Source organism: Nomascus leucogenys, chromosome 21 (assembly GCF_006542625.1).
Source record: "Nomascus leucogenys isolate Asia chromosome 21, Asia_NLE_v1, whole genome shotgun sequence".
In the NCBI taxonomy this organism is placed as follows: Eukaryota; Metazoa; Chordata; class Mammalia; order Primates; family Hylobatidae; genus Nomascus; species Nomascus leucogenys.
In genome coordinates, this window is record NC_044401.1 from 71,318,872 (window position 1) to 71,427,392 (window position 108,521).

At 38.9% G+C, this 108,521-nt stretch overlaps 4 protein-coding genes across 7 annotated transcripts; 3 read left to right on the forward strand and 1 right to left on the reverse strand.

Annotated features, from left to right (window-relative positions):
- The first annotated feature begins 255 nt into the window (after nucleotides 1-255).
- On the forward strand, nucleotides 256-15,967 carry LMOD3 (leiomodin 3). 2 transcript variants are annotated; one of them, XM_012502177.2, is made up of 4 exons: nucleotides 256-344; nucleotides 439-755; nucleotides 2,791-4,149; nucleotides 13,735-15,967. In XM_012502177.2, the coding sequence occupies exons 2-4, from the start codon at nucleotides 462-464 to the stop codon at nucleotides 13,759-13,761; spliced, it is 1,680 nt and encodes a 559-aa protein (XP_012357631.2). In that variant the 5' UTR covers nucleotides 256-344; nucleotides 439-461; the 3' UTR covers nucleotides 13,762-15,967. The 2 variants fall into 2 exon arrangements, with proteins under 2 accessions (XP_012357631.2, XP_003264922.2); XM_003264874.3 differs by having other exon boundaries at nucleotides 256-755; nucleotides 13,735-15,948.
- Nucleotides 15,968-16,777: 810 nt separating this feature from the next.
- Nucleotides 16,778-37,836, reverse strand: ARL6IP5 (ADP ribosylation factor like GTPase 6 interacting protein 5). Its single transcript, XM_003264873.4, has 3 exons — nucleotides 37,527-37,836; nucleotides 20,783-21,000; nucleotides 16,778-18,381 (listed from the first exon to the last, which is right to left on the reverse strand). The coding sequence occupies exons 1-3, from the start codon at nucleotides 37,700-37,702 to the stop codon at nucleotides 18,209-18,211; spliced, it is 567 nt and encodes a 188-aa protein (XP_003264921.1). The 5' UTR covers nucleotides 37,703-37,836; the 3' UTR covers nucleotides 16,778-18,208.
- A 4,464-nt stretch (nucleotides 37,837-42,300) lies between these two features.
- On the forward strand, nucleotides 42,301-68,509 carry UBA3 (ubiquitin like modifier activating enzyme 3). 2 transcript variants are annotated; one of them, XM_030801684.1, is made up of 18 exons: nucleotides 42,301-42,369; nucleotides 42,551-42,592; nucleotides 44,786-44,906; nucleotides 47,159-47,239; nucleotides 51,044-51,126; nucleotides 54,947-55,027; nucleotides 58,841-58,884; nucleotides 59,449-59,513; nucleotides 59,818-59,973; nucleotides 60,772-60,874; nucleotides 61,021-61,134; nucleotides 65,632-65,685; nucleotides 66,127-66,163; nucleotides 66,249-66,330; nucleotides 66,955-67,055; nucleotides 67,175-67,238; nucleotides 67,333-67,387; nucleotides 67,714-68,509. In XM_030801684.1, the coding sequence occupies exons 1-18, from the start codon at nucleotides 42,350-42,352 to the stop codon at nucleotides 67,800-67,802; spliced, it is 1,392 nt and encodes a 463-aa protein (XP_030657544.1). In that variant the 5' UTR covers nucleotides 42,301-42,349; the 3' UTR covers nucleotides 67,803-68,509. The 2 variants fall into 2 exon arrangements, with proteins under 2 accessions (XP_030657544.1, XP_030657545.1); XM_030801685.1 differs by lacking the exon at nucleotides 42,551-42,592 and having other exon boundaries at nucleotides 42,323-42,369; nucleotides 67,714-68,193.
- A 2,321-nt stretch (nucleotides 68,510-70,830) lies between these two features.
- Nucleotides 70,831-102,357, forward strand: TMF1 (TATA element modulatory factor 1). Of its 2 annotated transcripts, none has more exons than XM_012502188.2 (17): nucleotides 70,831-71,289; nucleotides 74,575-75,788; nucleotides 78,544-78,647; nucleotides 79,302-79,428; nucleotides 80,264-80,369; nucleotides 83,492-83,634; nucleotides 84,178-84,344; nucleotides 84,467-84,623; nucleotides 88,208-88,300; nucleotides 89,610-89,766; nucleotides 93,599-93,791; nucleotides 95,325-95,394; nucleotides 95,628-95,720; nucleotides 98,610-98,711; nucleotides 98,995-99,147; nucleotides 100,502-100,627; nucleotides 101,356-102,357. In XM_012502188.2, exons 1-17 carry the CDS (start codon nucleotides 71,148-71,150, stop codon nucleotides 101,497-101,499), a joined length of 3,291 nt encoding a protein of 1,096 aa, XP_012357642.1. In that variant the 5' UTR covers nucleotides 70,831-71,147; the 3' UTR covers nucleotides 101,500-102,357. The 2 variants fall into 2 exon arrangements, with proteins under 2 accessions (XP_012357642.1, XP_003264919.1); XM_003264871.4 differs by having other exon boundaries at nucleotides 71,148-71,289; nucleotides 74,575-75,779.
- The last annotated feature ends 6,164 nt before the right edge of the window (nucleotides 102,358-108,521 follow it).

Sequence of the window (108,521 nt, forward strand, 5' to 3'; positions counted from 1 at the left end):
ATAAAAACAAGTGGAATCCCCTGGAGTATTGGGGTATGTAGGTATGATCTGCATGAATTTGTGTATGGCAATATGATGGCATATAGGAAGATAATTAATTTTATTCCTGCAGAGATTCTGTAGTCTCTGCTAGTCTCTGGTGAACATAGCAGCTGTACTGAAATGTCAGATGGATTTGCACAGCTGACTCAAGTTGCCAAAAAGAGAGCAGCATAGTAGTTCCATAAATTGACCCCATCCAGCCAAGCCCTGCTTAATATAGATCCGGCAAGAGCTTAGCTGTGATCACTCCTAGCTGCTCAGCAAACCACTGAGGTTCCTGGGAAAAAAAAAATATCTCAAGGGTGTGTTAACTTGGGACACTTGTTAATTGGGGGACCTTCTGGAGGCTTTTTTCCTTCTTTTTAAAAATCATCTTTGATTATTCTTCTTTTCTAGTAAAATAATATTTAGAAAAAATAATGTCAGAGCACAGCAGAAATTCAGATCAAGAAGAACTTCTCGATGAGGAGATTAATGAAGATGAAATCTTGGCCAACTTGTCTGCTGAAGAACTGAAAGAACTGCAGTCGGAAATGGAGGTCATGGCCCCTGACCCCAGCCTTCCTGTGGGAATGATTCAGAAAGATCAAACTGACAAGCCACCGACAGGAAACTTCAATCATAAATCTCTTGTTGATTATATGTATTGGGAAAAGGCATCCAGGCGCATGTTGGAAGATGAACGAGTTCCTGTCACCTTTGTGAAATCCGAGGTAACCAGAGGTTTGTGTACAACCGAGAAATGGCTGCCTGGGATGGGCTGTTAGGTGTCCCTCTTGCAACTGTCATTTCTCAAGACTCCAGGGTTTGGTTCTGCTTTGTTTTTGCCGTATCTAGATTGAACCATAATATTTAATCCTACTCCAGACTGGAACTTTCTGAAACACTTACATTTATATTTTCAAGGGGAAAATGGTGTAATTTCTTGCGAATGTCTCTTTTTAAAAATTACGTCGGGTTTGCTGTGTCAGAAAGCCTGTGTTCTGTTGCCACGATACTTAGTGACTTAACTCATAACCCAGAGGCATTTGTCCTTAACTGTCTCTCCTTTTCTTTTTTATTGCAGGCCCCTTTGAGAAACTAATGACAGCTCTGTAGCCTCTCTCTCTGTGGCACATCCAAACACATGCAGTGTTTCTCACACAGTGTCAAACATTTCAGTCCCCCCGAAGTCTGGCCACACACCCTGCAATTAAACCAAGTCGAATAACCAGAAAATGTCATATATTATTACTATGTATTGGCTGTCAGTGACGACATTTAGAAATCGATGGCTCTTAAGTGGTTTTGAAGCTAGTTCTTCACTTTCTAGAATCTGAAAGCTAGAATTGTTGACGCTGCAAACATACTATGCATGAGCATAAATTTTTTTAGTGTCCACTTGAAAATGACTTCACAAAAAGAGGACAGAGATGCCTCCTAGGTAAAGTCTCTTTAGGTTATGCCTGTTGACAAAGATGCACCTTGTTAAATTACTCTAACGGTGGCTGTAATTAAGGAACGTTGTCAATTGGTTTTACAGTCAGGAGAGTTTAAACACGTACTAAGATTAAGAAAAGAAACAGCTGGATTGATCAGGTTAGCGTTCAAGGTACAATTTGCAGATTTTTTACAACTAGAGGTCAATGGATGAAAAGCCAGTTCTATGTGAATGCCAGTTTCAGGGGGTAAAAATGAGTACTTGCAACATTTTTATCCTTCCTCTGGTATAACTTAAACAGCTTGATGGTTGGCTCCCCCTTCTGGTCAAGATGAGAAATGCAGTGGTGAAGACTTCAGGTGGTTAAGGTGACTTGTCACTGTCTCTTCTGACATATGTTATGAGCACGAAATTTTTGCTCAAATGAACCTGTGTCTCAACTTGCTATACTGGCTTTTAAAATGATACCTATGAGGCACACATATTGCATAGAAAAGCATTATAATTGATGTGCAAGAACCTAATACATATTATTGATAAAAGGCCCATTTTATTTCCCAGACTAAGCAATTATTTCTCAATGTCTGCATAACTCTGTTTCATCTTACAGCTGGCCCTGGTTCCTAGGCACTTTCTTTCAAAAGAAACTGGGATAGTAAACTTGTCCCAGACAGAGTACCGTGGCAGTTTTCAAAGAACTGAAAAAATAGAATCAAAATTGAGGTTTTAAATATATATATGTACATATATATATTCAAAATCAAAATTGAGGTTTTTAAATATATATATTCCAAAATGTCAAATGTATCTAATTTTGCATACATTATGTTATGTTCTCAGAGGAAGTTCACGTACATTCTATACTAGACTAGTAGACATTGGAGGGATGTTAATTTTAGGGCAATAATTTCCTTATTCTCATATATTTATAATATCATATTTATAATATATTGGAATAATAAGGAAATTATTGCCCTAACTCAGGACTGTTGGGTACTATATGCCTATTTGGTATATACAAAATCAAAGCTTCAATGTATCAATGAACAGTTCTATGAGGTTTTCAAAACAATTTTTAACTGCTTCTGAAATTAAACACCATTAAAAAGTACAGAATATTAAAATTAATAAGGTTTCATTTTAATATTCATTTTAATTTATGAGATGGGATAACCACCCATTTTTAGCAATCAGCTATTTAAATAAGCATTATTTAAAATAGCAACCAGCTCTTTTAAATAAGCATTTTTATTATCTCCACTAGCTGATGCTCTACTTCATATTTCTTCTCTACTATGTATTCTAACCCTCATAAACCTCTCTTGTAGGAAAAGACTCCAGAAGAGCATGAAGAAATAGACAAACGTAATAAAAATATGGCCCAGTATTTAAAAGAAAAGCTCAATAATGAAATAGTTGCAAATAAAAGAGAATCAAAGGGCAGCAGCAATGTCCAAGAAACAGATGATGAAGAAGATGAAGAAGAAGATGATGATGATGACGACGAAGGAGAAGATGATGGTGAAGAGAGTGAAGAAACGAACAGAGAAGAGGAAGGCAAAGCAAAAGAACAAATTAGAAATTGTGAGAACAACTGCCAGCAGGTAACTGACAAAGCATTCAAAGAACAGAGAGACAGACCAGAAGTCCAAGAACAAAGTGAGAAAAAAATATCAAAATTAGATCCTAAGAAGTTAGCTCTAGATACCAGCTTTTTGAAGGTAAGTGCAAGGCCTTCAGGAAACCAGACAGACCTGGATGGGAGCTTGAGGAGAGCTAGGAAAAATGATCCTGACATGAAGGAACTCAACCTGAACAACATTGAAAACATCCCCAAAGAAATGTTACTGGACTTTGTCAATGCAATGAAAAAAAACAAGCACATCAAAACATTCAGTTTAGCCAATGTGGGTGCAGATGAAAATGTAGCATTTGCCTTGGCTAACATGTTGCGTGAAAATAGAAGCATCACCACTCTCAACATCGAGTCCAATTTCATCACAGGTAAAGGGATTGTGGCCATCATGAGGTGTCTCCAGTTTAATGAGACACTAACTGAGCTTCGGTTTCACAATCAGAGGCACATGTTGGGTCACCATGCTGAAATGGAAATAGCCAGGCTTTTGAAGGCAAACAACACTCTCCTGAAGATGGGCTACCATTTTGAGCTTCCGGGTCCCAGAATGGTGGTCACTAATCTGCTCACCAGGAATCAGGATAAACAAAGGCAGAAACGACGGGAAGAGCAAAAACAGCAGCAACTCAAGGAACAGAAGAAGCTGATAGCCATGTTAGAGAATGGGTTGGGGCTGCCTCCTGGGATGTGGGAGATGTTGGGAGGACCCATGCCAGATTCTAGAATGCAGGAGTTCTTCCAGCCACTGCCGCCTCGGCCTCCCAACCCCCAAAACATCTCCTTTAGTCAACGCAGTGAAATGAAAAAGCCATCGCAGGCCCCGCAGTACAGGACAGACCCTGACTCCTTCCGGGTGGTGAAGCTGAAGAGAATCCAGCGCAAATCTCGGATGCCGGAAGCCAGAGAACCACCAGAGAAAACCAACCTCAAAGATGTCATCAAAACGCTCAAGCCAGTGCCAAAAAACAGGCCACCCCCATTGGTGGAAATCACTCCCAGAGATCAGCTGCTAAACGACATTCGTCACAGCAATGTCGCCTATCTTAAACCTGTAAGTAGAAGGAGGGAGAAATGGTGACCTCCATCGTAAATGCGTCCTAACTTTATTCCCTATTTCTTTTAACTTAAGGGGATACTCACTAATTGAGACCAACTGGGGGAAGCCAATGAGCATTACCAATAGAACTAAATTACTGTTATCCCTAAGGATGTACACCTGTAGCACCCCGTATCTAGGTACGCCTATATGACTTCTGTAACAATGATATTAGCAGCTAATGTTTAGGGAGCATTTACTATAGGCTGGAGTCATTATATGAATTAACTCATGTAATCATCTTACTAACCCTAGAAGCTAGGTACTGTTTTTCTCCCCATTTAATAAAAAGGATACTGAGGCTTAGAGAATTTAATAACATGTGGAAGAGATACAGCTAAGAAGTGGTAGAGCTAACATTGAAACCCGGTTCTGAGTCTAGAGTCAAGCTTTAATTCACCTCATTCTTCTGACCTCCTCAAGTGCATATTCAAAAGAACACCATTCCAGCCACAATGGAGCTGACACTCAGAGATCCCCAGGAACCTACAGTGAGGAATAAATAAGAATGAGGCCAAGCCGGGCGCGTTGGCTCACGCCTGTAATCCCAGCCCTTTGGGAGGCCAAAGCAGGTGGATCACGAGGTCAAGAGATCGAGATCATTCTGGCCAACATGGTGAAACCCTACCTCTACTAAAAATACAAAAATTATCTGGGCATGGTGGTGGGCACCTGCAGTCCCAGCTACTCAGGAGGCTGAGGCAGGAGAGTAGCTTGAACCTGGGAGGCAGATGGTGCAGTGAGCCGAGATCGCGCCGCTGTACTCCAGCCTGGTGACAGAGTGAGACTCCATCTCAAAAAAAAAAAAAAAAAGCCAAATTGGGCCAGTTGTTTGTAGATAATTGAATGTTTCCAAAATGCATAGAAACAGTTATTTTTAGTAGATTAAGAGAGGCTGTCTGAAATTGCGTTTGTACTGCTCACTTTTTAGGCAGATAAATGTTGAACTTCAGGTTGGTGTCACCGTGAATTCATGGAGTTTTAAAATCATTACTTTCAATTTAATATTTACCATGATTCACGATTACTGCCAAGTGGAAAAGTTATTTTCCTTGCAATTTAAGTTGCAGAAATGAAGATGTTTTGGTCATTATTATGATGGCATTTATTGAGGTTGAAAGATGTGTTCAGTGGCCACAGGTGATTGATAACTATATTATTTTAAAATCTCCTGTAATGTAGCCACGAGATTATTTTGACAGAATAGTCAGTATATTATTTTGTTACAGAGATTCATGTTTTTTCAAAACATGTTGAATTTTTATGCACGCTTGCTCTTTTTCTGCTTTAAAGAGCTTGATATTCTGAAATAATTGCTAGTCTTTCACATATGTATGGTCCTTATTCCCAACTCCTAGAATGGAGAATTATCAACAGCCCATTCTTCTAAATCAAAGCTAACTTTCATCTATGGTTTAGAGAGGCTCTGATTCTTCCTGGAGCAGTGGCCAGGGTGAGAATGCTGGAGGTCAGATGAGGTCAGACAATGGTTCTTTGCCTGCCCTTGGGCACAACATCAAGACTTTCTGCACCTGCTCTTCTCTGGACAGCCAGAACTCCCCTGGGAGTGAATTGGGGTATTGTTTGAGAGAAACTAGTTCTACCACTTTTCCAGTAACTAGTCATTGGCAAAGAATATTCAAGCCACCTTGGTGGCTGTACATTCAGAAAAGAACAGTCTGAAAAGAATGATAAGACATCTTTTAAAAAAATCTGTGCTAAAGGTGGCATGTAAGTTCGGAGTAGAAGAGGGAATGAAGTTCAAAAGAGCGTCTGAACCAACTCCCTGACTTCTGAGTGCTCTACTGAGCAAATCCATTTTTCCTGGGTCAATTCCATTGTATCCATTCACTTATTTGTTAATCTAACAAATACATATGTCAGGCAGATGAGAAGGATTGGGGATATAGTGGTAAGTCAGGTTCAGTCTCGACCGCACACAGAGCTTACAGCATAGGTTTAATTTTTCAGCCCCTCTGCCTTTTACTGAACTGAGAATGCTACAGTTTTGGGTCTAGAGTCTAGAACAAAAGACATTAAAATAAATTCATGATGATAATTGCCGGAATAAAACACCCCACCAAGCACTGCATTTTTCATATTTTAATCAATTCAAAACTGCTACCAATTTTACGTGTATTTGGTGGTGGTGGTTTAAAAAAATAATTCAAGAAAAACATGCTACAAAGTGAACTCTGACATGCTTTTTGAATGACAATCTTGCATATCACCCTTGTTTTGAAATGGCTTCATTTATTCTGAAGGATTGGCAATTTCTCCTCCTTCAGTTGCCTGGCTTGGCCTGTGACAGACATCTGTTTGCATGTGTGTAAGTTACAAAATGTCACACAACTTCATCTATTTGGTCCTGGAAAACACTCAGCAAGAAAAATATGAAAATGCCTCCTTGCACTAATGAAAATTTGCTTCACTGATATCAGTTTGCTTCCCAGCACTCTGTTTCTGTGCCTTTCTGCATGTACTATAAATTTCTGCTTTAAAGCCAAAACGTAGTATAATCTTTTACAAGATATTTTAATTTTTTTCTTTTGAAGTCATTTTAGACTTACAGAAGGTCAAAAGTACTACAAAGAATTCTTGCATACCCATCTCACTTTACCACATTTGCTTACTTATCTTTCTTTAAAAGCTATTTTAAGAGGCAGTACATCTGTGTGTGTAGTATCAACAGGGCACATGACTCAATGGAGGTAATAATAGTATGAATAGCAATGATGTGTTCACACTTGGGTCTGCAGCCAACTATTGTAAAATACCATCGATTTTAAGATGCATTCTGATTTCAGAGCTGTTGAAATGTCCCGAAATACACATCTTAGACTCAAAATACAGTAAACACTATAAATGGTAATGCCACAAAATCCCAGCAGAAAGGGATAGTTTTAGCCAATCAAATGAGACAAGACAATGTTCACTTGATAGAGGTGAAATGAAGGGTTCTGGGGGTTTGGGACAGATGCCCTCCAAATCCCTGGATTTTCAAGAATGAGGTTAAAATTAAAACACAGTTTTGAAACCTTGTGGGGTTCTCTCTGTGTGTGTGTGTGTGTGTGTGTGTGTGTGTGTGTGTGTTTGTGTGTGATGTACCTAATGAGAACATTATTCAGAAACAAATTTTTTTCTTAGAAAAGTTTTGTGTGTGTGTGTGTTTGTTTTTGAGACAGGATCTCACGCTGTCACCCAGGCTGGAGTGCAGTAGCTCAATTATGGCTCACTGCAGCCTCAACCTCCAGGGCTCAAGTGATCCTCCTACCTCAAACTCCTGAGTAGCTGGGACTACAAATGCATGCCACCACACCTGGCTAATTTTTTTTTGTTTTTTAATTTGTAGGAATGAGATCTCACTATGTTGCCCAGGCTGGTCTCAAGCTCTTTAACTCAAGTGATCCTTCTGCTTCAGCCTCCCAAAGTGGTGGGATTACAGACATCAGCCACCATGCTCAACAGAACAATTTTTTTAAATTGTAATTACTGGCTGGGAGCGGTGGTTCATACCTGTAATCTCAACAGTTTGGGAGGCCAAGGCAGGAGGATTGCTTGAGCCCAGGAATAAGACCAACATGAGCAACAAAACAAAGTGAGATCCTGTTTCTACAAAACATTTTTAAAAAGTTAGCCTGGTGTGATGGCATGCACCTGTGGTACCAGCTACACAAGAGGCTGAGGCAGGAGGATCACTTGAGCCCAGGAAGTCAAGGCTGCAGTGAGCCATATTTGTGCCACTGCATTACAGCCTGGGCAACAGAGTGAGACCCTGTGTCAAAAATAAAAGTAGTTATTTTCCTTATAGATTTGGAAATACTACTTTTGTATTTGATAGAGCACATGTATTTTAAAATTCTTTTTTTGGGCTGGGTGTGGTGGCTCATGCCTGTAATCCCAGCACTTTGGGAGGTCGATCACTTGAGGCCAGGAGTCTGAGACCAACCTGGCCAATGTGGTGAAACCCTGTCTGTACTAAAAATACAAAAATATTCGAGTGTGGTGGCGCTCGCCTGTAATCCCAGCTACTTGGGAGGCTGAGGTACGAGAATCACTAGAACCCGGGAGGTGGAGGTTGCAGTGAGCCGAGATGGTGCCACTGCACTCCAGCCTGGGCGACACAGCAAGATTCTGTCTCAAAAAAAAAAAAAAAGAAAAGTTTTTTTTTTTTTTAATTCTTATTCTCTCCCTACCCCACACTTCTGGTCTGGGATACCTGAAATGAAGTTGCTGGCAAAAAATAAAGGAAAACCCATATACATGCTTTCCTCAAATGATTCTTCCTTTAAGAAATTACCCATTCAATTTGGTTTAAAAGAAATTTACTCCATGGGCCAGGTATGGAAAACTGGTAAAGCACGAGGTCAGATCTGGTAAAGCGTGAGGTAAAGCAGGCCCGCTTTATTTGGCTTGGGTATCATTGTGTAAGTTTTTCAATGTCACATGCAAAAAAATCCAGATACCTAGCACCGCTTGGAACATCAGATCTGGCCACACTGCACTTGCATGGAAACAATCAGCTGTTTCTGTGCATTGGTTTCATGCTTGAGAATGCTCATGGACCCTCTCGTTTTTCTCTTTTGCCCTTACTGCTTTGCACCTGGCATGTTTCACTCATTTACATGACTTATTTGGCTTCTGTAGAATTTTTTTAGTTTGCTCTTGTTTTTAGCTATGTTTTTAAAAATCTTTGTCTTATCTAACAAACTGAATTTATTAGATAATGACTAAATAATTTCCCTGTGAGTGAATAAAGCTGAGTCAGTATGATAGCACAAAGACATTAGGCTGGTATAGGCCTATCTATCCCTCCCTGACAAATGTGCGATACTCTTTCATCTTCAAAAATGTTGTGGTCTGCTCACTCCTACCATCTCAAATGAGTATTTGTACTTTTCACTGAGATAAAATCCCATTTGCAGCAACTGTCTAATTCACTGAGGCCAGCTGCATTTTGCATCATATCCAAGCTTCTGTGCCAATCGCACAAGATAACAATTTTAACATTCACTCAATTTCACTTCAGGCTTGCTCATGTATATCTGGACTGCTCCCATCCAGTTGGCTAAAGCCACTGGTAAACTTTCCTCCAGAAAGACTTCAGTATAATAATATCATGGGCAGCCGTAGTACATCAAAAGACTCTGTGACACATTAGGAGTTGTTATGATTACAGAATTGAAGTTTACAAACCCTTGAGCATTCATCTTCATCACTGGCCATTTCTTCTTTGCCGCATTTATGAGATCTTCTTTCTCTTTAGCCAGATTCTGTAGATTCTATCCTTTTGTAATTTTCTCCTCTTTCCCATCACATAATCGGAAATTTTCTCCTCTTTCTCTTGTCACATAATCTAGAGCAATTCCCAAATCTCCCTTTCCCTTTAGGTCACTCAGGGTTTTCTTCGCACATTCAATCTGTCCCCAAACCAAGCTGCTCATTTTTAGGCCTTGCGGTTGTTTCTATTTCCCAGTTTTCTGTCTTACCTCCATTCCGTCACGCATTCAGGTCTAAAACTCCGGGGTTACCTTTTACTCCTTTTTTTTCCTTCGACCCCTCCTCCCCCGTTTTTGGGGCCTCCAATAAAGAAACCAGGATGATCTATAAGAGCCAAGGCCAAACATAGGTCATAACTTTGGAAATGTCTCGATTCTTATAAAGGGAGCCTCCATAGGAAAAAAGCAATGTAACATTTCAAGCTCATCAAAAGCACGTATAATCCAGGAATTATATAAACCAGAATTGCTTGCCTTTAATGTGTAGTGGGAAAAAAGGTTTTTTATACACTTTTCTAAAGTCCATATAATGTTTCTCAAATGTTATTGTGGATCAAAATCACCTAAAGGGCTAAATACAGATTACTGAGTCCACTGACAGAGTCTCTGATTCAGTAGGTCTTGGATGGGGCCTAAGAATTTGCATTTCTGACAAATTCCCTGGTAATGCTGCTGCTGCTTATTCTGGGACCACATCTGACAATCACGACTCTGTGACATCTATGGTAAACCATGTCTGCTGCTATCTTCCCTGAAGGGCCTTGCTTTCTTGCCTCCATACCACCCTTTGCCTCAAATTACCTTTTCTTCTATCTCTATCTGTTAGAATCTATCCAATTTCCAAGGCTTGACTCAAATGCTCCTTCTTTCAGCAAAACATCAGGAGTACTCTGCCTGTGTATTTCCGTTACCTTTTGTCCACACCTCTTTTATAGGCCCTCCCACATTCTGCTTCAGGTTGACAGCCCTTCTGGCCACAGTGATGGAAAGACTTTGAGCCTTAGAGGATTCTGAGTTCTTCAAAGCAGGTCTTGCTCATCTCTGTCCTGGACACCCACTGAGGTGCTGGTCCAGAGCAGAAACTTAATACAGGTAGACCAAATTAAATAGCCTGTGCTGAAACCAACCTTCCCACCCGCCCCGCCTCCCAGCCTCTGAGTGTATGCACATGTGCGCAGTGTGTAATGCAGACACACACACACACAAGCACACTGGACATACTTTCTTTGAAAACTAACAAGCAAAGGGGAAAAAGGCTCCCTACCAATAACACAAGTTGATTCTCTTCTGTTTGTTTTACATTTTTATAACATGTCTAGCTATTTTTATGATTTCTACCTTTTGTATTCTGCTTAGAAATGGCCTCTTTGAACATGATTAAAATGTGTGCCTGCCTTTTCTTGCAACTTTTATAGTTTTTGGTTTTTAAAAAATATTTGATATTATGGATAGATTAAAGGGTTAATTTTTAAAGTCAGTAGAAAGCAAGAAGGCTATTTTATTATTTCTTTTCTAAATAGTTAACCAGTGATCATTTAGTGACTCATTCCTCTTTTCCCCCAGTGATCTGAACTACCAGCTTGGTCATATTTTAAATAAGTAAATATGTGTCTGGGTTTACTATGCTGGGTCAGTGCCACATTTTCTTTTTAAAATATTATTCTGGGCTGGGCATGGTGGCTCACACCTGTAATACCAGTACTTTGGGAGGCCAAGGCAAGAGGATCACTTGAGGCCAGGAGGGCCTGGCTGCATTGAGTTATCATTGCACCACCGTGCTCCAGCCTGGGCGACAGTGAGATCCTCATCTCTCTAAATAATTTAAAATTTTTTTTAATTTAGAATATTATTTTGGAACTCTTCCATGCATATATAAACAAATACAGGGAATAACTTACATAAAATGCTTCTTTTTCCATTCCATAATACAAAGAACACAGTGTTTTAATTATTTATTGCAGCTTTACAGTTATTTTAAATACCTGGCTCGTGGTTTCTCTTAACTACTGGTGCTCTCCATGGGAGAGCCCTGCCGGGTGCAGTCATACCCCTCTCTTCTCAAAGTCTGGCACAAGGGAGGTAGAGGGTCAGAAGCCATGGAAGTCCCCTTGGCTTGAAGGCTGGCAGGCAGCAGCACATCAGAGGTCCCCTCTGGTGGGCAGGATGTTGGAAAAACATTCCTAGCCAAAGATGGTGGGCCGAGAACTGGCTGCGAGAGGAGCCATAGCAGATGACCAAAATGGTTCATCACACTGACAGGTGGACACTAGCAATACAGGGAGAAACATTCCTAGTCATTGTTATACCAATGCCCAGGGGACACTGGGCATCTTCAGTGTCCTCTGGAAGGTACATACATGATGGTGAGTTACTTTCCTAAGATACAATGACACTTGAAACCCTTTAAAAACTTGCTTTGTCCTTAAGATTTTCCTGTGAGGCAGAAGTATGAAGTGGGTTTGCAGTGTTGGACTTCTGTTGTCGCTTTACAATTTTTTTTCTCTTGGGGGATGCTTTAAATATATATATATAATTTTTTTTTTTTTTTTTTGAGACGGTGTCTTTGTTGTCCAGGCTGGAGTGCAGTGGTGGGATCCCAGCTCAAGGCAACCTCCGCTTACCAGGTTCAAGCAATTCTCCTGCCTCAGCTCCCTGAGTATCTGGGATTACAGGCATGTGCCACCACGCCCAGCTAATTTTTATATTTTTAGTAAAGACAGGGTTTCACCATGTTGGCCAGGCTTGTCTTGAACTCCTGACCTCAGGAGAACCGCCCACCTCGGCCTCCCAAAGTGCTGGAATTACAGGCATCAGCCACTGCGTCCAGCCTTGTTATAAAACTCTTTTAAGAAAATCAGGTGGCTGGGTACGGTGGCTCACACCTGTAATCCCAGCACTTTGGGAGGCCAAGGTGGGCGGAGCACCTGAGGTCAGGAGCTCGTGACAAGTCTGGCCAACATGGTGAAACCCCGTCTCTACTAAAATTACAAAAATTAGCTGGGCGTGGTGGCATGCACCTGTAGTCCCAGCTACTTGGGAGGCTGAGGCAGGAGAATCGCTTGAGCCCAGGAGGCAGAGGTTGCCTTGAGCCGGGACCATGACACTCCACTCCAGCCTGGGTGACAGAGTAAGACTTTGTCTAAAAAAAATAAAAATCCCAACAAAGTGAGATGGGTCTCACTTTGTTGTTCAAGCTGGTCTCAAACTCCTGGCCTCAGGTGATTCTCTCATCTCAATCTCCTGAGTAGCCAGGATTATAGGTGCATGCCCCCTGCCTGGCTTATATTTCATGTTTAAATATTTCTGACCATCAGATTAGGAGTGTGCTTCAAAGAGGAAAGACTTGTTTTAAAAAGAACATATATTTTATATTCTTATAGTGATATTTTTACAGGCAGTATATACTAGTGAGCACTGAAATCAGGCAGATCTGGTTGAAATCCTGCTCTGCCACTTCCTAGCTATATGATCTTAGGGAAGTTAATGTCTCCTCTGAGCCATTTCTCTCCTTACAAGGCTTCTGTAGGATGTAATGAGATAGTGTTTTAAAAATAAGTGTTAGGCCAGGCGCTCATGCCTGTAATCTCAGCACTTTGAGAATCCGAGGCAGGTGACTCACTTGAGGCCAGGAGTTTGAGACCAGCCAGGCCAACATGGTGAAACCCTGTCTGTACTAAAAATACAAAAATTAGCTGGGCATCGGTGGCACATGCCTGTAATCCAAGCTACTTGGGAGGCTGAGGCAGGAGAATTGCTTGAACCCAGGAGTTGGAGGTTGCAGTGAGCCAAGATGGTGCCACTGCACTCCAGCTTGGAAGATAGACTGAGACTCTGTCGCAAAAAAAAAAAAAAAAAAAAAAAAAGTGTTAACATGGATTACTCACTTGTATAATAGCCTTGTGAATTAGATACTGTTATTACCATTTTACAGCTGAGAAAACTGTTGCCCAACACCACATAACTACTACATGCTAGTGCCAGTCTTTGAACCCAGGCCAACTTGAGCACCTGCCCTCTTATTTACATGATATATTTTGCCATGCACTCAAAGCCCTTGCAACAGTCCCTGGCATGAGTAAATGTCCAATAAATGGTGGCTGTGGTTATGATTGTTGTTTTGTCTTGACTTTGGGGGTGCTTTGGCCAGAATTTCAAACCTATTCTGTATCTTTTAAGGCATGTAAGTTTTGTAATTTTTGCTGCAAAGCTCTTAAATTTCCAGGATTAATTTCCCCTGTTTCTTCAAATGCTTAAATCGCAGGTGCAACTGCCAAAAGAACTGGCGTAAGAGGCAACAGAGTCATCTAGAAGAACAAGAAATGGAAATAGTGACTCTTGGATTACAGCATGGAGACTATGTCAGCAGCAATACTTTAGGATCCACGTGGCAGAACTGGGAACAATCCTACCATCTGATAAGGGTATTTGTAAAAGGCAGAATGTTTGGGCCATGAAGAAGTAGGGGCTGAAGAGGAAGGTGGAAGGAGATAAAATATAATATTCGGAGGCAATATTTTCTACTTGCAATCAATTTGAGTGACTTAGGTGAAATTTAGAGTCGTATTTCCAGAAGCAGAGGTTAAAAAAAAATTTTTAAACATTTGCTTTATTATTGTTTTCTTCTGGTAAATAATAAATATAACAGAAGTGTTAACTATTGTATTCCCATTTTTTTCTCCTTCCATCTCTTCTGCTGTAATTCATCACATAGTATCTTGAAGGGAACAAATAATGTTCCATCCTATGGAAATGTGAAGGATGAATTGAGCTCCTGGCCCTTCTGATGCTTTGAAATGAAAGGATTGTTCCTTAGAGCTTCTCTGCAGAATCAGTGGAGATTTTCAGTTTCCTACCCTGTCTGGCTTTCTCTCTTGGTGATTCCCTTGGTGTTTTGGAGTATTCTTTCTATGGGGGTACCTGTGAGGGGCAGAACATGGAAGCCACAGAACATGGCGAAAACTAAGTGTCACTAGGCAAAGTAATGGGAAAGTAAAGCCTGCATATATGAAAACTTCCTGGCAGCAAGTTTTCTTATATAGAGGGACAATGGGAGACAGCATGCTGTTTTTATAGAAAAAAAGTTTTACATAATATAGTTATTGACAAGCTTTTGGTTTTGGCTAAATACACACACACACACACACACACACACACTCATGTATGTTCACTCTGTAAGTCTAATTTGTTTTTATCGCTCTCAAACATATTTTAAAGGAAACTTGCTTACAGGATTAAACTTGAACTACTTATCCTATTCTTTAAGGCACTACTTTGCCTGGCCCCAATTTACTAATCCTGTCTCATCTCCCACAAATTCCGTATACTCCTTTTAATGAAACATCCTTGTGCACACCCTTATGCCTTTGCTCGCATTAACCCGTCCAAGAGACTTCCCTCCTGTTCTCCATTAATGAACGTCCTACCCAGTCTTCAACTCCCGGGTCAGGTCCTGTGTCCTCCATAAAAAACTTTCCAGACAGCTCCAATCTGTCCTTCTTCCAAGTTCCTAGAGGCCTTAATTATTCATTCTAGCCACTAGGTGCATAGAATTTGAGACTTTTGTAATAATAGAAGTAGTGTGAACCCTAGAAATTAGAAAATCAAGCTTTGGGCCAGGCGTGGTGGCTCACGCCTGTAATCCCAGCACTATGGGAGGCCGGGGAGGGCGGATCTCCAGAGATCAGGAGTTCGAGACCAGCCTGGCCAACATGGTGAAACCCCATCTCTACTAAAAATACAAAAATTAGCGGGGCATGATGGCAGGCACCTGTAATCCCAGCTACTCGGGAGGCTGAGGCAGGAGAATTGCTTGAACTGGGGAGGCAGAGGTTGCAGTGAGCCGATATCGCGTCACTGTACTCCAGCCTGGGTGACAGAGTGATACTCCATCTCAAAAAAAGAAAAATAAAAAGCTTTGGTGCCTTTTCTCTCTTTACCTGAGTAAATAATTGGCACCTGCCTTCTTTCTCCTTTTATGTTATCATAAGTGGGGTGTATCAAACCAAACAGGCTAGGGGAGAATAGGTCTAATTGGGACAAGCGTAAAAACAACACATTATTTGGAAAGACAAGCCATGGGAAAGAAATATGGTGTTTCTATTTTTTTTTTTAAGATAATTTAGTATGTACAAAAGTATCCAAATTTAAATATAGTTTTCAATGGCTGATAGTTTTGTTTTCTCACCCTTCAATATTTCTAGAAAACATCCTTGCATACAAAGCAGGAGAGCTAAGAAAGGGCTGTAACAAACAAAACTTTAAGTGCCTAGCACATACTACACCTAAGAGGCTAAACTCGGATAGGAAAAGCACTTTAAACATAATTAAAAGCTTAATGTAAATTAGTAGTTGAAATTCTAGGCCAGCACGGTGGCTCATGCCTGTAATCCCAGCACTTTAGGAGGCCGAGGTGGGTGAATCACATGAGCTCAGGAGTTCAAGACCAGCCTGACCAACATGGTGAAACCCGGTTTCTGCTAAAAAAAAAAAAAAAAAAAAAAAAAAAATTAGCTGGGCATGGTAGCTTATGCCTGTAATCCCAGCTACTTGGGAGGCAGGAGAATCGCCTGAACATGGGAGGCGGAGGTTGCAGTGAGCTGAGATTGCGCCATTGCACTCCATCCAGCCTGGGCAACGAGACCGAAACCTCATCTCAAAAAAAAAAAAAAAAAAAAAAAAAAAAAAAAAAAAAAAAAAATTCTGGAAAGCTCCTATGCATTTGTTTGTATAGCCACAGAATTAATAAAGTCAGGAATTTCAAAATGTGCTGTAAGAGGGTTTTTATCTTAGATATACAAGAAGAAAAGATCCAATTTCATGGCTTATGGCCTCAATACACAGGTTTTGCCAAAAGACTTGAAGCAGTTCACATTATTCTTTTTCTACCACCCAACCCTAAAGATCTTAGTTGCAGGTTTTAGCTTGTTTTTCAAATGTAATCATAATTTACAACATTTATATGTTACATTTTTCTATTATTACCCTTCCAGAATTGACCACTGGCCATTGGCAATTACAAGGACCTTTTTTTTTTTTATTAGTTTCTCCAAATTTATTGTATTTTGTCAGCAGAATTCACCTTGTAGAAAATGGAAGGGGCTAACATGTATATAAAACTCATGCCAGGTTTAAAAATAGGATCCCACTAGAATTGTTTTATTCTGGCTGCAAGTTAATAAAGTTTTCAAGCTTTACTAGACAGTATTTGAAACAGCTGAAGTGTTTGCTTCACTGTTTATAGGGTCGTCGCCAAGTTTCTCAGGTATTTAAGACAGATGTGCATTAAATAAAGTCTCACCAAAAAAAACCTTTAATCAATTTTATTCTTCATATTTGGGTAAGGGTACAGATTCTAGACCATGTCTGTGAAGTTATGGTGCTATCACCGTGCTTAAGATCGTGGCTGTAGGTTGGCTGAGAATTTAAAATGCAAGAAAAATCAGAAGCAGCACATCATTGCTTCTTATTCTAGGACATACAGAGAGTTTCTTCAGTAAGTACCACTCCAGTTGTTTTCACAATTTAATGCTACAGAAACCTAAATGTTTCTACCTCATCTATGAAATCATTCAATTGCCAGGCAAAACATTTTTTATCACCTATTTATAAAAACATGAGAAAGGGAGGAAAAGTAATAGAATGTATGAACTCATGCTATCATAATTCTAATGTCTAGCTATAAAGGCATATGGTTGTAACAATTGCTATCATCTAAAATTTTTGATTAGCTGCAGTAGCTGCATTCCATTTTCATTACCATTTTTTAAAGTCTTTTTGCTTGGTCATCTAAAGACGTTTTTCAAATTTCAAAAGATCAGCTACTATTGTCCTCCTTGTGCCCCTAAGGAATTAATAAAATGCACATTCATTTCCTTCTTTCTAAATGTTCCAGTTAAAAACTAAACAATGCAAAAATGGCAAACATTTTCTTGGACCATTTTTTTTTTCACTGTAACAACAAAAAATGTGCAAGGCAAATAGACCTCAAGTTTTGTTTTATTTTTTGTCTGTTTGTTTTTTAACAAGTCTGTCCAGAATAATACAGGTTACATAGCTGTAACCATCTTAAGGAAAATGACATTAAGTTTGCAACAAATACCTGCTGGTGAGAACACATTACTAGCATTTCAAAAATTTACAAAAATGTACCAAAATATCCTAAACAGCTATCTTTATATTTGTAAACGAAGTACAAACAACTGGCTTAACCAGTTTTCACTGCACATCAAACAGGTGGCAAACTGATAGAGATCATCTTTGATTTTTAAAAGAGAATAATAAAAACTAATTTATATCCCACACATTACAATTCTAGGGGATTAGGAACAGGCTAACACATGATGTCATCTACTTTAACAGCCTTTTCATTTACTCGTGTTGCCTTGATACTTTACAATGATTTTTTTTTCCTATAATAGTATTGTTGCTGTAAAAGCCATAATTCTTTTATTTTTTGTATTCCCTTAAAGAAGTCGTGTGATCCATTTCCCATTAGATTTCATAAACACACGTGAAACTTCAGACACAACAGGAGGGTGGTGGTTTTCTTTCAGTTTCTGAGGCCTTCTCTCTGAAACATCAGAGCTGATAATAGTTCGGCCTATACATGCATGCTGCCATAGATAATTGGGTGGTACGTGCACCCCCTATTTCAAAAACACAAGCAGAAAGCAGGTCTGGACAAGGGCAAACTGCAACTCAATTTCTGCTGCAACCCTATCTCAGGTAAGTTATGCTTATTCCTTCACTTTGCTGATATAGTCAGTGAGTCTGTTGATGCCTTCTTCCTGCTGTTCTAGGGCATCCAGGACAATGCCCATCGGTGTCCTCTTCAAACCTATTCCTTCCATTTTATTCTCCAGTTTGTTCTTGAGGTTCCGAAGTCTCAATGATGCATGGATAAACATCACTGCAGAGAAGTGACACCTGGTTAACACCAAAGCAACAATTCTCTTCTGCCACATCAATATTACACTCCCTCTCTTCACACTATTAGTAAACTGCCTATGTTAGCTACAGTCCAGTCTGCTTCTCGAATTGATCCAAGCCTTCAAATGGCTCCTTGGACTTTATGTAAAGCTCTTCATCAAGTCATACATAGTTTTTTTCTGCATTAAAGGAAAATGCTGTATTCAACAGGAAGGACCATTATCTGGAAGCCACACCCTTTTCTTCACACACCGATATCATCACCTTGCAGATGCTACCTAAATGTCCTGAAATTCAGAGTGAATCAACGGGATTCCATCCTACCTAAAAATCAACTTACCCGAAGCTTTCCAGAAAAGAACTCTTGCTCGATTCAGGGATTATCTGCATCTTGTTCCCTGCAGGAGCACGTGAGTAAAGTCTACTTTTAAAGTGCCTCCCAGAGGCTTTACCCAAAGTGTTGGGTATAGAATTCTGTATGTAAAAATCTAAGGGCTTTACAGAGTTTCTATAGCCCACCGTTCCCCAAACTTGCTTGATTATTTTGCCACGGATTCCCTGACCCCTTTCCTGGACCTCCTCCACCTGAGCCTTAAAGAGACAGGCCTGGGAATCTGTATTTTAAACAGGTACCCCTCTCTCCATATGATCTATAGCAGTGGTTTTATAACTCCCATGTACATTCAAATCACCTGGAGAGCCTGTTAAATAGGCAAATTCCTGGTCTCCACCACCCCAAATTCAGACTGTTACAACTAAGGGAAGGCTCCAGAATTCATTATTTTAATAATCACTCTGGATGATTCTGATGTAGGTGGATCTTAGACCCTCATTTTGAAAAACACTGATGTGGATTCATCTGGAGGCTCTCAACCTAGACCATCCATCAGAAATAGTTGAGGAGCTTTCTAAAAACATAACATCCTTGGGCACCACTGTTGACCCACAAAATAAAGATGTGGCTGGGAAATTTATATTTTTAAAAAGTATCCTGAATGATTCTCACAATTATCAGTTTGGGAATCACTTATCTAATCTCCTTACTTTAGAGATGAGTGAACTACAGCCCACATAGGATGACTGGTCCAAATCACATGCTGGTTTCCAGCAGGTCTAAGAATAGAAATCAGGACTCTTAACTGTCTACCTCTGATACATTTCATTACACTGGCCTGTCTCAGATTCTGATGTGGAAAAGTATTAAAATTAGCGAGCTGTTTGATTAGTATCATTGAAATACTAAGCCTATAGCACCTAAAGAAAACATGAAGAAAATTGCAAAAATGTCTGAATTTGTTGACTCAAATATTTTATCCAATAGGGTATGGAATATATCCATAAATATTCTGGACTTAATCTAACAAAGCCCTAAAGCAAATAATTTCATTTAGTGGAATAAATGCACAGGTCAAATGTTATTGAAAGTTAAAGGGATGTGCCTGTCACTTAATACACTAGAATTTTAATCAGATTTCTGTTGATTAGGCTGGGATTTTATTTCTTCTCTATTTGAGGCTTCAAGTGTTTGGAGTCTTAGTAAATAATTTATGTAAAACTTAGAGAATATCTAGATCTCTTCACCAGAATCTGAGTATTTAGTACCTATATTCTGAGCCAATTATTCCTATAGACTTACCAAACTTCTAACACTAGTTATGATCTCCTGAGCAAGATGAGAATAAATAGTTTAATTCCAAATAATAAACACATTCATTCCTGTATCAGGACAATAGGAATGGCACTTAAAAATTGACAGTAGACTCTCGTATTAGACAAATCTGGGGTCTAGTGCAGGTTATGCCACATTCCTGCTGTATGACCTGGGATTTGTCTTTGTTCTGTTTACTGTTGTGTCCCCATAAGAATGTATGACACATGGCTGGGCGAAGTGGCTCACGCCTGTAATCCCAGCACTTGGGGAGTCTGAGGCAGCTAGATCTCTCGAGCTTGGGAGTTCGAGATCAGCCTGGGCAACATAGTGAAACCCCTGTCTCTACAAAAAAAAAATTAGCTGGGTGTGCACTTGTGGTCCCAGCTATTCAAGAGGCAGAGGTTGCAGTAAGCCGAGATAACACCACAGCATGAGTGACAGAGTAGCCCCCATCTCAACAACAACAAAAAAAGAATGTATGACACATAGCAGATGCCCCAACAAATATTTGTGGAATTAATGAACTGTAAGGCCTTGACCTCATAGTTCTTGAGCTCAGTTCTGTGTCATCTGGGTCTAGTTGGATAACACGTAGAAAGCTGTTTTAGAAAATTCTGACACTTTTGCTGACATGCCAGCACACATAAGAAACTGGTTATGGAATTCCCGTTGGATAACTGCTCCTACATTTTTTTAAGATGGAAGAAAAAGAAAACTCAAGTTCACTTACACAGCAAAGGAAAAGTAATGCCAAACACAAAGACCATGACCCCTCCAAACATGGATATAAGGAAATAGCTCGCCAACATGACCACCATAACGAACGTCGTGGGATAGCGCTTCTTCATCCGGCGAAGGACGTCTTTATTGTGGGCTGCCCACACAAACCCTGTGAACACCAGCACCACCACGATTCCTCCCAGGATCATGTTGAAGGGACTCAGAAACCTGAAATATGAGGAAGAAAAAATGAGGGGTGACTAGTTGAGCAACAGAAGTAGCAAAAGGAGAAAGAGGAGTAAAAACAGTTATTGAGAACTTACTAATACTTTAATACTTTATCTAAATTGTCTCATTTGATTTTTCATAACCTTGTAAAGGAGATACTATTAGTTCATTTGTCAAATGAAGAAACTAAGGCACAGAGGTTAGAATAGAAAATGGTGGGGAAAGCCAGGAATGGTAGTTCACACCTGTAATCCCAACACTTTGGGAGGCCGAGGTGGGAGGATCACTTGAGCCCAGGAGTTCAAGACCAACCCAGGCAACACGGCAAAACCCATCTCTACAAAAATATGAAAATCAGCCAGGCGTGGTGGCACACACCTGTGTTACCAGCTACTCAGGATGCTGAGGTGGGAGGATCGCTTGAACCTGGGAGGTTGAGGCTGCAGTGAGCTAAGATTCCCCCACCGCACTCCAGGCTGGGTGACAGAGTGAGACCTTGTCTCAAAAAAAAAAAAAAGGTGGAGCTGAGAGCACACCCAGGCAGTTCCCATCAAAGTAGTCCATATCTAATTAGAGGTCCACAATTTTGAAGACTAAAACTTCTTTTGAAGTTTCTATGTTTAGCCTCCATACATCCTGGGCTCTAGTACACAGTAGGTTGTGTTTTCTTAGCTCTAAAGGTTTATTTAAATCCTCAGAGAAGCTCATGATGGATGAATGTAGAATACAGGCCACATAATGGCCTCCATGGGTTACATCCAGTCTGCAGTCACATTTTTATTTGGTCTGTACAGTGTTTTAAAAAACTTTTACTTGAAACCCACGTGTTAAAAAAAAAAAATCCATAAAACTTGAGACTTCTTATTCTCCTGGAACAAGAAAATCTAACAGTGCTAGGCCCACTTTCCCACATGTCAACAGCTGGCTTGAGTGCCTTCTCATTCAGACAGAATAAACGCTCTCCACTGAGCCCCAGTCCATACTGCTCTCTACTGCATCATGGACACAAAGGCCCAAAGTGAGGTGCTATTAATCATTGTTTTTCTTTTTTTTTTTTTTATTTGAGACAGAGTCTTGCTCTGTCACCCAGGCTGGAGTGCAGTGGCGCGATCTTGGCTCACCGCAACCTCTGCCTCCTGGGTTCAAGCAATTCTTGTGCCTCAGCCTCCCGAGTAACTGGGATTACAGGTACATGCCACCACACCCAGCTAATTTTTTGTATTTTCAGTACAGGTGGGATTTTGCCATGTTGGCCAGGCCGGTCTCAAACTCCTGGCATCAAGTGACCCGCCCAGCTCGGCCTCCCAAAGTGCTAGGATTACCGGCATGAGCCACACCATGCCCAGTCTAATCATTGTTTTTCTAATAGCTGGCCTGAATCGCTCTCTTACATAACCTGCCTGCCCCATGGAGGCATTTGAGTTTATGACTCCTCACATAGAGAGTTCATTATAAGTGTTTTAAAATGCCCAAAGTATCATTAGGAGGTGAGTTACCAATGCAGATTTCCAAGCACACAGTTTCAGATTCATTCTTATATAAGCCGAATGTTTAGTATGTGATAGCAATTACACTACTGATAATGGAGGAAACACATTATGTAGAAGAAATTTATGCCAGGCATGGTGGCACACACCTGTAATCCTAGCACTTTGGGAGGCCTAGGTGGGTGGATCACCTGAGGTCAAGAGTTCAAGGCCAGCCTGGCCAACATGGTGGAACCTCATCACTACTAAAAATACAAAAATTAGCTGGGTGTGGTGGTAGATGCCTGTAATCCCAGCTACTTGGGAGGCTGAGGCAGGAGAATTGCTTGAACACAGAAGGTGGAGGTTGCAGTGAGCTGAGACCACGCCATTGCATTCCAGCCTGGGCAACAAGGGCAAAACTCTGTCTCAAAATAATAATGATAATAATAAGAAATTTAGACAAAGTTTTGGGCATTATGGTCGCCCACCCCAATCTACTGTGTATACAAAACCCTTAACAAGACGTCTGTGGTGGGCTGGTACAATGAGTTACTTAACTTTTTACCCTAGAGGCTAATGAGGATTTTACTAGGGAAGGACACAGACGGTAGTGTGTTTTCCTCATGCCCTGAATAGTAACATTGCTGATTTGAAATGAGGGATGGGGGAAGACAGGATAAGGGAGGGTGATGCCAAGAGCTTACTTTCTCTGAAATGGAAGAGATGAAGAACTCATGCTCATATCGGGATTCATATTCAGGATAAACACAATTCTTTTTCAAAAATCCCTTTAAATTTTAGCTCTGTTTCTGCCTACTGAAACATAAAAGGAATATTGAACATTTTAAAATTAAGAGTGAAAGCTTTTCACACCTGAATGGGTGAAATTAAGGGATAAAATCAATGTCAAACTGCTTTGAAAAAGCTAAAAATTTCTATTAAGATGCACAAAGTTAAACAGTGGTAAGAGTAGTTGCATAGAATTTTTTTTTTTTTTTTTTTTTGAGATGGAGTTTCACTCATTGCCCAGGCTGGAGTACAATGGCGCGATCTCGGCTCACTGCAACGTCTGCCTCCTGGGTTCAAGCAATTCTCCTGCCACAGCCTCCCTAGTAGCTAGGATTACAGGCACCCGCCAACACGCCCAGCTAATTTTTGTATTTTTAGTAAAGACGGGGTTTCACCTTGTTGGCCAGGCTGGTCTCGAACTCCTGACCTCATGTGATCCACCCCCCCGCCCCACCTCAGCCTCCCAAAGTGCTGAGATTACAGGCATGAGCCACCACACCCAGCCAGTTGTACGTAATTTAAAACTAAACTCTACAATAATAAGTTGCTTATTTCATTCAAAATCCTCGCAAATACTTGTATCCTTCAAGCCAATAAATCCCCTCCTCAGAATATAGTCTAAGGAATTAAACAAAAATGCAAAGATTGAGTTAACAGTATTGATATTAGTGGTATTTATGATTTAAAACTTTCAGAAATGACCTATATGGACAACAATTTACTGTGGTATCGTATACACAGCTATTTTTAAAACATTGAAGTGCATTTAATAATATGGGAAGACATTATATATTAAGTGGGTAAAAGCAACTGTAATACATAATGCATTGTCTTTTAGGTAGATTTATCATGTAAGTTAGATAGCTCAGAAGTAGAAATTTCTAGGCTGAGTACAGTGGCTCAAGCCTGTAATCCCCGCACTTTGGGGGGCCAAGGTGGGTGGATCTTTTGAAGTCAGGAGTTTGAGACCAGCCTGGCCTACGTGGTGAAACCCCACCTCTACTAAAAATATAAAAATTAGCTGGGCCTGGGCTGGTCATGGTGGTTCATGCCTGTAATCCCAGCACTTTGGGAGGCTGAGGCGGGCAGATCACCTGAGGTCAGGAGTTCAAGACCAGCCTGGCCAACATGGTAAAACCCTATCTCTACTAAAAATACAAAAAATTAGTTGGGCTTGGTGGCAGGAGCCTGTAATCTCGGCTACTTGGAGGCTGAGGCAGGAGAATTGCTTGAACCTGGGAGGCGGAGGTTGTAGTGAGCCGAGATGGTGCCATTGCACTCCAGCCTGGGCAAGAAGAGCAAAACTATGTCTCAAAAAAAAAAAAAAAAAAAAAATTAGCCAGGCATGGTGGCAGGCACCTGTAGTCCCAGTTACTTGGTAGGCTGAGGCAGGAGAATCACTTGAAGGCAGAGGAGGCAGAGGGTGCCGTGAGCCGAGATTGTGCCACTGCACTCCAGCCTGGGTGACAGAGTGAGACTCTGTTTCCAAAAATAAATAGAAATTTCTATAATTAGTATATTATTTCATAATCAGAAATAAAATGAATATATAAAAAAAGGAAATACAAAAATATAAAAGCAGCTGCTCTCCAACCCACAACCCCCGCTTGGCACAGACCAACCACAAAAGTCCATCTCTACTTGTCCCATCTCGCCAACAACATTAATGGAATTTCAATTCATGAACCACAGCGAAGCTGTTCCTTCTCCAATCCAAACCCTGGTTTTCTGCTCATCCTCCAGATCCTCTTGTTCCAGTCTATAGCACCCCAGTCCCCCAACCTTCCCCAATACCCAGCACACGTGCCATTCTCTCTGCCCTCTTCCCCTCCCTCTTGGTTCTGTGTTACCTGGGTCTACTTGGCCTCTCTGCACTTTTCTTTCTGTTTTCTTTTATCTGGATTATGCCCTGTCTTCTGAGACAACCCCAGAATTGGTCTGGGAAAGACAAAAATTTCCTTATACACCTGAGGAAGGAAAGAATCTGATGAGTCAAAACCACAATCCCCTTCAGCAGGTTGTAGAGAGTGGAGAGTGAATGAAGAGGCCTTGAAACACTTATAGACTAATATTATCTAATTCCCAGCACCACAAAAGATTCTAGGCCAGTGTGGTAGCTCACGTCTGTAATCCCAGCACTCCGGGAAGCTGAGGTGGTGGATAGATTGCTTGAGCCCAGGAGTTTGAGACCATCCTAGGCAACATGGCAAAACCCCATCTCTCCAAAAAAAAAAAAAAAAAAACCCCACAAAAATTAGCCAGGTGTGGTGACACACACCTATAGTCCCCACTACTTGGGAAGCTGAGGTAGGAGGATCACCTGAGCTCAGGAGGTCAAGGCTGCAGTGAGCTGTAATGGTGCCACTACACTCTAGCCTGGGTAACAGAGTGAGATCCTGTGTCAATTAAAAAATAAAAAGATACTTAGAGAAATTGAAAAATTATACCAAAGACTACAGTATAGTAGGATAAGGGGAGTTTATTTCCATTAGCTTATTTTTATTTTCATATTTTTTTCAATGGCCACGTATTCCTTGATGAATAAAAAAACTGGTATTTAAAAATGAACAAATGAAATTGGGTAAAGTCTCCTGAATGTAAAAAACCCTTTTACAAAGCCTTGACTTTGACCTATAACCTACCCAAATGTTTCTTCTGAACCGTAAAGAAAAGCAAAGATCGCCCAGTGCAGTGGCTCACACCTGTAATCCCAGCACTTTGAGAGGCTGAGGCAGGCGGTTCACAAGGTCAGGAGATCAAGACCATCCTGGTCAACATGGTGAAACCCCGTCTCTACTAAAAATACAAAAATTAGCCTGGCTTGGTGGCATGTGCCTGTAATCCCAGCTACTTGGGAGGCTGAGGCAGGAGAATTGCTTGAACCCGGGAGGCGGAGGCTGCAGTAAGCCGAGATTGTGCCACTGCACTCCAGCCTGGGTGACAGAGTGAGATTCCGTCTCAAAAAAAAAAAAAAAAAAAAAAAAAAAAAAGCAAAGCAAAACAAAGATCAAATCAACACAAAGAACTCAAATGGAGGATTGAAATTTAAGGAAATTCCTTTGCATACCCTGCAAGTAGGAGTGGGTTGGCTGGCAGCAAAGCATCAAAGGGCTCCTACTCAGTTCATTCTGGAATACTTATTAAAATAGTAATTCAGAAGTGAAGCATATAACAAAATTCATGTCAAGCTTTTTTAGACAAGTAAAATAGATATTTAGGTTGAGTGCCTAAAGTCCAAGACAAAGAACAATGAAAAATCCAGGCCTAACTCAAGCAATTCCAAATTTGCTTTCACCTGTTCTGGTTGCTCATGTTCAAGGGAAAAGAACAGAGCTTGAAGTTCTATAGAACTGGTTTTAGTTCATAACCTGCCCAACAGCAGTCTATAATTAGAAAGTAAGCAAGTTTCCAAGCTGGAAAAAAACTAATGAAGTTACTCTGAGCAGAAATGATTTTCTTCTGTATCTGATAAAATGTATACCACTCCAATGCCCTGGCACTTACCTGTACTTGCAACAAAAGACAGACAGCCACAGACAGACACACACACACACACACACACACACACACACACACACACACAAACCCTCTAGAGATTAACAGAAATTCTCAGAAATTTGGGAACCAGTTCTTGCCTGAGATGCTTTTTAGTCAACAGTTGGGCTGTTTATCACACCAATCACGACAAACCCCAAAGACTTTTAGGACAAAACTTTCCCTAAACATGCCACCCATTTTTCATGTAGACAGCTGCCTCTGGGGTCTGCTGGGTGGAGTTTCACTTACTGATAGTCCTTGAGTAAGAAAGAGGGCTGGGTGCGGTGGATCATAACTGTAATCCCAGAACTTTGGGAGGCTGAGGTGAGTGGATCAGCTGAGGCTAGGAGTTTGAGACCAGCCTGGCCAACATGGTGAAACCCCATCTCCACTAAAAACATAAAAATTAGCTGGGTGTGGTGGCGCATGCCTGTAATCCCAGCTGTTCAGGAGGCTGAGACATGAGAATCACTTGAACCTGGGAGGTGGAGGATGAAGTGAGCTGAGATTGTGCCACTCCAGCGTGGGCGACAGAGCCAGACACTGTCTCAAAAAAAAAAAAAAAAAGAACGAGGGATGGCGAGAGAGAAGGGAGAAACAGCAGGACCTAGTTTTGCAATTCTGCAACTCAAAAACCATTATGTTTTTCTATTGTGAAATTAAAAATATATTAATACATGTTTATATATTTTTTAATTATATATATTTAAAATATGAACATGTATTACCCCATTCCAATAAATAATTAATCTTTCCCTATGATAGTTACACATTCTAGGGCAGTCATTTATGGTTATAAAAAGGTTTAGAATTCCATCACAGAAATCTTGTAGCAGTCTTCAAAGATGAATCAGTCTAGTCCAATTATACAGATAACTAAACTGAGGCCCGAGAAGAACCATATCCAAAGGGATCCAGGGGAGAAACAAGAAAACAAGGGTGCCAGTTGTGGCAGCAACTCACAGTAGAATCCATTCTGTCATGTGAACCGGCTTTAGGGATTTCCCCCACCCTCTCAGTAACCTACTATAACCAAGGATCATCCTGGAAAATCCCTCTATACTCTCATTTCTCTCTGAAACAAGGTGGCTATTAGTGGGTGTGGATAGAGGTCCTAAACTTGCCAACATGATTCAGTAGCTATATCTATAGTTTTACCACAAGTTACTGAAAAGGGGAAAAAAAAAATCTCACAAAATTTTAGAGCTAGGAAGGATCTTGCTAACCCACCTCATTTTACATGTAAGCAAGCTAAGGAATATTCAAGTTAATAAATTTGTCCGAGGCCACCAATTGCAAAGTTGGCAATAAAAGTTTGCCATAACAGAAATCGTCGGATCAACTCAAGGCCACATTTGGTGACTCCTGTCAGGCTGCAAGGCCAAAAAGAACCACTAAAGAGGCAGCAAAATATTTCCTGAGGAGTACAGGCAGCTTTGCACTGAGTTCCAATTTTCTAACCGAAAAAGCTATTTTTGAAGTGTGGTTCCTGAGGAAGGCTGACTCACCGAAAAAGTGGGGAACAATATACTCACGGTGGACTTCTCTAAATTGGCGATGTTTCTCTGTGGTCCTTAATCAGCCAGAGGGATCACTGCAAATATGAACCCACCCAACCATTTTCTTGCTTCTCATTGTTCTTAAACTAAAAACAGAATTCTTTAAACATTCTACAAGGCCTCACAGGGTCTGGCCCCTGCCTGCCTCTGCAGCCAGGGCCACTGTATATGGTTGTGGAGTTGGTGCCTGGCTGAGGGGGTAAGTGGGGGCTGGGATCCGGGTTATATACACTCCACGAGCCAAGGCCAAAATTTGGCTTAGGCTGTATCTGCTAAGAGAGGAAGAAGTGCCTTAGTAATTAGCATGAGGGAACTCTCAGGGCTAGCAGCTGGCCTACCTGCCAGCTTTGTCACACCATCTCTTGATTGCACTCCCATCCACTCAGGGTTTCTATCTACCCCAGAACTCACCTTGCCTTTTGGCCATCTCAGGGTGAGGTGAATCAGGCAGAGAGGATAGTTCGTGCACAGGCCTCACTCCACCCTCCTTCAAGTCTCAGCTCAGCCAGCCTTCCCTCAGTCTCTCTGACCAGAGCACAGCTCCATATGCCTTTTCTTTTCTTTTTTCAAGAAAGGTTCTTCCTGTGTCACTCAAGCTGGAGTGTGATGGCATGGTCATAGCTCACTGCAGCCTCTATCTCCCACCCTCAAGTGACCTTCCTCAGCCTTCTGAGTAGCTGAAACTACAGGTGAGTGCCAGCTTGCCTGGCTAATTTTTAATTATCTTTTTTCTTTTCTTTTTTTTTTTGAGACAGGATCTTGCTCTGTCACCAGGCTGGAGTGCAGTGACACGATCTCAGCTCACTGCAACCTCTGACTCCCTGGTTCAAACGATTCTCCTGCCTCAGCCTCTCGAGCAGCTGGTATTAAAGCACGCACCACCACACCCAGCTAATTTTTGTATTTTTAGTACAGACGATGTTTTACCATGTTGGCCAGGTTGGTCTGGAACTCCTGACCTCAAGTGACCTGCCTGCCTCACGTTCCCAAAGTGAAGAGCTATTTTTGACTACAGGCATAAATGTGGGCTTTGGACACAAATCAGTCTTGAGTAAATGAGAACAGTGTCTCCTGGGCCTAAGGATCATGGAATAAAGGAGATTGTACAGTAGGAAAAACTGAACAGGAGCCTGTCTCTTTTGTTGCAGAAAGGTCATAGTGAGATTTTCCTAATCAACTGAATTAGGAAGGCCTAGAGGATTTATTGCATTCTTGCCATTTCCTAAGTATTTACTGTATCCCGTGTAATTTGGCACAAATTAAACACTCGCATCCAAACCAACCATTGTCTTTTTAGCAGCTGGCATGTTAAAAGTGTTCATATACTAAAACATGCCTTAGGAACCTCCAGATTTTATTGTGTTTTTAATAAACAACAGGTTGGACTTGGATTAGAAACATAAATCTGACGCTTCCCACAGTGATGGAGCTTCAAATAATAGTTGTGTACAAAGCTCTGATTAGACTTCATGAAACCCTTTTTAACTTTTCATTATGGAAAACTTCTAACATATACATAGGTAGAGAGAATAATGTATAATGAATCCTCATGTATGCTCATCACTGCTTTCAACAATTAGCAACCCATGGTTACTCTTACAACCAATACTTTTTGGGGAACAGAAGTGGAAAGATATTTGTTTACAAACTATTCTTCTTGAATGATTTTAGAAAATAAAAAAAAAAAAAAGTTAGGCTTGGTACGGTGGCTCACACCTGTAATCCCAGCACTTTGGGAGGCTGAGGTAGGGGAATAACTTGAGGCTAGGAGTTCGACACCAGCCTGGCCAATGTGGTGAAACCCTGTCTCTACTTAAAAATACAAAAATTAGCCAGGCATAGTTGTGCGTGCCTGTAATCCCAGCTACTTGGAGGCTGAGGCAGGAGAATCGCTTGAACTTGGGAGGCAGAAGTTGGAGAGAGCCAAGATCCTGCCATGGCATCCAGCTTGGGTGATGCAGTGAGACTCTGTCTTAACAAAACAAAACAAACAAAAGCTACTGAGAACTGTCACATAGCAAATTCTTACAGAGCTGTGGAGAGAAGACAGGGGCTGGACAAATGCTAACGAGCTTGGTAACACAGACTTCCTTCCCACAAGTTTCCTGTCTATTTACCCCTCACTAACACCCAATTTCTGCATTCTTTTTGTCCCTCTGAGACAAGGAGAAGCTGCACCAATGAGATATGAAGCAGACTAGAAGAAGCAGGGCTTTCTGCCTTCCAGGTGTCTCCTTTAGCAAACTGCATAATGAGAAGGAAGGCCAGGAAATCCTATCATATATCAATGGTGAATGCTTGCAAACCTGAAGTTGTCAGCCTGAATTACGGGGCTTGAAGGCATTCTCAGAAACAGGAAGCCACGCTCATTTCAAGAGACAGAGGATGGTATTAAGGGTTAAGTTTTCTGAAGCTGAGTGATAAGGATAGAATTCATTTGTCCAAAAAATAAAAAATTAAAAATTTCCAATATTGATGCTTAATTAGTTATTAAGTGGGTAGGTCAAGAACGAGTCTTGACCTTCTTGAACTGGATTTCCTGTACAGAGCTCTCTGTCCCTAAGCTGATTGAGAGCTTCTCTTCTCTAAGACAGGAGGTCAGGAATCCAAAATACACTCATTTATTTGCACACTTACCTAGAATCATTGTAAATCCTTACCTAGGGAAAGGAAACAGAAACTACCAACCGAAGGCTGAAAGTAGCAGGCAACATTGAAAAAAAAAAAAAAAAGCTGGATGGGGAGGGGAGAGAAGTTCAGATAAACAAAGTTACATAAATAGTGTCAAAAGTGTGCCAGGCGTTACCTCTCCCCTGTCATCCCAGCACTTTGGGAGGCCAAGGCAGGAGGATTGCTTGAGCCTAGGAGTTTGAAACCAGCCTGGGCAACATGGCAAAAACCCTTCTCTACAAAAAAAAAAATACAAAAATTAGCCAGGCTGGTGGCACATGCCTATAGTCCCAGCTACTCAGGATGCTGAGGCAGGAGGATCACCTGAGCCCAGGGAGGTAGAGGCTGTAGTGAGCCATGACCGTGCCACCGTACTCCGGCCTGGGCAACAGAGTGAAACTCTCTCTCTCTCTCTCATACACTGTCAGAGGTTATTTAATGAAAAACAATCCTTATTAAAGATTTATATTTATTTATTTATTTTTCACACGGGGTCTCACTCTGTCACCCAGGCTGTAGTGCAGTGGTGTGCGTTCTTGGCTCATTGCAACCTCCGCCTCCCACGCTCAAAAGATCCTCCCACCTCAGCCTCCCAAGCTGCTGGGACCACAGATGCATGCCACCATGCCAGGCTAATTTTTTCTATTTTTGGTAGAGATGGGGTTTCGCCATGTTGCCCAGGCTGGTCTTAAACTCCTGAGCTTAGGCGATCCACCTGCCTCGCCCTGCCAAAGGGCTGGGATCACAGGCATGAGCCACCGCGCCCAGACTAGATAAAGATTTTTAGATTAAAATGTTACTGTATGTTGACAGACCTCTTAAAGTTCTGTATTCAGAAGAAACACATAAGCCATCAGAGGAAGACAGGTGCCAGCCTCAAGTGCAAATAAATGAGCATGGAAGGGCAGGAGAATTCTGGGAGGATTTGGGAAGGCTGGTGGAGTTGTACTCCTGACTGTATCCTCAGGGCCTAGACAGTGTCTGCCACGTGGTAGGTGCTCAGTATTTGTTCAGTGGAATAGAAGGATCTGAGCTGTGGGTTAGGATAAGTAAAATTTAATAAACCTTTCTCCTGTCTACATACTCAATGCCTCCCCTATTTCCAACACCTGAGAGGTTTGGAATTTGGAATAATAATATACAGGGGAGATCAGGTAAGTCAGGTTGAGAAGGATGTGTTTATGTAGGTGTGTATTTCTGTACACTTGCTATACTTGTATAAAAATTAATTATCACGTGTTCAGTGCGGTCTTGCTGCCTTTCTGTGAAGGCAGGAATCACAGCTGTCCTATTCTTCACTATCTCCTAGCAGTGTCTGAGAAGTTGGTAAGTGCTTCATACTCTGTTAATTGAATGAATGAAGCAACACAAATAAGAGTAATGTTGTAGAACTGGTGTTGAAGCTGACTAATCTCAAAAACGTTTCCAGTCGCTTTAGTATAAACAGACTGCTACTCATTCTATCTGCAATCATTTTAATACATTCTGATCCAGAGCATCCCAGGGTTGCCTTACCCTTTTTTTCCTCTACCAACTGGAAACTTGGTTCTTCATCTTCACAGCGTTTAAAGGTACAAACAATACGAACATTTCATAATACCAGATGCTGGGAGCCACAGGCCTAGAACATATTACAGATCCACCGAGCCACATTCATTTTGAAAAGATTACAATAATGCTCTTTTCAAACTTAGAATTACCAGCCTTCCAGAAACTCCTTACCATCTTGAGTAACTGAAAGCATAAAGTGGCAGCTGTCAATTCCACCCTCCTGCAACATCTCCATAGGCCAAATGATCAGGCCACATGGTGAGGAGTTACTTTAGCTGAGAAAACATGGGCTCATTCCTTCAGCAGCTACATGGTTCTATCTAAAGGGGGAGGCACAAATGTATATACATAAGAATAAATGCAGCTGTCTTGCTGGAGAAGCAGCAGAGGCATTTTTATATGTTGCAAATTCTGTGTGTGGTTGGTGATTGTGAGGCCACACCAGAAAATATGAGTTCTAATGGCAGAAAAGAATTTTTGTTTGTTTGTTTGTTTGTTTGTTTGTTTGTTTGTTTTTAGACAGGGTTTCACTGTGTTGCCCAGGCTAGTCTTAAACTCCTGGCCTTGAGCAATCCTCCCATCTCTGCCTCCCGAAGGGTTGGGATTACAGGTGTGAGCCACTATACTATAAAGAACTTTTCAGAATAAGACAGCAACAGTATTGCAAATGTTGTAAGAGTCAGGGATGCAGTCGAATTTGGTTAATCAAGAGCTTTAGAAAATTCGCAATATGGCTTAATGGAAAAAATATTTCACTTCCTGTTATTAGCAGCTTTAGTTCCAATTAGCCTGTGACCTCGAGTTTTGATATTTCAGAAGTTACAGGGTTCAAGAGGATCAGTAGTTCTCCTAGGGGTGTATGTCACAGTCACTTAGGAAGTTAGAGAAAAAGAAAAAAACAACAGATGCCTGGACCCTGCCAAGAACTATACATTTTCAATCACGGAAGGTGACAGCTGGGCATATAGGTATATTTATTTAAATTTTCTTTTGAGCCAGACCAATCCAGTGCCTCTCAGATTTTAATGTACCTATGAATCATCTGAGACTTTTGTTAAAATGTAGATTCTAACTGAGTAGGTCTGAAATGGGGCCTGAGATGTTTCACTTCTGACAAGCTCTCAGGCAAAAGATGCTGCTGTTCCATGGCTCACACACTGAACAGAGTTCTCCAGCTCAAATCGTTTGGCATTACATTAAGCACAAAGAAGTTCTCATCCACAACTGGAATGTATCACACGCTTAGTACTTAAATTGCGAGTGCAATTAGGTGTTGCCTTTGTTTTTCACTTTGAAGATCAAGGTAGAGACTTCTATTGTTGTGTGTGGTGTGAAAAGAATATCTTAATCCCAAAACGTTGCACATTAAGGATGCAGAAGGTAAGCTAAGGCAACTTCAATCTTAGACACTTTTCCTTCTTGATGTAAAGGATCCAAAGGCATTTCTAGCAAAACGCAAGTTTCCTAGCCTGTTATTCATGCTATTCCTTTTAAATAATTCAATCTCATCTGATCAGAAGTTTAAACACAGATTTATCTCTATCCTAATCCCTCTTAATCTCCATCTTGATATGGGCAGTTTTTTCCAGTGTTTCTGGATCTAGATAGTATTTGCTATGTTCTTCCCTCACCCTTCCTGAAATCTTGAAGAGGAGGCCCTCTCTATTCTCATCTAAGCCAGTTTCCAACATTGGAGAGCTGAGGCTAGAGCCCTCCTACAATGCCCTTGAGGCTCTCCTCACCAGCAGGGGATGGAACCATTGTTTAACACTCTTTTATCCAGGTCACATTTTCACATATGCTCTACCAAGATATTCAAGAGAAGTCTGTGGAAGATCCAGATGGACAGCTTCCAGCACTGCTCTGACCTACCCATCTACTAGCATCACTGAAAGGGGATAGTTCTCTTTAGAATGAGAAGTGTTCTGGAATCAAGGAAGCTCCCTAACTCTGAAGATGTTTGGTTTCTTCCTCGTGACTCATAGGAAGACAGAATAGTAGTTAAGAGCACAAGCCTAAGTTTGTGACTTTGAGTAAATCAGTTAACCTCTCTGAGCCTCAGGTTTAATAATAAAAAAATAACAGTTTTTAAAAATTGGGTTCTATGACATAATGCAGGTAAAATACTTTGCAAGGTACCTGACACACAGAGCACTCAATAGATCTTTATTTGTAAATAATTATTAAATTGTAAAGAAAAGAGAACAATTGGTGGAAAAAACTACTGACTGTGTTTATAGTTGCATAGAAAACAGTTGAAGGTTATATACCAAACTTTTACTGAAGTATGAAGGAAATTTCACATTTTATCCACGTAATTTTCAAATCAACCTTTACTACTAGCCTGTATCTTTTGTAAGTTTTTAAAAAAAAGGATAAGTTTTAAAAACTTCACGGCTACTTTTTACTTTTTCACTTCAAAATTTTCATTGACAACCAACAACTCTTATTTGAAAGGAAAATGAGGAGGGCCAACACCCCGAATCTACCTGAGTTAGTGGCCTAAGGCACAATACTGACGAGCTCTATTTAGTCAAAGGGCTGGCCCCTGGCCTTCACAGTGAAAAATGGATTCTATCAAAGGCAGCAAGGCTGCCTGAGCTTGTACCTGGTGTGGGCAGCATACATGTCTGAAAAAAATAAACTTTTTCTTTTTTGTTATTGGTCTGTGTCAAACTTTGCCCCACATCTAAGTTACCTCAAGAAAATACCTCTATAACTAGATCACCAGATAAGATGCCCTCCTGCTTCTTTGCAAAGAGAAAGAAAAAAAAAAAATGATGCAAACCTATTTACTACTTATTTTGTTTCAAAGACATTTTTGGCCAGGCACGGTAGCCCCCACCTGCAATCTCAGTGCTTTGAGAGCCAAGGTGAAAGGATGGCTTGAGCCCAGAAGTCAAGACCAGCCTGGGCAACATAGTGAGACCCCATCTCTAAAAAAAAAAAAAAAAAAAAAAAAAAAAATTAGCCAGCCTTTGTGGCATGCACCTGGGGGTCCCAGCCACTTGGGAGACTGAAGTAGGTGGAATGCCTGAGCCCAGGAGGTTGAGGCTGTAGTGAGCTGTGATCACAGTACTGCACTCCAGCCTGGGCAACAGAACAAGACCTGGTCTCAAAAGTAAATAAATAATAAAAATTTTTTAAAAGACATTTTTGGCCAGGCACAGAGGCTCACACATGTAATCCCAGCACTTTGGGAGGCTGAGGCGGGCAGATCACTTGAGGTCAGGAGTTTGAGATCAACCTGGCCAACATGGTGAAACCCTGTCTCTACTAAAAATACAAAAATTAGCCGGGCGTGGTGGTGCATGCGTGTAATCCCAGCTACTCTGGAGGCTGAGGTACAAGAATTGCTTGAATCCGGGAGGCAAAGGTTGTAGTGAGACAAGATCACGCCACTGCACTCCAGCCTGGGCGACAGAACGAGGCTCAGTCTCAAAAAAAAACAAAGAAATTTTTTAGTGTTCCAGGAAAGCAGCCTGAAGCACAGAGCTGAGGGAATGTTCAGAAGGCAGCTGCCTCAGGCCTTGTGCCTGCCCCACCCTGCCCTGTACCTTGGCTGCCACACTAGTTCCGAGTCCACTCAGAGCCTGTGCCCTCTATGCACCAAGCCATTCCCAGAGCGCAATTCCTTAAGAATTCCTTAAGCAATGCAGAAGAAGGATCTGTGCAATTGTCTATAGAGTCCCACATGTGGGCTTCCACCTCCGCATGGGGGTGACTGCTGTGAACCTGACTTCAGAAACTGTGAAGTCTTCCCCCTCTCCTCTGTGCTGTGTGTTTGCTCCTTTAGCTTCTCAACAACTGCCAGGAGCCCCTGGGCCAGAATTCGAGTCTGATTCATCTTGGTGTGCTTGGAGCTTGGCATGGGGCCAGGCACAGAGAGGTGGCTCAATGTATAAGCCAACTAACTGTGAGCCAACTGAAGAAGCCACCCTGTTCACCCTTTCCCACACCCTTCAAGTGCAAATTTCTCCCTTTTCTCCCAAGCCAGCTTGCTCCTTCTTCCCTCTACGTCTGCCCTGAAATAGAAATGTCAGACATTTAAGGGCAAGTGAGTCCTTTATAAAGTCTGAGGGTGGCTTTTACTTTAAAGATGTGTAGGAGATAATCATCAAGATTGAGAATATCACCACCCATCCTGCATAAGCGAGAGAAACATTTCTTAAAGGGTGAACTAGAAGGAAAGGTGGTTTCTAGGAAAGCAGGTGTACATGCAGTCTCAACACAGGATACTTTGTAAGTATCAGGTATTGAAAAGGCCTTCTGATGCATTGAAACCCCAGGGTAGGAAGCGAAGACAGAGAAAATGACCACGCCTGGCCACTGCTGGAAGAAAATGCCAGAAGGCCATCTTCTCAGAGTCATGGCAGCCTTTACCCCACAACGGGAGATGCGCCACCAGGAGACACCCCCCCTTTTGATCCCAAGCTCAGCTTTACTGTACAGTGTGGCAGGCATTAGGCAGAGAAAGCAGGCAGCAAAGTGCGTCGCCACTTGGTTGCCCTTTTTACGCTAGCCCGGGTCCACACCCTGCCGCCCTAGCCAGCTCCAGGGTAGGGTTACACCACTTTCCTTTTTCTTCTTATTTTTAAAAGACGAGGGCGCTACAAATATCTTTCCAGCAAGAACCCGATCCTGGCACGGGGGAGGGGGGAGGGGGAGTGGGGGAACTCTCATTTTTCTTCCCCGCGGCTGGCAAATTTTCCCCCGTCCTCTTTCCCCTAGGGACCCCCCTCAAGTCTCGGCCCTTGGTGCAGAAAATGGGACCCCAGGTTACTGCGGCCTTGCCCTGCGAACAAGTTTCCGCTGGCTTGGCCGCTTGCAGAATTGCCAGGGCAGGCGCTGAGCGTGGTCAGAGAGCGTCTCTACATTCCGGGATCTTGCACCCCGAGGCCCCTCCGTACTCGCCCCGGATCGGTGTCCCGGGCAGGGGGACCCCACTTACCCCACAATGGAAATCATCATGGCAGCCACCACCAGGTAGTTGGTCTGGTAATAGAGCAGGTTGCTCACCACGCGGTTGTTCCATTTGGAAATGTCCCTGAAGTCCGGCCGGGCAAAGCGATCGGAACCCGGGAAGAAATCGTCCCAGGCGCGGAGTGGGGCGATATTAACGTCCATGTTCTCAGCTTCGCGTTCTTCGCCTCCGGAATCTGACGGCGGCGGCGGCGGCAACCGATCAGCTGAGCTGAGTTGAGTTGAAGAGTGGACAGCGGCTCCGTCTCGGTCGGCTTTGCGGTTGGCAGACAGCAAGGCAAAGGAAATTGGGAGTGGGCGGGCGTGTTTGCCCGTCTTTACTTCTTGATTGGCTCTTGGTTGGGTACAGGAAAACAGGAACCTCGAGACAGAACAAGGGACTGAGTGCAGAATAGAGATGAAATGACAGAAAGCAACTAGCGGAAATCCCCTGACTGAAGGGAGGTGGCAATGCCTTTTCTAGCAGTCCGAATACCCGCTGCCTCCTTTGAAATACCTTTTCTGAAGGTTTACCTAGAAGAAAAATTTTGGCAGCTGTGCAGATGTCAATCTAAGTGAAATGAAATGGAAGGTGACCACAGTGTTAATGGAGAATGAGCTGCTTTTGAAAACTAAGTCTTACTAACCTCTACACATCTGAATGCAATCCCATGTTTTCTCTGTTTCACCGTGAGTCACTATGTGTGAAATCAGATTGGCAAAATGGGAAAGAAGGTCATGTAGAACATAAGGGCTGGTTTGTTTTTTTTCACTTCTCTTCTTTGTTCTTCATCTCTGTTCTCTCCAGGCTAAATTGTTGGACTGCTGTGCCATTCTGATAAAGTAGGCACTCTGGCCACTTCAGTCCTGAGCTGGGCATGTTGCTTACATTTTAAAGCAAACAGTTGTCTGCAGTGAACTAGTTGTTCTGCATCCAGCATTTTCTGGGCAGAAATATGCATTCCGCTTCAAAAGTTTTCTTAGTTTTATTGCAATATTTGGTGACAACTTTCACTGAGGGACCACAATATATTCATAGATAACGTGATGTTTTGTATCCCAGCCCAAAGACCTGGCAAAAGATGTATTCGTTGTAAATTCTCTTTAAGCTTCCAAGGATCATCTTTGTTCAGTTAAGGGGCTGATTGGTATAATGCATGAGATAAAAGTAGTTTGTTTGATTGTATAATGTAATAGGTAGAATTCCAAGGTGAAGATTTCTAAGATAACAGAGTCTCTAAGCCCCTAAGTGGCTTAGACAAGGTGAATTCACTCTACTCAGATCACCAACTTTCGAAAACTTGGAAAGTAATGAAATATACTAATGCAAAGTCTAGAAAACATAATTTAATTTTCCTTATTAATTCAGAAGACAGTTAAGGAGCTTACAATGACTCTAAGAAATTACTACTACTACTGGTATTTAGGAAAATTTGGTGATTGCGTGGAATTAGTGCTAAGATATATCTTATGTGCTGCTTTTTGAATAAAGTTTAAAATGTGAAAATATTCCTGAGTGCTCACGTTTTCTTGATTCTGGAAAAATGGGATGGTGTGAAGTCAGAGAAAGCAAAATTAGAGTCCCAGCTCCTTCCTCTCTGGCAGGTGACTTTGGAGGAATTACTTAATCTCTCCCAGCCTCAGTGACTTCATGTGTTAAGTGGGGATAATGGAACATTTGCCACATAGGTGAGGATAAGTGAAAGAATGTATAGGAAATGCTTAGTGTATAATACAGGTTCACAGTTATGTGTTACTATTATTGTTATTAGCAATAGGATAGCCCACGATTCATATCTGCTATTAATAGTGCTTTAATCTGATTTGTTTTCTATGCTTTCATTAAAACATCTACTGACTTTTCTGTACCTTGCTCCAATTTTATTGTTGTGGTTGTATCTGGGTAGGGGGAAAAGGTTGAGAATATTCACTACAATGCCAACAAGTATTTCGAGTTCTTTTGAGGCTCTGTGAAAGCACTGTGGGTTTTTTGTTTTTTGTTTTAAAGAGGAGAAAGATGTAATCCTGCTCTGCCTTCAAAACTTCTGCAATCCAGTGGAAACACTAGTTAAATATGAGACAGTGAGAGGAGTGCTAAATAGAGACGCACTGAGCCTCAGTGCTCAGTTACACGAAGTCAGAGGGTGTGAAGGAATTCCCCAGGGCTTCAGAATGTCAAGAAGCAGCCCTGTGGGCAAGCTGAGTAAATCATCTTGGTAAAGATGAGTGGGAACTCCAGTGCGGCCCCACACCTGTTGGTGAGATTTATGAGTATTAGAAGCTATGACCAAGAACTTTATCTTCAAACTGCTCAGAACCACATGACCAAAAGCTGTCAAGAGTGTACTAGTAACGATATGATTACTCCTTGATCACAGGCAATTGATACCCAAGAAAGAGTTATTTGTTTAAACCTCTAAAGAGGTTTAAACATAAATAAAGAAATTCTAAAAAGACAGAGAAAGCTGTTTATGGCATGATTCCCTTCTGCCTCCCTCCCAAAATGTTAACCCTGTTTCTCTCTTTGTGGTATGGGAGACTTTTCTCTAAACATTTCTACCTTTGTTAAATTATTTTAAATAAAAATGAACATGTAATGAGTCATTACTTTTTTCCAGTAACTGTTCGAAATGCTATTAGTAGCAGCTCTTTGTTAGTGTTCATTCCGGGGAGGGAGGGATCAGATTCACTGTAGAGGTCTTTCTGGAGCTTTAATTTATTATTATTTTTAGAGACAGGGTCTCGCGATGTTGCCCAGGCTGGTTTTAAACTCCTGGGCTCAAGCAGTCCTCTCACCTCAGCCTCCCAAGTAGCCCGGATTACAGGCTTGGAAAGCCGAGCCCTGCTTCGTGGGGCTTTTATAACGGGACTGGTGTGTCTAGATAGGACCATTCAGACTATCTGTCTGTTTAAAAACCATAGCAGATAGTCTAATTGTTTTGGTATGTTCCATTTGAAGTAAAATAAATCTGTTGAAGGTTTTGCTTGCATGTCTCTGTTGCTTTCATTCCTCGCAAGGGCAGATGGCTATTTCTAATCTGTCAATCAATCTAAGCCAGTGAGAGTGCCTGGTGTCATTTATCAAAATACCACTATGGTGAGTCAGGGTGTTAGTCTCAAAGCAAGCAGATGCAGGGCCAGATGCCTTTGCAGACTTCTTCATCGGCTGGCTGTATTCTATCCCTAGGACTCAGTTTCCTCCCCTGTGAAATGGGTGCGACTGGACTAGGTGGCCTTTAAGGTGCCTGCTGCTTTTCACCATCTGAAGGGTTGTAATGCTCATTACCACTAATCAAAGGGTATCCAGTATTGTTGGGGGTTCAGACTACAAGAGCCCATTTTGATAAGCACTGAGGTTAAATCCTCAGTGAAACCATCTGTGGAGTTGTCTGGGCAAGAAAAAGTGGTTTCATAGTTGATACTGAGACGTGTGATGCAGAAGGAGGCTGGTATCTCTTGATATGGACTGTGGACTCTATTCCCACACTCACTGCCTGGCACTGACTTTCAGCTCAGCGAATGCTATTGAACTGAACCTAACTGGGGGACCATAAAGGACAAGCTTTCCTTAAGGGTCACTGAAAACAAGGACAAGAGGAGATTAAATATTACAGTATAGTAAAGGCAGCTACATTTACTGAGTACCCATCAGGCTTTATGTACTCCATTTCAGTGGCTCTCAAATTTTACCAGAGGAGAATCACCCCCAAGCTTTGCAGAAGGCTGGAGGGCGGCGGCGGAGTCGGCGGGGGGCACTGAAAATTTGTGTTAAAAAAATTCCCAAGTGATGTTGATCAGAAACTGTATTTTGAGAGCCACTCTGGATTTTACTTAATTATCCGTCTCACAAGGTGAATAGTGTTATGCCTACTTTATAAATGAAGAAATAGAAGTGAATAAGGGTCTCATAGCTCATAACTGCGAAGAATTTAAAATCAGTTACTTTTGATTCCAAATATCATTCTTGTCCCACTCCATAAAAGGAGATGTGTATGTGTATTTTATATATATACATATATACATTTTTGAACATGATCATTTCCCTCTATCCAGCCATCCAGATTCATAGTGTATATTTGTATTTCTGACTCTAGAAGAAAATAATTGAAACTTTTATCACCATTTATCTTTAGGTGATAGGACTATGGGTGTTCTAAGTTATTCTTTGATTTTTGTGATTGTTTTCCTTTATACTTTTTTCTTTGTTTCTAAATATACATATTTATGTCAGGTAAAAAGTTTTAAAAAATCATTTCGTTTCCGCTGAACTTATCTAACAGAATGTGACATGAAAATATTAATGCTGATTTGTACAAAGAAAATAATAATCTCCCACCCCACCACTGTAAACTGATTTAGATAAATTTATTATTACAGTGAGTACTTATAAAAGCAAAGACTTTGGAACCATCCTGAAAAGCAGAAAGTGGAAATTTCCTTGATCTTTGCCCCTAGAGGAAAGCTCTGGCATATTGGGATGGTTCTTCAGGAGTTTTTCATAGAATATACCAATATTTTACATAATTACTTATTAACATATAATTTGTATAAACGCATAATGTATTGTCTACATTTTCACGCTGCGGAGCAACATTATGCACGGTATAAGATTCACCTAATTAAGCGTAGGTAATTAAGATTATAATTACGGGGCAAGGCTTTAAAGCCCACGGGAGCCCGACCGCAGTCAGCCTCGCCCCTCCCTGCCGGCTCTGTTCCTGGCCTCGCCCCTCCCAGCTTCGCCGGTCCCGCCCCTCCCCGCTCCTCCCCGCCCCGCGCCGCGAGGGCACCTGGGAAGAGGCGGAGAACAATATGGCGGATGGCGAGGAGCCGTAAGTACCGGGGCTCTGCAGACGCGCCGGGCTGGGCTGGGTTGTGAGAGAGCGCGGCGGTGGGCGGTTGCCGCCGTCACCCGGGGTCCCCCCACCCCCCCGCCCCGTCCCCTCGCCCCCCTCCCCTCGCGGCGCCCAGTGTGTAGCGCGATGCTGACCCTTCTTTTATTCTCTCTTTTAGGGAGAAGAAAAGAAGGAGAATAGAGGAGCTGCTGGCTGAGAAGTTAGTGCTGCCGGGAGGCCGGGGCCCTCTCCGGGGACCCCCGCCTCCCCCCACCCCAGGCCTAGGGGACCAGCCGCAGCGGGCCCGGGGGGCTGGGAGGGGGACACCCGGAGCGCAGGCCGCGCGGCCTCATTCCCCGATCCCCGTCCCGTAGCCCCGGAGGCCTGGCGGGCCGCTCCCGGTCTCTGCCCGGTGCGGGCGTCGGGGCCAGGCTGCACTGCCCCAGCTCCTGCAGGGGCCCTCCGGGGTGCCTGACGTAAAGGTCTTGAGGAGGGACCCTTGTGCACTCCTCTTCCTCCATCCCAAATTGTCAGAGCCGTGACCCTGTGAAAAGGCAATCTACCTTAAACGCACAGGAAAAGGACACAAGACCGTTTTGTGGCCTTTTGCAAACACTGAGACAGTAGTACTAATTGCAAACTTTTAATGATAACTCTACATGTCAGATATTGTACTAAGCACTCCAGTCATTTTGGCAAAATAATTGGCTCTTAAAAGAGGTTATTGACCTCAAACAGCCTATTTTTCGCTTTTACTACACTCCCTATTTCTTATCAGATGCTTAATTCTATGCTGGTGAGACAGATTTAATCGAAGTGTTTTCTAACCTGGCTAGCACCACATAATTTACTCCCCTCCCTGCCTGGGTAGGGAAAAATACTCTTGCATTGGTTATGGTGAGTTTGTAATTTCCGTGCCAATTCCCAGTAGCAGTGCTTTGATCTTTATGTGTGTCCCTCAGACAGTTGAATTTCAGCTGCAAGAGGACTGGGATGACAAACTTAATTTCACATTCTTTCCTGCCTTTTATTTCCCTCCGCCTTTTACATGAAATCACAGTTAAACATTGCTTACCATATCCCATGTACTGTACTTATGTGTAATCTATGTGATTATCTCTATCCTCATGGCCGAAAGAAGTAGCTATGAACGGCCTACAGATGAGGTTTGTGGCTATTAAGTAATCTGCTCAAGGTCACAGTGCTGTTAGTTGTGGAACCCAACACAACTCTGACATCAAAACCTGTGGTTTTTATCGCTAGGCAATACTTCTTGGTCCGTTTTGTAAAAATTGGATATTACTAATATATTTGACGGTAGAAACTGTGGGGTTATAGGAAATTAGAAAATTAAAAATAATCACAACCAAACGTGAATCTTACACTAAGTATAAAATAGATGCATTTTGTAGAGGATTCCCACCTTATTCTGTTGTATGTTCTAAAAGGTTTCTAGATGCCTATCTGTGGCGTACTTGTAACCTAAAAACTCTGTGTTTAGTGGTAAGAAAAGCCGTCTCACAGTATTAAGAGGTTCTTTAAAAAATTAGGACCTCTGCCAGGTTCAGTGGCTCACTCCTTTAATCCCAGCACTTTGGGAGGCCGAGGTGGACGGATTACTTGAGCTCAGGAGTTTCAGACCAGCCTGGGCAACATGGCGAAACCTGTCTCTACTAAAAATACAAAAATTAGCTGGGTGTGGTGGCATGTACCTGTAGGCCCAGCTGCTTGGGAGGCTGAGGCAGGAGAATCACTTGAGCCCAGGAGGGCAAGGCTGCAGTGAGCTGCAATCACACCACTGCACTCCAGCCTGGGCAACACAGTGAGACTCTGTCTCAAAAAAAAAAAAAAAGAATAAGAAAAAATAGCCTCTATTTCTGCAAAAAGTGTGTGAAAATTCCTGTCATCAAAATAATTTTTAGATTACACCTTTGGAAAGGATACATAAATATTAAATTTGCATCAGACACATAAGTATCAGAATTCTGAAAGTGTGACTTTTTTTCTCTGTTGTATCTCTTATTTCCTAATGTAAGTGTGTTAAAACAACAGATTGAGGAAGCTTGCAGTGATTTTTTCTGTAAATACCAAATGTAGAGAAGTCAATTTCTCACATAATAGACCAGTATCCTAAATTGAACCTTGGATTGCTTTAGGAAACCAAAAACATGTAGACTGATTGTTTCATCCATTGGGTGAAATAAAAATAGAAACGTGCAGTTCTTAACTTTAAATGAATTGTATAATAGGCAAGAAAAAATTTCAAAGCATAAACATAATCACGTTGAATATTTCCCTTTTTATTTGAGCAGGTCTGGTGTGGTTACCTTTTCATTTGGGGATACCATAATAGTTGTAGGTGTGGTTTTTTTCATACTGATCTTTGCAGCTGAATTTACTGTGTTCTGTGCAGAATGGCTGTTGATGGTGGGTGTGGGGACACTGGAGACTGGGAAGGTCGCTGGAACCATGTAAAGAAGTTCCTCGAGCGATCTGGACCCTTCACACACCCTGATTTCGAACCGAGCACTGAAGTGAGAAACGTTTATTTTTAAATAACTGCTCTAATAGTTTTATGTTTCAAAACTAATAGAATGCTTCTTTTTTAATTTGCTCTTACAATGAAAATACTAATAAAATTGTTCTGTGAAACTAAATTTTTCTTAAAATATGAAATTGAATATTAACAACTGATTTTGTTTGAATGACTATTTGAGTCTTCACATTTCTCATGTAATGTAAGTTGAAAATTTTTGTGAGAAAAATAACTTCATGACCTCATGTACAAATTTAAAATTCCAGTTTAAAATGCTTTCTGAAACATAACTCCCCTTTTGTAGTGCTACTGTGAGAAATTAATTTTGATAGGAATATAGGTGTGCTTATTTAAATTTTGAAATTTAGTTGGAATGAACATGTTAGCTTTGAGTATAATTAATTGCATGTTAAGAATTATGTAAGTACTAAATAATAGAGGCCTAGAATTTTGGACTGATAGTGTCTGATTTAAGGCAAGTGTTCAATTATATGTGACTTTTTTTTATTACAGGGTAGGGAAAAGTAGAGCACATCTTTATGTCCTTTTTGTATTTATAAAAAGATAATATTTTGAAATAGAGATACTGTGTTACTCCTATAAATTAACGTGCAGACTCTTGGTTTGGCCCAGTGTCTCATGTGAATAACTTTCTCCTTTGATGCTGGGCAGAATTGAAAGCATTAAAAAGAAAAAAAAAAAACAAAAAATTGAAAGTATTAATTCTGTCTTTCTTTGGATAACACACCATATTTTCTTGTACTTCTAAATTTTTTTTTTGGCCTGATAATTTAAGATGGTGACTTCTGTTAAATGATTGGGTTTCTGCTGATAAGGAATTTTCTAAGAGTTTTAGGTGTTTTCGTGTTATCTCATGTTTTGTGAGTTTTGCTCACTTTATTCAAAAGGAGATGTTGGCCAGGTAAGGTGGCTCACGCCTGTAATCCCAGCACTTTGGGAGGCCAAGGCGGGAGGATCACTTGAGCCCAAGAGTTCCAGACCACCCTGGGCAACATAGAGAGAACCCATCTATAAAAAAAAAAAAAAAAATTAGCTGGGCATGATGATATATGTCTTTGGTTTCAGCTACTCAGGAGGTTGAGGTGGGAGGATTGCTTGACTGCACCTGGAGGTGGAGGCTACAGGGAGCTTTGATCATGCCATTGCACTCCAGCCTGGGTGACACAGTGAGACCGTCTCAAAAAGGAAAAAAAAAAGCAGCTGTTACTCTTCCCCCCTCCACCCACCCCACGTGGAGTTTCGCTTTTGTTGCCAAGGCTGGAATGCAATGGTGCGATCTCGGCTCATGGTAACCTCCGCCTCCCAGGATCAAGTGATTCTCCTGCCTCAGCCTCCTGAGTAGCTGGGATTACAGGCGCCTGCCACCACACCTGGCTAATTTTTTATGTTTTTAGTAGAGACAGGGTTTCACCATGTTGGTCAGGCTGGTCTTGCCTGACCTCAGGTGATCCGCCCACCTCGGCCTCCCAAAGTGCTGAGATTACAGGTGTGAGTCACAGTACCCAGCCCTGTTACTCTTTTTACCTTACTGTTTTAGTCCTTTAAACACCTTAGGCAGTGCTTGATCCTCTGCTTTTTAAATTTTTAAGCTTTTATATTTTTAGGAAGTTAACTGAATTTGATATTCTCTATCCCTTTTCAAAAATTAAAAAACAAATTAGAGATAGTTTTCCTGTAATTTCATACAATAAAAGGCAATTTAAAAACATTAATGGCCGGATGCGGTGGCTCATGCCTGTAATCCAAGAAACTTTGGGAGGCCTAGGCGGGTGGATCACTTGAGGTCAGGAGTTTGAGGCCAGTCTGGCCAACATGGTGAAACCCCGTCTCTACTAAAAATGAAAAATTAGCCAGGCGTGGTAGTGCACACCTATAATCCCAGCTACTGAAGAAGCTGAGGCAGGAGAATCACCTGAATCTGGGAGGCAGAGGTTGCAGTGAGCCGAGATCCCATCACTCACTCCAGCCTGTGTGACAAGAGCAAGACTCCGTCTCAAAAAAAAAAAAAAGAAAAATTAACATTGAAACTTCCTGAAATCATTAGAGTTTTAGAATTCCTGGTTCGATAGAATTCATAAATTTCAAATAATTGATCAGATACAAAGTCTGCTCTTTATGCCAGTTGCATTTCTTCATGGAAACATCAGAAACTATTTTAAAGTTTGTTGCTTTATTTATGGTCCTTGCGGTTATCACCCAGCTTTTAATATGCCTTTCCATTCTTTACAGTCTCTCCAGTTCTTGTTAGATACATGTAAAGTTCTAGTCATTGGAGCTGGCGGCTTAGGATGTGAGCTCCTGAAAAATCTGGTAATATATATACATATATATATAAATATATATTTTTTTCTTCTTTGTGATAAGTAAACCTTACTTATCTGTCATACTAGGAAATTTCTTGTGATTCTTAACCTTTTCTCTTGAGCCTTTGTTAGATAAGTTTAGCATGCCAAATTCCAAACAGTAATTAAAATGATAAAACTTAGGAACTTTTTAAATTCCAAAGCTCTCAGCTATAAAGTTATTGATAAAATTTCATACTTCAATTTTCTTCTCTGATCTTTAACAAACAAATTTTGGTGCTTCCTCTGGCAAAACGCTCCTAACTTCAATGAAGTAAATAACAAAACTGGTAATTCATATTTTAATGTATAGTTTCAAATAATTTATTATTTGTTTTGCTTCCCCAAATAACCCAGCGAGGTGGGTAAGACGTTAGCCCATTTTATATAGAGGGAGACATTGAGGTTTAGAGATGTTGACTGACTTGCTGAAGTTTTTCTGGATTGTAGCGATGTGCCTGGAATTGAATCCAGGTCATCAGTTCTTAGTTAAGTGTTCTTTTTCAGTGAACCATTAGGTCATTTTATGACCTAATAAGACGATTTTGGACACCTAAGTTTTGGGAAAGCTAAACCTTTACTGAACTTATTTCCATATATTTAGAAATAAGTTAAGTATATAATTTGATTTAATTAATTGGTTTCCTTGACTTTTTCTAATCGCAAAGTAACTTTTTATAAATTTTAATGAGTTTATGTAACACAAATGAGTAGAGGCAGAATTGGTTTAGAGTTGTATGCTAGGCTTCTCATTGCTGTGTAGAAAGGTGGAAATGCTGGAATAGACTCTTTAGAAAATAAAGCAGGTCACAGCCAGATGGAGGACCCAGATAATTAGCCAAGGGGGTTAAAGTTCTAATATAAACATAGCCACATTAATTTTGTTAAGAAACACTAATGTCACTTGAGTGAAGTTGTAAAAACTTAAATATACTTCACTGTATTTAATGCCTTGCTGGGTTCTGTGGGGATTATATGTCATCATGGTCTCTGTCTTCAATGAATCTGAAGTTTCACTGGGGAGATAAATCTCACATGAAATAAATAGCAGTATGCATGATGTACTCTGTGGTGGGATGCCAAAATGAGAGTACCGTATCAAACATAAATACTCTGGCAGTGTGAGAACCAAAGACTTATAGAAGGAAAGGGTTTATGGAGGATGGGCACTGGTTTTTGTTAGGTATTATAAATGTACAAGTTTCCTAAAGCTTATTAAATTTTGAAGCCATTATTTGCAAATGTGACATTTACTAATTTTAAGTGTAAAATAATTGAAGATTAGATCTGAAGATTAGTCACTAAGCAACTTTAAGGAGCGGCCCTGTTCTTTATTGCATTACAGTAATCTTTTACACAAAAGAAGAAAACTAAGGGTTTTCAATTTTACTCCTTGTTTTGCTTATTTAATTCACTGTAAGTCCCCTAAAGGCTCATTCTAACAAAAAAGAATATGATACTAGGCTGGGCACAGTGGCTCACGCCTGTAATCCCAGCACTTTGGGAGGCCGAGACAGGCGGATCACAAGGTCAGGAAATCGAGACCATCCTGGCTAACACAGTGAAACCCCGTCTCTACTAAAAAATACAAAAAACAAAAAATTAGCCGGGCGTGGTGGCAGGTGCCTGTAGTCCCAGCTACTCAGGAGGCTGAGGCGAGAGAACGGCGTGAACCCAGGAGGCAGAGCTTGCAGTGAGCCGAGATCACGCCACTGCACTCCAGCCTGGACAACAGAGCGAGACTCCGTCTCAAAAAAAAAAAAAAAGATATTAGTATTACTGGTTGAGCAAATATTTATTGAGCCTCCACCCCATATGCCAAGCACCACTTTAGATGCTGAAGATACAGCATTAAAAGAGAGATGTTTGTGTTGGTGGGACTCACATTTTAGTTGAATGAAAAAGTGAGTATATAGTATGTCAAATGGTGTGAAGGGAAAAGGTTTACAAAAAGGTGCTATTGAGTACAAAGGTCAGCAAATGAGCCATACAGATATCTGTAGGAAGAATATTCTAGTTAGAGAGAATAACACGTTCAAAGCTGTGAAGTGGAGCACTCCTGTTTGTTCAAGGACTGCAAGGAGGCTATCATCGCTAGAGCAGAAGTGGGTTGGCGGAGCATTTTTGGAGACTATATCAGACAGATAATGGGAGATGGAGGGGCTTGGAGTGGATATCACAAAAGACTTTGGAGGTTGCTGTAAGTGCTCTGGCATTTACTCTGAGTCATGAAGTCATTGGAGAGATTTATGCAATGAGAGACTTGATTGGCTTTTCACCTAGGTTACTGAGGCTGATGCATTGAGAATAGACTAAGGGAAGAACAGGGAGGAGGAAGAAACAGAGAGACTAATTGATTATCGTAGTCCTCTAGACAAGAGACAACGTGACTTGGAACAGGATGGTAGCATTGGAGGTGGTGACAGGTGGTCAGATTATGGATATATTTTGAAGATGGAATCAACACGATTAGCTGATGGATTGGTGGTGTGCTGTGAGAGAAAGAGAGGAATCAAGGATGATACAACAAGGTTTTTGCTCTGGGGGTGGGCACCTGGAAAGATGGAGTTACTGCAATGAGGAAGATCTGGAAAAGAACAGATGTGGTTGTTGTGGTGAGCAAGGGTGATCAAGTTTGGTTTTGGAAACTGTTAAGTCTGAGATGTCTGCTAGATGGTCTATATCTTATAAGATCGTCTGAGATCACCAGAACAAAGCACAAGGCTGCTCCGAATTCTGGCCAGTAAAGTAGGAAGAAAACTGAATGAACTGGAAACCAATTTTTAAAAAGTGTTCAAATTCTCATAAGTGTGGTGACCAACTGAAGAACATATTTTAGGGTGGAGGAAGTGACCCACCCAGCCTAATACCTCAGAAAGGTAAGGTCAGATAGACTGAGAATTGGTCATTGGAGTTAGCAACACGGAGGTTATTGGTGACCTTGACAAGTACAGTTTCTGTGGAGTTTGAGAACAGTCAGGACTTTGAAAGCGCAAATATGGATAAGTCTTGAAGATCTCTTGGTATAAAGGGGGACAGAAAAATGAGGAAATTATTGTCAAGTTATTTGATCACCTAAGTAAACTGACCAAGACCAGAAAAGTTAGTTATTGAGACTTATTTTTTTCAGTTTTTTGCATCTGCTGGTAAATTTGAATGTGGTTGTAGTGTTTAGAATGCATGGCATTATTTTTGAACCCTAACAGGTTTTTTGTTTTTTGCCTTTCCCTACTTTTTGAATTGCTTGCTCTTGACTCAGTATCTTTTAAGATACTCCTTTTACATATACAGTCTACCTATGTGTGTGTTTTTATAATATATGTCTTATAATAGTTACCATTTCTGAATCGTGGCATGCTTAATATTAAGTAAACTAAGATAAAGCTTGTAAGAATTGCTTTTAACAATATTTTGAAAAAATAATAGCAAGCATAGTAAAATTAAAGTATCCATCAATAGCAGCAAAGCAACAAATTTTAGAAGTATGTTTATGGAATTATATATATATGTGTAAAATAGTTTTAATCTGTAGAAATTTTGAGTTGGTCTCTTTTGGTTATAGGTTATTTGAAACTGAGTGATTGTACACTTTTGACCTGTTCAAGAACTCTGACTTTTATATACCTTGCAAGACTCTCTTTCAGTCATCGAATACAAATTACACAGAGTTTATTACTGAGAATTTGTAGACTTAAGACTACATTGAAAACAAATATTACATTTTTAAATGTGAGGAAACGTCTGCTTAATTGGATTGTTTTTATTCCCACAGGCCTTGTCTGGTTTTAGACAGATTCATGTTATAGATATGGACACTATAGATGTTTCCAATCTAAATAGGCAGTTTTTATTTAGGTAAGTTTTAATATCTTAGTGGTTTTCTTTTTTTAAGCTCTGGTAATCATTTGAACTTGTACATTGCAGTTTAATAATTTTTAAAAATGACTTGAGAGGATAATACTAATTTTATTTTGAAAAACGAAACTACCACTCCCATTTCAGGTAAAGTTTTGTAAGAAAATTTCGGGCATCTTGGTGATAGTAGTTATGTAAACAAATACATGTTTTTGTTTTTTCGAAGAAGTCTCCTTCCAAAGGTTTATGTGATTTTTGGGAATATCCTCAGGTTAACTGTGCTCTGCAGAAAGGAAAGAACAGTAGCTCTTCCTCCAGTTGATGTCAGAAGAGAATACTCGCTGGAGTATTAGGCCCTAGTGAGAGATTGGCAGGGATTTGTGAGCCAAGGTTTGAATGGTGACTGGAGCCATAAAGTTGGGAAAGAGTTTGAGCTTTTCCTACAAGGGGAAAGAAAATGGAAAGTCGAGGAGAGAAAAACCGGAACCAATTGCAATGGAACAAAGAGGGATGGTTACCTTAGGCATGTATGGAATACAGAGAACATCAAGGAGTGATTTGTTGAAGATGAGTTTAAGAACAGAAGTAGACGCCAGGCATGGTGGCTTACGCCTGTAATCCCAAAACTGGGAGGCTGAGGTGAGAAGATTGCTTGAGCCCAAGAGATCCAGAGCAGCCTGGGCAACAAAGCGAGACTTTGTCTCTACAAAAAAATTAAAAAATTAGGCCGGGCGGGTGGTCCGGGTCAGGAGATCGAAACCACGGTGAAACCCGTTGTATAAAAAAAAAAATTAGCCGGGCGTGGTGGTGGCACCTGTAGTCCCAGCTCTCGGAGGCTGGACAGGAATGGCGGAGGAGAGCTTGCAGGAGGGATGCACTCCAGCCTGGCAAGGGAGATCGTCTTTTTTGTGGTTTGACTGGTCCCCCTGAGGAGGAGGATCGTTTGGAGGTCTGGAGCCAGTGAACCATGTTCATGCCCCTGTACTCCAGCCTGGGCAACAGAGCGAGACCCTGTCTCAAAAACAAAAACAAAAAACCCTGAAAAACAAAAACTGAAGTAGGCCATGTATCCAGACATGAAGAAACGTTCATTCATGAATTTAGTATGTAATATTGAGGGGTTTGAGTAGCTTAGGTAAAAGTGTGTATTTGTTAGTCAAAGATACACAGAGATAAGGACTTTTTTTCTCTCTGTCTAGTTAGTAAGTTTGCATCTGTTACTGACAGTGCTCAAATTGTTCTGGGTATATAGGATAATGTTGAGCTAGCAAAAAAGGTAACATTAAATTTTTGGATAGGCATAAAACCCCTACATTATCTTTGTGGAAGATCTTAATGGGACTGAAGTATGGATTAAGATAAGTTAATGAAGTATTGTAATTGCAGTGTGACCTTTATGTTTAACTTTTAAGCTTTATTTTTTGTTTATTTTGAAATTTCCCTTCTCTATAGCAAAGTTTGTGGGCTCTGTCCAGCTTGTCAAATTTTGAGTTGTGAATGCTCTGAAAAAGATACCACTGAATTGATTTGTTATTGATACAGGCCATGTATTTGTGGCTAAAATGGTTGAAGATGGTAATGATATGTAGCAAGTACTTCTAAACTATCCATATTATTCCATTTAATCTCAACAACTTCTGGGTAGATTCTTATGTTCAAGGTTAAATAATTTGGGCAGAGTGTCCTGCAAGGATGATGTGTGTGAAAGGCCATTTTATTGAGGTGGAGCAATCTGATTGCTTCATCCTGGAATGCTAAATTAACAAACAGTTCCCAGAAACCGTCTAGGAGTTCTTTTGTTTGAGATCTGCTGTAAAAACACGTAGAATATACTACTTAAAATAATCCTAGAAGTCTACTTTATCCCTTTTACATACCTAAAGATCTTTCTGTGTGCGGAGCCATTGAATGCAATACTGAAATTAAGTTCTTTGATTTATAACAGGGCCTTTTTTATGTAAGTTAGTACAAAGTGAAGATAAAACATTTACCAAAAGTTTTGAATCAAAAAAGAACAGTGCTTTGTTGGAGAGAAGAAAAATTGGCCTGGCATGGTGGCTCATGCCTGTAATCACAGTACATTGGGAGGCTAAGGTGGGCGGATCACTTGAGGTCAGAAGTTCGAGACCAGGCTGGCCAACATGGTGAAACCCTGTGTGTACTAAAAATACAAAAATTAGCCAGGCGTGGTGACTCATGCCCGTAGTCCCAGCTATGCTCTGGAGGCGAAGACAGGAGAATTGCTTGAATCTGGGAGGCAGAGGTTACAGTGAGCTGAGATTTGTGCCACTGCACTCCAGCCTTGGTGACAAAAAAAAAAAAAAAATTTTTTTTTCTGTCTCAAAAAAAAAGAGAAAAATTGATGTGCTAAAGTGTTTTTCTTTGAAATTTCAGATTTTTTTCTAATAAGGACACGATTTATTATTTGCATTTATTTTAAAAGTATTTACTGTGTGCTAGATATGAAGGAATATGAAGAGAGTTAGAACATGGTCACTTTCATCCAAATAATAGTCTAGTGGGTATGATAGACGTGTATATAACAAATATGTTATGAAAAAAGTAATAATGTTCTTATTATATACATGGAGTGGTTTCTCTGAGGAGAATATGGAAATATTAGATAAGAAAATACCATTTGTATAGAACTTAGAGGAGGAAATTCATATCCTTTCCTATCTATATGTGTGGTTATTATTTAAGAGTGACCTTTTGAGGCTTTATATATTCAGCTTCTTTGATGTAATAGTAACATTTGCAATTTTAGCTGACACTTTTGGAATTATTCTTTCTTTAAAAACATGGTGCCGGGCGTGGTGGCTCACGCCTGTAATCCCAGCACTTTGGGAGGCGGAGGCGGGCAGATCACCTGAGGTCAGGAGTTCAAGACCAGCCTGACCAACATGGCAAAACCCTGTCTCTACTAAAAATACAAAAACTAGCTGGTCGTGGTGGTGGGCACCTGTAATCTCAGCTACCCGGAGGCTGAGGCATGAGAATTGCTTGAACCTGGGAGGCGGAGGTTGCAGTGAGCCGAGATCGCACCACTGCACTCTAGCCCGGGTGACAGAGTGAGACTCCGTCTCACAAAGAAAAAAGAAAAAAACATGGTTACAGCTTCTTTTCTTTTTTTTTTTTTTTCATTGTATATAGGGTCCAGTGAGATTTTTTTTTTCTTTTTTTTTCGTGCAGCTTCTTAGGGGACACAAAATTTGCTGCTTAATCAGCACACACAGGAAGAAGGGGATAAATGAAGGTTCTTGCATCCCAAGGATGAATCTTACTGTGTATATTTCAGCCAGGACCTGCGGAGTAACATCATAAGGTTCTGAGCTCTAAGAGTGGGATAATTTTTTTTTTTTTTTTTTTTTTTTTTTTTTTTGAGACGGAGTCTCGCTCTGTTGCCCAGGCTGGATTGACCTCGTGATCCGCCTGCCTCAGCCTCCCAAAGTGCTGGGATTACAAGCGTGAGCCACCGTGCCCTGCAAGAGTGGGATAATTTTTTACAGTGGAAAGTGGCCAGGAATCATGGCATTATTATGCTTTATCTGGGAGGAAGAACACTGTTCAGATTTTCCCTTAATTAAAGCAATACTTAATTAGACTTATGTTAATTTGGACCATTAGCAAGGGTTGACATTTAAGGTTAAATGACCATTTACCAAAAGTTATTACTGAAATCAAAATACTTAGGCAAAAATATTCCTTCTAAATTTCCTATAAGTAAACTTACTGTGAATTTACTTTTATGTTTGAAAATAAGTTATGTAGATCATATAGATTTATAATATGAATTATAATTTAAATATTTTTCCTGTAGGCCCAAAGATATTGGAAGACCTAAGGCTGAAGTTGCTGCAGAATTTCTAAATGACAGAGTTCCTAATTGCAATGTAGTTCCGTATCCTTTTGACAAGAAAATTACTTAATTTTTAAAAGCTTCTTTCCTTTATTATAAGAGATATTTAACAGAGAATACAGATAAGCAAGAGGGAAAAAAAAAATCAGCAGTAGTAACTTTATTACTGAGATAACTGCTGGTCACATTTTGCTATCTATTCTTCCAGTCTTTTCTGTATGGTTATATAAATATTTTTTTGGCCCTGATTTTTAACTTAAGTTTATAAAGTCTGTTTTATCATCTACTTTATTTTGCATTATTGCCCTTAATTTCAGTATCAATTACATATCTCCTTTACTAGAGTGTAAATTCCTAGGCTGGATCCAATTAATCTTTGTTTCCTTGTAGTAGCAGACAGAGTAGACAGTCAATATAGTATTAGCCAAATGGAAGGTACATCACAGTAAATTTATTTTTACAAGAAATATGTTTTTAAAAAGGAGTATTTACACTGTAGTTTGAATTTAGATCTGGAGACCTTTTGGCATTTTATAGAAAGTCAGAAGATGTGATTTCTGTGTAGAAAGTCCCACAGAATACAAAATCAACATACCAGTGAACTTGTGAAAACTTACGTAAAATACAATGCCATTTACAACTGCTTACAAAGATAAATACTTAGATGTAAACTACAAGACCAGTATGAGATTTATATAGTGAAAAACTACAAAATGTTGGTTAAAGAAATCAAAGAAAATCTAAATAAAAGGAGAGATAGTCCATCTTCAAAGATTGGAAGATTAAATATAGTAAAGATGTCATTTCTCCCTAAATTTGTGTACATATATACCATAGTTTCTATTAAAATCCCAGCAAAATTGTCGATACAGACGATCTTCTTCTAAAATTTATATAGAAAAGCAAAGGAATACCTACTACAATTCTGAAAAAAAAAAAAGTGGGAGGAATCACTATCCAAATTTTAGACTTATATGGCTATAGTAATCCATACTCAGTGGTGTTACCAGAGGGATATATAGATGACTAGAACAGAATAGGGAAGCCAGAAATAGCCCCATATAAGTATGGCCGATTTGTTTTTGATAAAGGTGCAAAATAGTTCAATGGAAGAAGCATAGTCTTCAACAAATCGTACTGGAGCAATTTCATATCCGTTGTTAAAAGATGAATTTTGGCCTAAACATACAAAATTAACTCAAAATGGATTATAGGTGTAAATATAAAATATAAAATCAGCCAGGCGTGGTGGCTCATGCCTGTAATCCCAGCACTTTGGGAGGCCGAGGTGGATGGATCCCTTGAGGTCAGGAGTTCGAGACCAGCCTGGCCAACATGGTGAAACCCCGTCTCTATTAAGAATACAAAAATTAGCCAGGCACAGTGGCGTGTGCCTGTAATCCCAGCTACTCAGGAGGCTGAGGTGGGAGAATCGCTTGACCCTGGGAGGCTGAGGTTGCAGTGAGCTGAAATTGCGCCACTGCACCCCAGCCTGGGCGACAAAGCGAGGCTCCATCTAAAAAAAAAATAATAATAATAAAATAAAAATAAAAAACATAAAACGATAAAACTTTAGGGTTTGGTGGAGAGTGCTTAGGCTATGTTAATAGCAAGACCTGTAAAAGGTGGGGCATGGTGGTGCAGATCACTGAGGAAGCAGTGAGCTTTTATCATACCACTACAGAGTCCTGGCTGCTTGGGAGGCTAAGGTGGGAAGATTGCTTGAGACTAGGAGTTTGAGGCTATAGTAGGCTGTGGTCATACTGTGAATAGCCAGTGCATTCCAGCCTGGGCAATGTAGTGAGACATCATCTCTAAAAAATTAAAATAATTTTTTGTAAAAGCATGAGCCATAAAAGGAAAAAATTGATACACTGAACTTCATCAAAATTAAAAACTTGCTCTGTGAAAGACCCTCTTAAAGGGGTGAAGAAAAGCCACAGACTGGAGACAATACTGGTAAAGCATCTGACAGAGGACTCATAGCTAGAATATATAATGAACTCTAAAAACTCAACAGTAAAACAAAAAAAAATTCAATTAGAAAATAGACAAAAGATAGGAAGAGATATTTTACTAAAAAGGATGACAAAAAGCACATGAAAAGATGTTTCACATCAAGCTAAGACCACCATGAGCGATACTGTTACACAGCTATTAGGCAAAAAAAGCCAGTCTCAAAAGGTCATATACTGCATGATTCTATTTATATAATATTCTTGAAATTACAGAATTATAGAGATGGCTGAGTGTGGTGGTTCAGGCCTGTAATTCCAGCGCTTTGGGAGGCTGCGGCGGGAGGATCACTTGAGCCTGGTTGTTTGAGACCAGCCTAGGCAATAAATGAGACCCTATTTCTGTAAAAACTAGAAACATTACCTAGGCATGGTGGCACATGCCTGTAGTCCCAGCTACTTGGGAGGCTGAGGCAGGAAGATCAGTTAAGTCCAGGATGTGGAGGCTGCAGAGAGATCTTTATTGTGGTAGAATAGTTATATGTGTTGCCTGGGGTGGTGGTTACACAAACCTATGTGTGTTTAAATGACAGAATTATAAACACACATTGTACCAATGTTCTGTTCATGGTTTTGGTACTGTACTATAGTAAGATGTAACTGGGAAAGGTGCACGGTACCTACCTATACTATCTGTGCAACTTACTGTGAATCTATATTATTTCAAAATAAAGAGCTTAAAAATGCAAATACAGGCCCCTGTAGGGAAAAAGGAAGAATTGAGTTGGTGGGGGTGGGTTGGTTAGTGGGGGGACACTCAGTTTGTCTATCCCCATTATGTGGGTCTGGGAAACTGGGTATTTTCTAGAAATCCAGATTAGATTTCTTATTTTGGCTCTTGGTTCCCTGATTGTCATTCCTCCACTGTTTGCTCTGTTTCTTTTTTGACCTCTTTCTAGCTGTAGCTTCGGTCTCCTGCTTGCCTAGCATTCAAAGGGAATAGAGGTCTGAATGGCTGAGGGCTAGAATGGAAATTATTGTTCATAGCTTTATGTGTAGGCAAGAATTAAAAATCTAGAGGAAGCATGTATTGTCCCTTTTTTCTCTGTATTGCTTTTAAAAAATTTATAGTGGACTATTTATCTTAACTTTAGAGAAGTAGCATAATTTATAAATTATTAAACAATTGCTCCATTCATTAGAAAAATTAAAACAAGTTTTTGCACACATGTGCTATTAAAACATTAAGTGCTATATTGACTCACCTACAATCAATTTTGAATGGGGTTTCGTTTTTAGCCTCCAGGGATGGGAAGACTGGCAATAGGGTTTGGTAGGGTAACTTGAAAACTGAGTTAAATTAGAAAGGTAGAAAAAATTTGTACTTTGTCTCCTCCCCACAAAAAATAAAAACAGTGAAATCTTTACCAACAGAAAAAGCTGTCGAAATTTTCTGTATGTTAAAAAAATGAGCTTCGCAGTAACTCTTAAAATCACCTAGCAAAATAGGAACTATAATGTGCATCTTTCCTTCACTAAAACATTTATTGCATCTCTTCTTGATGCTGATGATTGAGGACACACATTCTGCTTTCCTGGGGCTTATGGTTTTATATAAAAACCAAAGCAAAGTAGAAAGTATACCTCCTACCAAGGGCATAAATATAATGATACAGGGGTTCAGGAATGAGAAAAAGTAAGTAGTTAGGGGAGGAATGGCAGAAAAGTTTTGTCAGAAAGGAGAGTTGTGTTCATTTAGTCAGATTTCTTGAATTCCACTGATGTGAACATTGATTACTTACTTCTTGTTTTAAATATACACAGAGTGTGTTCCTTATGGCATTGTCAAATTCATTTTAGAAATTGAAACAGCTGCTTAAGTTCCTTTACTTGTATTCAGACATTTCAACAAGATTCAAGATTTTAACGACACTTTCTATCGACGTAAGTTTTTTACTTGAAATTAAATGCCTACTAGATTCTTAGAATTTTTTAATTGGTAACTATTCGAATATTGCTAGCTATTTGAAGGCTATTTCTTCACTTGCTTTCCTCTCTCAGTGTTGGCTTTTCAGTAATGTTGCTGATAGACTGAAAAGAGAATGCTAGTTTTAGCTGACATGACCAGTTACAATTTTCTCTGCTGACCTGAATGAGAATTCACTCAAGGAATAGGAGCTCTGAGAACGTATATGGGATTACAGTAAAAAGTGCTTGTGGTTTTTTTGTTTGTTTCTTAGAAAGTGCAAATTGTTTTCTGCAAGTGCTTTTTTTTTTTACTAGTAAACTTTATTTTTTAGGGCAGTTTTATGTTCACAACAAATTTGAACAGAAAATTTTTGAAAACATGGGTTCTCATAGAGCTTCCTGTTCCCACAAACACACAACCTTCCTAATCAACATCCTGCACCAGAGTGGCACATTTGTTGCAATTGATGAATCTACATCGAAAGATCATCATGCAACTACATATTTAAAAACTAAAGTTGCTTTTTTTTTTTTTTGTAGAATTTCATATTATTGTATGTGGACTGGACTCTATCATCGCCAGAAGATGGATAAATGGCATGCTGGTAAAGACTTTAGTGTTGTTATAGTTCTCTGAAGTTCTTGCTGCTGTGCTTCACATCCTCAAAATTAGAATTGATACCATATTTTTGAAAAATGAGAGTTTAATTTTGAATTAAGTATATTTACTCCATTGTTTATTGCCAGTCATTGGTTTTCAGGTGAAGACACAAATTGTTATCATGATCCCTTGATTTGATACATTGGTATTCAATAGCACAACCGACTCATAGGATTACTTGAAAGCATACTTCTTCTTTTGAATTCTTATCCCCTTCCCCTTTAAAGCCCTTCAAATTGTTTTCCTAGATATCTCTTCTGAATTATGAAGATGGTGTCTTAGATCCAAGCTCCATTGTCCCTTTGATAGATGGGGGAACAGAAGGTTTTAAAGGAAACGCCCGGGTGATTCTGCCTGGAATGACTGCTTGTATCGAATGCACGCTGGAACTTTATCCCCCACAGGTAATCAAAAAAGCATCTGCATTCCGTTCATAGTATCTTGGCATGGAATTAGGGATTAATTATTAAGTCTAGTTAATATGTAGAATTTTTAATTAGAGGTAGCTGTATTTTAAAAATTACACTAAGAAGATAAAATATGAAATTTTGCTCTATTTGAGGAAAGATATGAACCGAGTACATTGTTTTGATACTATTCTGCTTTCATACTTTATTTGTATTTTTTATTTGGGGAGTAGGTATCAAGTATAATTACAAAGCTGTATATTGATGTCAAGCTGTAATCTATGTGGTTTTCACCTGTATTTATTTCAGGGAAATAAAGATACCAGGGATGAGAATGATCTTTCCAAGGATGGGGCTTTTTGATTTACATACCCACTTTGAAGAACACTTGAAATTTTGAATAATAAATGTAAACAGTTTTATGAATATTCACTTGGGATTCACTTAACTCTGAACTTGCTTTTGTTTTGGTTTGTTTTATACTTAAATATTAGGTAAACATAACAAGGTGTTCATATTTGAGAATCTGTTCAGTATTTTTCTTCTCATAGTCCAATAAAGCTTAAATTTTATATACCTTGTAAATGTAGGGCAAACCTGTCTTTATGGGCAGGTCAACCTAAGTGAAGTGACTCAGATAATCTATATTACAGTTTGAGAGGCATTTTTAATGGTATACAATATTTTGAGTTGAAACAAATTGTATGAAATTGTTAAGAACTAGATCATAACTGGAAGTTGCATTTTAAAATAATTCATTTAAAATTCACTAAAAAGGACAAACTGTGGTTTTAGGTTAATTTTCCCATGTGCACCATTGCATCTATGCCCAGGCTACCAGAACACTGTATTGAGTATGTAAGGATGTTGCAGTGGCCTAAGGAGCAGCCTTTCGGAGGTAATAAACCCAATTTAATAATCTAGAATTACATAAAATACGTATTTTTTCTATATTATTCCTTTGGATAATTTCATTAAAAACATATTGTTTTGTTATTACATATTCCTGTCTTCTCTCTCTGTCTCTCCCTTTTTTTTAAACAGAAGGGGTTCCATTAGATGGAGATGATCCTGAACATATACAATGGATTTTCCAAAAATCCCTAGAGAGAGCATCACAATATAATATTAGGGGTGTTACTTACAGACTCACTCAAGGTAAGTCAGCAGATTGTCATGAATTATGATGTTGGGATGACTTAGGGCTGGGATGCTTTCAGGAGAATAATTGGTAAGTGAGTTTAGACAAGTACCATCCACTTGAAGTTCAGTAAAGGTACCATGTAATTCATACTACTTATTAGCTAGGGGGAATTTAATAAAATTATTGAATCTTACTTACTGAGGCTGTAAGTCATCCAAGTCAAACGGTCCACTTTATCTTCCACTGAATTCATCATCTCTTAGAGACAGTCTATTTCACATTTGGTCAGGACTGTTAGACAAATATTCTATATATTGAAGAGAAATTGTCTTCAGGCCGGCTGCGGTGGCTCGTACCTGCAATCCTAGCACTTTGGGAGGCCGAGGCAGGTGGATCACCTGAGGTCAGGAGTTCGAGACCAGTCTGACCAGCATGGCAAAACCCCATCTCTACTAAAAATACAAAATTAGCTGGGTGTGGTGGCGCATGCCTGTAATCCCAGCTACTCAGGAAGCTGAGGCAGGAGAATCACTTGAACCCAGGAGGCTGAGGTTGCAGTGAGCCTGAGATTGCGTCATTGCTTTCCAGCCTGGGCAACAAGAGCAAAACTTCGTCTCAAAATAGAAATTGTCTTCAGTTTGGTCTGACTGTTGTCCCAGTACCGTATACAATCTAATTCCCTTTTAAGTAATAGCTTTTAACGTATTGAGGACAGTGATCACATCCTTTGCAAATTTTTATCAGTGCCATAAACCTCCCTAGTTAGTTCCTTTAACCCTGTATTAGTTCATTTTGCTTTGCTATAAAGGAATATCTGAGACTGGGTAATTTATTCAGGAAAGAGGTTTATTTGGCTCATGGTTGTGCAGGCTGTGTGAGCATGGCACCAGCATCTGCTTGGCTTCTGGTGAGACCTCAGGAAGCTTTTACCCATGGCGAAAGCTAAGGGGGATGGCAAGTCACGTCATATGACAAGAGAAGGAGCAAGAGAGAGAGGAGGAAATACCAGGCTTCTTTTAACAACCAGCTCTTGCGTGAACTTAATATGGCAGGGAGGGCACCAAGCCATGCATGTGGGATCTGGCCTAACGGTCCAAACACCTCCCACTAGGCCCCACCTCCAACACTGGGGGTCACATTTCAGTATGAGATTTGGAGGGGACAGATATCCAAACTATATCCAACCCTTTGATATGTTGTACAGCTTCAGGTTCTCCTGTTGTTTTTCTGTAACCATATTCCAGCTATCCATATTGGTTAACTGGAATATAGTTAGAGAAAACAACCTTTCCTGATTATTCAGGCCAACATGCAGCATTATGGGACTGGTCTTACTTTAGATAATAGACTTCTGATAACTGATGCAGTCTTAAAGGAGAACAGGTATTTATGTTATTGTTGTTTGTTGGTTGTTTACATTGATGCTATACTTTCGATTCTTTGATTTTACTGGCCACTGAAAGCTGGATGTTTTGTCGACATATGCAATTGCTAAGCCACATCTGCCTATTATAAACTTGGCAGTTTGGGGAGTGTCTTTTTTTTTTTTTCTTAATATCCAAGTATAGGTCCTTAGAAATGTATTCTTAAAATTCAACCTGTTTTTCTCTCTTTTTATGTATTCTGCCAACTTACCTGGTGTTTCTAGCTTCATTTCACCTGTTTTGATAATTATATCCTTTATTTCTTTTTCAAATAATTGATTAAAATTTTTAATAAGACTGAAGTGTCTGAGAACAGACATCTGAATCATACTTCTGGCCAGGCCCTTTTAGGTTTATCTCATTCTGTTCATCAGACCTTCTTGGGTACTTTGTATTTCTTTATCTTGTTCGCAAGGATGTCATGAAAAACCTTTCCAGATCCTCTACTGAATCCTAGGTATACTATCTTTTGCATTTTCTTGAGTTACTAAGTTAGTCGTAGTAGCCAAATGAGGCTACTCCAACATGATTTGTCTAGTAACCAGTCATGCTCAATCGTAGTGATCAATGTTTCCAATCTAGTTACAGTTTCCTTTTTTAGAATTTTGCCCAAGATCATTACCAGGTTCACCAGAATGAGATTTGTCTTCTTTTTGAAAATCTGTCATTTCTATCCTGTTGATTATTTCCTTTTATTTACTGATCTAGTGACGTCATTTTAAAATTCCATTTATACTTACTCCTTGTTGCCCTCTGCGTTCTCCCTACACTGACCTGCTTTGTGTTCCTTGAACACACCAAGTATTTTTGTACGTTAGAGCTTTAATACTCCCGAGTTCCTATGCCGGGGATGCTGTTTCCTTGGATCCCCTCAGGCTGGCTCCTCATCTCTTGGGTGTCTGCTTAATCAGTTTTCCTAATCATTCAACCTAAAATGACTTCTGAGCCATTCACCATTCTATTTTTTTGGTAATTGCTCAGAACTGATTAATGGTAGCCTCATTCTCCTATGCAAAGAATGTTTCACACTTACACTATCTTACATCCTTGCCCCAGGACCAGGACCATTGCTATTGCTGTTTATGAACAGCTTTTTCCTCAGGTCATTGCATGGCTGGGTCTTTCTCATGGCTTAGGTTTCAGCTCAAGTTGTCACCTCTCCAAGGAGGCCTTCCCTGACCATTCTGTCTAATGGACTGCATCCATCATTCTCACTCTAACACGTACCTCATTTTCTTCATAGAACTCTTCAGTATCTCAGGTGTTCCAAGTATTTACTTTTGTGTTATCTCCCCTATCAAAACGAAATCACTATACCAGCAGATACTTTTTTTCACTGCTACTATGCGCAACACCTAGAACAGTGTCTGGAGCATGTGTTACACATATTTGCTAATTGTTAGAATTAACAAATGAATTCAGTGTGTTCTAATCAGGAACTGTAAGCTCCTCGTTTTAATATGTAGTGTCATCCATGCTTCTTTACCCTTTACCAGGACTTGGTGTGTACTTTCTAGCCTGATGAATGAGGGCCTCAACAAGGAGTACAGAAGGAGAATTGGAAGTGACGTTGCACAAGCCAGTGGTTCTATCTCTTCTGTGATTTTTCCCCTTGTTCTCAGTATAACAGAAAGTTGCCTTTCTACCCACTCTAGCTTTTTTTGGTCGAAGGGCAGGGGTATGGGTGGCAGGGGTTGGAGAAAGAGGGGAGTCCTTAGCATTTCGGCAATGTTCTTACTGGGCGGTGTCTCTTACACTCTTCACTGTTGGTGACTGTCACTTCCTCCTTTCAGTACATCCTGCTACATGTGGTTCACTGGAGAGCTTCCAGTTTAACCATCATGCAGTTTATCTCTTTTTAAATTTCCTCTTCTCCAAAACTATAGATAATCATATGGTCACAGTCAACTTTTTAAAAAAGCTTTCTTTCATGTCTTCTTAGCTACTTGCTGTTTTTCCTTAAGTTTTTGAAACCTGCCTATACTTGGAGTCTTGGGAACACATCTTGTAGTGTTTCCTCACACTCTGAGATAAAATGGCTACTTTTTCTTGAAGTTTTTGTCTTCTAAAATGAACAATTCAAATATAGTTGTAAAATGGAGTATTTATTTTATACTTTTAAAAAATGGTTTAAGGTGGGGCTTTGTTTATTCCTAATATGTGAATAATACTGATGTGAAAAATGTGAGTACCAGCACTTAGGGAGGCCGAGGCGGGCGGATCACGAGGTCAGGAGATCGAGACCATCGTGGCTAACATGGTGAAACCCCGTCTCTACTAAAAATACAAAAAATCAGCTGGGCGTGGCGGCGGGCGCCTGTAGTCCCACCTACTTGGGAGGCTGAGGCAAGAGAATGGCATGAACCCGGGAGACGGAGCTTGCAGTGAGCCGAGATCAGATTGCGCCACTGCACTCCAGCCTGGGCAACAGAGCGAGACTCTATCTCAAAAAAAAAAAAAAAAAAAAAAAGTGGGGTTGAAGTAGAGAACTCATTTAATAGTTTGTGTAGCCTCGGTTGTAGAGTAAAAGATAATAAAGGGCAGCTTTTCTTTTTTCGTGAATGTTTGTGAATCAAGTGACTGAAGCTATTACAGGAATAATTAGATAACACTTATTCTTCATGGTGTATCAGTTAATATCTGTGTTCATATGCCAACCCCACCTCTTGCTAAGTATATAGCTGTGGATAAATTATTAAATTTCTATCAGTCTCACTTTTCGTATGTTTAAAATCAGGGTAATTAACATGAAGATGTTATGAAAATTAAATAATATCTTATTTAGTCTTTACATTGTGCCTGGAACGTAATAAATACTCTAAATTGTCAACTATTATGATGTTACTGTTTCACCTTTCTATAGTACTTTCTTGAGAGAGTTTTCTTTGCTACTGTAGCTTAAGATTCTGAATTTACTACAAAATGATAGGGATGTGAAAGATTGTTTCATGGTTAAATTTATTTTCTGGCTTGAAAGTCTGAAAAATCAAGTTTTAGAAAATGGTATTTAATAATCATGCCTTCTAATTTAAGAGAACTCTTTTATTTTAAAGAAATGACCATATTTTAATTGATATATTTTTTCAGGGGTAGTAAAAAGAATCATTCCTGCAGTAGCTTCCACAAATGCAGTCATTGCAGGTGAGGAAAAAAAGGCCATCACTTAGTTTATTTTGCTTCCTTTAGTTTTTGACATTGCTGCTGCTTTTTTATGTTGTAGGAATTTGATATCTTCTTGGATGGGTTGTGTAACTAAGCTGTCGAAAAAGAACCAGCTATTAGACTTTGCATATTTTTTGTCTTACATTATGTCTTAAGTTCTCTGCAGTAAAGAGACATTTTAGTTCCATTTGAAGCAGGGCGTTTATTAATCTGATAAACAAGAAAAACATGTAGTGTTACTCTATTACATGAATCACACAAAACAAATACAAAATCTGTTACTTTCTCGGTTTTTAAAAATTGGAATATATATTTTTTAACGAAGAGCCAATGTAAATTTGTCTGTTCTGATTTATAACTGACTTTTAACATGCCTAATTTCCATTGAGTTAAAGCACCTGTATTTTCTCCCCCCTTCAGCTGTGTGTGCCACTGAGGTTTTTAAAATAGCCACAAGGTAATAGGTTTCATTTTTAATATGCATGTAAATTTATGTTTTGACTTGGTTCAATTATATAAAGATGGACATTTTTTCATTACAGTGCATACATTCCCTTGAATAATTACTTGGTGTTCAATGATGTAGATGGGCTGTATACATACACATTTGAAGCAGAAAGAAAGGTTAGTAGTATTAAGAAGACATTTTTGATCACGCATATTTTGATTTTTAAATATTATTGGTTAGAAATTTGAACAAAGTCACCCATACATTTTCTAACTTCCAGAATTCTACTTATTATATATCTTTTGCTTTATAGCCTGAACTAACTCTCAGGCAAAGTAATTTAAAAGAAACGGTCGGCTGGGTGCGGTGGCTCACGCTTGTAATCCCAGCACTTTGGGAGGCCGAGGCAGGCGGATCACGAGGTCAGGAGATCGAGACCACGGTGAAACCCTGTCTCTACTAAAAATACAAAAAATTAGCTGGGCGTGGTGGCGGACGCCTGTAGTCCCAGCTGCTCGGAGAGGCTGAGGCAGGAGAATGGCGTGAACCCGGGAGGCGGAGCTTGCAGTGAGCCGAGATTGTGCCACTGCACTCCAGCCTGGGTGACAGAGCGAGACTCCTTCTCAAAAAAAAACAAAAAAAAGAAATGGTCTATTATGAAAAGCAGGCTTTAAAGCATAAAAAAATTTTTATAGGAAATATGCATGATTATAAAACAACCTGATTTTTATTTTATTGTTCATAAAGAGACTAGTATTGGTGCATGTGCTGCTGTAATTTGTTGTGTATTATGTGTGTAGGAAAACTGCCCAGCTTGTAGCCAGCTTCCTCAAAATATTCAGTTTTCCCCATCAGCTAAACTACAGGAGGTTTTGGATTATCTAACCAATAGTGCTTCTCTGTAAGTATTGTAGATTTTTGTTATGTTGTAAAAATCATTTTTGTGATGTTTGAAACCTTAAAAAAATTATCTTTTGATAAAAATGATGTTTGATACTTCTCTCTCATCATAATCTTTAGGCAAATGAAATCTCCAGCCATCACAGCCACCCTAGAGGGAAAAAATAGAACACTTTACTTACAGGTTATCAATGTGTATTTTTAATTTTTTTCAGAAAATTATATCAAGTTTTATTTTACTTTAATGTGTCTTACGTTAAAATAATTCTGTTTTCTAGTCGGTAACCTCTATTGAAGAACGAACAAGGCCAAATCTCTCCAAAACATTGAAAGGTATTTTAAATAAGGGTATTTACTATTGATTTTCTTCCTTTTCTCTCTTTTTGGTGAAAGTAATCAGTGCTTGTTCTAGATTTCCTCTTAATGCCTTGTATATGGTCAGGTAATAATTACTTACAACTTCAGACATATTAATAGAATTAATTGTTCTTTTAGTAGAATATTTTAAAATCTCTAAGAAATCAAATATTACTTTGATTAAAGAGGATTGAATTTTGATGTTTTTCTAGACCATAATACTCTATAGTTTGTTTACGTGTGTATTATCCTTTCTGTTGAGATTTTTTTTGCTTGTATTAATTATATTTTTTCTGTTTTAGAATTGGGGCTCGTTGATGGACAAGAACTGGCGGTTGCTGATGTCACCACCCCACAGACTGTACTATTCAAACTTCATTTTACTTCTTAAGGAAAATCTCCACATAATAGAAAGCTCATGGAAATAATATACTTTGTGGATGCTAAGAAGTTTAATTGATGTCATTTTTAGCAATAGTGTTGCCGCGATTTGTCTTTTTTTATATAATGAACCACTCTTTTTTAACTTTGTAACTTTCCCTTGAAGACAGAATTTTGGTGTTGGTGCTTGTAAGCATTTTCATTAATAATATGAGAAATGATACCTGGAGAGAGAGATTATGAGCAAATGTATTGCTTCTTTTAGAGGAGGAGGCATACACCCTCTTTGGTGTGAATTTTGTTATTATGGTCAAAGAATGCATTCCTAGTTTTCATTTGAGCACCCAAATACACAAAAGATGTCCCTTTAAAGAAAATAAAGAATTAAGTTTTAAATAACATTAAATTTTACAATCTGACATCTGGAGTATATTGAACATAGGCTATTTCTTGATGTAATAACTCATTTAATTGTGGCCATCCAAATGAATATTATTGCAGAATTTATCTTGTCCGTAATAATTTGTAAATGGTGTTATAGCTGAATACGTGTGCATGAAAATGGGCAATATTTTCATCTGTTTACTTGTAGTGCCATAGAGGCCAATATGCACAATATTAACTAATGCCAAGACATGGCTGTTTAAAAAATTTAATGTTCAAACAGTTATCACTGATGCTTTTGCACTATTTATTAATAAAATCATATATTGTGTACTTCTTTCACTGAAGTTTTTAAAAGTACCTTAAAGGTAATCAGTAGTTCCATGGTAATATAGGAGTAATTTTTAAATGTGTAGCAGAATTATATCAAATTTTTATTGCACTTAAATTAATACTTTTGCTACAGCAATTTCTGTAGTAAAAATTTACTGGTTTAATTTAACTTGCTGTATCAATATAATTTTTTTTTTTTTTTTGAGACAAGAGTTTTGCTGTTGTTGCCCAGGCTGGAGTGCGATGGTGCAACCTCAGCTCACTGCAACCTCTGCCTCCCCGGTTCAGGCAATTCTCCTGCCTCAGCCTCCTGAGTAACTGGGATTACAGGCACCTGCCACCACGCACGGCTAATTTTTTGTATCTTTAGTAGGGATGGGGTTTCACCACGTTGGCCAGGCTGGTCTCGAACTCCTGACCTCAGGGGATCCACCCCCCTCGGTTTCCCAAAGTGCTGGGATTACAGGCATGAGCCACCATGCCTGACCATGTTTTTGTTTCTTTTAAGTGAATAAAACTTCAAACAAAATTAAGTACAAATACTAAAAAAATAGGTGCTAGTATTTTAATATGAGAACATGTATGTGTTCTCATTCTTTGTTTTTGACTTAGATATGGCAGTTTTCTGTTCAAATGTTTTTTGGTTACTTATGTGTCACTGAATTAAGTTTTCAGTAATCTTTCTAGCTACATATTGACAAATAAGTTTTATTATAAAACCATACGGAATAAATTTATATGCTCTACCTGAAAAGTTACAGATGTAGCTGACAATTTTCAAAGTGAAGGAACTAAAATTTAGCACCATATAGATGCTGTAATAATTCTCAAAGTAGCATTGTAAGAAGGTGACTCTCTCCATCTGAGAGCTGAATAAATAGTTTTAGATGGTTTAGGTAGGTCATTTAGCCAAAGCTGTACAATTAGAAGTCTTAGAACTGTAACTGTACAGCTAATTTCAACCCGAATCTGCCCCAAATCTCCTCTGCAGACTACTTAGCTGTTTGAAAGTACTTGAGTTACTTAGTACTACTTGTGTACATGACTAAATTGTTAGTTTTAACATGCAAATTTTTATTGTAGTTAGATAAAATTATTGGAAGATGATTATAACTTCTTAAGGGGTTCAATCTGATTTTTTAAAAGAAAATTCTTTTTTGCAGAGTTCCTTGCAGTGGGGTAAAATATTCAAATATGGGAGGCAGGCATATAAGGTAAATAATCACAGCAGGGAGGGTGTAATGAGTGATAGGGGTCTGTGGCAAACTGGAGTGAGTGAAAATTATTTGGTGACCACTCTAGCTGACTATTCCCATGCTTGGTATTCATATTTTTCAAAAGCAGCTGGAAATCTAGATTTTTGAATGAAATCTGGCTTTTAAATGTTGATAGGATTTTGTCTTTAACTTGGGCCCAAACCAAATATAGCTGCAGACTGGATTAGGAAGGCCACCAATTTAAGGTATTTTCCCATGTCCAAATGTTTGAAGAGAATGCACACAGAAAAGGTTATATTTTAAGTAATATGCACAGTGCACATTGTTAGGAAAACAGCTTTAGTGCTTCCTAGGTGTCTTAGTCCATTTGGACTGCTGTAACAAGTTGCCATAAACTGGGTGGCTTATAAACAGCAGCAATTTGTTTCTTAACAGTTCTAGAGGCTGAGAAGTCCAAGATAAGGAGCCGGCAGATTTGGTGTCTGGTAAGGGCTGCTCTTCTGGCTTAGAGTTGGTGCCTTCTTGCTGTGAGCTCCCTTGGGCCTCTCTTATAAGGGCACTAATCCCACTCAGGAGGGCTCCATCCTCATCATCTAATCGTCTCCTAAAGGCTCCCCTTAATACTGTCCCATTAGAGATTAGGTTTCAACATAGGATTTTGCGCAGGGGACACCGACAGACCATAATATTAGGGGTATCTTGACTGCAGCAATGAGTTTACTACTATTTTGAGAGGTTGTGCTTTATGCACCATGTGTTCCACGGGTTAGACACAGTGTTGATACGTGATCCTGTCTTTTAGGCAAGCCCAAACAAGTGTTTCTCCTTACAATACCAAGTTAATACAGACCTTATTAAATATTTGAGACAAAGGGCTAAGAGAAGTGTGAGGCCCAAATTTCCCTTTGCAATTACTGCTGGCAAGGTGCAAGCTTTTAGCACGTGAACTATTTTCCTGGAAAGCACACACATGAAAACTTGAATATTCCTTCCTGGGAAATCGACCTCTATTGGTAGCCATAGCTTCCCCCTTCGCTAAGAACTGCTGTAAGCACAAAATCGCTATCAATAGAAACTCTTCCGCGTTCCTCGGTAACTACGGGCAACCCTGCGCTCCCGGATGTGACGTCAACGTTCTTGTCTTCTGTTCTTCCGTCTGTCGACCTAAGTCTAGGCTCCTAGATTTGGTTGCTGTGTACGTGGAAGAAGCAGGCGCATGCGCATACGGGCCCCTTCGTCTCAGCTGTGCGGGAACGGCCGAGGTTAACATCCCGGGCTCGCGGGAGGCTGTCGGGGTCATGGCCACACGCTGACAGAACCAGCCGAGTGGAAAAGGGGAGGGAAGCCGTTCCTCTGCACCCTTCCCCAGGCCTGAGGCCTTCCCGCTTGGTGCTGCCGCCGCCACTGCCGGCTGAGGGGCGATGAGTTGGTTCAACGCCTCCCAGCTCTCCAGCTTCGCTAAGCAGGCCCTGTCCCAGGCCCAGAAGTCCATCGACAGGGTTCTGGACATCCAGGAAGAGGAGCCGAGCATCTGGGCCGAGACCATTCCGTATGGAGAGCCGGGTAAGAGGGAGAGGAGCGGGGTTCCTGGCTCCCGGAGGCTGCTGTTCTCTTGATGCAGGCAGGTTAAGTGGGGTAGAGAGGAGTCCTTCCTTGCTGAGAGAGTTCTCGGGAAGTAATTTCTCCCCGGCCTGTTCGCTAATGCTGCTTCAGCCTCCAAGTCGGTCTTTGCCGTTTTCCTGAGGGAAAACTCAGCTCCAGGTTCCCCCTTGTCTTTGGTCCTGGGTGCGAGGCTTGTGGACTTCGATGACAGGGGACTTGGTTGGTTGGTCTTGCCGTCAAGCTCTCCCTCGACGCAGCTTCCAAGCACAGCCTTCCCGAACCTGAACCTCGAATTGCTTCGCGTCTCGGGCACTGTTGGGATCCGAGGTCTGAAGTACGTAAATCATCAGGGAAGGGAAGAACAATCGCCAACATTCAGTGAACATTTCGCGATTCGTAGCGCGTAATGTGGTTTTATGTTGTTGTTGAGACGGAGTCTCACTCTGTCGCCCAGGCTGGAGTGCAGTGGCGCGATCTCGGCTCACTGCAAGCTCCCCCTCCCAGGTTCTAGCGATTCGCCTGCCTCAGCCTCCCTAGTAGCTGGGACTACAGGCGCCCGCCACCACGCCCAGCTAATTTTTGTAGTTTTAGTAGGGACGGGGTTTCACTACGTTGGCCAGGCTGGTCGAACTCCTGACTTAAGGCGATCCACCCGCCTCGGCCTCCTAAAGTGCTGGGATTACAGGCGTGAGCCTGTAATGTGCTTTTTTATGGCCTTCTTATCTTCAGAACAACTCCCAGAGAGAGCTTGGTTTGTATCTGTGTTTTACATAAGAGGAAAATGAGGCCCAGAATGGCCAAGTAACTTGCTCTAGGTCACACGGCGGATGAGGATTAGAATGTGCCGGAGGTGTTACCCGTGGAATGTGTGACCCAAGATTTCTGGATTGTATCACATTTTATTTCTGAATAGCCAAGTCTCTCTTTGCAGTTTCATTGAGCTTAATCTTTCAGGGATCTTCATTCAGTTGCTTTTGACTCTTAAGTCTATGGAACGGTTCAGCATTTGATGTGTAGGGTAAAGATTTGCAGCTGTGGGGGATGTGAACATTTGTGTGAAAAAGGATAAGAAATGTGATTGACTACTCCTTTCTGGTTTCTGTTCTTAATTTTACATCATTGAGAAGTCAGGACCTAAATTTGAGGTACCTCATTTTAAGATATTTTGGTCCATGTGTGTATGTCATGATCCTCTTTACTTTTTACAAGATGTCATATAACCTTGCTGGAGTAACTCTGTTTTTTCATATGTGACCCTTTAGTTAAGATAGAATATAGGTTTTATATATAAGGATATTTGTTTTCGGAAAATGACCATAGTCTTCAGAATGGTATAATTTAGATGGATGCCAGATAACCCTGGGATTACATAAAGTATTCTCCAAGAGGCAAAATTAATTCCTGTCATCCTTTGAATGTATTTAAATTAATCGGACATAATCTTGGTTGTTCATTTGCATATTTAATTTTGACTTTCTCTGGTTTGGATATTGTGCAAATGAATGTGTAGAACTGTGCCTCCAAACTGAAGTTTTCTACATACTTTTCGAGACACAGTCTCACTCTGTCATCCAGGCTGGAGTGCAGTGGCACCATCTCTGTTCACTGCAGGTTCTGTCTTCTGGGCTCAAGTGATTCTCCTGCCTCAACCTCCCGAGTAGCTAGGATTACGGGTTTGCGCCACCACACCTGGCTAATTTTTGTAATTTTAGTAGAGACAGGGTTTTACCATGTTGGCCAGGCTGGTCTTGAACTCCTGACCTCAGGTGGTCTGCCCGCCTGGGCCTCCCAAAGTGCTGAGATTACAGGCGTGAGCCACTGCGCCTGGCCTGAAGTCATATTAAAGGATAGATTCTACTATAAGGCTTGATAGTTTTTAGAAGCTTTTAATTACTTGTGCTCTCTCCACGAACTTCTAATTGTGAATATTTTGTGAATATTTTGTTCAACCACATTTTAATGTGAAAAAGAAAACATTTTTAAAGAAATGCTTTAAATATTTTAAGGAATATACCATTATTAAGATCCTGATTATGCCATTTTTAAAAATCAGGATTTTAGTGTAGCTATTTGTATGACTGATATGATAATTACGTTTTTCCCCAAGAAAATAGTCATTTTCTTTGTAGTGTTTTTTTAAAAACCCTAGTGTCAACCACCTCTATGTCAAAGAGCAATAGTTCTTAAAAAAACACACATTTCTGAAATTCATAATGACCTTGTAATTTCTGACATAATTTAGAATTTGAGAACAAAACTTCCTCTTAGAGTGGGCTTGAAGAGTGAGATTTAGAGAATCAGCCTGTGATTAAGTGGATGAAAATGAATTTATTCTCTAGAACTTACAATTCCCATCAGTTTAATATGATCTTCGGGAAAGAACATTTGTCATCAGTATCTTGGTTTGAGGCTTTTGTTGTTTTATTTGTTTTCGAGACAGGTTCTCGATCTGTCACCCAGGCTGGAGTGCAGTGGTTCGATCATGGCTCACTGCAGCTTCCACCCCCTGGGCTCAGATGATCCTCCTACCTCAGCCTCCTGAGTAGCTGGGACCACATATGTGGGCCACCAGGCCCAGCTAATTAAAAAATATTTTTTTGTAGGGACAGGGGTCTCACTACGTTGCCCAGGCTTGTCTCGAACTCCTGGGCTCAAATGACTCTTCGAGTGTTGAGATTATAGGTATGAACCTCCATACCCACTGAGTTCAGTTTTTGAGTGTTGCCCTTTGTCTAGCTCATAACTATATTACTGATATTACAAGCAAAAATTAATATGAAACTGACTGAATAGGTAGGGTCACTTTTCTGTGACTGCACATGGCCCTACCTATTCAGTTAGTTCCATATTAGTTTCTTTCATATTGATAAGTAAAGCCTGTTATTATGAGATGAATCATAGGTATCTTGGACTTACTGTCAGTTATAAAACATATGCTGTTACTTCCTTAATTTGTTGTAGGGAGGAATAACATACTTGCATCTGGTAGTCTAGGCCAGGCCCAGCCTTTTGTCTGTGCTCCTCCTTCGTCTCAGGTGGACCCACACCAGTTTTCTTCTTTAAGTCCCAGTATTAACTTGGAAACTACTTAATGATGTAGTAAGCAAGGAGGTTAGCAGGTGCAAATTGCAGGTATTTCATAGGGTATTTTTTTCTAAATTTTTATTTATACTGATTTATAATGATGATTGAGATATCAATGTAACATATATGTGTTCTTTTTTAATATTTACTTTTTTGTCAAAGGAATAAGTTCCCCTGTCAGTGGAGGATGGGATACTTCAACCTGGGGGTTGAAATCAAACACTGAACCTCAGAGTCCACCAATAGCCTCTCCTAAAGCAATCACAAAGCCAGTTCGGAGGACTGTGGTTGATGAATCTGAAAATTTCTTCAGTGCCTTTCTCTTGCCAACTGACGTCAAGACCATTCAGAAGAGTCCAGTGGTATCAAAACCTCCAGCAAAATCACAACGACCAGAAGAAGAAGTGAAAAGCAGCTTACATGAATCCTTGCACATTGGACAGTCAAGAACACCTGAAACAACTGAATCACAAGTAAAAGACTCTTCTTTGTGTGTTTTAGGGGAAACTCTGGCAGCAGGTACTTCATCACCTAAAACTGAAGGCAAGCATGAAGAAACTGTTAATAAAGAATCGGATATGAAGGTGCCAACTGTAAGTTTGAAAGTATCTGAAAGTGTAATTGATGTGAAAACAACTACGGAAAGTATATCTAATATGTCTACACAGTCTCTCACAGCAGAAACAAAGGACATAGCTTTGGAACCTAAGGAACAAAAACATGAAGACAGGCAGAGCAATACACCTTCTCCTCCTGTTAGTACCTTTTCATCGGGTACTTCTACTACCAGTGATATTGAAGTTTTAGATCATGAAAGTGTAATAAGTGAGAGCTCAGCGAGCTCGAGACAAGAGACTACAGATTCAAAATCAAGTCTTCACTTGATGCAGACATCTTTTCAGCTTCTCTCTGCATCTGCTTGTCCTGAATATAATCGTTTAGATGATTTCCAAAAACTCACTGAGAGTTGCTGTTCATCTGATGCTTTTGAAAGAATAGACTCATTTAGTGTACAGTCATTAGATAGCCGGAGTGTAAGTGAAATCAATTCAGATGATGAATTGTCAGGCAAGGGATATGCTTTAGTGCCTATTATAGTTAATTCTTCAACTCCAAAGTCTAAAACAGTTGAATCTGCTGAAGGAAAATCTGAAGAAGTAAATGAAACATTAGTTATACCCACTGAGGAAGCAGAAATGGAAGAAAGTGGACGAAGTGCAACTCCTGTTAACTGTGAACAGCCTGATATACTGGTTTCTTCTACACCAATAAATGAAGGACAGACTGTGTTAGACAAGGTGGCTGAGCAGTGTGAACCTGCCGAAAGTCAGCCAGAAGCACTTTCTGAAAACGAAGATGTTTGCAAGGTAACTCTAGTAAGTGGAAGGGATTTTTAGATGTGCTTTTTGGAAATTAAATCATTTGTTTTAAAAAATACTTTCATTGATGCATAATAATTTATACAGATTTAAAAACATAGGCATTTTGCCATTTCAGTGTAACATTAAGTACCTTGAAGTTGAACAATTATTAATATAATTTGAAATTTCTCCAAGGCAATTATGGTAGAATAAGTTGATTCTTCAATATAGTTAAGCATGAAAGTTTTCATCTTACATCTTTATTTTTGAGTCCTTATCACTTCAAAATTCTGTTATGCTTATTAGTTTGTCAATTTGCAAAGGAATATTTTCTTACATTAACATGTATCTTCACCTCCTTTGCAGATAGATGTGCCAAAAAAACTAAATGTTATGGTTTTTCTTGTATCAGAATTTGTTTTTGCATGTTTACATTTTTTGTTGCAAATATTAAATGATAATTTAAGATTTTAATTATTGATGCTTTTCTGTTATTAGTATTTTCATTCATATATAAGGAGTATATATCCTTATATTGCTTCAGTTTGTTTTCTGTTTATGTTATTTTTGAGATCACCTATTGATAGCTGTATTTCACATGAAAGAGAAAGAGAAATGTCTAAGGAACAAAAGCATTGCTTAGGAGTGACAGATTGCTTCTACCTAATACATATGAAAGGAAAGTGATATAAATTCTTTAACATTAAGTCCTAGTTTTGGTTTTTACTGTGATTTTTAGATATAGAAATTGAATTGGATCTGGCATCTTTAATAGACTTCTGAGATGTAGGATGTCTTGAAGAAATGTCCTGTAAGTGCCATGTATTGAATTACTTAATTTTTTTAAAAAGTGCCAGATTCTGTTAATCAGGTTAAATATTCACAAACAAAATGCTGTGCAATAATATTTCAATTAGTAATATCTATATACTGTAAGATAGTGGATAATGGGAGTTTGAATTCTTAGAAACCAGCACTAATTACTATCAGATATTTTTGAATTTCAGTGTATTTAAGAAGGTAAGTGATTTCTAAGTTCATCTAAACCAAACTCAGGTAAGACTTTATTTTTTTGAGTCCAAAAAGGAACTCTTCCTACTCTTATACTCAAGTTTATCACCATTTGAGCAGGACCTAAGGAATTAGAGATTCCAAGCATTACTTTTTGTTTAGCTTTATACTGATACATTATGGAGATTTAAAAATTCTTATGGGTTTTCTAAAATTACTTTTAGTATGGATGGATGTATGTATGAATGAGACAGGGTCTCTGTCTATTGTCCAGGCTGGTGTGCAGTGGTGCGATCGGCTCACAGGGTCTCTCTCTGTTGCTCAGGCTGGTGTGCAGTGGTGGGATCACAGCTCATGGCAGCCTCGACCTCCTGGGCTCAAGCAGTCCTCCCACCTAATCCACTCTAGTAGCTGGGACCACAGGCTCGCACCGCTCCTGGCTATTTTTTTTATTTTTAGTAGAGATGAGGTCTCACTATGCTGCCAGGCTGGTCTTGAACTCCTGGGCTCAAGCAGTCCTCCCATCTTGGCCTCCCAAAGTGCTGGGATTATAAGCATGAACCCGTGTCCAGCCGTACGTTTATTTTATTTTATTTATTTATTTTTTGAGACGGAGTCTTGCCCTGTCGCCCAGGCTAGTCTGCCTCCCAGGTTCAAATGATTCTCCTGCCTCAGCCTCCCAAGTAGCTGGGACTACAGATGTATGCTACCATGCCCGGCTAATTTTTGTATTTTTTGTAGAGATGGGATTTCACCATATTGGTCAGGCTGGTCTTGAACTCGTGACTGACCTCAAGTGATCTGTCCTCCTCGGCCTACCAAAGTGCTGGGATTACAAGCATGAGCCACCGTGCCCAGTCTCTACTTTTATTTATATATTTATTTTTTATTTTTATTTTTTGAGATGGAGTTTCGCTCTTGTCACCCAGGCTGGAGTGCAATGGCCTGATCTTGGCTCACTGCAACCTCCACCTCCTGGGTTCAAGCCATTCTCCAGCCTCAGCCTCCTGAGTAGCCGGGGTTACAGGTGCCTGCCACCATGCCCAGCTAATTTTTGTATTTTCAGTAGAGACTGAGTTTTGCCATGTTGGCCAGGCTGCTCTCAAATTCCCGACCTCGGGTGATCCACCCACCTTGGCCTCCCAAAGTGCTGGGATTACAGGCATGAGCCACTGCGCCCGGCCTACTTTTATTTTTTAAATGCAATATATCATATTTTAAAAAGGGTATGTGTTTTGGGTAAAGAATAATACGGAAAACAGACACTTGTGTATCCACAACCCAGCTAAGATATAGAGGCTTTAAATTTCCTTTTTGACCTCTTTTGATTGCATCCATCTCCCTTCTTCTTTTGGTGTATATGCAGATTATTCCAGATTTTTGCTATTACCAGGGAACTGCATTAAGTATTCTTATACATGTCACCTAGTGCATTTATGCAAGAATTTTCCTCTAAGGTCTACCTAAAAGTGAAATTTTCTATATCAAAGAGTATGTAGATCCCCAACTAGATATTGCCTAATTGTTTTCTCAAGTGGTTTCTCAACTTACACTCCCACTAGCTATTTGGTTGTACTTACTTTTACTCTCCTATCAGCTGCATAAGAGTTCTTGTTCTGGATCCTCTGTGTTCCTAATACTGTTCTTGATTGTTTTTATGAGATAGAACTGTTTTCTTTGTTATAGTGATACACCTGCATGTAAAAATGGTCTTTTTTAAAGCTAAGTGTTCTGACTTTTATGTATTCGCCTTATCCAGACAGTTGAATTTCTGAATGAAAAGCTGGAAAAAAGGGAGGCTCAGTTACTATCTCTTAGTAAGGAAAAAGCACTTCTGGAAGAAGCTTATGATAACCTAAAAGAGTAAGTATTCTGCAAATGTGAATAATGTTACACATTTTCTGAAAGCCTGTGTACTTTGTACATATTTAAGAATGTTTTTGAAATTAAAATGTTTTGTAATTTAATCATTATTGAAAGTTGTATAGCTTTCAGTTATAACCCTAAAGATTACTTTTCTCTTTTAATTGTCTTTACCATATTACCTCTGCCATTGAAGAGAGTCGTTTTGCAAAAACTGGAAAACTCTTCCCTTTCATTTTTAGTCTTTTAGTATTAGAGATTTAAAACACGTATTTAAAGAAAACTGTGTCATACAATAACAGTTTTGCTAAAACTGTTATACAATAACACAGTTTTGCTATAAGGAGCTGATTGGGAAAATGTGACACGAGATTCAGAATTGAAACATTGTATTTACTTTTCTCTTATTTTTGCATGTCAGATATTGGTGACATTTTCACTTTCTAACAGGTTTTCTTTGAGGTGTTTTAAAATAAATTTAGCAAGAGAAATTTCCTTTTTTTTTTTTTCTTAAAAGTTAATAGGCCTAAAACTGTTCTATTTTAATAAGGTATATGTCAGAGAAAAGTTATCTTCCTTTTGAGAATTGAACTTATGTATACCTTTGGGATATATAAACACCATCCTCATTCTCAAATATTATTTTAAATTTAGTGAAATGTTCAGAGTGAAAGAAGAAAGCAGTAGCATTTCTTCCTTGAAAGATGAGTTTACTCAAAGAATTGCAGAAGCAGAAAAGAAAGTTCAACTAGCCTGCAAAGAGAGAGATGCTGCTAAAAAGGTAATTGAAATTTAAAATAATATTAATTAAACTCTATAGAGACATAGAGTTTTGAGGAGTGCATTCATCATATTTTGATGTTGGAAAAAGGAGAAGTAAGGTGAAAAGGATATCATCTATTAACATTTAAATTGTAGATTTTTGGCCAGGTGTGGTGGCTCATGCCTATAATCTCAGCACATTGGGAGGATGTAGTGGGTGGATCACTTGAGCCCAGGAGTTAGAGAGCAGCCTGGGTAACATGGTGAGACCCCACCTCTACTAAAAAATACATAAAGTTAGCTGGTCATGCTGGTGTGCACCTGTGGTCACAGCTACTCAGGAGGCCGAGGAGGGTGGATCGCTTGAGCCCAGGAGTTGAAGACCAGCCTGGGCAACATGGTGAGACCTCATCTCTACAAAAAGTACAAAGATTAGTTGGCCATGGTGGCATGTGCCTGTGGTCCCAACTACTCGGGAAGCTGAGGTGGCAGGATCACCTGAGCCTGGGAGGTTGAGGCTGCGGTGAGTTGTGATTGTACCACTGTACTCCAGCCTGGGTGACAGAGTAAGACCCTGTCTCAAAAAAAATAAAAGTAAAAAGGAAAGTTAATTTATTCTCATTTATATTTTCATGTGAACAGTTGCTTGTATATCTGAATTTAGGTTTTGAAAATCATTTTCAAAGCTGTTTTCTTAGTCTTAGTTAACCAAGGTAGTAGATTAACTGAATGAAACTTACAGATTCTTACTGAGAATGTGATTATGGATAGCTTCTTTGGATGGGGGAAAAATGAGAACTGTACTTACAGTGAAAGTAATTCTTTACGGTATTCACAGATTTCTTTTTTATTAGGAAATCAAAAACATAAAAGAAGAACTTGCCACTAGATTAAATAGTAGTGAAACTGCAGACCTTTTGAAAGAGAAAGATGAACAGATCCGAGGGTTAATGGAAGAAGGTGCGTATAGTATTTGGTTGACTATGAAAAATACTGTAAGAACAGGAAAAGTACTTGCCACGTAACTAGCTGATGCTTCCTAATTAAAAATACTGAAAGCAAGGAGGGTTTGGACAGAAACCATAGAAATAGTAGGTGACAGTTTATGGAAGAATGGGGAGTAAGATATATTGAAACAGAGATATGTGTTTCTAGCTTTTGTTTTTAGGAAGCAAAAAAAACATTGTCCCTGTAAAATAGACAGAAATTTATGCTGCCCTAAGAAAACTTTAAACAGGTCTTAAGAGCCTGTCATTTAAACCAAGACATTCAAAGTGTATAATTCTGGGATTTATGTAATATCTGAATACCTAGCTTGTGTACTATATCATATTGTCTTATTCTGGCATATAATAGTGAATTTTTCATTGTATTATTTTAATTTTTAAATTATTAAGCACTTCTGTCTCTGAAAAAATTTAAAATAAACAAGGTTGGCTGAGTGCAGTGGCTTATGACTGTAATCTCAGCACTTTGGGAGGCAGAGGTGGGTGGATCATTTGAGGTCAGGAGTTCGAGACCAGCCTGGCCAACATGGTGAAACCCTGTCTGTGCTACAAATACAAAAATTAGCCGGGTGGTGGTGGTGCATGCCTCTAATCCTAGCTACTCGGGAGGCTGAAGTAGGAGGATTGCTTGAGCCTGGGAGGTGGAGGTTGCAGTGAGCCGAGATCACGCCACTGTACTTCCAGCCTGGGCGACAGAATGAGACTTTGTCTCAAAAAAATAAATAAATAAATAAAATAAAATTAATAGTGTTACAGAAATTAAAGATCTAATCATGAAATCATTACAAATGGATACTGAATTAATTTCTTCATGTAATATCCTGAGAGAGAGGAGGTTTTGGAAAAGGTGGTCAAGTGAATCTCTCTTTTTATTTCTCTTGTTAATTAAAGTTTTTGTAGTTATAAGAGTAATACTTGCTACTTGTAGAAAGTTTTGAAGTTATAGGAAAGTATATGAATAAAGAGGAAGAGTAGATTATAATCCAATATTATAAGGAACTATTAATTTTTTCTAGTTTTAATGCATTTTTTTCAATGCATATTTAAACATAGTTAAGATCGTACAATTTCCAATCTTTCTTCTCTTACATCTCTCTATGCCATTAAATGCTTTTTATCATTATTAATGGCTGTATTAAAGTCCATTATATGGGTATACCATAATATGTTTTACTGTTTCTAATGTTGTACATTTATTTTTATAATGTTAATATTACAGTTAGTGCTATGATGAATGTTTTTGTGCTTAAATCATTGAACTTCAGTGAATTTCCAGAAAAAGTGTAGAGTTTGAGAACAGTTGGAAGCAGTCGTTTCATTTGAAAAAGTTAGCTTTACCCAACTTTTTCATGTATTCAACTAATATTTATTGAACAGTTAGTATGTCAGATATTATATTTGATGCAATAATAAATATGACACTGTCCTTTAGGGGCTTAGTTTAGTGAGAGGGAAATATAGGAATGCAGATAATTGTAAAACACAATTCTAAGCACTAAAATAGAAAAATGAAGGAACAGTTGTTATAATTATTTTCTCAAGATGTCTTGAAGTCATTAACTGCTTTGCCTTACAATATCAGAGACTGAGGGGAAGGCTAACTGCATGGTTTTCTTATTTTAAAGTTTAAGAGTTATTTGAAATATGAATATCAAATGTTACTATTTTGTAATTTAGTAATTTTGTCAGAGAATGAACTAGTGTCTTCTTTTGCTTAATGAGCCTTTTTACAGAGAAAACAGAGCAATTTCACATGGGAGTACTTTATATTCACAGAGTATTTACATTTCATAAAAGGGTATTACATATTGTTTCCATGTGCCCCAGAATTTTTTTTTTTTTTTTGAAACAGAGTCTCACTCTGTTGCCCAGGCTGGAGTGCAGTGGCATGATCCCAGCTCACTGCAACCTCCGCCTCCCAGGTTCAAGTGATTCTCCTGCCTCAGCTTCCCGAGTAGCTGAGGCTATAGGTACCCGCCACCATGCCAAGCTAGTTATTGTATTTTTAGTAGAGTTGGGGTTTCACCATGTTGGCCAGGCTGGTCTTGAACTCCTGACCTCTGGTGATCTGCCTGCCTCCCAAAAGTGCTGGGATTACAGGTGTGAGCCACTGCACCCAGCCAGTATTTTTAAAACTTAAAGCTAAAGAGCTGTAAAACTCAAAGCTGAAAGCACGCTACAATGAATACCTGATTACTTCATCACCTAGATTCATCAAGTGTTAACATCTTGCCACACCTCTTCCATATCTTTCTGCACATACATACACTACCCTTTTGTCAACTCATTTGAAAGGAGGTTACAAATACCATAACATTCTGCTCCTAAATTCTTCAGTCTGCATCTCCCAAGGGCAAGTACATTTTCCTTGACAGGTACGTCATAGTCAAACCTAAGAAATCAGCATTAATTCAGAAGTGTAGTCCAGCATATATTTTAATATTTATCCTAGTTGTCTCTAAAAGTGTCTGTTATAGTTGATCATTTGTTCTGCCCCAGGATCCAAAGTTCACCCATTGCATTTGGTTCTTATGTCCTTTTAGTCTTCCATCAATCTAGGACAGTTCTCTCTTCTTTATGTCTTTGAGGACTCTGTGGAATCCGGGGCAGTTGTCCCACAGGATGTCCTACCCATGTTCAGGAATTTGTTACTTTCTTCATGATTAGATTTAGATTAGATTTAGTTCATATTTCTAGTAGGAAATATCTAGGTGATATTGAACACCTACATCACATCAGCAGGCACATATTGTCAGGCTGTACTACAGTTGGTGATGCCAAAACTGAATGCTTAGTTAAGGAGTTGATTGCCAGATTTTTCTCTTTAAAATTAGTAGGTGATATATGAGAGTGATTCTTTAAGACCATGTCAATATCCAGTTTCCCAACAACCTTTTACCCAATAATGTTAACATTCATTGATGATTCCTGTCCAAATTAGTTGTAACATTGTGGGTTACAAAACTGTGATTTAAAAAAATTCTATTATTTTATGTTACTGATTAGATAAAACATTCTATTGAAATTTTTAGGGAATAGTTATCATTTGAGTTTATACTTTTTTACTACCACCAGGAGAAAAACTTTCAAAACAGCAGCTGCATAATTCTAACATCATCAAGAAATTAAGAGCTAAAGACAAGGAGAATGAAAATATGGTTGCAAAGCTGAACAAAAAAGTTAAAGAGCTAGAAGAGGAGTTGCAGCATTTGAAACAGGTGAATAGCAATCATAATTCTCTACATATATATTGTTATTACTTCCTGTATGAACAGTTAGCCATGGTTATGGAGCATTTGAAAAGATTTAATGGGGTGTATCATGTAAGAAGGATTTTTCAAACAATAGATAAATGATAAGATTTTTCAGCTGAATGGGGTGGCTCACGCCTGTAATCCCAGCACTTTCGGAGGCTGCGACAGGCAGATCCCTTGAGGCCAGGAGTTCGAGACCAGCCTGGCCAACAATGTGAAACCCTGTCTCTGCTAAAAATATTGCACCAACCTAATAACAAAAATTAGCCAGGCATGGTGGTACACACCTGTAGTCCCAGCTAGTTGGGAGGCTGAGGCACGAAAATTGCCTGAAGCTGGGAGGCAGAGGTTGCAGTGAGCCAGAACATTCCACCCTGGGCAATAGAGTGAGACTTTGTCTCAAAAAATATATATATTTTTCTCCATTATTATAGATTCCTGGAATACAGTTATTTACCACGGTATTATTTCTTGAAAAATACTTTTGTCTGTTTTTATAACATATAGGTCCTTGATGGCAAAGAAGAGGTTGAGAAACAACATAGAGAAAACATTAAAAAACTAAATTCCGTGGTAGAACGCCAAGAGAAAGATCTTGGCCATCTTCAGGTAGACATGGATGAACTTGAAGAAAAGAACCGAAGTATTCAGGCTGCCCTGGATAGTGCATACAAGTAAGAAAATGAACAAATATGCAACCCATTTAGAATGAATTATCAGAGTAGGATGTTGAAGAAATACTTTTTCTATTATCTGATCACTGGCAACATTTATAAACTCAATCTAATTTTTTAAGAGAACTTACTGATCTTCACAAAGCCAATGCTGCAAAGGATAGTGAGGCACAGGAAGCTGCTCTGAGCCGTGAAATGAAAGCTAAAGAAGAACTTTCTGCAGCATTAGAGAAGGCCCAAGAAGAAGCCCGTCAGCAGCAAGAAACATTAGCCATTCAAGTAAGCAATGGATGATGAATTAGAGTAGTTTTAAAAATATTTGTTTATGCTTCTACAAATTAAACAATTTATTAGCTGGTTTGAATCAAACAATGTAGTGATACATGTGTTAGATTTCAGAATACTGGATTCTGCTAAATAACCAGTTGTGTTTTTTAAAACTGTTAAAGTAATGCTTACATGATACCAGTATTGTTTAATTTTTTTGTGAGTTTTACACCCATTTGAGAGTATTATAAAAGCTAGGAACCCTCTTACAAGAGAAGAGCAAAAATGCACACACATATTGCATATAATTTTGAGAGAATCCATTTAACTCCTGAGCTCATTCGTAACATCTGTGGGAGTCCAAGGACCTCAGATGAAGTAGGAAAAACAAAATTTGTGAGGCTTTGTCTCATAAAATCATCAACTGATGGGCATATGGGTTATTTATACTCAGTTGATAGGCATATGGGTTATTGATACTTTGTGGTTATTATCAATAATGCTGCTATAAATATCCATGCACAAATTTTTGTGTGAACATATATTTTAAATTCTCCTAGATGTATATCCTTAGGTCATATGGTAACTCTATATATTTAACTTTTTGAGGAACTGGCAAACTTTTCCACAGTGGCTGCATTACTTTACATTCCCACCAGCAGTAGGTGAGAGTTTCAGTGTCTCCACATTCTTGCCAACATTTATTATTGTCTGTTTTTAAAATTATAGCCTTTTTAGTGTGTGTGAAGTGGTAACTGAGTATGGTGTTGATTTGCATTTTTTTTTTTTTTCGATTTATTTTTGTTTTGAGACGGAGTCTCACTCTTGCCAGACTGGAGTGCAGTAGCATGATCTCAGCTCACTGCAACCTCCGCCTCCGGGATTCAAGCGATTCTCCTGCCTCAGCCTCCTGAGTAGCTGGGACTACAGGCGGGTGCCACCATGCCTGGCTAATTTTTTTTTTTTTTGAGACGGAGTTTCGCTCTTGTTGCCCAGGCTGGAGTGCAATGGTGCAATCTCGGCTCACTGCAACCTCCACCTCCCAGGTTCAAGCGATTCTCCTGCTTCAGCCTCCCGAGTAGCTGGGATCACAGGTGCCCACCACCATGCCTGGCTGATTTTTTGTATTTTTTTTAGTAGAGACAGGGTTTCACCATGTTGGCCAGGCTGGTATCGAACTCCTGACCTCTGTTGATCCGCCCGCCTCCGCCTTCCAAAGTGCTGGGATTACAGGCCTGAGCCACCGCGCCTGGCCACCTGGCTAGTTTTTTTTGTAGTTTTAGTAGAGATGAGATTTCACCGTGTTAGCCAGGATGGTGTCAATCTCCTGACCTCGTGATCCGCCCCCCTTGGCCTCCCATACTGCTTGGATTACAGGCGTGAGCCACCGCGCCCGCCCACCCGGCTAATTTTTTTTTGTATTTTTATTAGAGATGGGGTTTCATCATGTTAGCCAGGATGGTCTCAATCTCCTGACCTCGTGATCCGCCTGCCTTGGCCTCCCAAAGTGCTGGGATTACAGGCGTGAGCCACTACGCCTGGCTGATTTGCATTCTCTTGATGACTAATGATGTTGGATGTCTTTTCATTTGCTTATTGGCCATTTATATATCTTCTTGGGAGCAATTTATTAAAATACTCAAATCCTTTACACATTTTTAAATTGGGATGTTTGTCTTTTTATTGTTATTATGAGTTCTTTATATAATCTGCATACTAGACCTTTATCAGATATAGGATTTGTCAATATTTTTTGCCTCTCTGTGGGTTGTCTTTCTTTTTCTTGATAGTGTCCTTTGATGCCAAAAGTTTTTAATTTTAATAAAGTGTAGCTTATCTATGTTTTCTTTTGTTATTTGTGCTTTTGGCATCATATTTAAGAAACCATTGCTTAATCCAAGTTTATGCAGAGTTTCATCAGTTTCCTTCTAAGAGTTTTGTTGTCTTAGCTCTCACATTTAGGTCTTTTGCATGTGGATATCCAGTTGTTGCAGGACCAGTTATTGAGAAAACTATTTTTATTGACTCCTATGCCCTTTTGATTTAATTTTAAATTTTGTGTATGTAAAACATTTACATGATTCCAAAGTGAGAGCAAAATCTATTCAGATATTTACTTCCAATTTAGCTGCTCCCCATTTCCTCTCTTTGCCTGTAGGTAACCATTTTATTAGAGTTTGGCTTATCTTTTAAGTGTTTCTATTGGCAAAATGCAAGGAAATATATGTATCTATATATTTACATGTTCTGTATACATACACATTTACTTATACACCTATTTCTGTCTCCTACATCCTTTTTACATAAATGACAGTTTATTATTCACACTGTTTTATAACTTGTTTTATTTTCATAGTAAAATATCCTGATGATCACTCTAGTAAAACATAGAGTTTTTATCATAAAACATTTAATGGATTATACACCTATTTCTATCTGCTACATCCTTTTTACAGAAATGATAGTTTATTATTTATGTTGTTTATAACTTGTTTTATTTACTTAGTAAAATATCCTGATGATCACTCTAGTAAAACATAGAGGTGTTTAAAAAGTATCTCTTTATAGTTTTCTAATACTTAATTAGGTGAAGTATTTTCAGCTATTTCTTACTGATGGATATTTGGGTTATTTTCAGTGTTTTGCTATTATAAGCCATGCCATGGTCCATATATCCTCTGTGTTTCTGCTACTGTATTACTGGGATAGATAAAATATCAGTAATTTGAATTTAAAATACATTAGAATAATAATAATACAGAAAAATTGGGGGAATGGGAGATAGAGCCTATATGAGTTACCATGCATAAATCCATCACTTTTTACAAGTACTCTCAGTTTTATGTATTAGTGTTTTATTCTATTTCTATATATGTATTTTTCATAATTGATGTCTTACATATTATTTTATAGTTTTCCATTTAATAGTATATTAGAAATTTTTTTTTACATGTTTTATACATTTATTGTAATTTTTAAGGGTTATATTTATGTTGTATCAACATTTGCAAATATAGATTACTAGTGATGGAGATTTAGAATATTTCCAGTTTTGTTTTTGCTAGTGTATTTAATACTGTAGGGAATATCCCTGTGTATTTACATATCTGCTTTCTTAGAGTAAATTCCCAAGACTAAGATGGCCAGGTGAAAGGATGTGAGAAGTTTGATGATTCTTTAAACATGTTATAATGTTTTCCAAGGCTATGGTAGTTTATAATGTATGCTCCTGCATATGAGTGGAGCCCCTAGCTTTTATAACCCATGTAGCACCTATCACTTCCTGTCTGATGTGGCAAATATTTATGGATGCGTTGTCTTTTCTCCAATATTGTATGGTAATGGCTGTGCCTTACACATATTTGTTTGCATTTCTTTGCCTTAACAGAATGCTTTTCTAAGTAAACATAGAATATACATACAGTATTGGAATTGCTTGATGAATGAGAGCTGTGATAATCATATGTAAAAGTTCATTGGAAAGTATGAAATATTATACATGAACAATATCGACACAACCAAAAATGTGTAGTTAGCGGGAAGTTATAGATAATACTGTACCATTGTTTGTGAATGTATTGTTTCTCCCCCTACAGGTAGGGGACCTTAGGCTTGCATTGCAGCGTACAGAACAAGCAGCTGCCAGAAAAGAGGATTATTTACGCCATGAGATCGGTGAACTTCAGCAGGTACTGTCACAGTTTTCCGAAACACAAATCCAAGAAGTATGTGTTTTTCTAGAAATAAAAGAATTACTCAGTGGGGTAATGTTCATGGAATTGAGAGGATTACTATCACACTTAGCATTTGCTGAATTTTTGTGGCTTGTGTGAATAAATCAGAATGGGCACCTTAAAAATATATACAAGGAAATTCCTTATTTTGTTTTATAGAAAATAATGTTTCGATAGATTTGTTATATGTATTCAGTATTGCTTTTCAATTTGTAATAGCTTATTAGTGATTGTCAGTCAAAGTTCCCGGTTTCTATGCCTCTGTTAATTTTCAGTCATTTATAACATGCACAGGAAAAGGGAGAGGAAATACAGTTTAGATTGATTTTTCTGTTTTTATAAATACTTAGAAATATTTGGATGAGGAGGCAACTACTGAGAGGTTTGGATGAACTCTTTTTTAACCTTCAGGTAATTGAAGACTGTCTTAGAAACGCTTTTTAAAGAAGCACTTATTTATTTAATTTATTTATTTTGAGACAGAGTCTTGCTCTGTTGCCCAGGCTGGAGTGCAGTGGCACAATCTTGGCTCGCTGCACCCTCTGCCTCCTGGGTTCAAGCGATTCTCCTGCCTCAGCCTCCCGAGTAGCTGGGATTACAGGCATGCACCACCATGCCCAGCGAATTTTTGTATTTTTAGTATAGATGAGGTTTCACCATGTTGGCCAGGCTGGTCTTGAACTCCTGATCTCAGGTGATCCAACCACCTCAGCCTGTCAAAGTGCTGGGATTACAGGCATAAGCCACGGTGCCTGGCCAAAGAAGCACTTATTTAGATACTGTATTACACAGTCTAACTCTATTAGAAGGATTGAACAGTTAGAAAAAAATTCAGGGCTGGCCATGGTGGCTCATGCCTATAATCCCAATGCTTTGGGAGGCTGAGGCAGTCAGATTGCCTGAGCTCAGGAGTTTGAGGCCAGCCTGAGCAACATGATGAAACCTTGTCTCTACAAAAAAATACAAAAATTAGCCAGGTGTGGTAGCGTGTACCTGTAGTCCCAGCTACTTGGGAGGCTGAGGTGGGAGGATCGCTTGAGCCTAGGAGGTTGAGGTTACAGTGAGCCACGATTGTGCCACTGCACTCCAGCCTGGGTGACAGAGCGGACCCCGTCTCTAAAATGAATAATAATAATAATTAAAAAGCAAATCATTTTCTCTTGGAAAAATAATTTTCCAGGAACCTCTCAAAGTTTAGGTTTGCTAGTGTTTTTAATGTTTTTATTGCTGTCATTGGTAATGACTTAAGAATTTCATGATTCAGAGACTCCAGGAAGCAGAGAATCGAAACCAGGAACTGAGTCAAAGTGTTTCATCAACAACAAGACCATTGCTTCGACAAATAGAAAATTTGCAAGCAACCCTAGGATCCCAGACATCGTCGTGGGAGAAATTAGAGAAGAATCTTTCTGATAGGCTTGGTAACTGCTTTAGTTTTTATGCTCGATGCAGAAGCCCTTCCATCTTGTTTATAGAATTAGAATAATGGGGCCGGGCCCAGTGGCTCAAGCCTTTAATCCCAGCACTTTGGGAGGCCGAGGTGGGCAGATCATGAGGTCAGGAGATCCAGACCATCCTGGCTAACACGGTGAAACCCCGTCTCTACTAAAAATATAAAAAAATTAGCCGGGCGTGGTGGCGGGTGCCTGTAGTCCCAGCTACTTGGGAGGCTGAGGCAGGAGAATGGCGTGAACCTGGGAGGCAGAGCTTGCAGTGAGCCGAGATTGCGCCACTGCACTCCAGCCTGGGCGACAGAGCAAGGCTCTGTCTCAAAAAAAAAAAAAAGAATTAGAATAATGGTACGAAATTGAAATTCATTTGATCTGATGGTTACATTGTGTCTAATATGTAGATTTTTATGTTTTCTCTTTTTCTACATGTATTTTTAATACCTTTATTATGTCTCTTTCAAACCATTTTTTCCCATTACACAATGGTATCAGATACTGGCTAAAGTACTTCCATGTCATTCTTTCATTCATTTCTTTTTTTTTTTTGAGATGGAGTCTCGCTCTGTCACCCAGGCTGGAGTGCAGTGGTGCGATCTCAGCTCACTGCAAGCTCTGCCTCCCGGGTTCACATAATTCTCCTGCCTCAGCCTCCCGAGTAGCTGGGACTACAGGCGTCTGCCACCATGCCTGGCTAATTTTTTGTATTTTTAGTAGACTGCTGCACTCGATTTTTTTTCTTGTCCATTGCTAAATCTGACCCCTTTGTAGCTTGTCTGCAATAGTGTAGGAGGTAGAGATCAGATATGATTCTCATCACTGGTAGAATTCCAAGAGCGAAAATAGGTGTAAGGAGAGTCAAGATCAACCTTACAAGAGAGATACTAGGGAGTCTTAAGATTCCATATTCTGGCAGGGCGTGGTGGCTCACACCTGTAATCCCAGCACTTCGGGAGGCCGAGGTGGGCGGATCACTTGAGGCCAGGAGTTCAAGACCAGCCTGGCCAACATGATGAGACCCCGTCTCTACCAAAAATACAAAAATTAGCCGGGTGTCATGGTGCACGCCTGTTATCCCAGCTATTCAGGAGGCTGAGGCAAAGAATCACTTGAACCTGGGAAGCAGAGGCTGCAGTGAGCTGAGATTGCTCCACTGCACTCCAGCCTGCGTGACAGAGCGAGACTTCATCTCAAAAAAAAAAAAAAAAAAAGATTCCATATTCTGCTTCTTTACAGTCATGCCCTAGGTTGCCCTTCTGTGATGTTAATAAAAAGAAAAGTATTATTCTGAAATGTTCCCCTTCAAGCACAGACAGGTAGTGTATGTATATTATAGGTATCCCAGAAGCTAGCAAATTCATGAAAAATTCATGTATGCCTTCTATGCCTGACACTAACTGTAATTTGAGAAATCACAGTGTAGTGATAAAATCAGACCTGAATATGAGTCAGGAGACATGGACTCAGGGTGTTTTGTTTTGAATCATCCAGCAAAACAATGTGGAACAAGTCACTTATATTGTTCCAACTATCTCTGTGCTATTCCTTGTGAATGAAGAGGGGTGAACTAGATTAGTGACTTTCAAACAGTATTCAGTGGACTCTTAGATACCTTTGGGGCTGCTGTAATGGTGAGAGGGAAGCTTGATAAATAAGAGGCTGGGCTTCTCGGGCTGCTTTAATGAAAATAGGGCCTCCTTTGTCTATCTTTTTTTATTGGAGTTCCATGAAAGATTTGGTCTAGAAAAAGATTCATTTACTTAAAAAAATGTACTGAACTAGATAAACCTTCATATATATTTAAATTTATAGGTATAAATGTTAGGTCTGTCATTTATCTCTGGCAGCTTTTGAGAGCAATGTGATATGAAATATGAGACATCTGAAAATGATACCTTTTGAAATAAATATTTAGCAATAAATGACTGCTAGAAACTGGTACTTTTGTGGTTTTTAGACTGAAGTCTACCCTCAGCAATGTGTGGTATTGTGCTAGCATATAGGCAAAGCCACAGGACAAACAGACCAAGGAATGCTATTAAAAAGACCATAGCTGTGCTGTGGAGCAGAGTGTAAAATGTAAAATAGAGGTATTACCAGCTCTACTTTGGTGGAGAAAAAATATGATAATTCTTACCTAAGTTAAATCTCAGAATCTTACCCCTTGCTCTTTTTTTAATTGAAAATTTTTATTGATATAATGTAGATTCATTTGCAGGTATAAGAAATAATATAGAAAGGTCCTTTGCACACATTGCCTAATATCTCCAAGTATTAAAATCTTACAAAATTAATGTATAATATCACAACCATGGTATTGACATTGATACAATCTACTGATTTTATTCAAATTTCCAAAGTTTTATTGGTACTCATTTGTGTATATGTGTGTGTGTGTGTGTGTATTAAGTTCTATACAACTTTACCACATATCCATTACCATAGTCAAGATATTGAACAGTTCCAACACTACTGAGTCCTTCCTGTTAGCTTTTTTTCTTTTTTTCTTAGCTGAAGATAATCACTCTTAATGTTACCCTTTTGGAAACACATCTACCACTCTCTCAACCCTTCCTCCCTTGTCCCAAATCTCTGGCAATCACTAATCTGTCCTCCATTTCTAAAATTCTGTCATTTCAAAAATGTTACAGAAATAAAATTATACAGTGTATGACATTTTGGGATTGGCCTTTTTCACTCAGTGTAATTCCCAGGAAGAGGCTCACACAGTTGTTTTTGCATCAATAGTTTAGTCTTTTTACTGCTGAGTGTTATTCCATAGTATATACCACGTTTGTTTAACCATTCACTGCACAAAGGACGTCCAGGCTGATTCCAAGCTCTGGCTATTACAGATAAAGCTACTGTAAATATTCACGTACAGGTTTTAGTGTGACCCTAAGTTTTCATTTCTCTGGATAAATGCCCAAGTGTGCAATTGCCAGGTCATATTTAGTGTTTTTAAGAAAATGCCAAACTGTTTACCAAGTGGCTGTATAAGAGTAATTTAGTTTCTTCACATCCTTGCCAACATTTTGTGTTGTCCCTGTTTTTTCTTTTAGTTACTCAGACAGCATGTAGTCATATCTCATTATGATTTTAATTTGTATTTCCGTAATGGGTAATGTTATTGAACATCATTTTATGTCCTTATTTTCCATTTGTACATTCTCTGTGGTGAAATTTCTGTCTATGTCTTTTACCCATTTTCTAACTAGATTGTTATATATTCCTGATACTAGTCCTAGATATATGGTTTGCATTTATTTGCTCTCACTCTGTAGCTTGCCTTTTCATCCTCTTCACATAGATTTAAAAGTTGAAAATTTTGAAGCAGTTTGTCAGTTTTTCTTCCTATGGCTCTTGCTTTTTGTGTCAAATCTGCCTTGCTCTGGATCCCGAAGACTTTCTCCTCTGTTTTTTCCTAAAAGTTTTATAGTTTCATGTTTTACATTTAAGTCTATGATCCGTTTTGAGTTGATTTTCGTGAATGATGTGATGTGTAGGCTTTCTGTTTTTTTTGCATATAGATGTCTAATTGCTCCAGGACCATTTGTTGATCCACTACTCTTTTAATGCATGACTCCATTTTGAAATTAAAATACTTTTGGAAAAGAATGATAAAGCAGGTATAAGTTAAGATTGGTTCATTTGTCTCAGTAGACAGTCCTGCCTTAGGCAATAAATAGTTATCAGTTTTAAGCGTGGCTGCTTGCATCATTAAATGTTTGAAATCAGAATTGACTTGGTATTTTGGTCTCTGGGCTGTATGTGTATGTGATTTTTCTTTCTGTCCTATAATCAGGTGAATCCCAGACCTTGCTGGCAGCAGCAGTTGAGAGAGAACGTGCAGCCACAGAAGAACTCCTTGCTAATAAAATTCAGATGTCTTCCATGGAGTCACAGAATTCTCTCTTGAGGCAGGAAAACAGTAGATTTCAAGCCCAGCTAGAATCAGAGAAAAATAGGCTATGTAAACTGGAGGATGAGAACAATAGGTGAGCCTGGTTTCTGAGTGATATTTTTGGTAGTTTCATGACATCCTAAAGCACTTTTTAAAAGTATGTTGTTGGGGCGGGCGCAGTGGCTCATGCCTGTAATCCCAGCACTTTGGGAGGCCAAGGCGGGTGGATCACTTGAAGTCAGGAGGTGGAGACCAGCCTGGCCAACATGGTGAAACCTAGTCTCTCCTAAAAATAAAATTAGCCAGGTATGGTGGCGTGCGCCTGTAGTCCCAGCAACTCGGAGGCTGAGGCATGAGAATCGCTTAGAGAATCGCTTACACCCGGGAAGCCCAAGTTGCAGTGAGCCAAGATCCCGCCACTGCACTCCAGCTTGGGCTACAGAGTGAGACTCGGTCTCAAAAAAAAAAAAAAATTAAATAAGTAAATAAACAAAGTATGTTGTTGGCTTTTAGCTTCAGAGTACCAAGAACTAAAAATAATCACTTTTAGCATTTAAAGTTTGGGTTATTAGTAATAGGATATTATGGCCGGGTGCCGTGGCTCACGCCTGTAATCCAGCACTTTGTGAGGCTGAGGCAGGTGGATCACCTGAGGTTAGGAGTTCAAGACCAGCCTGGCCAACATGGTGAAACCCTGTCTCTACTAAAAATACAAAAATTAGCCAGGTGTAGTGGCAGACGCCTGTAATCCCAGCTACTTGGGAGGCTGAAGCAGGAGAATCACTTGAACCTGGGAGGCGGAGGTTGCAGTAAGCAGAGATTGCACCATTGCACCCCAGCCTGGGCAGCAGAGCGAGACTCCGTCTCCAAAAAAAAAAAAAAAGTAATAGAATATTATAACAAGAAGATAATACTGGGATTCATTGTCATGTAGGTTGTTGAGATTGTGTGACATGTTTTGTGTTTATTTATTTTTCCAGGGAAAGGATTTGTACCTTTAATTAGATTTTTTAAAGGGGCCTGTAACACCACAAAATAGTTTTGAGACTACTCTTTGGAGTTACTTTTATATTACAAGGGTTTTAGTAGCATAATTTAAGTCTTTTGTAAGTAAATTTCTGGGTTCTTAGAAACCATGGGCTATAAAATCCATGTATCTGAGATTATATTAAAGCAATGTTTAGTATTTTTTACCCTCTGTTCTTCCTTGGAAATTTTAGTTTTTAAAAAAGTAGTCAAGCAAAAATGATTTCTAAAGTAAAATATCTGAACTTTTGTAAACATTTTCATAGAACTCCCTAATAAACTTTGTGGAATCTGAGCATATTATAGGATGATGATACTCAAAATTATTTTTGTAAAGTCTGTTTTTAAATGAAATCTTAACCCAGAGCACCAATAAATAGAATGCACAAAAGTGGAGCTTTTTCACTTTTGGTTTGGTTTCTGAGTGAAACTCAGGTGGTATCTGGAACACACTGTTGGAAAATCACTGATGTCAAGCTGATAGTAAAAATGATTTCTTAATATGTAACTGGAGTTAATAAAGTACTGAGTTTTTAATAGTCTATACTGTCATCTTTTTCATTTTCTGTTTTTTTCTTTTTAATTCTCTCTTGTTTAATAGGTATCAGGTTGAATTAGAAAGCCTAAAAGATGAATATGTAAGAACACTTGAAGAGACAAGGAAAGAAAAGGTATTTCTCTTCGTGATCACTCCCCTCTTAGGGCTTACATTAGAGAATGGTTGGGGATGGCAGCAAACTAATGAGATAACAAAATGAAATGGGTGATGCCACTGCTTTTGGAACTTGGTCTTTAGTAGGAAAACAAATATGAGTTTATACTTTATGCTTCTAACTTTGAGATTGACTTATCATGGCATGAATTACTATCACAGAAATTGTCTGACTTTATCTCTTTCCATTAGACATTGTTGAATAGTCAGTTAGAAATGGAAAGAATGAAAGTTGAACAAGAAAGGAAGAAAGCCATTTTTACTCAAGAAGCAATAAGAGAAAAGGTATTGAATTTTGTTTTTGTTTGTTTGTGGTGTAACCATTTAGTAGGTGCTGTGATTAATCATTGCTTTTTAATTTTAGCTATGCTTTATAACAAGCTTGTCCAACCTGTGGCCCTGGTTGGCGTGTGGCCCAGGATGATTTTGAATGAAGCCCAACACAAATTCGTAAACTTTCTTAAATCATCATGAGATTTTTTTTCATGATTTTTTTTTTTAATAGCTCATCAGCTATTGTTAGTGTATTTTATGTGTGGCCCAAGATAATTCTTGTTCTTCAAATGAGGCCCAGGGAACCAAAAGATTAGACATCCCTGCTGTATAAGTATCATTTCTTTAATATGTAAAATCAACACAGTGATGAATTCTAGTATTATAATCAGTGTCCTGCTCAGAGTGGACCCAAAGTAATTTTGAGTTTATCCAAAGAGATTTATGATTTCTAGGACTTGAAATATAAAACCTCTTGCCCTTTTTTTAAGGGAATCTAATTGTCTGTCGCTGAAACCAGTGCACCTCATTTGGTCTATAGGCACTTAAGGAGTAAATCTGGCTTGTTTTCTTTCTGGTTAATGAGGGTGATTTTTCTGAAATGAGTTTTCTGAGGCTGGGCATGGTGACTCACATCTGTAATCCCAGCACTTTGAGAGGCTGAGGTGGGTGGATCACTTGTGGCTAAGAGCCTGGCCAACATGGCAAAACCCCGTCTCTACTAAAAATAAAGAAATTAGCCAGGCGTGGTGGCATGTGTCTATAATCCCAGCTACTCAGGAGGCAGAGGTGGGAGAATTGCTTCAACCCGGGAGGTGGAGGCTGCAGTGAGCTGAGATTACATCACTGCACTCTAGCCTGGGCAACAGAGCGAGACTTTCTCAAAAAAAATAAATAAATATTTGCATTTCTCTGATGGCCAGTGATGATGAGCATTTCTTCATGTGTTTTTTGGCTGCATAAATGTCTTCTTTTGAGAAGTGTCTGTTCATGTCCTTTGCCCACTTTTTGATGGGGTTGTTTGTTTTTTTCTTGTAAATTTGTTTGAGTTCATTGTAGATTCTGGATATTAGCCCTTTGTCAGATGAGTAGGTTGCAAAAATTTTCTCCCATTCTGTAGGTTGCCTGTTCACTCTGATGGTAGTTTCTTTTGCTGTGCAGAAGCTCTTTAGTTTAATTAGATTCCATCTTTCAATTTTGGCTTTTGTTGCCATTGCTTTTGGTGTTTTAGACATGAAGTCCTTGCCCATGCCTATGTCCTGAATGGTATTGCCTAGGCTTTCAAAACCACAGTGAGATACCATCTCACACCAGTTAGAATGGCCATCATTAAAAAATCAGGAAACAACAGGTGCTGGAGAGGATGTGGTGGGACTTTTACACTGTTGGTGGGACTGTAAACTAGTTCAACCATTGTGGAAGTCAGTGTGGCGATTCCTCAGGGATGTAGAACTAGAAATACCATTTGACCCAGCCATCCCATTACTGGGTATATACCCAAAGGACTATAAATCATGCTGCTATAAAGACACATGCACACGTATGTTTATTGCGGCACTATTCACAATAGCAAAGAGTTGGAACCAACCCAAATGTCTAACAACGATAGACTGGATTAAGAAAATGTGGCACATATACACCATGGAATACTATGCAGCCATAAAAAATGATGAGTTCATGTCCTTTGTAGGGACATGGATGAAATTGGAAAACATCATTCTCAGTAAACTATCGCAAGGACAAAAAACCAAACACCGCATGTTCTCACTCATAGGTGGGAATTGAACAATGAGAACTCATGGACACAGGAAGGGGAACATCGCACTCCGGGGACTGTTGTGGGGTTGGGGGAGCGGGGAGGGATAGCATTAGGAGATATACCTAATGCTAAATGACGAGTTAATGGGTGCAGGAAATCAACATGGCACATGGATACATATGTAACAAACCTGCGCATTGTGCACATGTACCCTGAAACCTAAAGTATAATAATAAAAACAAACAAACAAACAAAATAAATAAATAAATAAAAATAAAATGAGTTTTCTATATTGAAAGAATTACCATGTACTTGGAGTTAGCATAATATATTTAAACTACTGATAGGTAAATTTAAATTACCTATTGAATTTATTTGGAATTTTAAGAATACATTAAAAATAAAATGGATAAGCCAGAAATTTTATGGTTTGTAACACTCAGTAATTTAATGTTACAGAAATAGGTTTAATTGATAGTATATTGTGTAATATGAAACTTAAGGGAAACATTCTCATTCCATTATAAAAACCCAACAAATTACATTGTTGTAATAAATGGGTCCTGTGATGATCTAACCAAGTCTATCTACAGCTTTAATTAGTAAATATTGTACTTTTTTGTCTGTTTGTTTGTTTTTGAGACTGAGTTTTACTCTTGTTGCCCAGGCTGGAGTGCAATGGTGCTATCTCGGCTCACTGCAACCTCCATCTCCCAGGTTCAAGCGATTCTCCTGCCTCAGCCTCCCAAGTAGCAGGGATTACAGGCATGCGCCACCACGCCCAGCTAATTTTGTATTTTTAGTAGAGATGGGGTTTTTCCATGTTGGTCAGGTTGGTCTTGATCTCCCAACCTCAGGTGATCCGCCCTCCTTGGCCTCCCAAAGTGCTGGGATTACAGGCATGAGCCAACATGCCTGGCCAAATATTGTATTTTTGATAAGACTTCAGAAGCCATTTTATGGGGAAATTAGAATGAATCTTAAAAAAATTTTTTTTCTTCCTTTGATTGTATTGAATTCCTTCGTAGTGTGCCTTTTTTAAAAGACTGAATCTTTGTTCTCATTAACCCTAGGAAATGTTCTTGCTTTCTCTGCTTATCTCTTTGCTCTTTAATCTGAACAGAATTTTTTTACTCCCTAAGGAACGCAAGCCATTTTCTGTTTCTAGTACTCCCACCATGTCACGCTCAAGTTCAATAAGTGGTGTTGATATGGCAGGACTACAGACATCTTTTCTGTCTCAGGTGATGTTTTATTTTTTATATGTGCTTAGTTCTTAGAATAATAATAAAGGAAATAGGCAAATGGCAATATTGTCTGTCATCATGACCTTGCCATTCTATAGATAATTCATCTGAATACTTGTGGAGGAGTGCTAATTGTAGTGAGAGGAAATACATGAATGATTTTCTGCCTTTGTGAAGACATTTAAAGCAAAATTTGACAGAACCATTTTTGTTCAAACCTGGTAATGGAAGACAAGCTATGATAACTGAGTAACTGTGTAAACTTTCTTAATTAACATAGGATGAGTCTCATGATCACTCATTTGGACCAATGTCTGTATCAGCAAATGGAAGCAATCTTTATGATGCTGTAAGGATGGGAGCAGGATCAAGCATTATTGAAAACCTACAGTCTCAGCTAAAGCTAAGGGAAGGGGAAATTACTCATTTACAGGTATTGGAAAAATTAAATTTGCTATAGAATAAATGAAGTTTTGAGGCCTAATAAATAGCACCCTTCATTTCCATCTGAATTCTGAGCAAATTGAGAAACAAGATGACATAGTGGCATGTGAAGCCCAAAATGTATCACATATATCAATGATAAAGGCTAAAAAGAGAAGTTAGCTAAGGATAACAGCCAACTGAACCTGCTGATTGCCAGAATTAGGCAGATTTGGCTGATCTGTCACAGGAAATGCTGGGCTGGAGCAGGCCTTCCATGTTTTACAACCTGCCTACATAAGACATAAGCATCTAGGAGCAGAGAATGCCTCCTCCTTTCAAACAGCTCTTTCCCAACAGAATAAAGGGAAGTTGCGGAGCTGTGAATGTCTGTTCTATTCAGATTTACCTCTTAGGATAAGTTGTTCCAACTAGCCCAGGAAGGAAGGGATAAAGGGGATGAGATGTTCAACTGTAACACCCTGTACGTGGGAGGAAACAACATGAGTTGTTAAGGGAGCATCCTTCCGTCTGACCTTTTTGGCTTTTAAAAAACTTTATGCAGTCAGAAATACTGAAACGTTTTACAGGTTGAGCATCCCAGCTCTGAAATCTGAAATGACCCCAAATCCAGAACTTTGAGTGCTGACATGCTGCTCAAAGGAAATGCTCAATTGAGCAGGTTGGATTTCCAGATTTGGGATGCTCAACCAGTAAGTACATAATGCAATTATTCCATAATCTGAAAAAAAAAATGAAATTTGGAACATTCCTGGTCTCAAGCAGGATACCTCTTTTCAGTGTTAAACACAATACACTCAGAAATAGGTAAAAATTCAACTCCCATTATATACTTTTAGTTATATGACAATATTACTCTATTAAAGAACTTGAATTGGCAAAAAGTAGATCAGACTAATCTTAATCCCAGATGTTTATATAGCCGGTATGCTATACAGGGACCTAATTAATTTCTTTGGTAGTGATGAAAGCCTCTGTCGATACACCTACACAGGTGGGGCTACGTTGCAGTGTATTTTTATTTCTCTGGGTTCTTGTAGTAATTTAGAATAACTGAAATATGTGTCATTTCCTTAGATTAGAAAAATATATGGTTGAATGTTTTCAAACAAATAATTGGATTTATCTCTGTTACACAGTAAACCTTATAAATGGTATACCACTCAGGAAAGTTGGGACCCTTTTCCTGCCACTGTTTCTTTTACGTAAGAAAGAGCTAGTTCAAGGTTATATGTTGACATGTCTATTCCGAAAAAAAACCACACATTAAATATTTTTATATTAGTGGGAGTATTAAAAAAGATATGTTTTGATTTAAACTATTTTGTGGTAATGCTTCTCAGCTAGAAATTGGCAATCTAGAAAAAACTCGATCAATAATGGCTGAAGAACTAGTTAAATTAACAAATCAAAATGATGAACTTGAAGAGAAGGTGAAGGAGATACCCAAACTTAGAACTCAGCTAAGAGTAAGTATTCTTCACCTAACAATGAGTCTAAGATATTTTAGTTCATTTACATTAAATCTCATGCTTTTAGTTTATGGTATGTGTTAGTGATTTCTTTGAAAATTAAAGAGTATTAATATTTGAGCAAATAACTTTAAAAATGAATCTTTTATCTTGCTTGTGTCTTTACATATTCAGAGTAATTTTCACAATCATGTTTAGTCCCAGTATAGGAAAAGAACTAGATTTCATTTGGCTACGCTTCATTTATAACATTGAACTTTGTATGATCTTAGTAATATTTTGTTGATTGATGTTATATGTATCATCACAATTGTCTTATCTGGATGTTAGAAGACACTGTTAAGCCATAGTGAGAATATGTTTTCTTTTGATCTTTCCTGTGGGCTAAATGCCGGGTAATACTTACACCACCATGGAACAAAGAGACTAAATTTTATATCAAGTGTGCTTACATTAATGGGAGAGAAGTCATATATGGGGAGAATTGTAGATTTAGTGGAGAGGTAGGGTAAAATTGATAGCCATCTAGCTTGGTTTTTTTCTTTAATTCCTTTTTTTGCTATTTAGTTCAACATAGACTGAAGTGTGAGTTTAATTTTTAAAAGAGATGAGTATATACTTTTATTTAAATTGTAGTGTTTTCATTGTTGACTCCTATGGCAATATAAATATTAAAGATGTTCTATGAAGTTATTTTAAAAATTGTAAACAAATATATTTTACAGGATTTGGATCAGAGATACAACACTATTCTGCAGATGTATGGAGAAAAAGCAGAAGAGGCAGAAGAACTTCGATTAGATCTTGAAGATGTAAAAAATATGTATAAAACTCAAATAGATGAACTTTTAAGACAAAGGCTCAGTTAACTTGTGAAAATTGAATTCCCATCAAACTGAATGTAAACATTTAATATCTAAACATTTAATGTGGACTTCCAATAAATTCTTTTATAGAACTAGAAAATGGGATTTACTGTAGAGTGTAAAAATTTTTTAAAAATTGTTTTACACTATGTAGTAATATTTACAGTTAAATTATTTTGTGCAATATTTGAACTTTATTTTTGAAACTATTCTTTAAAGATTTATTTTTTAAAGCATTCATTTTTTTTCCTTGAATAGCACAGAGATTTATTACTTTATCCTCATATCAATATGGCTAGGGAAGAAGAATGGTGTTCATATATGTATTGTAGATATACAACTAGTTGTATCTATAATTTGTAAGTGTTTATATATATATTAAGAACATTTAAAGAGTAATGTTAACATACTGAAACTTTGAAATCTTTCACATTTAAAATTTCAACATATCTTAATTACTACTCATGAGAATGTACATTAAGTGTTAAAGTAAAAAATTATTAAATCTGTGGTTATTAAATTTTAAACTAATTTTTTTTCCTTTAAAAGTAAGAGTCACACTGACACTGTCTGAAATTTAAAGAGTGAATGATTTAAACTTAAAAAAAATTTTGGTCTGAAAATTCATTTCACCCAGCTTTCACAATTAAGTCTGTATAAAATGTGGTACCTTTTGGTACCTATCCAGAGAAACCTGTACATATTCAGTGTTATCTAGATGTAATTGGATAATGGAGAAAATTTATTTATAATGATTTTGCAATGGCATCAATAACATTTAAATGATTTTGAAGAAGTATTATTTTACTACCCTATAAAATGAATCGAAAATAATAAAGTTCTTAACATAATTTACTCTTTAAAAATTACCTGTTCATATTTTGTAAACCCATATTTTTAGCACATTAAAAATGAATGTTTGATATTACAGAATATTCATAACAAAAGGAAAAATTATAGGAATTAACTTGAATTTGGCATTTTTAATTCTGTGTGATTTATCATTTTATTTTTTCTTGAAATTTCAAACACAAGGAAAGCATGGAATAGCTTTTAAAAGTAGCTATGCCTTCTTCCAAATGTTATTTTATTCAAAAAGGTAACCAGGTTGTGTTTTAAACCTGTGAAATATTTTGATGCATTTTATTACTGAAAGTTATTTAACTGCCTTTACTTGCACATAAAAACTCTCATTTACGGCCAGGTGCTGTGGCTCACGGCTATAATCCCAGCACTGTGGGAGGCCAAGGCGGGCAGATCACCTGATGTCAGGAGCTCAAGACCAGCATGGCCAATAGTTTGGTGAAATCCCATCTCTACTAAGAATACAAAAATTAGCCTAACGTGGTGGCTTGCGCCTGTAATCCTAGCTACTCGGGAGGTTGAGGCAGGAGCATTGCTTGAACCTGGGAGGTGGAGGTTGCAATGAGCCAAGATTGCGCCACTGCACTCCAGCCTGGGTGACAGAGAAAGACTCTGTCTCGAAAAAAAAAAAAAAAGGAAAACTCTCATTTAATTTTTAGTTAAAATTAAAACACTAGTACTTCAGAGTATAGATACAAGTAAGCCATCTTGAAGAATTTGGAGTTTTTCAGGGCATTTCAAATGACCTCATTTTTGTTCTTTTTGTATTCCAGGCAGTGTTTCTGTCATTGGATCTCTGATTTGTAGCGTTAATAAATATTCTTTCATTGTGAGCCAGATTCATAAAATTAATTTTCGTCATTTTAGTGGTAAAAAGCAGTCTAATAGCTTTTTGTCAGCTTGATTTTTTTTTGTAATATTCAAGGGCAGATAAGCAATAAGAAATGTATAGGATTAGAAAATACAGTAGTTCCCTCTTACCCATGGGTCATACGTTCCAAGACCCCCAGTGAATGTCTGAAACCATGGATAGTATAGAACCCTCTATACACTGTTTTTTCCTATACATATATATCTATGATAAAGTTCTATTTATAAATCAGGGACAGCAAGAGTTAAACAATAACTGCAAATAGAACAGTTATAACAATGCACTGTAATAAAAGTGATGTAAATGTGATCTCTCTGTCTCTTTCTCTCAAAATATCTTATTGTAGTGTATTCAACTGTAATCAGACTGTGGTTGACCATGAGTAACTGAAACCACAGAAAGCAAAATCGTGGATAAGGGGAGACTACTCTATATGAAACTTAAGTTACAAAATTCTGTGAAGCATTTGAAACTAGACGTTCTGGAATTATAACATAGTTCCTTTAAAATATCCACTAGTAGAAAAAAAACTTCATTTGCAGAGAAAAGATTGCAATAAAACTCTTTCCTAAACTTTTCAATTTTATAATATTAAACATTCTTTTTTTATCCTTATTAACAATAAGATCAATTCACTGAAAATTTTAAAGTGTTTTCCATTTTATTTTAAAATGACAAACAGCTGTTTTTAGTTTCTGGTTACATATTACCATATATTACTCTTTATCTACAAATAAATAGCTGATACTCACTCTGACCATATTTCGATTGTTACACACTTGGATCTCTCAATACTTCTTTAAGTTAAAGTGAACTTAAACAGTTTCTTGACAAACTCCAGTAGGTGGCAGAATACCTATTGAATATTTGTTGCTTTACTTTGCTGTTTGTCATTAAAACATCTCTACCCACATTCTTGCAAAATAATATTTACATTTTAATGGATAGGAAAGTGATTTGCAATTAGATGTTTCCATTCTGGAAAGAAAAAAGCTGCAAATAACATTTTCAAGAATATAAAAAATGAGTAAACAAAGGGAAGGTTGTTTGGTGATTTATAAGCAATTAAGCACAGACTGTAAATGTCCTTCCAATTCTTGGGAGGCTAAATTGAGTCTACCATTTCTTACATTTCTTTTACCTCTTTTTTGAGAATTGCCAGTTGTACAGTGTTTAGCATGTGGAATGTACCAAATATATCTATGTTGTGACTTAAGATATTCTAAACGTGGGTAACTTCTGACTTAGGAAACGAAGCTTGTAGTGAAGTGAAAAGAATGTTCAGGAAATTTTTTTTCTCTATCTCTTCAGTTGGCACTTATTGAGAGTTTTATTTGAATGCTTATTAAAATATATGATTTATAGTATTTAGAAAATAGAAGAAAAAAACTGTAGATGTTTTATCTTGTTTTAATACTGTATGTTTAGTATGTATACATTTATGTTCTAGTGTATCAAAATTTTTAATTTTCATTAAAGGGAATCCAATTTTCCCTATTCTAGGTCCATTTTAAACCATGAAAACTTTAATCACATATTTTGTAAAGGGCTGAAAGTATGATTTAAACTATAGATTGATATAATATTTTAATTCTAAATGAAAGATAATGTAAATAAGCATGGATCTGATTGAATAAAGATTTTAAAATAGTAATAGTGTATTTCATTTTTAACAAAATTTATAGTGGTCAATAGTAATGAATGAGGAATGAATATTGTTTTATGAAAATATAACTTGTTTACATTTGAGGTTAATATTTTAAGAAAATGAAGATAAGCCCTAATTTTCTATAAGTTATGTTATTAGTATTAAGTGTAGTTTCGTTTTGTTTTTGTTTTTGTTTTTTGACAGAGTCTCACTCTGTTGCCTGGGCTGGAGTGCAGTGGCATGATCTCAGCTTACTGCAACCTCTGCCTCCCAGGTTCAAGTGATCCTCTTGCCTTAGCCTCCCAAGTAGCTGGGATTACAGGTGCACGCTAGTACATCAGGCTAATTTTTGTATTTTTAGTAGAGATGGGTTTCACCTTGTTGGCCAGGCTGGTTTCGAACTCCTGACCTCAAGTGATCTGCCCACCTTGGCCTCCCAAAGTGCTGGGATTATAGGCGTGAGCCACTGCGCCCCGCCCGAAGTGTAGTTTTTCTAATGAAGATATGTTTTCGGAAAACACAGTTCTAAGAATTTACTTATAACTAGCTGGTAACTACTGTAAGGATATTTGTGTCAGCTTTTAATCTTAGGCAGTATCAAGACATTCTTCTAAAAGTCTTCTTATGTTTCTGTATTCAAGTAATAACAGTTAAAATAAGTTATCCTCTATTTCTGAGTTCATATTGGTTGGATTAAGCTCTGTAACCTTTAAAGTACTTTTAATCTGTTGCCTTTATACATATGCATTTTACCTTTTAGCAATTTAAGATCTTTTTGTAAGGTAGACTGGAAATGAAATGTATTTCTTCTTAGTACTTAAATACCTTTTCTCAAAACAAAAACAAAAAAACTCAAAATGCTTCAGTAATTCACAAATATGGTAAAGAGAATTTACTCTTAGAACTGTCTGGAATTCCCCACACTGCCCTACTCCCAAGTAGGCTAAATTTAATATTTAGAATCGCAAATAATATTAAGAAGGTAATGGCAGGTTTTTCTGTTTATTTAATATTAAACATTCTTCTTGCTTTTACAGGTATGGGCACAGCATGGTAGATAGAGGTATTCCTTCCATTTTTATAAAATGCCGTGCCGATTTGTCTCTTTTAAATTACAATCTTAATTTTTAAAAAATATATATTGTTCAAAAATCTGTGGTCAGGTTGGTAATAGGAAATATAGTCTTTTCTTCTTTTTTCTTTGTTTGGGAAACATAGTCTTATTTTGTTCCAAGCACTGTGTAGGGAATTCACTTATGTAGGATTATAATCCCATAATCATTGTTCTGAAATCCACAAAGTTCTAAAAACCATGTATATTTTAATACATTTGCTGTTAAATATACTTTGGTGGTAAAGCCTGCTGCACGGCACTGACATAGGGCTATGTATAGTCTTTAACTCATTTGGTATGAATACTCATACATTTTGCTGCAGAAATATTGTGTGAGATTATGGCGTACTCACCCAGGACTCAATGGGGGTATTAAACGATGGGCATATATATTCTATTTTTTAAAGTTCAGGCACACACAGGGACCCAAGGATTTTGGAAAAGGAAGTGTGTACCCACACTTTCTTCAACTCAACCATTTAAAGTGGATGCCATTATCACCCCCATTTTTAAAAATAAAGATTAAGTAAATTGCTCAAGGTCATATGGCAAGTAAGTGGCAAAGCTGGGATTCTAATTTGTGAAGTTTGGCTCCAGAGTCTATGATTTCAATCACTAATTATATGGTGATACTTTTCCTACTGCTTTTCTGTAAAATCATAAGCATATAGATCAGTTACAGCAAAAATTTATTCATTGAAAATGTCAACACCTTTTAATTATGGTCTAACAGTTAGATATATCAGAGAACCAGCTATACTATATTCTGCTGATATTGTTAGCAATTTACTCATTGTAATTTGTTGGATTTGTCTCAAATTTTTTAAGGCATGCATTCTTCCATCTCTGTCTTTTTCTTAATTCTTGCAATTTTGATGAAGTTTCTTATTTGTAGAAAAAACTAGGTCATTTGTCCTACGGAGTTTCCCTCCATCTGGATGTTGATTTCTTACCTTTTGTTAGTGTGTTCTGCCTCTTGTGTTTAAATCTAAAGGCAATTATTTTTCAACAAAAATACTTTATTAGGTGGAAGTGTATTCTTCCAGCAGGAGACAGATAATTCCTGATGGTTTCCCAGTTGTGATAAAGAAGTCATTGATGATCACTTCTTAAATCTATTAGTTCACAGAGCTTGTGGAGTGATATTGTCATTTCTTTTTCATTTAGTAGTTGGAATGTTTCCATAAAAAACTTCAGTTATTTTGTTACTTGCATCATAATTCATATAGGAAAGACAGTATAAATATTCCTGATTCTTTCCCTTTGTTTACCAGTTTTCAGAATAAGAGTTGGTTTCCTTCTGTCATTAAAAATGAATAGTGATACCTTTTTGGCTTGCATGTTTGGTTGATTGGTTGTATCTGTCCTTCATCCAATTACAGTTACCTTTATTTATGTTTTAAATCATCCTATCTTTGGCCAGTAGGAAGTTTTCAAGGTGGTTCCTGAGTCCTTTTGATATGACCCTAATAGCCTTTTGATTGCTTTGCTGCTTCCTGATGTAAGATGTTGCAGGCTTATCTTGTACATTTCCTGCTCCAGACCCAAGATCATCCATTGTTCTGTGGAGTCTGTGTTTCTTTTAATGGGAAATAGTTTGTAGAGATCACAGTGTGAGTGCAAGGGGGTGCTTCTTCCTACTGGGTAGCTTGTCTCTAGGCCTTTTCAATGGAGCACGTAGGAGAGATATGTTTTTAGATTAACCATACTGTTAATCATACTGAGGCCTCCAATTGAAATTCAGAACTACAGGATGTTTATATAGCCTGATTAAGCTTTCATATTTCTATCTCATGTCAAAAATTTCAGCTTCAAAGGTACCATCCATCATAATTACTTCAACTTGGTGTATCCCACGATACCAATATTGCCACCAACAATTTGGTTACGGAATGCAGTCTACAAGAGTTTTTTTGTACTGTAGTTCTGAGAATACATTCCACTAAGTATATACAAATTAAGTTTTAAAGTCACTTGGGATAGCTCCTCTGGGTGATATGCCACAATTGGAAAACATTTAGGTTCATTTAGTTTCATTTTACTTTCAAGGATTGCTTTTTAAAAACAGAATTTTGCTTTATAATGTAACATATTTACATGACTCCAAAGTCATGTCTTCATGCCGGGTGTGGTGGCTCACGCCTGTAATCCAAGCAGTTTGGGAGGCTGAGGTGGGTGGATCACTTGAGGTCAGGAGTTCGAGACCAGCCTGGCCAATACAGTGAAACCCCATCTCTACTGAAAATACAAATATTTGTCAGGCGTGGTGGTGCATGCCTGTAATCGCAGTTACTCAGGAGTCTGAGGCAGAAGAATTGCTTGAATCCAGGAGATGGAGGTTGCAGTGAGCCAAGATTGCACCATTGTACTCCAGCCTGGGCAAAAGAGTGAGACTCTGTCACTCACACACACACACACATACACAAATAAACAAAAACCAAAAAACAAAGTCATGTCTTCTTTGTTCCTTATACCCCTCCTCTTCCCTCCTTGCCCATATATTTATTTTAAATATTAATCTACTTGTA

What these genes read in the sequence shown, in the direction of transcription:
- LMOD3 (XM_012502177.2), top strand. Translation starts at nt 462, where the DNA reads ATGTCAGAGCACAGCAGAAATTCAGATCAAGAAGAACTTCTCGATGAG. An exon ending in TCACCTTTGTGAAATCCGAG is followed by an intron (nt 756 to 2,790) that starts GTAACCAGAGGT and finishes CCTCTCTTGTAG; the next exon opens with GAAAAGACTCCAGAAGAGCA. An exon ending in ATGTCGCCTATCTTAAACCT is followed by an intron (nt 4,150 to 13,734) that starts GTAAGTAGAAGG and finishes CTTAAATCGCAG; the next exon opens with GTGCAACTGCCAAAAGAACT.
- ARL6IP5 (XM_003264873.4), bottom strand. Translation starts at nt 37,702, where the DNA reads ATGGACGTTAATATCGCCCCACTCCGCGCCTGGGACGATTTCTTCCCG. An exon ending in ATGATGATTTCCATTGTGGG is followed by an intron (nt 21,001 to 37,526) that starts GTAAGTGGGGTC and finishes CTCATATTTCAG; the next exon opens with GTTTCTGAGTCCCTTCAACA. An exon ending in CATTACTTTTCCTTTGCTGT is followed by an intron (nt 18,382 to 20,782) that starts GTAAGTGAACTT and finishes ACTTCTCTGCAG; the next exon opens with TGATGTTTATCCATGCATCA.
- UBA3 (XM_030801684.1), top strand. Translation starts at nt 42,350, where the DNA reads ATGGCGGATGGCGAGGAGCC. An exon ending in GAGGAGCTGCTGGCTGAGAA is followed by an intron (nt 42,593 to 44,785) that starts GTTAGTGCTGCC and finishes TGTTCTGTGCAG; the next exon opens with AATGGCTGTTGATGGTGGGT. An exon ending in TGGAACTTTATCCCCCACAG is followed by an intron (nt 59,974 to 60,771) that starts GTAATCAAAAAA and finishes CTGTGGTTTTAG; the next exon opens with GTTAATTTTCCCATGTGCAC.
- TMF1 (XM_012502188.2), top strand. Translation starts at nt 71,148, where the DNA reads ATGAGTTGGTTCAACGCCTCCCAGCTCTCCAGCTTCGCTAAGCAGGCC. An exon ending in CATTCCGTATGGAGAGCCGG is followed by an intron (nt 71,290 to 74,574) that starts GTAAGAGGGAGA and finishes TTTTTGTCAAAG; the next exon opens with GAATAAGTTCCCCTGTCAGT. An exon ending in CTGGAGGATGAGAACAATAG is followed by an intron (nt 93,792 to 95,324) that starts GTGAGCCTGGTT and finishes CTTGTTTAATAG; the next exon opens with GTATCAGGTTGAATTAGAAA.